Consider the following 144,179-nt stretch of genomic DNA (forward strand, 5'->3'; position numbering starts at 1 on the left):
GTCGGTCGTGCGCGGCCCGCATGGCTGGTTGGGCAAGGCTTGCAACATTTTTTGTCCAGATTTGCTGCAATCACATTTAAATATGCTACAACCGTTTCTCATTTTGGTACACTTTGTCCATTAAAAAATTACATCCACGTTTGGTTGCAACTCGAGTTTGTTGAATTTTTTTGCTACAACGGGCGTTTGATTTTTGTTATAACCGTGTTAATTTTTGCTACAACTGATATCATTTTTGGCTGCAATCGTTCATTAAAAAAGTTGCATACACGTTCGTGGTAGTTGCAACCCGAGTTCACCGGATTGTTTTGCTATAACCCACATTTTATTTTGCTACCACGCATCATCAGCGTCATTTTTTTTCTACGATCACATTGATTTTTTTTTGCTATAATCATTTTTTTTGCAACCGTGGACGAAATTTGCTACTTCATGGCCTAAATTTGCTGCATCGAGGATTTTTTACTGCATGGAAGATCTAATGGTGCGGCCCGTCTATCTGACGACTGGGCTGCGAGCGCTCGGGCCGGCTCGCAGGCGCCCAGTACTGTCCTTTTTCTTTTATTCATTTTAGAGAAAATACACCCTTATCTTAGACTTATGTAATTTTTTAAAAAAACACATCTGTTTTGGTTTATCCGTGTTTTCTTTTGTTTTTTGGTTTTCAGATATTTTTCTTTTGTTTTTTGGTTTTCAGATATTTTTCTTTTGTTTCTCATTCCTATAATTTGTCTAATTTTCTATTCTTTTTAGTAGGTTGTTTTAAAATTTTGGATCACATTTGAAATTCATTATTTTTTTAGAAAATAAAAAAAATCATGCATTTATTACAATGTTTGTGTTACTTTAGAAAGAATCAACACATTTTAACAAATTAGGCATGTGTTTGGAAAAATGTATTTAAAATAAGTTCAAGTTGTTCTTATTTTTATAGTAAAGATCATGTTCATATGTAATAATCCGAGTAAATGTCTGGTGCTGGAATGTGATAAAAACAATGAAATGTGTGATGTTGCGCTATACGAACATCCAAATTGGCCCACAAATGCCCCATGTGCCTTACCTTGTCTATTTGACACAAAGATCCACGTGGAAGGAGTTTGAGCTGGGCGAGGAGGTTCAGCAACTACGGTTTGCTGTGGTTATATGTGGCCATACCTCGGGTCGGGCCAGGCTTCGGGCCGGCCTGACAAAGCCTGCAGCAGAAAACCCAGGCCCGAGCCCCGGCCCATCAGAGCAAAATCCCGTCACGCCTCGGTTCATCGGGCCGGGCCGTTCCCTAAATTGTAAAATGGCAGGTTCAAGCTCGGCCCAACGCGGCTACCGGGCCTAGATCTCAGGCCCACGCCAGGCGCATGGGCATGGTCGAGCCGAGTCGGGTCGGGTATCTCATGGCCAGGTGCAACTATGGTTAATAAGAAGGCAACTACATTGGTAGCTCATGGCTAGTGATAGCCGGGGATGGATGATTCAGCAACACTTGAGGCCATCGCTTGTCGAGATGCGCTCTCCTTAGGTGAAGACCTTCAAGTGCAAAATTGTGTCATATCTTCAGACTCTAAACAAGTCATTTCAGACATCAACAAAGGATCCAGAGGTCATCTTGGTGATGTTATTCGAGATTACACTTAAGTCAAATACTTTTAATTGTCTGTTATCTTTAAAGGTCGTGTTGTCAACGGTGAAGCACATAGTCTAGGCAAGTTTTATCTTTTTTTGCTGTAATAGGCAAGTTTTATCTTACTCTTGGTAAGGCATTTGTGATTTGGCCAACCCCTTGACCCAACTTGTATCCCACAAACTATGGATTATGATGAATAAAAATTCCCATTAACCCTAAAAGAATGACATAGGGGACATATGGCATACACTATTTGTTGCTCGTTGCGATAAATTGTCAGTCAATCACACACAATTAGATGTCCACTGAAACCAAATATTTTTCATTATGTTTTACATTATATCCTTCTTTTTTTACTTATTTAAATATTCATCATTTATAATAAATCTTACAAAATTTTATATGTCCATTAACTTACAATTTCAGAAAACATATATGCTATTTTAAAATGTTGACTATTTTCAAAATAAAGATCAGAAAATTTAATAAAATCTTTGCATTAATGAAAGCTAACTTTAAAAAAATAGTGTTCTCTGGAAACCAACCAAGAAAATCGCTAGAACAGGAAAAAATAAATCATTGCCTACACTATATTATCGGAGTATGTACAGTAACCAATGTGCTTGCTCAATCTCGAGTGCCCCCGTGCTTCACCTTCATATAGGAGGTTCCCGGACAGATCGTACCCTACCGTTCCATAGCATATCTTTCCTGTGAACATTACTATTTACTAGTACAAATGCCCGTGCGTTGCACCGGGCTAGAAAAAAGTGCAGAACCTACTTGTTTTGTCATTATGCGGCATTAGTTTTAATAAATGTTAATTATAATGTTAAATGTAAGACATCTATTTTTGGACGGAAAGAGTTTCTTTTAAAGTTTTAAAATATAATGTAATGCTTACATAAAAATTGGATTACTTTTTAATAATAATGATATTACAGTGACAATTATAACAGATCAAAGGGCCTATTCTGCTAAGTTTATAAGATTAATGTTGAGAACCTAGCATTGGCTGGAGGATTTACAAATGCAGCCTTGGTCTTTTCTGTTCTGTGACAAATAACGCTTTTCTGATTTTTCAACTATGGACACAAGCCTGAGATGGAAAACTTGCGAGATCACAAGTTGCTTGCAAACGCTTTCGTACTTGGAGCAGGAAAGCCATGTGGCGGTTCGATATCTCCTGATCATGGCAGATCATATCAGGAGGGTGAAAGCGCTCCAGTCCATGGTCTCAATTCTGGTGAGCGAAGCAGGCAACTCGGAGGAATGGATGGGTCTCACGACACAGGAGGTCTCTGTCTTGCTGTCCCGGATAAGGCAGCTACATGTTGTGGCGAATGTTTCAGGTGATAATATTCGTCGGCAGCGGTGACTGACAATTTTGTAGCTTTCCAAGGGGCAACCATTTTGAACTTCCCGACCAGTTCTTTAGAAATACTTAGGCTCAGTTTGCAGTTGCTGAACTGTATGATTTATTTTATCATTTTTGCTAAATTTCAATTGACTGATTTTGATTTCGTGCCCAGTCAAATTTTGGGGCCCTTAGATCTGGAGTCGCACATCTCAGCAAGCGATTCTGAAAGCATCTGTCTTTTCAGTTTGGGGTTGTTTGCTCATGGTTTTTAACAGATTGTGGGTTTCATTGTTTTCTCAAATGACCAACCTGGGTGGGGGGTTGGAGAGGGCTGGGGCCTAGGGGTCTTCTCTTTTTGGATTTTCCTTTGTGGCTATGTATATGTCACTTCTTCAGTTTCGACTGCGTTCCCAGCCTAGAGGAGAGGGGCGAGGTGCTCGTTGGGTGAGAGAGAGATATGGAGATGGATGGGAGGGGCCGGCCGGTGTCAGCGAGTAGTCTCCGCACACTGATTTTCTAAAAGAAATTAAGCCGGTTTGGATCTGTTAGTAGTCGGCACAGTTGAGGTCTGTGTTAGGGTGTAGTTTGTGTGAACAGCAGGGGTTTCAGGAAATCGGTAGGGAGCTACTGCGTACATGGGCTCTTTGAATGTAGTGTAGCCAACTATGTGTGTTCTCATCAATTTAAATCAAGTGCTATGCTAGAAGTGGACGTATCTGTATGTTTATCTGAATTTTAACCGGAACCAGATGCTTGAGGTGGTCAGGTTTTCAAAAAAGCAGAGCTCTAGCTTTTTTCAGAAGACCACCACGGTGAATGATTACAGAATGTTGCATGTCATTATACACTACTGTTATTTCTATGAGACACTGTTTCCGCTAGTAAAATCTTTATTTCTTCTTAGGAAAGTAAAATTTGCATCTGTATATTTATATTTTCTCTTACTAAGTGATGCTATGCTTACGAGAAAATGTCATAATAAAATTTGTGTTTGAGCTAAGAATTATATCTTTGTGTGATGTTCTCTGGCATCCATCTCGCCATTGTGTTGCATAGATCTATATCTGTTTTTCTACCTATTCTTCATAAATTTCATTTTAGACAATCAGGAAGGCCCTTCCCGACTCCATTTATATAAAAGAAACCAACTTAGCACACAACAATCTTCTTCATAAAATGTACTCAGATTACCAATCAATGAGGCAAGCTACCTCTGGCTCTACAACTTTTTTCTCTTCCAACTGTCTGTAGCTATTTTGTTGCCCCTAATTATCTATACTGATCCATAGCTAAAGTGAGTAGTTAGTTTTGAACTAACATGACAGTCCACCAATATTTCTTGTCAGTCTTCAGTTTACTCTTTAGCCCCTCAGTATGTATCTTCTTTCTTCAGTTTGTCTTTTTTTCTTAATTTTTTATCAGTCTCTTTCAGTCAATCTTTAGTCTTCCTTTTTAGCTCCCTTACCTATACAGTTTCTTCTCATTTAGTCAGTGTTCAGTTGTTTAATTTTACTTGTTCTTCATTTCTATAAAACGTGTTCGGATGGAAGGTACTGAAAGCAAAACCAACTCACTGTAGTAGTCAAATCACTAAGTATTTCTTGGTTACTGAATTAATCGTAAAACATAAAATTCAGCATACTGCCCAAAAATTGCAGACATTTTAATTTATCAAGAGCAAAATTCAACAGTACAACTGTACAAGAACCATAGTAGAAATCAAACAACATGTTATCGAGAAGAAAGAAAGCGATCCAACAAATTGGTAACATAATTCAAGTATTTCAGCAGCTAGTATTTATATAGCCGGGTTAACAAAGAGGAGCAAGCATGGGCTGGGGTTTCAAGCAGTCAACTTACTTCTGCTTTGCATGGTGATATTGAACGGTTTGCCGGATGTTCTTCTTCTCGTCTACTCTGCGTGGTGATATCCAGCAAATGATACATCAACAAATTTGTACAGTAATAATAAAGGTGGGACAAACTTTGTTATGCGTTTAAATTTGTATAAGCTTGAGCAATGAAAGAAATATAAATTCATGAGATTATGTAAACTAAATCTTTCTGAAGTTAGAGATGCAAAAAAGCGATCTACAAGAGCAAGATGTGACGAAGGCATCTAAGATTCTATCTTCTAGGTAACCTTTACCTTCAGAGGGGACAATTTTTTTTCCACAGTGGAATGAGGTTTGTTCCAACAAATGTCCTGTTGTTTGTAAGTTAATACTGATGTTAGATAGAGGTGTTGCACTGAAAACATCACATACTGGAAACTATAGGGTAGTTATACGGATAGGATAAGAAAGACCAAGCAAATCTATAATCTGTGAGTCCCAAATGAAGTAAGATACAGTACTCCTGATTTGATTCATCACTGCGGTGCAAGGCATGCCCTCCATAGTGAAATTTTTTTAGGGTGACCAAGAGTATGAATGCTAGTACATGGATATGCAATTAAGGGGATAAAGGAAGACCGATAAAAATAGCATAGTAGAAGTCCTAATGGCATGTTTTATCTGTAAATGGAACACTAAAAATAAATATATTGCAATCACACAAGTTCAGATGTAAAAGGAACACTAAGCAAGTTCATAAATAAAACATGTGTCTAACTCAGTTGAGCATTGGGAAAGGAAAATAAAAGTAAAGATCCAAATTTATGCCATCTGAATGACCTGCAACTTCCTTTCCAAAACAGTCAACTGGGGGACATCATCCCATCTTATTGGAGTTTAGATTAATTACTGAAATAGATCGCGGTAAGGAGTATCGAACATAGGGAACTCCTATGTTTAACAAACTCCAATGCATCCATGTTCCAGAAATTGTAGGCAACATGAAACGCTGCACCACATTGCACAACTCTTTTGTCAGTGCTCAGTACCAATTTGGCATACAGCAGACTTATAATCTAAATTACATAAAATGGGAGTAACACTATTGGCGTCAAGCACAAATTGCTCATCACTGATCAAGTGTGCATCCATCTTTGGCCGAAATCAAGCGCATACATGTATCACCAAAGGAGATAAATAGCTTCCATAATACATATACACAAAGAGGTCGTGCATACATGAAACTTGGTACCGTTGTAGACCGACGGGTTCTGCTGGAGCCTATGGTTCCATGTCTGCAAGACGAACAGAGATGAACAATAACAATACCATGGGAAGAATCAACGGAATCAAACCTCGTTGGGGGCGTGGCCGCCCCGCCGCCTGCACTGCGCGTGCCGCCGCCTCCAGCCTCGCCGCCCCGCCGCATGGTGCCTGCGCCCGCCGCCTGATCCGGCCCGGCTCGCCATGGATCCGGCTGCCCCACGTGCCCCTCGGCCTCGCCTCCACCTCTGACCGCCGCCGCGACACTCGTCGACGCCGGAGCCGCCGTCGACGGACCGGCCTCCTCCTCAGATCGGGACCGGGCCATCGGCATGGTGCTGGCCAACCGCTGCAGTGCTTCGACAGCGCCGGAGAGAGGATCCCGCGATGGAGGACGGGGTGCCCCGGGGAGACGCTGGCGCTGCGGACCATCGGCATGGTGCTGGCCACGCTGCTGCAGTGCTTGGACAGCGCCGGAGAGAGGATCCCGCGATGGAGGACGGGGTGCCCCGGGGAGACGCTGGCGCTGCGGACCATCGACATGGTGCTGGCCACGCTTCTGCAGTGCTTCGACATCGCCGAAGAGAGGATCCCGCGGTGGAGGACGGGGTGGATAAGGTGAGCGGGGGGTGTTTTTCTTTTTAATCTGAAACATTTTTCTTTTTCACTTAAATCTGGACGGCGGGTTGAATACCCAAAAACGGAGGGGCTTTTGTGCTAAATTGCCAACGACGGACGCGACGGACTACAGAAGCGATACCTGCTTTATTATTAGGGAGAGATGTTTTTTTAGAGGTCGATTTCTGGTCTCTGTATCAATCGATGCCTACAATCAATTTTATTAATTATTTTATAAAGATAACATACATTAAACCATTCGAAGCCACTACTCACACATATAAACTTAATAATGTGGAGTGTTCATTCATCATATCTAAAATTGATGTCATCATCGATCTATTCATATAACGTATAGTAACCAACCGTCGATGCAGCAAACATAAAACGTACACATGCATATGTTTTAGAAGCCGACATCATTATCGAACCGTTGTCCTATCTTCTAGATAGAGATTCGCATCATCCTTGCCCGCCCGGCCATCCGTCAACGCCACCACGGTGCCCAACGGCGCCACCATGCTGCGCTCGTCCATCCCGACGCGGAGACTCAAAAAGATTTTTCGTGTGTAGCACCTGCCGAAAAGGCATGACATCGTGTAGCACCTGTCGGCTAGGCATGACTTACATCTCCACCAAAGCCCTGTTCAAGAGGATGCTTCTTCACCTCCAGCGCTACTCCATAAACAATGCTCCCAATAGAGAAACGATATCGTGGTGCCATCATCGTCCGATTTAAAAAAACCAGATCCTAGGATTTTCCCCAGAGTAGCACGAGTGTGTTGATCAAGTAACGACACAGAGTAACTGTGTCTCCTCGACTCACAACCCGGACTAGATGACAGATCACGAGATCCGAACACCCGGCCTCAGGCCGACCACCTCCGACGGAGGAGATGACCACCACCGCCGGCTGCATCTATCATATCAGATCTGACCGGAGGTGTCGCCGAGCAGTCCATCAGGCCCTCCACGCCGCTATCGATCCGAAACCAGATGGTGTGCCGCTGCAGCATAGCAGTCTTCATCGCCTATACCAGGCCAGTCGCCGCACGTCCGTGATTAGGCTACCCGATGCGCCTGCAGCCGCCATCATCCGAGGCAGGGCGCGCCGGCCACCATCGCCCTAGCCGTCGCCACCGTCCAATAGATCGGTCGCGCCTTCACACTTGTAGGGGGCATGCACCACCCCTGAGATGCGGGAGAGTGGGAGTCCTCCACCACCGTCGTCGACCCCTGGGTGTAGCCCTACGACATCTCTCGACAGCTACTAAGGGAGGGGAGGAGGAAGTGTGCGCCCCTAGTGGCGGAGGACCCGATAGGGCAAGGCCTAACGGCCGCCTTACCTTGATTTCGCTGGTGCAGGCTGCATGCAAGACGACGCATCGGCATGGCAGCGTTGTCGGCGGCGAACGGCCAAAACCCGCCCTACCTCAATTTTTGTCCGTCCTCGGCCACTGCGCGCCCCATGGCTAGGGTTTGGATGCCGCCCTACTGGGAAGGACGCAGGTGGTTGTGGAGTCGAGTACTTCCCTTGCCTTGGCTGCGCCAACTCACAATTAGCTTAATGTTACTGTCCTTTTTGCAACAACAAAAAAAGCTTAATGTTCTGTCCGTATGGGATCTTCCAATAGATCCTGATAAGAGATCATCGTCGAGCAGTAAAAATCAGAATCACACATTCCACCAAATTATTAGCACAAAATTTCCAGGTTCATTTCTATAGAACTCTCTGGATCCCATGCGCAATCACGTGTCCAGACAACGCAAGCGCGCGGCCGCTAGTCAAAAGGAAAAAACACAAGCGCGCGGCCGGTTTCGCTAGACCAGGTTGGAAGGAGGAAACCGACGTGACAATGCAATCGCTAATCAGAAAGCTAATGCGTCAAACGTGCAGCGACAGCGCCGGCCTAATTCGATCGTCCTCTTCCCCGGCGACGACCAGAAGCGGACGGAAGAAGGTCGGGCTGGCTGGCTGGCCCGTCGCCGGATGATTGCGGCGTACGTACGGGGGTGAGCCCGTTGGCATTGTCTGGTTCCGGCTAGGCCTTTAGCAGACACAGGAATCAGCAGGCGCGGTGGCTTCTCGTGGAAAGCTTTACGCCCGCCGTTGTCTGCGCCGGTGGAGCCTTGCGGCGGAGGAAGATCTCGCCGGGCGATCCTGGAGGCCACGGAGCGGCCTCCCATTGCTGGTCCCGGCGCTGCGCGGGATCAGCTATTTTGGCTCTGGCTCCAAGCACAATCACTCGCCTAATCTTCAGTCTGGTGCCTTCGATTAATTATAGGGATGTTCCAATTTCGTGTATCTGAACAGAAGGATTAAAGTGGTCTGTCCAGCTCAAGAAGAAAAGAACGAAAGGTACCGTTAAAACCTTATCTATCTTCTTGCGAATCAGTACCGCTCCGTGCTGTTCTTTTCACCCTAGGATCTTGGCTTAGGATACTGCAGAAGAAAAAAAAAAGTAAGTTTGGCTTAGGATCTTGGCAACATTGCCACTTGACCGCAGTTAATGCCCGTGAAATCGAGAAGAAAAACAACGTTTATTAATGGCGATGGAGATGGACAGATGACGTGCGCTTAGAAAACCTGGAATCCTGGCCACTGAACGGCATTTCATCGGCACCATATAATCTGTATCCACTCTTCGTCATCCGTTAACGTTTCCACGCACGGTAGTCTTCGCATTCTTGCTAGTTGCTTTGTATCATCATATATGTACTAGCGTCCGGATGACACAATCGACAGCCGATCAGACGTCTCAACATCATCAGTATCGGAAGCTGTTCAAAACAGGTGCGATTTTTCGATCAGATGTCACAATTCACACAAGGGAGTTGGTGGCTGCATGCATGCATGCAGGAAGGGTTAACTGGGCTAACTAGGGGGGAGGGATCCGTCGTGCGTGCATGAGGCGATCAGGTCCAACATTGCTTCATATCTAATGTGCCATCGATCTGTGCATATGTCGATTTATTGTCAAATCGGCAAGAGAAACTGAGGAAGCATACATATGCTAGCGTACAAATGACACAATGGACCGGCAACCAGTCACATCATCAGTATCTGAATCTGCTCAGAAACAGGTGCGATTCCTCAGAGATGACGCAATTCAGACACGTTGTATAGCTGGTGTCTGCAATGCATGCTGCAGGGTTACCCAAGGGGACCCGTCCTACGTGCATGCACTTATTTGACGCGATGCTGCATCGCCTAACTAATTATGGTCTCTCCCCTGGTTCAAATTTGTTAAGGGAATCGCAGCTGCTATAATACATCCAAATGGTGCCATCTTTTTTCCAAGGAGACGCATAACGTGCATCCAAGGTGGATACTATGTATGTGCACTGGCCCGCGTGGTGCTGGGATCTGAGTTTGATTTGCTATGAGTCAGTTGCTAGACTGTGGATTAGTCGTAATAAGAAAAATGTTGGTGTGAATATGGTTACAATTGTTTTCCTTTGATACTCTCTGCTCGTGCAACTTGGGCTGGTTTGTAACTGCAAGTATTCCTTCCGTCTTAAAATAATTGTCGTTAATTGTAGCACTAAGTCGTCGACATTTATTTTGGAACAAAACGAGTGCTAATGAGCTTAAGTCTGTTTGTAACGGGGAGTACCATATACTAGTATCATGCATATGATACTAGTGTATGATATTACATTCGTAATGCATAGTATCATGTGCTAGTATCATAGCACAGTTCATTTATTATCATGCATGATACATAGTAGCGCAACATTTAATATGATATGGTATCATAATATGACACTCAACCATCTCTTTCTTCATTTAATTTCATGTCACCTCATCAAATATGCCTAGTTAACATACATGATACTACCTATGATACTCTCATTACGACCAGCCTAACTGGTCTGGCGATGCGGTTTCATCTCAGGGTGATGTGATCTGAAACAAACTGTACTATACGTGTGCGAGAAGTCGCTTAAGTGTACAACTATCCAATGACCAAACATAGAGTTATTATTCCATATCTAGCCAGTAACAAATTTGTCAAGAGCCCTGATGATGGATGCCATGGAATTCAAAGGGAGGGCGTGACCCTGAGAAACAGCTCGCATTGACGCATATGCACACTCCAGCTTCGTCAATGCCTGCTGTTGCATGTTGACTCCTAACCTCAGAGCAGCATTGCTTAACGACCGCATGATAAACAAGCTAAGTTCGTGAGACCATTTCGTCCACGCATGTGCTGATGCGTGAATGCGAGCCGTTGCAGGCTGACAATAATTCGTCAATACCAAATCGCAGCGCGTGATAAACAAGCCACATCGAGTGAGACAAGTTGATTAACCCAACCGGGCACCACAAACTAACCGCGGATCCTGTCGGTCTCGCTTGCTGGTTGATCGATCTCGTGTAGCCTCGGGGTCTAGATATGCACAATCGAGCGACGATCGAGATCGATCGAGCATTGATGAAGCGGCGGATAAGGAGAGCACGCCGCCGGCGTACCCGGCGTAAAGGTGGTGGTGTTGCTTGCTTCGTTGGCGTGTGAATGGGGGAAGACTTCGCCGTCCAAATCAGGAAGCCATGGACCCTCGCCCGGACTGAGTTCTCCATCTACTTGTGAACACATCTGGTCGATCCGTTGCGTACCGGTAACTCTCCTAGCTACAAGTCTAGCGCTGGCTACTGCTCTCTAGCTCGGGTCATGACTCATGACAGTAACCACTAAACCACTCAATCCATGGTGGCCATAGGTCCGTCGTCCATGTCGTGATTCTTCCAGCCAGGCATACCATGAGTCCATGATCTTCTTTCCCAGTAATATTTTTCTTTAAAAAATAATACCACCTAAATCTATTAGTCCATGATCTTCTTTCCCAGTAATATTCTTCTTTAAAAAATAATACCACCTAAATTTATTAGTCCATGATCTTCTTTCCCAGTAATATTCTTCTTTTAAAAAACCACCTGCATCTATTAGTTAAACCAATAGTATAAATGCTAAAGACCTTGACGTTTTGAAGCAACATAAAAATGCCAAGGCCTTTGACGTTTCTGTCTTACACAGAAACGCCAGGGTCAATGTCGTTTTCAAAAACGGCATCTAGCTCGACGTTTCTGACATTTCACGTATGCGCGTTTAGCTTGACTATGGATAAGGACAGAAACGCTATCTAGCTCAGCATTTTATGTTGAACAGTAACACCACGGGTTATGACGTTGTCAAAACGGTCAGATCATGAAATACTTTCATATCGAGTTCAGTTTATGACAAAGATCGTTGAAAAGGTCTGAATAGTGATTTCGTCCCCCAAATGGGCCGATAGCACCCCGCTGTGTGTGGCCTATCGTCGGAGTCAGCTTGTCGTTTTTTTTTAATAACCGCATATATTTTATTAGACAAATATATTACAGAGAATACATATGTGATCATCACATGAGACATACATAGATGTCTCACTTTTTTGCGCCAAGGATCCTACAACAAGTGAAACTAAAATTTCAAGAGTGAAGAACCTTGTGCCTTGCTGAATCGTTGCCCATCTTTGTCCTTTGCCATCGTCATGGCGACACCAGAGAAAAAGGAAGACATCCACCATACCAAGATCGAAGGGAGCACCTTTTCATACAATGATGCCTTTTAAGCCGATGAACAGGAGCGCCGCGAGCGACGAGACCGAGGCTTTGTGGCACGTTGGCCGTGGTTCTTTTCGTGTCCATTAGATCTCGGTGGCATCAACTTCATCCAACACGGTTGAAGAAGCGATACGTCGTCGTCTGTCACCATTCACGCGTCCCGTTGCAAGACGCCAAATACAACTACAACAGCCGATGCCAACGCCACAGAGAAGTATGCCTAGCGTTGACCACTAGACGCAAATCTCACCAGATCAAAAGATCGGCAAGAACACCAAGCCATCTGCTCCTCGGCACCACTCAGTAGAGCACCACCGAGATGAAGAAAAAACATAGGCAAATTATTCGGATGCGGCGTCATCTTCTCCATTGTGGAACGCCTCTGAACTAAGCTAGCCTACCTTATCTCCTTGGCTGGGAGAATCACCGGGAGTAGGACCCTGACCAACGCCAGGCGAGGAGTGGAGGCAGAAATCGCCTCACGAATCGCCTTTGGAGAGGTTCCTGGTAGTAGCTTGTCGTTGCTGATCACAAAAGGAAAGTCAGTAAGGTGACGGTCCTGCTGGACCAACGTCCTGGAGGAGAAGCCATCAGCACTAGAGAGCCACAAATCTCAGCTTGTGGCGACTCCCAACTCTTGCAATACTGATTGATTTCTATCTTAATACATCAGCACACGGATCTCCTACGTGTTTTTGTAAAGAAAAGTTGAACCTTCATTATCGCTTATAGGCCTCACACCAGTACCGGAGCTTGCACCGAAGATGACGGAGGCAAGGCCAGAGGACCAAACTATGAAGGCAAGCCACTGTCGTCGCTGCAAGAACAAGCCTTGCAGACCATAACCTCATAGCCAAAGCCCAGAATCAGAAAGAGCTACAAACTCCATCAAATAAATCGGGGCCTCTCCTCATTCCCACACCGACAAAGCTGGTGGAAAGGAGGGACAACGCGATGCCTTCACGTATCGTCTCTGATAGGGTTTCGAGAGGAATCGCTTGGGTTTATGTAACTAGTTCCTTTTTTTTTGGAAAAAGGAGGTCAAACCTCCGGCCTTTGCAAGTAACTATAGGTATATAAACTGATTATATAAAATTTTATAAATTTGATTGAAAAAAGACTACTTGTAAAATAAACTAGTTTTCGTATCTTTATTTTTAATGTTAGTTTGCACGTCCTACATGATCAATCATTTAAATAACGTCTGTAAGTGTTGCTAATATATTTGGTCATTGGTCGGACGGTATTACAAATAGATTCAGAACGCTCATAAAGATAAAAGCGTATGTCTTAGTTTGGTCGTTTTGGCAATATAAAAATGATTTGATTTTCATGACAAAATGCTTCCTTTTACATATTATTTTCTACTATGTGGTCTATGCTACAACGAACGAAGTACCAACCGTTGTTTAAGACGGTGTGTACGAGATTCAAGCATGTGTCTATGAAGGTTTTTTCTTAACATAAGTTTCAGCATAACCTTCGGATCAATCCGCCATCATTTTTGACATAAACATAGTGTGGGTCTATAAGACTCTATTGTTTTTGATTGTCGGTTATGTTTCTTTTCTTATTAGCAGACTTTGAAGTTTGGTTATGTGCATTCAGACCACGTGTTATTTATATTGATTTGTGTTTGCTTGCTGCTGCATTTTAAGATAGGAAACTATCATGTATCATCCGCAAAAAGAACTTTCACTTTGTCGAACAAAGAAAAACTAGTTTTCACACAGACACAAACCGTGGGATGGTTTCCTTTTTAGATGAACAACTAATCAAAACTACCGTCGTCGTCGTGTATAGGGTGCGGCTGTAGAAATGGACGGCTGCAACGGACCGCGACTCCATCTGCGCGCGGTTAGTCCAAGACAATAATACACGTGTGTCTCGTAGAGTGGAGCGGCGAGCTACGTTGATTGTGAAGACGGAAGAAGCCGGACGGCCGGAGAACCGCGCGCGCGCGAGAGCGGCCGGAAAGTAGACGACGACAGGGTAGCGACGACGACCGACGGGCTGTCTGTCTGTCGGCGTCCCAGCAACCCTACCCGCCTCCGCCGCCGTGGACAAATCTGGCAATTAAACTCGTGGGGATGCGTGCGCTTAAATGCCTTCCCACGGGTCCAGATCTATGCGTGGGGGCAGAACCAGCGCATGCCGTGTCGAGCGTCCGGTGGGTTGCACCAAGAAACGGCTCAAAAATAGGGCGAAAGGGGCGCTCGCTCGCTGACGCCTCCGCGAAGTCGTTCATGTTTTCTGGTTGCTCATTGGTAAGAGCATCTATAATGGGACCCTCAAACCCGTCTTAAATGTTCGAGCAGTCCGCTCAATCATTAACCGGTCATAAAAATTTAATTCAAACGGATCTTCATATCCATCTCAAATGCCTAGACTGATCAGTTTTCCTCATATCCATCTCAAATATGGTGATGATATGAGGGCTTACGGACGCGCTCGGATAATCTTGGTCAGTCTGCCACGTAGGACACAACCCCATCCCATATCACTTTTTTTTTATTTATTCATTCTTTTCTCTCTCTTTCTTTTCTTATCCATCGAACACGTGCAAGTGATCGGACATATGAAAAAAAATATGAAAGGTGCGGCTACGCGGACAAAAAGTAGGGGTTTAAAGCGGACACGCCCGATCACTGTGCGTTTGAAGCACCGGATTTGCATGTTCCGGCTGTAGATGCTCTAACTGGGTCGTAATATACAAAGGCATTCTTGGAACAACCACCTTGGGCGGTACGCACCGGCACGGGTGGTTCCTAGGGTTAGATCATTGTATGGGTCTGTGACGCGGATCCAATTCCTCTTTTCATGTCCGCTTGATCTCTTTTGACCCTCCTAGGTCCTGGCTACTCTCTGTATCGTCGCTATTCAGGGTGATTAAGGGGCGTTCTCTGGATCGCCGCCCACCCTTGGCAGAGGCGGGTCGTGGGTCATCGGTTCCCGATGTCAGAAGCGCGTGACGGGGTGAGGTGTGGTGCCCTCGGGGGTGTGTGTCGCATGGACGGTGTTGACGGTATCGCCGGTTCCGGTGTCCCCTACCCATCGTAAGGAGACGATGGTTGGAGAATCGTCCTCTTCTGCGGGTGGATCAGGCTCCGCGGTTCGTGTGGAGGAGTTGGTGGAGCAGCTACGCATCATGGCGGTGGAGGCGCATCCGGTGGTCCTGGATGATGAAGACGACTTCGATCCGGTGGCCCCGGATTGTGCCCTAGTGAGGAAGGTGTTGTGCCCGAGTACCCTTCACATCTAGACGATCACATCGGCGTTGCGGCCGACATGGGGCAATCCGAAAGGGTTGCTGTTCCACCCCTTGGGGGATAATGTGTTCGTCGCTGAATTTGGTGTCCAGGCTGACACAACTAGGGTGATCGACGGCTCGCTATGGATGGTGGGCAAGCATGCGATGCTTTTCAAGGTATTCGACCTGAATATTCAGCCGCTTCAAGTTCACTTTGGTCGCTTGGCCGTCTAGGCCCGCATCATGCAGTGGCCGCCAAGGCCCATGAAGGCCAAACTGGGAATGAAATTTGCCAAACCAATTGGGAGGATCTCCAAGGTGTAGTCTGATGCCGACGGCCGCTGTTGGGTAAGTTTAATGCGTGGGCGGGTTGAGTTTGTGGTTCAGGATCCGCTCGTCCGTTATGTGACAGTAACCTCGTCCAAGCTGAATACCAGTGAGATCTACTCCGCGATGTATGAGTGGCTCCCATTTTATTGCCTCTCATGTGGACGTTTGGGTCACTCCTCAATCATGTGTCCGAGCCGAGGGGTCCACTAACAAGTTACCATTGAATGGAGAGCCCCCAAAGAAATATGGGGATCCATAGTCTAGTAATGCTTCTTCATCTGCTGCTGCTGAGGATTCCCATGCAGAGGCACGTGTGCCTTCCTCTGGTCGAGCCAAGCCTGGTGTTCGTCAGGTTCCGACTGGAGGTGAAGGAGAGGTGTCTTCTCCTTTAAAGGGGGGGGACTGGTCGTGGTCGTGGACGACCGGCTCGGGGCCATGGCAAAGGGCGCGGGGTGGACCCTGAACGAGAGTTGTTCCCCGTGTCACGGAAGAAGGGTGACCCTTTGAGGATAAAGAGGAAATCAATTAAAGACCAGGAAGGGACGACTTCTGAGGGGGCTGTGAAGGAGAACACTCTAGCTATTGTTCCGTGTCCTCGTGCTGATTGTGTCTATGATGGTGAGGATAACATCGTTGTTTATGATTCCAACAAGAAGCAACACATCTCAAAAACTCGATCGATAGATCCAGCGGAGGCTGCGAGGCAACCCCGCCTGACGCAATGAGTATCTTATGTTGGAACTGTCGAGGTTTGGGTCGAACTGGACAGTTGGCGAGCTTCACTGGCTTGTGAATCTCTAACCCCTCCCTCCTCTTCCTTTGGGAGACGAAGATGAGGGATTCTCGTGTTAAGAATTTTATGTGGTCGCTTGGGTTCACGAGCTGTTTTTGGTCAACAGTGAGGGTCTCAGTGGTGGTTTCGCTTTGTTTTGGTGTTCATCTGCTGTGATGACCATTCGAGCAGCTAACAAGCGATGCATCGACGCTCAAGTGCAGCTGGATGAAGGTGTGGTTTTTCGGGCGTCCTTCGTGTATGGAGAGCCAAGGCGTGAGAATAGACCCCTTTTCTGGGAGCTGCTATGTCGATTGTGACCGGCTTGGGACGACCCTTGGATCTGTTGTGGGGACTTTAAGGAAGTTCTCTTCCAAGATGAACACTGTGTCCTCGGGATCAGTCTGAGTCTCAGATTTCGACATTCAGGGGCTGCCTAATGGATTGCGGCTTAACTGACTTGGGCTACTCCGGTCCTCGATTCACCTGGTGCAACAAACAAGACTCTTGTAGCCATGTCAAGTGCCGGGTGGACCGGGTTATGGCCAATGGGGCGTTTTCTGGTTGTTTCAAAGATTGTACTATGGAGAACCTCATCGCCACCACATCGGTTCACTACCCCATCTTGATCTCCTTGGAAGGTTCTGCTAATCAGATGCGGACCCCTCCAGTTCAACAAGGTTTTAGGTTTGAAGAAATGTGGTTACGAGGTGAAGACTACAAAGACACTCTTGAGCGGGTGTGGTCGAATGGCAGATCTACAATCCTTCTTTGCAATCTACCTGGTCTAATGCGAAACATGTGGCTCGTTCACTGCCTACTTGGAGGAGAGAGGCTTTTGGGTGCATGTGGCGACATATTGGGAAGCTGGAACGTCATTTGGCTCCTATCCGCGCCTCGCCTCCCTCTCCCACTTTGTTGAATGAGGAACGGTCTTTGGAAGGCCAGCTATGTGAACTGTTTAGCGTGAGGAGATTATGGCGAACCAACGATCGTGGGTCGATTTGCTCAAGTCTGGGGACCGCAACACTGCGTTCTTCCAGGCATGAGCAACGGCTCATTGCAGAACAATCAAAATTTGCTTGTTGGTCAGGGATGATGGCTCGACATGTTCTTCCCAGTGAGAGATCAAGGGACTCGTGCAAAACTTCTACTCCGGCCTGTTTACTGTTGAACCGTCACTAGTAGGAAAAGGTCATTAGTCCCGGTTTCAGACGGACTCTAGTCTCGGTTCTCCAACCGCTACTAAACAATCGGGACTAAAGGCCCATACCTTTAGTCCCGGTTGTCTTACATACCAGGACAAAGCTGCGCCACGTGGCTGTTGCAGGGCGCCAGGGCAGGAGGACCTTTAGTCCCGGTTGGTAACACCAACCGGGACCAAAAGGCAGCCACGCGTCAGCAGCTTGTAGGTGCTGGGTTTTTTAAATGGGGGGGGGTTAGGGGTTTTGGAGGGTTTTATTAGGGGTTTCATATTGTGTTTCCCCTTTTCTTTTTGCGTCCATCATCTTTGGTTCCTTATGTTTGTTGGTGTTTTTGGTCGGTGTCAACTAGACTCTTGCTAGTACGTACATAAAGCATTACACGACATCGCATATTACTCCTCATCATTGTGCATACTAGTTAAAATTAAAGCTCTTCATCATTCTAGGTAAAATAGCATAAAAAGATGAACTCCTCATCATTCTGGTTGTTATCATAGTAGCAAACGAACAAGTTATCACAAGGTTGAAACACTAACTACTATCTCTCTTAGGTAAAAAAAGCAAAATAAAGGAGAACTCCGACATCTCCGTATTGAAGAACACAGATCAACCCATCTTCAACTTGTGGGATGCGCAAGTATTCCTCTCCAAATGGTCTCATGGATGCTTGTATTGCCTTTCTCCATCCTTTGATTGTAAGAGTATCTTCACTTTGATATATCCTCTATTTACCATGATAATTATTCGGGGTTGGTCGTAAGCTAACCATTTGCAAATCAACGGTGGTAAACATCCATTTAGGCATGGTCTCTGGCGGGAGTACCTGTTAGTAATAGGAATATAGTTAGCAAACTAGTTTTCCTTAAGAACAATGTATAAAAAAGATGGATTAGTGACGCAATGGTATAAAAAATCTTACAAAATTGTCTAAAGTGATGTTATGAGGGCTCAACTGGTGCACTACTAGCACATATCCATGATAAACGTTGCCCGTCATGTAATTTTTAGCATGATTGTCAACATCATGAATAAAGTGATGTACCTTTTAGCTAGCAGGTGACCTTTCAGTGTGCCACTGAGAGTAGTTGGTCATGATATTGTCTAGGAGTTTTGTAGCGTCTCCTAACGTGATTTCCATGTACGTTCCACCTGAGGAGGAGTCCAAGATATTGCGAGAAGCGAAATTCAAGCCAGCGTAAAAGATTTGTATAATCATCCACAAACTCAAGCCATGAGCGGGACAATTTCTAATCATAAGCTTCATCCTCTCCCAAGATTGTGCAACGTGTTCATGATCAAGTTGCTTGAAATTCATGATATCGTTACGTAAGGAGATGATCTTAGTCGACGGAAAATACTTGGATATATAAGCATCTTTGCACTTATCCCAAGAATCGATACTATTTTTAGGCAAAGAAGAAAACCAAGTTTTTGCGCGATCTCGCAACGAGAAAGGAAAAAAGTTTTAACTTAATCACGTCATTATCCACATCTCTTTTCTTTTGCATATCACAAAGCTCAATGAAGGTATTGAGATGGGATGCGACATCTTCACTAGGAAGGCCAGAGAATTGCTCTTTTATAACAAGATTCAGCAAAACTGCGTTGATTTCATACGATTCCGCACTAGTGGCAGGAGCAATCGGAGTACTAATAAAATCATTATTATTGGTACTCGAGAAGTCGCAAAGTTTGGTGTTTTCAGCCATGATTACTTCAACAAACAAACAAGCACACAAGCAAGCAAGAAAACCGGCAAAGGAAAACGGCAAAAAGGCAAAAGGCAAAAGAAAACGGCAAAGGAGAAATGCAAATGAAAACGACAAATGTGAAGTGGGGGAGAGGAAAACGAGAGGCAACTGGCAAAAAGGTAAATGCAGGAGATGAGTTTGTGAGACCTACTTGGATAGATCTCTCCTTCCCCGGCAACGGCGCCAGAAATACTTCTGGTACTGCAACAAAAGACCTTCCAACGGTGCCAGAAATAGGCGTGTTGACGGGAGACTGTTCTTTTCTTGATACTCCCCAACAACGGCACGAGGAATCCTTCTGCTACGGCTACGCCTTAAGGGACTTCCTAGGCAAATATGCAAAGGATTTCCCCCGTGGCCTTGGAGCCTTGCGTTGGTGTTCCCTCGAAGCGGAAAGGCTGATGTAGCGCAGCGGTGGTAAGTATTTCCCTCAGTTTGAGAACCAAGGTATCGATCCAGTGAAGGAGTATCTCAAGTGCCTGCACAAACACAAAAAGCTTGCTCCCAACGCTATAAAGGGGTTGTCAATCCCTTATAGATTGTTCGCCAAGTGAGAACTGAAAGCAACAAAGTAACAGAGCAAAGTAAAAGCGAAAGTGGAAACGATAGGTGTGAATAGACCCCGGGGTCGTAGTGTTTACTAGTGGCTTCTCTCATGAAAGCAAGTAGACGGTGGGTGAACAAATTACTGTCAAGCAATTGATAGAACCGCGCAAAGTCGTGACGTCATCTATGACAATGATTATATCTATAGGCATCACGTCCAAAACAAGTAGACCGATACTTTCTGCATCTACTACTATTACTCTACACGTCGATCGCTATCTAGCATGCATCTAGTGTATTAAGTCCAAAAGAATAGAGTAACGCCTTAAGCAAGATGACATGATGTAGATGGACAATCTCATATCTACGACAAAGCCCACCTTGTTACCCTTGATGACAACTACATGATGTGTGCCTTGGTGCCCCTACTGTCACTGGGAAAGGTCACCACACGGTAAGAACCTAAAACCAAGCACGTCTCCCATTGCAAGAATCATAGATCTAGTTGGCCAAACAAAACCCAAGACCCGGAGAGACTTACAAGGATATCAAATCATGCATAAAAGAAATCAGCAAAGACTCAAATATATATCATAGATAATCTGATCACAAATCCACAATGTCGTGGGTATAAGCCTGACAGTAGATGTGTAGGGTACGAAAAGGATGGGGAGAGTCCCAGCTACGGCGAGGTTGTATGAGTTCAGGCCCCTCTGCGGTGGAGGTAACAGCCCTACGTCTCAGTGCTCAGGGAGCTTGTTGTCGAGTGGAAATATAGAATACAATGAGTTGCTAACCCCTCTACCAGTGGGGGAGGGTGGCTTATATAGAGTGCGCTGCCCTCCACAACGGTTCCGGTACAGGGGTGGAGTAGTGGGGATTGAATGCGTACGTTATAGGTAACGTATTCTCTGAATGCTAATAAATGCACCCGGAAACGCACGACCGTTTCCCTCGAGAGAGGTTACGATGTACCGAGTGTAGCTAGTCGGTTAGCTTGGTATCCTCCGAATGTTAGTCTCCGACTGGATGGTCGAGGATCTGTTACCGACTGGATGATGGGGACTCCTTAATTCAGTCGGGACTGACTAAGGGCCTTGTCCTTTGTGAGGGGTAGTCCTTGGGTAGGACCTACATGGCAGGCCTATGACCCTACCCTAGGACTTTGACCCCATCATTAGTCCCCGAATGGATTAGGGTTGAAACGACGAAGCGTTGCTTGAAGTTTGGATCTGACTGGAACAGATTTGGCTTGGGTGTTGCTTGCCTCAATCCATTTTATCTCTTCTGACCAACGATCCGAGTGGAAGTACTCGCGAAACAGACTGTCGGAAGCCAAGTGCTTCAGTGGCATCTTTTGACGCGACGGGTCAACTGACACCGGCGGATTTTCCGGGATCTCAAATTTCGGTTTCCGCGCGCTCAACGAGGATGACGCCATCACGCTCGAGTAGCGCCTGACGCCTCGATTCTCGCGCCTTCAACCTCTCCACTAATATCGCCGCGGTGGGTCGGGGGGATAAGGTTTCGGGGCCACCTGCCAGCGACCCAGTCGAAACCCTACTTAAATCTCGGTGACGAGGCTTCTTCGTTACGCTCGCCGAATCTCTTGCATTTGCCTGCTCCGTCTCTCTCGCCACCTCCAGCGCCTCTACACTCTTCCCTCTCCCTTCCTCCCGCGGGCTCGCAGTTTCCGCCATGACCAAGGGTCAGACGAGCAAGATGGAGGCGAGGAAGAAGAAGGGGAAGGCGTCGGCTCCTGCTCAGCGGCGGCAGCGGCCGCTGCCGGCGGGGTGGATTCAAGGCGACTTCCTCCCCTCCACGGTGACGGAGGGAGATCAGCTGCAGCTGGTCGAGCACGGGATGATCGTGCACAAGGCTTGGAGGCTGCCGGCGGAGAACGAGGTCGAGCCGGCCCCCCGGGAGGGGGAGCGCGTCTTGCTTCTCAGCCACGTCTATCGAGGTTTCTCCTTGCCTCCGCATCCTTTCTTCAAGGGCATCATGAATCACTTCGGGGCACAACTTCACCACTTTCCCCCGAACATCATCGCCCATCTGTCTGCCTTTATAGTTCTGTGCGAGTGTCTCATTGGCTGTCCTCCCCATTGGGGGCTGTTCAAGCACATATTTTCTGCTAGATCCCAGACCATCAAACGACTTAGCCAGTCGGATGATAAAACACATCTTCTCCAGCTCTGCGGGGGTCTAGGTTGCCAGAAAAAGAGTCGGAGCAGTTATCCTACTCTCCAGCTGAGCGAGTCAGTCAGGAACTGGCAGTCGACGTGGTTCTACTGCCAGGATATCGCCTGCCCGAACGCTTCGACAGGGCTGCCTCCCTTTAGCTTAGATCGGCCCACCCCACCTAAGCAACTCGCGCTCACGAGCGCGGAGAAGAACGACATCCAGCCTCTGGTCGGGGCGCTCGTAGATGTCGTCAGGAGGGGGGTCACTGGCATAGACTTGCTGGAGGTCTTCCTTGGTCGGCGTATCCAGCCCCTGCAGGCTCGCGACCACGCCATGTGGCATTATACGGGGCCCGAGGATTCCACTCGGACCAACGTTGTGGGCGTGACTGAGGAGAGGGTGACCTCGTGGGTGCTCTAGATCATAGGCCCGTGCGAGAATCCCAAAGGATCTCGGCGAGTGAAGCCCTTCTGCGCGGATAATCCTCCTCCGAATCAGGTGAGTGGCACTTGTCGAGTGCTCCTAACTGTCTTAATCTTATCATTTGCTTGAATCTCTGTGCGACGTCTGATGTCGCCGACTGAATTTTATGCAAGAGTGGACCAACTGGTTTTCTCCCGTCTCGAACGGGAACCCGGCTGAGGAGGAGGAAGGCAGCCAGGAGGACAGCGTGGAGAGCGCTGAATATGTCTCCGACAGCGGGGAGTCAGAGGAAGAGACCAGCGAGGAAGAGGAAGAAGACGAAGAGCAGGACTCTCCGCCTCCGCAAACAGAGCATCGGACCAAGCGCCGACACGAGCCTGTCGCTCCCTCGGCCCCTCCAGCATCTTCGAGTGCTCCGCCCACTGCCCCGGTGGTCCCGGGTGCTCGGAGCACTAAAAGGGCCAGGGATGCTGCCGCTGAACCTGCGGGTCAGTCTTCCAAGGCAGCCAAACCGAGTGGGTCCAAACCTCGGAAGGCTCTGCCGCGGATGAGGGTTGTTGTCCCCGTCACCTCCACGTAAGTGTATCGATCTTCTAATTTCTTCTGATATCCGAGTGAATTCGTGTTCATTGGTCGAATGGATTTCACTCGACAGAGTTGCTACTTCTGCCACCTCTCCGGCGCGCCAAGAAGACGACCTCATGGACACGGACAACGCCGTCTCGTCCCAGCCAGGTGAGTTGTAGTGACCTTGAGTGTTTTGTTCTATCATAGGTTCTGTCTCTTTCTTTTTCTGAGATCTTGCGTCGTTCGGTCTATCAGGGGCGATTTGCGTGGACGAGGGCGACCAGGGGAGGACTGAACAGGCTGTGGAGCCCGTTCCTGAGGCTGCTCCGCCTGTTGTTGCTCTCGCTGCCGACGTGCCGCCGACTGAGGCGATGCTGCCGACTGAACCGGCGCTGGTGGTTGAGGTGCCGACTGGAACGGACCTCGGGATGCCTCAGGAACTTCCGACGATGCCAGGCTCGTCGAATGTCGAGTTCAACATCCAGCGTCTCCCGGAGGAGCAGGTGGGAGCGGCCAAGGGAGCCATGGTGCAGGCGGAGCTGATGGCTGGGGAAGCCAAGAGGGCCTACGACTCCGTCGCGTCCTTGTACCAGTGGAGCTTGGAGCTGCGGGATGATATCCGAGTAAGTGGGCTAGTAAGTATTTATTTTTCTCTTGTAGCCCACTGGGTGTTTTTGGATAGCAGCTATTGTTTGCAATGGGTTCACTCTGAGTGAACCCAGTGGGTGTAGTCCCCGAGACTTTTGTCGAGTGCTTGCACCGGCAGTTGTCTTTATACATATTGTCTTTGCTTTGGTCAGGTCTGGAAATAACATGACCGACTGCTAGCAGTTGTGTCACTCGGAGTGCACTTTTTGTAAGAGTCTCCGAGAGTAAGGTGTACTCAGGTCGGGTAGTATTGGCCTCGTAGGCGTAGGTGGTAACATGCAGCTCAATAGGGCGGGCCTGCTTGAGTTGCATGCCAGTGGGGTCACTCTCAGTGAACCCACTGGGTGTAGTCCCCGAGACCGCTGTCGACTGCTTGCGTGGGCAGGGGTCTGAAGAACTTAGACTTTTATTGCTGAATTTTCTGATTGTCCCTTGGTGTTTGGTGGCAGAAAACCTGTGAGATGGGAACAGCCTATGAGACTCTCAAGGCGGAGAGGAATCAGCTCGCTGGTGAGCTTGATGCGGCCATGCTCGCAATGGCTGGCATGAAGGATGCTCTGGAGGGACGAGAGAAGTCATTGGAGCAGGCTCGGGAAGCGAACAAGGTGTTGACTGAGGAAGTGGAAAAGATGGGGAAACAGAGGACTGCTCTGATGGGTCAGATGGATGTGCTGAACAAACGGTGCAGAGCACAGGAGAAATATGTCAGCGACTGGGCTCGGCAGATGATGACGCGTCTGGCTGGTAAGTCCTGCTTTGTCCGAGTGGTTGTGCTCACTCGGCACTTATTGTCTGTTTGTCCTGTTGTCGCAGATTTTTGCTTTGACGCCGAAGCTGAAGCAACTGACGTGGAGCGGTCGATTCTTGAGAACGTTCCACTCGGCGAGGACGCCAATCGGGATCTGCTCCGTGCGCACATCCGCGTGGGCAAAGTTGGTCCTTTCATCGGTCAACTGAGAGAAGTCGTTGGCCGAATCGACAAGGAGCTTTGGCCAGAAGATGAGTCGCGGCAGGAGATGGAGAACCTGATGACCCGACTGGAGGAGATTCCCAACCGAGTGCAGTCGTGGAAGAAATCTGCAGCTTGTTGTGGTGCAGATGTTGCTCTGTCTCTGGTCCGAGTCCATTGCAAGGAGGTGCGCGAGGAGAAGTTGAAGACGTTGAAGGTGGCCAACACGAAGAAACTTCGATTCGAAGACTTCATGGAAACCTTCCTTGAAAGCGCCACCCGCATCGCCGATGGTATTGATCTGGACACGTTCGTAGAGCCCTCCAGTCCTGGTGTTAATCCAGATGAAGCGTAAAAACACTTTTATCCTCGGTATGCCGAGTGGATCTGTAAGAAACTTTGGCCACTGCTGTTGGCCTTCACATTCTTGGTTCGGTGTGGGTAAGCTTGATCTACACCGAGCCACTATCTTTGGTTGAACTTTGAATTGATTCTTTTGCTCTTCTGTTGCAATGTTGACTCGAGTTTTTGTTTGGCGTTTCTTGGTGAAGCCAAAAGCAAACATTCGGAACATGTCAGTTGTTTTGACATCTGCATGAGCCTCATTGAGGGTCCGTGGAATTCCCTAAGTCTCCGAGTGTGACGTTTAGAGTACACTCGGAGAAGGTTAATACTTAGGCGATGGTGGATCGCAGCTAAGCCCCCGAGTGTGAGTTGTAGTGCTCACTCGGAGAAGGTTAATACTTAGGCGATGTTGGATCGCAGCTAAGCCCCCGAGTGTGACGTGTAGGGCACACTCGGAGAAGGTTAATACTTAGGCGATGCTGGATCGCAGCTAAGCCCCCGAGTGTGACGTGTAGTGCACACTCGGAGAAGGTTAATATTTAGGCGATGCTGGATCGCAGCTAAGCCCCCGAGTGTGGCGTGTAGTGCACACTCGGAGAAGGTTAATACTTAGGCGATTCTGGATCGTAGCTAAGCCCCCGAGTGTGACGTGTAGTGCACACTCGGAGAAGGTTAATACTTAGGCGATTCTGGATCGCAGCTAAGCCCCCGAGTGTGACGTGTAGTACACACTTGGAGAAGGTTAATACTTAGGCGATTCTGGATCGCAGCTAAGTCCCCGAGTGTGACGTGTAGTGCACACTCGGAGAAGGTTAATACTTAGGCAATGCTGGATCGCAGCTAAGCCCCCGAGTGTGACGTGTAGTGCACACTCGGAGAAAGTTAATACTTAGGCGATTCTGGATCGCAGCTAAGCCCCTGAGTGTGACGTGTAGTGCACACTCGGAGAAGGTTAAAACTTAGGCGATGCTAGATCGCAGCTAAGCCTCCGAGTGTGACGTGTAGTGCACACTCGGAGAAGGTTAATACTTAGGCGATGCTGGATCGCAGCTAAGCCTCCGAGTGTGACCTGTAGTGCACACTCGGAGAAGGTTAATACTTAGGCGATGCTGGATCGCAGCTAAGCCCCCGAGTGTGACGTGTAGTGCACACTCGGAGAAGGTTAAAACTTAGGCGATGCTGGATCGCAGCTAAGCCTCCGAGTGTGACGTGTAGTGCACACTCGGAGAAGGTTAATGCTTAGGCGATGCTGGATCGCAGCTAAGCCCCCTAGTGTGACGTGTAGTGCACACTCGGAGAAGGTTAAAACTTAGGCGATGGTGGATCGCAGCTAAGCCCCCCCGAGTGTGACGTGTAGTGCACACTCGGAGAAGGTTAAAACTTAGGCGATGCTGGATCGCAGCTAAGCCTCCGAGTGTGACGTGTAGTGCACACTCGGAGAAGGTTAATACTTAAGCGATGCTGGATCGCAGCTAAGCTCCCGAGTGTGACGTGTAGTGCACACTCGGAGAAGGTTAAAACTTAGGCGATGCTGGATCGCAGCTAAGCCTCCGAGTGGGACGTGTAGTGCACACTCGGAGAAGGTTAATACTTAGGCGATGCTGGGTCGCAGCTAAGCCCCCGAGTGTGACGTGTAGTGCACACTCGGAGAAGGTTAAAACTTAGGCGATGCTGGATCGCAGCTAAGCCCCCCGAGTGTGACGTGTAGTGCACACTCGGAGAAGGTGAATACTTAGGCGATGCTGGATCGCAGCTAAGTTTTTTTTTGTTGGGACCAGAGTCTGCGACCGCGGAAGAACTTTGAACCTGCAAAAAACTCAATCTGCTTTATATTATTTCACCAATACTTGTTCTTTACATTGCTTCAGTCGACGGTCACGCGTAGAAGCGCTTCAGGAGATCTCCGTTCCATGCACGCGGCTCGTCCGTCTCTCTCTCGATGTTGTAAAGTCTGTATGCTCCGTTGTTCAGCACCTTGGAGATGATGAAGGGTCCTTCCCAGTCTGGAGCCAACTTGTGAGGTCTTTGCTGATCCACTTGGAGCACCAGGTCGCCTGCTTGGAACGTGCGACTTATGACGTGGCGTGCATGGAAACGCCGCAGGTTTTGTTGATAAATGGTTGAGCGAGTTAGTGCCATCTCGCGCTCCTCCTCCAGAAGATCCACTCCATCTTGCCTTGCTTGTTCTGCTTCGGCTTCGGAGAAGAGTTCGACTCGTGGCGCATTGTGAAGCAAGTCACTCGGAAGGACTGCTTCTGCTCCATAAACGAGGAAGAACGGTGATCGCCCTGTAGATCTGTTCGGGGTTGTGCGAAGTCCCCAAAGCACTGAAGGTAGCTCTGTAACCCAAGCGCCAGTGGCATGTCCTATCTCTCGCAGGAGTCGGGGCTTCAAACCTTGCAAAATAAGTCCGTTTGCCCGCTCTGCTTGTCCGTTGGACTGAGGATGCGCTACGGAAGCAAAATCCACTCGGATGCCCTGGCTTGTACATAAACCTTTGAATCTGTCCGAGTCAAAGTTCGTCCCGTTGTCCGTGATTATGCTGTGAGGTACGCCGAATCTGAAGATGATGCCCCTGACAAACTTGACGGCTGTTGAGGCGTCGAGCTTCTTGATGGGCTTCGCTTCGATCCATTTCGTGAACTTGTCGACTGCCACCAACAGATGTGTGTATCCACCTTGGCCTGTCTTGAATGGTCCGACTGTATCTAATCCCCAAACAGCAAACAGCGACACAAGAGGGATCGTCTTCAACGCAGACGTCGGCTTGTGGGACTTGTTGGAGTAGAACTGGCAGCCCTCACATCGGTCAACCATATCTATAGCCATCTCGCTAGCCTGCAGCCAGAAGAAACTTGCCCTGAATGCCTTGGCGACGATTGCTCTCGAAGAAGCGTGATGACCGCAGGTCCCCGAGTGGATATCCTCCAGAATCAGCTGCCCCTCCTCTGGGGAGATGCATCGTTGAAGAACGCCTGAGATACTTTCTTTGTACAATTGGCCATCAATGACAGTGAACGACTTCGACCTGCGGACTATCTGCCTGGCCTGGACCTCGTCTTCCGGTAGTTCTTGCCTCAGGATATATGCAATGATCGGCACAATCCAATCGGGGATGATGGCAAGAATCTCCATGACCAGGTCAACCACAGCAGGCACATCGACTTCAGTCGGATCTGTTGATCGGTTGTGCCGGCTCCTCTGTGAAAGGATCTTCTTTGACTGAGGGAAGGTGGAGGTGCTCGAGGCAGACGTCACTCGGGACTGGTCTCCGAGTGGATCCGAGTTTTTCCAACTCATCGGCTGCTTGGTTCTTCAGTCTGGGCACATGGTGAAGTTCTAGACCTTCAAACTTCTTCTCAAGCTTCCTCACTGCACTGCAATATGTAGTCATGGTGGGGTTCCTGACGTCCCACTCTTTCATCACTTGATTGACCACCAAATCCGAATCGCCGTAGACCATCACGCGACGGACGCCGAGTGAGATGGCCATACGCAACCCGTAGAGGAGAGCTTCATACTCTGCCTCGTTGTTGGAGGAATCGAAGTGTATCTGTAGCACGTACTTGAGCTTGTCGCCCTTTGGTGATATGATCACAACGCCAACGCCGGAGCCATTCAACATCTTGGACCCATCGAAGAACATTGTCCAATGGGCCGAGCAGATGTTGCTCGGTTGCTGCTGTTCTACCCATTCTGCTATGAAGTCAGCCAGAGCTTGAGACTTAATAGCTTTCTTGGCCTCGAACTTGATATCACGGTACAGCATCTCCATCGCCCACTTCGCCACTCGGCCTGACGTGTCTCGATTGTGGAGAATTTCCGACAATGGAGCGTCACAAACGACAGACACCGAGTGGTCTTGGAAATAATGGGCCACCTTCTTCGTAGTCATGTAAATCCCGTTGATAAGTTTTTGATAGTGGGGATACCTCTGCTTGGAAGGAGTCAGGACTTCGGAGACGTAGTACACTGGCCGCTGAACTTTGTATGCTTTGCCTTCTTTTTCTCGTTCGACTGTAAGAACAGTACTGACGACTTGATTTGTAGCCGCGATATACGGAAGAAGGGGCTCTTTACTGAGCGGAGCAGTAAGAACCGGCTGGGTGGAAAGTAAGACTTTGAGGTCGCGAATGCGACTTGGGCTTCGTCTGTCCACTCGAAGGTATCTGATTTCTTCATGAGTCGGTACAGAGGAAGCGCTTTCTCGCCTGAGTTGACTGATGAACCTGCTCAAAGCCGCTAGGCAACCTGTGAGCCGTTGGACGTCGTGTATTCTGACCGGCCTCTCCATTCGGACGATGGTCCCGATCTTCTCGGGGTTGACATCGATCCCTCGTTCGGAAACGAAGAAACCGAGTAACTTTCCGCTGGGAACGCCGAATGAACATTTGGAGGGGTTGAGTTTGATATCGTACCTACGAAGGTTGGCAAATGTTTCTGCCAAGTCGGACAGCAGGTCGGAACCTTTGCGTGACTTGACTACGATATCATCCATATACGCCTCCACATTCCGACCGATCTGGTCGAGGAGACATTTTTGGATCATGCGCCTAAAGGTAGCTCCTGCATTCTTCAGACCGAATGGCATAGTGATGTAGCAGAAGCACTCGAATGGGGTGATGAAGGCTGTTTTTAACTCATCGGGACCATACAGATGGATCTGATGATAGCCCGAGTAGGCATCAAGAAATGACAGACGCTCGCAACCCGCAGTCGAATCGACAATCTGATCTATGCGGGGGAGTGGAAAATGGTCTTTCGGGCAGACCTTATTGAGATGCTTGAAGTCGATGCACATTCGGAGCGACTTGTCCTTCTTGGGCACCATGACAACATTGGCGAGCCACTCGGAGTGGTGAACCTCGGGAATGAAGTTGGCTGCCAGCAACTTGGCCACCTCTTCCCCGATTGCCTTCCTCTTGTGTGCGGCGGACCGGCGCAGGCGCTCTCGGACCGAGAAGCGGGATCCACATGCAGTCGGTGCTCAGCCAACTCCCTGGGTACACCTGGCATGTCAGAGGGTTTCCATGCGAAGATGTCCCAGTTCTCTCGTATGAATTGGGTGAGCTCGGCTTCCTATTTAGGATCAAGGCTGGTGGAGATGTTCGTCGGGGCAGCAGTGGCGTCTGTCGGGTGGATGCTGACCTTCTTCGTCCATCTTCGTATGAACCGGACATGGCTGGTCCAGGATGGGGTTATTGAACTGCTTCTTCTTGGGGGTGAACTGAGCCTTCCCTTTGCCCTTGAACTTGGCATTGGTTACGGCTGCAGCTTCTGCTTGCGGAGCGGTCGGAGCTTTCTGCTTCTGCGTCCGAGTGTTGCCCCCGTCTCCTTCAGCGACTGTTTTGTGCTTGCCGCTTCGGATGCGGTCCTCTTCTTCGCCATTTGCATAGCGTGTCGCTATCTCCATCATCTTGCTCATGGAGATGTCGCCAGTTCGGCCAAACTTAAGGTACAAATCCCTGTACCGCACTCCTGCCTTGAAAGCGCAGACTGCTTGATGCTCGGTGACGTTCTCCACTGTGTGGTAGAGAGTTGTCCAACGCTGGATGAAGTCGCGCAGGGGCTCATTCTTCTTCTGGACGCAGTGCTGTAGCTCCACGAGGCCAGCAGGGCGCTTGCACGTCCCTTCGAAGGTCCTGATGAACACCCGGGCCAGATCCGCCCGGCTGTAGATGCTCGAGGGGGCCAACTGATTCAACCACGCTCGCGCCGAGCCGTCGAGCATCAGAGGGAGGTGCTTCATGGCGACATGGTCGTCTCCTCCTCCGATCTGGACTGCCACTCGGTAATCATCCAGCCACGTTTCTGGCTTGGACTCTCCTGTAAACTTGCTGGCTTGGACTCTCCGATCTGGAACTTGTGGAGGGGTGCGTGAACGGCGGCGATCTTCGTGATTTATGGAACGGCTGCCTCCTCTGTGCCGCTGATGGGAACCAGGGCTGTGAACCGACCGATGCGTATTCGCATGAACGAAACTATTATGGATCCTATTATGTGATTGGGAGACTGCCGAATTCTGCTGCTGCGCCGTGTGCAACAGGGCTCGGATCTGCTCGATTCCCCTACCAGCCTCTGAATCAGTCGGCTGGAGGGAATCGGCTATCTTGGCAGATGCAGCCAAGTTGAGGAGGGGTGTCAGGAACAACTCCACGTTGCTCCGCCGAGTGTGTCGACTAGCAGAACGGCGAGGCGGACGACGCGCACCGGACGTTTCGCCAATCTCGTGCTCGTTCCGGCCAGCTTGACGGGGATCTTCATGGGAGTTGGCCATGTGTACTTCTACTGCAGGCCCGCGACCCGCATACTCGGAAGGAAACTCAGTCGGAACTGGGCCCGAGTGCTGGGACTGCAGGGCAACCACAACAGACTCTAGAACCGCTACTTGCGAAGACGCATTCTGGCGCGCCTGGGCGTGTTGCACCCAACGCTGGAGTCGCGGACGGCGAGACCGCTTGCTACGGCGCGTGACGGTGGTGCACGTCGACACCGGAGCCGACTGTTGGAGAAGAAGAACGCCGCGGGCGCCGGCACGGAAGTGCGTAGCCCCACGACGGGGAAGCGCCTCGATGTCGAGGGGCGCATCCCAAAGCCACGCCGAATCGTCGACGATGAAGGAGAGAGCGCCGAAAAAGATCTGGTGACCCATGCTCGAATCTCCGCTAGACGACATGACGAAAGGAAGTAACCGCAAACTCGCCGGAAGTCGCTTAGACGCTTGCCCCACGGTGGGCGCCAACTGTCGTGGGTATAAGCCTGACAGTAGATGTGTAGGGTACGAAAAGGATGGGCAGAGTCCCAGCTACGGCGAGGTTGTATGAGTTCAGGCCCCTCTGCGTTGGAGGTAACAGCCCTACGTCTCAGTGCTCAGGGAGCTTGTTGTCGAGTGGAAATATAGAATACAATGAGTTGCTAACCCCTCTACCAGTGAGGGAGGGTGGCTTATATAGAGTGTGCTGCCCTCCACAACGGTTCCGGTACAGGGGTGGAGTAGTGGGGATTGAATGCATACGTTACAGGTAACGTATGCTCTGAATGCTAATAAATGCACCCGGAAACGCACGACCGTTTCCCTCCAGAGAGGTTACGATGTACCGAGTGTAGCCTGTCGGTTAGCTTGGTATCCTCCGAATGCTAGTCTCCGACTGGATGGTCGAGGATCTGTTACCGACTGGATGATGGGGACTCCTTAATTCAGTCGGGACTGACTAAGGGCCTTGTCCTTTGTGAGGGGTAGTCCTTGGGTAGGACCTACATGGCAGGCCTATGACCCTACCCTAGGACTATGACCCCATCACACAATTCATCAGATCTCAACAAACACACCGTCAAAGAGGATTACATCGGATAGATCTGCATGAAGATCATGGAGAACTTTGTATTGAAGATCCAAGAGAGAGAAGAAGCCATCTAGCTACTAACTACGGACCCGTAGGTCTGAAGTGAACTACTCACGAGTCATTGGAGGGGCGATGATGTTGATGTAGAAGCCCTCCAACTCCAAAGTCCACTCCGGCAGGGCATCGGGAAGGGTCTCTAGATGAGAACTCGCGGAAACGGAACCTTGCGGCGGCGGAAAAGTATTTTCGTGGATCCCTTGATTTTTTTCTGTATTTTAGGGAATATATAGGCGAAGGAGCTAGGTCAGGGGGGCGCCAGGGAGGCCACAAGCCTGCCATCCGCCGCCCCTGGTGGCGGATAGGGGGCTTGTGGGCCCCCTGTAGCCCTCCTGGCTTGGCCCTCAAGCCTCCTGATCTTCTTTCGTTCGGGAAAAATTTATTTCGGAGATTTTATTCCGTTTGGACTCCGTTCCAAAATCAGATCTGAAAATAGCCAAAAACATAGAAAAAACAGGAACTGGCACTTGGCACTGAATTAATAAGTTAGTCCCCCAAAAAAGATATAAAAGGTACATAAAAGATCCAAAGATGACAAGATAACAACATGAAACCATCAAAAATTATAGATACGTTTGAGACGTATCAGGCCTCGACTGCAAGTGAGCAACAATGGGCAATGATCCAAGAGCAATGATGACATGGCGTGAAGAACATGGCTGTCAAAGGAAACATCCCAGTCATCATTGCAGAAGAAACTGTCGATCTTGTAGATTGTTGGATTCAATGTTACTCATAGTTAGATTTGGCCGCTTGTTACTCCATGTGAAATGCCTATTCCGCAAATAAATCTCTTCGAGCTTGCAATCATGTAGCGATGCACGGAATCGGTTGATATGGCTACGACCGATGTTGACATTACTTTTACCCCGGGGGCGGTAGATTTGGTTGAAATCTCCGAGCGCAAGCCAACACAAACCTGACGGCGTTCGGAGCGTGGAGAGCTCCGCGAAGAACTCATCTTTCTTAGAGTAGTCGGTTGGTCCGTAGACAATGGTGAGAGTGAAAGGGGCCGAGCCCATGCGTGTTGTCATGATTGCCGAGAGGCAAAAACTCGAGTCACAACATTGAAAACCCGGACTACATCGTCATCCCATAGTAAGAGGATACCCCCTTTGGTACCATCCGCCGGAAGAAAAGCCAAATTGTGCAGGCATTGCCCATCGAGGTGGGGCTAAATTTCATGTTTTGACCCTTTTGCTGAAGTAAATCAAGATATGACCCTTGTTTGTAAAAATTTCGGGATCTGACCCTTTTCCTATCGCCAAGCCTCATGATAATAGGGTATAACAATCTACCGTCAAGGTCTCTAGCGATAGGAAAAGGGACCACGTCAGCTCACTGCACTTCTACCGCCATAGGCGTTGGCGGTAGCAGATGCACCCGTGCTGCAAGGTGCGTGGCGGTACGGTGCGTGCGTGCAGACTTGGCGGTAGGTCGTTATACCCTACAGCCATAAGGCTTGGCAGTGGAAAAAGGATCGGATCCTGATTTTTTTATAAACGAGGGTTAGATTTTGATTTACTTCAAAAAAAGATCAAAACATGAAATTTTGGCCCGAGGTGGGCGGCGATGAAGTTGTCGATATACTGCAACTTTGTCTCCTGCAGCAGGCAATGTTGCACTGCGTCGCAGCGAGGGTCTCATGAACAGTGGTTCTCCTGTCAGGGGCATTGAGCCCGCGCACATTCGAACACAGGTTGCCCATATCATCGTCATGCATTTGTATACTTATTGTTCCCTGATACACAATGTACTCTTCGATCGCTTATTGTCCCCTGATAATGATGATCTATTATGCTATATATCCTGTCACTTGTGAAGAATTAAACACGTTATACCGTGATGATGGCATGACGAATTCAAAAGGCACTAGTAGAAAACAAGCCTTTGGTCCAGGCTTGAAATCCCATTAATCCAGGTTCACTCACGAACCGAGACCCATGGGGGGCTTCGGTCCCGGTTCGTGAGGCTAGGGCACCCGCCGGGCATCGTGAGACATTGGTCCCGGTTCGTCTGACCACTTTGGTCTCGGTTCTAGACATGAACCGAGACCAATGGGCCTCGCTCCTGGCACACAACCATTGGTACCGGTTTGTGGCTGGAACCGGGACCAAATGGTGTCCTTTAGTCCCAGTTCCAGCCACAAACCGGGACCAATGGTTGGCCTATATATACCCCCTGCCTGTGAGCAGAGCAGTGCACTGCTTTGTTTTTTTGGCCGACTGTGGGAGAGCTTTGTGGTGCTCTAGCTCACCTCCTATGCACATGAGGTGTTCGATGAAATGCCCGAACCACACTTAAGCTTTCTCCTCTCCAAGCTCCTTGTCCGAGCTCCATTTTCTTCAAGATTTATCTAGGTTTGGCAGTCCGTCCTGTCCCATCCCCGTCCTCACCGCCGTCGATCGCCCGCGCCCATCTCGTCGCGGGCACCACCGTGGTTAGCCTCTTCTTCTTATCTTCTTTCTAAAAGGAAAAAGTTCTTACTTGTATGATTTAGATAGATACTTGTGTAATTTTCTTACTTTTATTATTGTTTGTTATTATATAGTGCGATAGTTTTGGTATCCGCCTCCGTCGGCCCTTGTCCTGTCTATGATACGGATGTGGTATATATTATCTTTTATAACTATTTGTTTTATTTACTATTTATGACAATTATGCCGGTCAACGTGACATAGATTTTTTAATCTAGGAGGTACGTGAATAGAAAATTCAAATCGACATAGAAAGTCTTGTCGAGAAGTTAAATTTGGTTGAAAAAGAAAACAATTACTTGAAAGAAAAATTACAAAGAGTTGAAGAGGAGAAGGTAAAATTGGAGTTGAATGTTGCCGATGTCGTCGACGATCACAAGATCAAGATGGATGCAATGCGCTTGAAGATTATAAAGAATAGAAAATATGCCATTCTTACTGAGGCTTGGTATCATTATGCATTGAATCAATCGGTATCCTAGTTGCGGTTATGATTGCATTTGTTGTTGCATTTAAATTTTGTAGTTTCAATGTATGTTTTAATTAGATGCTTTAGAGAGCTATATCTTGTTCAATAATTAGAACTATGTATGAACGTTATGTATTTATTTTGGTCACTACTGTACTTTGGCTTTAATGTGGTGATGAATTTCTATTAATTTGGTCACTTCTCTATTCATGATATGCTGTAATGGTTTTTAATACACTTTATTATATAACACACGCAGATGAACCGGTAATGGATGTACGGTGACCGACGCACCTCCGAGTATATTAAGGTCCTGCATAATTTTCTCGAAGCGGCTGAGGCAAACAAGCAGAATGGTTTTATGCATTGTGCATGTACTGTCTGTGGGAATACGAAGGCTTTCACCAACTCTAAAACCCTTCACTTTCACCTGCTTGAGAAGGGTTTTATGCCACACTATAATGTTTGGACCAAGCACGGAGAAAGAGGGGTTATGATGGAAGACAAAGAAGAATAAGAGGATGATGACAACTACCCACCCCCTGAATACGGTGAGTATTACTTCTATAGTTAAGTCTCTAGATCAGCTCGTTCATTGCATGTATATATAATTATCCTCAATATATTATGCATATTGAAGATCGTTGAATGCAAAAAAAGCAGGAATCTTCGACGTTGGGTTCATTAGCCCAGATGTTGTAAATGAATGGACGGTACAAAACTCAATCAAAGAGACCGAGGAGAACTTGCTAAAGTCGTTACTTATACAACAAAACAAAAAGGAAATACTATTTTCTTACAACTTCAAGTGAGCGTTGTTGTCTTCTCTGTATACTCGGTTTCGCTTACTCGAGGTTAAGTGATGTATTTGATGAGTTATATATGCGTGCGCAGTTTCTACTTTATTCTGCCATCCATTAAGCTTGACGGGGCATTAGTAATTGTCTTAGACTCGAGACGTTAAGATCCCGAGGGTTATGCGGACATTACTACAATCCTCAAGAAGTAAGTTCAGTCAATACCGGGACCATATCGGCATGCAACTTTCGTTAATTTTCCAATATCAAGTAATCATTTTCTTTGCCTGACAGGGTTTGGAAGAAGTTCACTAAAAAGGTTCCCGGGCTAAACAAAGAGTAGCGATTTACGCACCCCAAAGTAAATAGTGCTAGCTAGTTTCGTGCATCTCTAATTGATTCAAATTTTCATCAATATATCATTATCATGCTTGCTTATCAGTTTGATTGAACTCTATTCTCGTAAAGTGCTTGTACCAGGAAGAATGGACTGTTTTATGTGCATAGTACGTATGCGAGTTCATTCGCCGGTCGACCCTTGAGCGGGGCTTCTCTGACAAACAATTTCAAGTACGTAAATAATATTCATAATTTTATTTTATATATTACCATCAATTGTGTTGAGTTTTATTCATATATATGCATGTATTGACCCCCTTCTTTAAATTAGATCTAGCAGATGCGGGATGAACTCCTACAATATGATCGCATACGAGCAATTCAAGAGGAATTGGCGGGATTCTTTCTTGACCACGTCATACCAAAAGACGGAGAATACCATGTGGATTTGTGACTGGATCTTAGGTACATGATGTTAGGGATTGTAATAGATGTTATATTGTATATATGTAGTAGCGTCGGATAGATATACGAAAACTTGTTGTTCGACCAAGCACGGAGAAAGAGATGTCATTTCTCTCTATATATGTTCAGCATGACGATCTTGTGTAATTAATGGTTTTCTTATTTTTCTTATTAGCTAGCGTCGAGTTCTCTCTATATGTATAGTAGCTAGCGTCGACCAAGCACGGAGAAAGAGATGACATTTCTCTCTGTTAGCTAGCTAACACAATATGAAACCGCTAAATTAACCCTCCAATCCCCTCCCCTTCAAAAGAAATAAAAACTCCAGCTCCTGGCAGATGCTGACGCGTGGATGCCCTCCGGTCCCGATTGGTGCGGCCAACCAGGATTACAGATACTTCTGTCTGGGCTCCCCGCAAGGGCCACGTGGAGACCTTTGTGTCCCGGTCGATAAGCGAACCGGGACTAAAGATTTTGGACTTTAGTCCCGTCTCTTTAGTCTCGGTTCTAGAACAAGGGCTAATGGGTCTGTGGAACTGGGATAAATGGGTCATTTTTTACTCGTGTGGTGAGGAGAGTACGACCGGAGAAACAGCTGCAGTTAGCACCGTACTCCAGTTTCGTCAATACATGTTGACTCTCAGTCTAACAGCAATTATGCGTGTTTGAAGTAAAAAAGTAAAGAACGAGAGAGATGAATGAAAAATGATTCATTAGTCTTTATTGATGATAGCAATGGGGTATTTATACCCGGACGGAAGTACACATGTTGCTTGGGAGTCAAGTAACTTGAAGTTACTTAAGGGCCAAGTTATTACATAGTTTCCTTGAGAGTCAAGGAAGTGCATGGTTGCTTCAGGACTAAGTAACCTATCTAAGAATTAACTTAATCCTAATCAGCTTAATTAATAAGCAACTAATCTATTCTTAACACTCCCCCTTGTACAACGCCTCTTCTTGAGTATATGCATCATCTTCATAAATTCTTTGAATATTCTTGAAAGTCTCCTCCAAAAACCCTGTGGGAAAAATATGAGGAGAATTGTGCAGACATGTTGCTAAAACTCCTTCAAACCGAGTGGGAAAAATAATAAGGAGAAAATGATGCAACATATAATGATTATTGCCTCTTGATAACTCATATGAGAAAAACCTTTGAAGAAGGAGAAAACTCATTGGTGAGTTTAGAGAACAATTGATATGTCTTGAGTACTTCCTTTAAAAACACGAATAGGGAAAATAGGAAGTATGACATATGATCTTTGATAAGATATTGCCTCATTAAAAACCATTATGAGAAACTTTTGAGAGAAAAACTCATAAGGGAAAAGAGTGCATTTGACATGCCATTGAAAACTCCTTTAAAACCCAGTGGGAAAAATATGAGGAGAAAATTATATGGCATACACAAACATTTGTGTTTATATTGTCTCCTTAAAAACCTTTTATGAGAAACCATTAGGGAAAAACTCATCAAGGGGAAAAGAGTACAATATATGCAATCTAATGATTGTTAATAGGTTATAGTTTGGGAGATTACTCCCCCTGAACTTTGCAAATATGGAGGATGTCTCATACCAATTTCATTGATATGAACATAAGATTGTGTATAATCTGTTGGATTTTCACATGATTTTGTTTGCAAATTATTTTTCACTTTTCTATAATCCATGAGGATAAGTAGTTTCCGAGCAATGTGATTTATGATATTGCTCTTCATATAACCTGTAGGTATTGAGTAACACAAGTGGAAGTATCTTGATAAATCAAGTTATGTGATTCTGATGAATCTCAACCACATGATTTTGAGTGTGGTTAATCATTCTGCCAAGCCATGCATATTGTGTAATGCTTTTAGATAAAGCAATTATGTGAGAATAATAAGTGGGAATAACCATTAAAGTCCATTTAGATGACTTCCATACGGAGGCTATTCCAACAAATTTAGTCATTGATATGGCGTCATTGGAATCAAATAAAGAGCCAATATCATCATATCGCATCATGGTCATATCTTGTATTTCCTGATGGAATTGTCCAATATTTATTGTGAGCTTAAGATATAAGATGATATTCCATATATCAAGCATGTAACTTTTGTTGGGGCTTGCACTCTGAACAAACATAGCAAATATGGTGTCAGGCCTGACATAGTTTGCAATCATATGAGTGCTTTGACATTAGTGAGATATAGAACTTCAGGTCTTTACGTGACTTCATTATCAACCCTAGGTATGTACCTTATCAAAGGTAGTATGACCATACATGTCTTATGTTGTTATGATATATCTACACTGAACTTCTCATATATGTTTTGGATATATGTAGACTGATATGTATTCTTGAGAGAATGCTCAAGTTGTAAGCTTAAGCTAAATTTGGTTGAATCCAAATTTTCCGTCTTGAGATGATTTTGTGTATGTTTATGTCTTGCAGAGACATTGATGATGAAATCATCGATATACATTGAGGTGATGTAAGGGAATCAAATTTTGGGATTCCTTTATTAACACATGAACAATCATCATCCTTTGAGTAATCCTCTGAATAAGGAACTCGTCTAGTCGGTAGTACCATATGATTGACGACTATTTCTAGTCATAGAGTGACTTAGGAAGTTTTACACAATACATGTTGCGATTTGTTTTTGGATTCGGAAATGAAGCCCTTCAGAGACTTTAATATAGATTTCCGAAATGAGTGACTCATATGAGTATGTAGTCACTGCATCCATTAACTGCATGGATAATATTATTTGTACTGCCAACGGTACTTATTATCAAAACATAGTTCCACTCATACCAAGAATGTATGTTACATCATAATCGATGTTGGGTCTCTGCGTGAACCCGTTTGCTACAAGCCTCGCTTTTTCACCACCTCATTCACTTTCTCTATGAATGAGAAGTTTTTAGTATTCCATATGGAATATACTTATGAGGAGTAGGTATTACTGTGGTAAATACCACTCTTTGATTGGCGAGTGTTATTCTTCATTACTTGCTTCCTTTTATGTGAACCAATATGAGTACAAGAGACACTCTACCATGGATTTTGGTTCAGGGCCCAAAAGGTTTTAGCAATCTTTAGAAGAAATATATGTCGACAAATGTAGACTTATGTTATATGATTCTAGAGGAATCGAAGAAATTTGTGGAAATGTATTTATTCCTTTTAACTCCTTGTGATTTCCTACAATAGTGGAGTCAAGGTGTTTCAATGTCCCGACACCAAAACATTTGTGCACATTTATGTCGGGCTTTGGATGATGACCATCCAGTGAGGTGTCTTTCAACTTGATGTTGAATTACATTTACTGGTTGAGGATTTGATTTCCTCTATTTTCGCGGAAGCATATGCGAGATTATATCTCATGATGTCAGATTTCTCCCCCTCTTGCTCTCATTTGGGAAGAAGAGTGGTTTATCACGTACCTCCATTCTTTCTCACACTTTACTGCGGGAATATAAATTTGAGTGACACCTTTGTCATCAGTAAATGTATGTGGCAGATTTGCAATGAGTTGCAAATGTGATTCTAAACTTTTTGTTCAGATTCTTTGAGTACGTGGATATAAGGACTGAATGTCAATAACATGTCTAATTTATTTCTCGGCATTCTTTGTGGTACTAATCTCCCCCTAATGCTGGAAATGTCCTTATTGCTGATGCAATCAGCATACGTGCTGTGAATAATTTTAATTGACGGATAAATTTTTATTCCTCATATAGTTCCCTAAATTTCTGTGAGAGCCCATTGATGTATGCTGGAGTGGTGATATCGGTATGTAACTGAATTATCGCAGATAGGAAATACTTTGTTGATTTCCACGTAATTACTACAAGGGGAAAGTAGTATGCTATGCAGTTGGTATGAGATCATACTTACGGTGTGTAATGCCGTATTTGTCTAGCATCGGGCTAGTAAATTACGATTCTGTAAGTTTGGTCATATTATTAATTTCACTATCTTTGATAAGATATTGAACTAAACCATTATGTGTATGTACATAAAGTATTAGGTATAATCAGACATTGCTTGTGAAATGAGTTCAACGAAGTTGTCCATTCGAATGGATTTATCCCTTGTTTAGGATAACTAGCTTTCTCTTACTTTGAGAATTTGAGCAATTAATTTAGTTATATCATTCATGGTATGTGTGACAAGAGACACACTGGAAATCATTTTATAAATGTTTCCATGAGTACCATGAAGTATCTATATAATACCACACAATGGTTGAGTAATGCACATATCTTCTGAATGTGTTCAAGGAAGAATGAGTTGGCTCATTTAGAATTGTAAGGTGAGAGTTCCTTAAAGTAATTTCCCCTATGGCACATGTGGTGCACATAAAATCTGATGATTTGGGAAATTTTGTAAGTTGTGAAGTTGTGACCAATAGAATTGTCAATAATTTTCTAATCATCCCCAAATCAGGATGGCTAAGGCTATTAAGCTTAATATTTAATTTATTAATACTTAGAAAATCATTGTGTATGCAACAATATTGAGTATGAATTGATTCATACATTCAAAATTTATTAAATATAATGTCCAATAAATAGGATATTGGACATTACACTACATGTAGTAGCACAAGTATAGGCTTATGTTATTTTGGGAATAATTAGGATATTCCATGAGGTCACCCATATTACTGCAAAATTAATTATGCAAACATATCATAGGCATAAAGGAATTGATCATTCTTTTATTACACTATATTTTTGGTTCTCCTTCTGATGAAGATTTGGAAACAATCATTTACGAGGATATTTCCTGGTTGTATGTTTGCAAATTTTCAACTATCCCAATGAACTTATTTTCCTTCTTAATAAATTTATGGTGTGGTTTGACCATATGTTTGACGGTGGTAATCATATGTATGATATTTATGTAACCACACATTTGACAAACTTGATAGTTTTCTTTGTGATCATTTGAAAATGATCAATTACCAATTAAAAAAAGTAATTATGTCATTGGTTGTCTTTAGCCTCTAGTTTACTTTGAATTCCTCATGGTTCTATTTTGTAACCATTGACTTGCATAGTATTCTCAATGCTAGCAAATATTTGAAGCACTCGTTGGGTGAATATGATGATTTTAAGAAATAACATGTTTCTTTACCATGAGAATGGTAATACCATCATAAGAGGATGGAAAGTTTATTATGGGCTTTTCAATCGATTTCAAATATGAAAAATATCTGATCATAAAATCTCAACTGAAAGTTGATTTTATAACTACCAAAATTCTAAGTTGCAATAGACTTGAGGCCTTGAAAAATTATTGGGTGATCATTCCAAATGTGCTCATGACAGCATGTTTCTCTTAAAGGAAATATTCAAGGTGAATAAATATTCGTCCATTATGTACTTAGTTTGAGAACTAAGTGAACTTGGTGACACATGAAATACATATGAATATACTTAGCTATTAAGAGAATAGCCATGACACATATTCCGAAGGTGGAGTTACAGTGGCAATAATACCACGGATGGATACAACGACTGATGTCGTAAATCATCTTACAATAAATAATGTCACCTAAAATGTACTTGCTGTATTTGGAAATGCCAGGCATGTGTTATTTGAAAATGCTAATGCATTTATTTAATTTACTTCTAGAAGTAAGTGACATCTATGAATAAATGATTTGTTTGAGAACAATCATGGCCAAGGTGATCCTTGGTGAATCCGGGTGTATCCTTCAATATAACACATGTGATTAAATTATTGCTAATGTTTGGACTACATTCTTGAGGAAGTGTGTGATTTTAGATTCACTGCCAAAACATATAGACTTGCATGCTTAACACTGGTTAGTCAATATGAAATTATAACCATGATGTCATGTGGAACTTGCGAAATGTTGAGACAATTAATCATTGCAATAAATTATGGGATCCATCTTGATGGATGGCTGACACTATAATTAGAAATAGTGACGTAGGCTCCACTTTCATCTATTTTTTCAATGTAATAGAAGATAATCATAGGTATATGCAAATATTTCTGTAGTTTCCTATTACATATTCAAGCAAAGTGTGCAAGAACAATATTTACTATGAGAGTAAGATATTTTAGTAAACAACAACAATAAATGCTTCGGAGGAGCAAATTCTAGTATGGCTGATGCCATATAGCCATATGTGTTGACCTCAATTTATATAGGATAACACTTTGAAGATAATCACCAATATGGTGTCGATCTCGGAGTAATAGAAAATATAGTCTGACTGTTGTCAGTAGATGTTTATAGTTCTATTACCTTATGTTATGCTATTTTTAAGAAAATCACTTGGAAGGTAGTCATTTGTCAGAATGACATGACGTAGACCTCACAGTAATAGTGAATAATCTGCAAAATTATGCAGTAGATGCCAGTATTATCTTATGATATCTTGAGATAGTCACATCTAATATTAATATTTCGAAGAGCACTTTGAAGGTAATCATCTCGTTAAAATGACAAGATGTAGGCCTCACACTAATGATGAATAATCTATGAATTGTGTAGTAGATGTCATCAATACCTTGTGATTCACAAATAAATGTTGCGCAAGTCATATTAAGTATGACACTTTATAACTCTTATTTTAGTTTATATCAATGTTTGGAAGAGAATTTAATTTCCATCGCAAAGTTATAATTGTTGTCCCAAACACGCATGTCTTAAATTCCGAAGGAATAAATGTACACAAAACATTCTTTTGCATTAGTATCACCGTGGTAATACATATAGATGCAATTTAATAATTTGTATTTTATGTAATATATGAAGACATGAGGCTTCAAATGATATTTCACCATGTAGATGCTACATAATTATATTTCATGCAATTTAGGAAGACATAAGAGTCTAGCCTGAGGGCTGGGTATTTTTGTTAATAATAAACTAGGAAATCCCAAACCGCAAACCTACCGAAGGGATAAGGTTTCCCCAAATGCTTATCTTCTGCGTGAGTGTGTGATGGCGTTGCATGCATGCCGATGCATGCCCGACGTTCTGTCGCAGCCAACCTTGCAGCCGTGCGCAGCCTACCGTCGTCGCGCTCACTACGTCCAGTCGTCTCCGCCGACGGCATGCGGAGAGGCCGGCCGGGGCTGGTGCCGCGGTGGTGGCCGTTGTTTCGCCTCCGGCGGAAGTGCTTGTGTGTGCCTTCGATTTGCTTATGAAGGACTATCTCTTACCGTACTACCATGTCGTAGAAACGTTGTTCTGTCGCATAGCCACCGGATCACGTTGATTGACGGCCCCATAGAAACGCATCCAGCGACGTCATCAAGGCGCCGCCACGAGCGCTAGATGGAGACGCCACATCCAGTGGTGCCACCAACGCATGCATGGAGACTTCTCACATGCGATTTCTTTCAGGTAGAGTCCATATGCTGATAACGTGTTTGAAGTAAAAAGTAAAGAACGAGAGAGATGAATGAAAAATGATTCATTAGTCTTTATTGATGATAGCAATGGGGTATTTATACCCGGGCGGAAGTACACATGTTGCTTGGGAGTCAAGTAACTTGAAGTTACTTAAGGGCCAAGTTATTACATAGTTTCCTTGAGAGTCAAGGAAGTGCATGGTTGCTTGAGGACTAAGTAACCTATCTAAGAATTAACTTAATCCTAATCAGCTTAATTAATAAGCAACTAATCTATTCTTAACAATGCGCATGATAAACAAGCAAAGATAGTTATAGTGAGACCCATTCGTCCACGCATGCATGTGTGTCCTTCAACTCGAGCTGTTACGCGCTGACTACCAATTGATCTTGACACATGAGCATGCATGATAAACGAGCTACAGCCAGTGAGACCAACTCGTTAATCAGTCTCCACGCTAACGAGCTATTATTCTGTGTGTGCATTTCTCGTATGGCGCTTCGTCTCCACGTAGTGGGTATGCACGGGCAAATGATGGGATGGATCCGATAGATCAGCGCGCGCGACTTGTGCGATCCATCGAGCATTCAATTAGGAGAGCGATGGATAACGAGAGCGCGCGCGCGACATCGTATTGGAACGTGTTGTTGTTTTCCTGGCGTGTGAACGGAGGAAGATTTCGCCGTCAACATCGGAGACCCCCGCCCAGAGTGAACTCTCCGTCTATATACAGTTACTTGCGCGCCCCAGGGCCGGCTTGTGAACACATTGAATGCTCCGGGCACCATCTGGTCCGGCCGATAGTCACACATGCGTACTAGCTACTAGTACAGCACTAACTACTACAGAAGTCTAAGCACTGCACACTGTAATCTGTATTGTGGTAAAATCCTCTCGGGTCTTGACAGTAACAACTAAACCACTCTGGCCGTGCTGGCCACAGGTCCGTCGCCCATATATCGTTGCTCTTCCAGCCCAGCGTCGGATGATGCATGTTCTTCCAGCCCAGCCTAGGTGCTCTTCCAGTTCAGCAGGAGTTTATCGTAGACACGACCATGAGCTCAGGAGGAGGGCTCCGGACAGATCTGGCCGGTAGTGAGACGATAGGGGTTCAAATGGAAGAAAAAAAATCGTCAACTTACAATTGTGGCAAAAAACACCACATGGAAAAATTGTCAGTGACAAAAAATACAGGAAAAATTGTCACTAACAAACCATCCACGTGTCAAAAGTATGGACGATGTTAGAGAGTATATAGAATGTTTGGTTGGGCTTCCTTCCAGCTTACCACGCTTTAAAACCGGCAACCCAACCAAACAGCCAACTTTCTCTGGATTTTGACCCGCAGCTGCACCTCTTTTACACGTGAGAGGAGAAGCTGGTCGCGAGCAGCTTCGACCGCGTTCCCTTGCGGTGGATCAATCCCACGCCCTCCCTACCCCTGCCACTTCACTGTAATTACAAGAAAACTATCCGTCCCATATAAACGTGCAAAGGCTTCCGTTCTTTTCTTCTCCCCACCCATTATCCCCCGCAGACAGGGGATGGAGCAACAAGGGCGACGCCAAGGTTTGCGCGGCCAGCGTTGTCCGCCGTCGAAGACCGTGAACGCCGGTGCCCGCCCACCCTCGCCTCGTTCACCGCCAGAGACCGCCTCCCACGGTTCGTCCGACAGCCCTCGCCCGTCGTCCTCGCCTCGTCCGCCCGCCCTCGCCTCGCTCGCCACAGGAGACCACCCGTCCTCACGTCGCCCGCCGCCGGAGATCGCCGCCTTCGCTTCACTCACCTCCTCCAAGTGCACGTCCCCCTCCTGGCCTTCTCAGGATCTCCACGGTCTCCCAAGGTAGCCCCCGGTTCTTCTTTTTTCTTTCCTGTGCATGAACTGTGTATGAAAAATAGATGCATATATGTTTGTGTGTGATTCTATTGGCAAAAAAATACATGCCTTCGTATGTGATTCTATAAAATGCGATGGAGGTGGGGGTGGAAGGAGGCTCCATCTCCAGATCTGCCCTCCGGAGGAAGAACAGGAGGTGGCAGTGGCTCCATCTCATAAAACGCGATGAAATCTTCTCTTTGAGCAAACCAACCCGTGGTTGGATGGTTAGGAGGACTGTGGTATCCCCTGCCCACCAGAGTTCAAGTCCCAGACTTGACGTTGGTGCTTGCATTTTCGTGGATTTATTCCAGGTCTTCCGGCGATGTGCTTTCAGTGGGAAGAGACGTTCCCGTCGACAACGAAAGCCTCAGTGGCAACTTCGTCAATCACAAGATGATGTGTCGGCTTAGTCTCTTGAATGTGCTCATAGGGGTAGGGTGTGCATGCGTGCGTTCATAGGGGTGAGTGTACGCTCGTGTATCTGAGCGACTTTGATTGTACTCTGCTAAAAAAAGAAATATTCTCTCTGATTTTTTCTCTGGAGATGTGAATTTATAGCATTGGAATTAGGATCAGAGGAGCCACGTGGGCCCCACAAACTATCAGGGCGTGCCTAGGGGGTGGGCACGCCCTGATGTGTGTTGGCCCGCTAGCAGCCCCCCTCTTGTACTTTTTCGCTCAATAATTGCTCATATATTTTAGAAATAATTCACAAAAAGTTTCATCCGATTCCGAAAACTTCATTTCTGCAAAAACAATTAACACCATGATAATTCTGCCGAAAACAACGTCAGTCTGGGTTAGTTCCATTCAAATCATGCAAATTAGAAGGCAGAATTAGAGCAAAATAGTTTGGAACAATAGATACATTTGAGACGTATTAGGGTGATCCCCTTGGCCATCAATCACAAGGCGTTGATCACCTCGTCGAAGGTTTTGCCCTTCCTAAACTGACACAAGTTTGATGTTCCACCGACCATCGTTGTCGTGACGGATCTCTTCGGTGGAGCGGGAGGGCACGTGAGGCAAGGCCTTCGACGGTGATGCAGAAGCACTTCAGCAGCTTCGCCGGCAGTTGGATGAGGAGGCTGAAGCGGCACAGATCCAGCGCCTACTCCTTTGTGAAGGTCGCCGGACAGGAGCCGGACGGCACCGGGTGTTGCCATCGAAGTTAGAGCTCGACATGGCATCGGAGGGGGAGGCCGGCTACCGAGTGGAAAGGGGGAGCGAAGAGGAGAGGAGTGGGACATGGCGGTTTGAGCGCCCGGGGCTTCGCCTTTTATAGCCAGCGGGAGGCAGGAGGCCAAGCCGGCGTCAATGCGGGTAGGCGGGCGGGAGTGACAGCGTGGCAGGCGATGCGACGACAGCGGGCAGGCGGGCGGGCGTGAAAGCGCGGCAGGCGAGGCGGAACGGTGCGGTAGGCGAGTGTGTGAGAGACTACTTACAATGGGGAGTAACATAGAGTAGTAACATGCATATGTTACTAGTCTAAGTTACTACCTTCAGAGTGGATAGTAACATAGGAGTAGTAACATTAAGCCTTTCATTTATTAGCTTATAGACTCATGTTGCCTTGATATGCTTTATGTTACTCATAGTATGAGACAACTCACAATGGAGAGTAACATATAGTATAGAGTAGTATATGTCACTGGTCTAAGTTACTATTTCCAAAGTGGATAGTAACATAGGGGTAGTAGCATTGAGCCTTTCATTTATTAGCCTATAGACTCATCTTGTCTTGGTATCCTCTATGTTACTCCTAGTATGAGTAACATGCTAAGTTACTCAATTTCTCTCTCTTCTCATTAATTAGTTGCCACATCATATTTCTTGCTTAGGTGGCATCTATGTTACTACATATGTTACTCTCATTATGGGTAGTTTGAGTAACTAGCTAAGTTACTCAATTTCTCTCTCCTGTCATTAATTAGTTGCCACATCATATTTCTTGCTTAGGTAGCATCTATGTTACTACCTATGCTTTTTTTAACCGGGTAAACCCCTTTCCATTACTTATCACAACGAAAATACAAAGTTCGACAAAAGGAAACTAACAAAGGGGCGCGAGTTCAAAGCATTTTTGGGAAACCCACCTTAGGCACTCGTCCTCGAGCAGCCTACCGCTGGGCGTAAACCCAAAAACACCTATCCACCGCAACCGAAAAAATTATAAAATCCACCAGTCACACGACAGGAAAACAAGTCTGAAACCAACATAGAACATAGCCTGATTCACTTCGGAATCGATTAATACACCCACGCAAGGGGGGAATGGCAAACTAAAACCACCCGACCACAGAAGTCACGCACCATCATCATTGAGCACCATCTGGAGCAACACAAATTCGCATCAAGTTCGTTGCATTGATCTTCAACATCTTAGCCCCTCGCTCCATAGCCTCCCGATCTTCCCCTGCCAGTAAACCTGCCCAGTATGTAAGGAGACCACAAGCCGTATATATCACATCAAAGGGGGATCTCAATTTTTTGTTCTCAAAGGTAGCCCGGTTACGACAATTCCACAATGCCCAACACACAGCAGCAAGACCACAAGTATAGAATCTAGCCCCATTAGGTAGAAACATAAAGCACCATGAATAGAATTGCCAAACATTGTTGGGACCCAAACTTGTACCAAACATGCGACCTACAGTTCTCCAAACCACCCTAGCAACTGGACAGGTAAAACAAAGGTGTTATGAGGTTTCTGTCTCCCTACAAAAAGAGCACCTAGGATTACCTCCCCATTTCCTCTTCTTCATCACATCACGAGTAAGAATAGCATCCTGGAATAATTATCACAGAAGTATCTAGATCTTAAGAGGAATTTTAGCTCTCCAGATCCATCTGTAGTCACAACCAGCCACGTTCCTTTCCAGGTATTCATATACAAACTTAGTAGAGAATTTTTTTTCCACTTCCCAGCATCGAGATAACCTGATCTGGAGCCTCAGAAAATGTCCAGCTATCAACAGTTCTATTCAACTCTTCCCATTGACAAACCAAAGAATGGTTCATCTGCCTCCTAAAGAAATCATTCTCCACCCCAGCTTTAAACTTCCTCACAGTTATATTCTGGTGATTACATATGAATAACAGATCAGCATAAGTATTCTTTAGAGGTGGGTTACCACGAATAGGATAATGCCACAATCTCCTAATGTTACTAGAGTTTAGAATCACTTCTCTGCCAGCCATGTATTGAAGCTTCACCTTCATAATGGCTTTCCAAATGGGGGAGTCTGCAAACTTGCTCGCCACCAAGGCCACATCATCTTTTTTGAAATATTTGGCATTTACTATATCTTGCCACAACCCCTCGTGGGTCTCCAACTTCCACCACCACTTGGTTAAGAGACAATTTTTTTGTTTATGAAGGTCTTTCACTCCCAGACCCCCTTTCTTTTTAGATCTACATATACGATCCCATCTCACCAAATGGTATCTTTTATTTCCCTCATGCTTGCGCCAAAAGAATTTTTCGATGCTTATCCAGCCTATATATTACCATCTTAGGAAGCAAGAACATCGACATGTAGTAATAAACAATACTGGTAAGAGAGGTATTCAACAAGATCAATCTACCCCCCCCCCCCCCGAGGATGCTGCATTACCAATCCAAGTTTCACAACATTTAAGAAACTTCTCATCCACAAAGGACCAGTCTAGGTTTCTGAGACTAGTATAGCTAACTGGAACCCCCAGATATTTCATAGGAAAGTGTCCAGTCCGGCAATTAAACAAATCAACATATCTTTTCAAAATGTCATCATCACCCCACACACAAAGGATTTCACTTTTATCAAAAATAATCTTGAGCCCACACATCAACTCAAACATATGCAGAAGGAGTTTCAACTTAACAGTTGCATCAAAGTCATGTTCAAAGCAGATGACATTATCATCTGCATATTGAAGTATCGCTACGCCCCCCTCAATCTGGTCTGGGGCAAGACCAGTGAGAAGATTTTATTTCTGAGCATTTAACACCATCTTAGAAAGCGCCTCAACCGCTAGGTTAAACAGAAAGGGAGAGAAGGGGTCTCCCTAGCCACCCCTTTATGACTTTGAAAGTATGATCCTTTCTCATTATTCAGGTTGATACAAATCGTACCATCATAAAGGATTTTTTTTCACCCAACCACACCAGGTATACCCAAAACCCCTGTTCCTATGACACTCCAGGAGGAAATCCCAGTTGATTTTATCATAAGCCTTTTCAAAATCCAATTTCAAAACTATCCCAATTTTCTTTCTGCGCTGAGTGTGGTGTAGGACCTCATGCAAAGTAAGAATGCCATCCATAATGTTCCTATGTTTAATGAAAGCATTTTGGTGTCTACTAATCAGAACATCATAGTACAAAGCAACTCTGTCATTCAAGACCTTAGTAATCAATTTGTATGGGCATCTCAATAAACAAATTGGTCTATATTGTTGAAAAAATTTAGCACCATTCAGCTTAGGAAGCAAGGGAATCACCCCATAATTCAGACGTGCCACATCCAAAGAATTATCATGAAATGCTTCAAACAGTTTCATCAAGTCAAACTTGACAAAATCCCAACAATGTTCATAAAATTCAGCTGGAATCTTGTGAGGGCCAAGTGCTTTATTACTATCCATGGAAAACAAGGCTTTCTTCACTTCTTCCTCAGTAAATACCCTAGTGAGGAGATCATTGTCCTCAACACTGATCTTTTCCACCACATACCACGTGTCAGGGTCAAGATGAAACATGTTCCCTCTAGCACGGCCAAACAACTATTTGTAATATTCAGTGGCATGTGCCAAAAGATTCGAGGTCCCCTCAATCACTACTTCCCCATTAGTGAAAGAGTGAATAATATTCTTGCTTTTCCTCCCATTAGCAACCCTATGAAAAAAGGTCGTGTTTTGAAATCCCTTAAGTAGCCAACGTTCCTTAGATTGTTGAAGCCAAAAAAGCTCTTCTTTGGCCAAAATTTCATTAAATTCAGCATATAGCAAGGTTCTCTTTTCATAAATCTCAGGGTCTAAGGGGCCAGCTTCTTCCATAATTTCAATCACCTCCAACTCTCTCTTGATATCCGCTTTCCTCTTCCTATCATGGCCAAACACATTAGACCCCACCCTTTAAAATATTTCTTCACACGCTTCAACTTAATATTAAGAATATCGATAGGATCCTCCGCCCTCACAGGTTGTTCCCAGATACTTTTAGCTTTAGGATAAAACTCTTCACTCTTTAACCAGGAAAGCTCAAACTAAACTCACTGATCACAGGAGGACCCCGCTTAACAGGATCCAAAGACAGAAGCAAAGGATTATGATCCGACACATCTTAACCAGCTTTCAAACAGAAACGAGAGGATACAAGTCCTCCCACTTGAAACTCATAAGCACCCTGTCCAGCTTCTCCAAGGTAGGATGGTTTTACTTATTAGTCCAGGTATATCTACCCCCTCCCATATGAATCTCCCTAAGGCTCAAGGAATTTATGACCATATTAAATTTGTCTGTGAACTTCGATTTGCCAGGATTCTTATTTTTTTTCATTCATCCCCCGAATGATATTGAAATCACCCCCTATAATGTAGGGAATATTCAGACTGTTGCACACACTAAGCATCTCATCTAAGAACTCATCCTTTCACTCATCGTGTGCCGCCCCATAAACCACAATCAGAGCCCACATACACTTGCTTTTTACATCAAACACATTGGCTTGAACCAGGAAATTCCCTATTGCCCAGGAAACCACTTCCACACTTTCCTTCCTAATACCACATGATATACCACCGATCTATCCAGAGACGGTAGATGGTTCCAAACAAAGTTACCAAAAGGATCCACTTTTTCAAGAATTTAGGAGGAAACTCTTTCTTCTTAGTTTCTTGAATTCCTATGAAATCAAGGGAATGATCCTTAATAATATCAGTGAAACAGGTAGCCATCCCCTTTCTACCTGCTCCCCTACAGTTCCATAAAATCCCATTCATTTAATAACTGGTGTTTTTTTCTTTTCCTTGCTGACCCTCCTAGGAAGCACAGCAGGGGCACCCTTATCTTTTTTCAAGGAAACCTCACTTTTTTTACTCCTGGTTACAGGTCTAGCTATCATAACATATATTTTTTTCTTTTTTGTTTTTCTTTCTAGACCTAACCACCATATAATCCTTCCATTGTGGGTATTCTAACGGCGTGGCAGACGAGACGAACGGCGCGGCACGCAGACATGAAGGCGGCACGCGCTGACAGTTTGGCGGCTCGTGATTATTTCGAGAGGCGTGGTGAATTCGTCGCGTGTTGACCGTGGCAAGACCCACGTCGGCAAAAAAAACACTGATTAACCGTGCCTTTGAGTGTGGCAGATGTCCATACGTCAGCTAAAAGAAAAAGAAAAAATGTATACATACACAATGCATGCAGGTGGGCGTTTACTTTTTCGAATAATGCACATCGTACCCTTCGTTATAAAAGTTACTACCGAAGCAGAAGTGTTATGTCAACCAATCTATACCACCCTTTTGTTAGGGAGGATCTACCGAAACAGAAGTGTTATGTCAATGTGAAAGCTGAAGCGAGTAAATGTGAAATGCGCTAGCTGTAACACATGTCATTCTATGAAAACGGATAATGAGAACATTGAAGATTATCTTTTTCAGTGGGAGGTAACATTGATGTTGATAGCAAAACAATTACTCATTAATCTTGAAGATCCATGCGACTCCAATCTTCGGTAGACATTATTTGTGTGCGTGAAAGTTGTGCTGTGCATGTGCTGCATCTACACTATACTCGATTTTAAAAATAAACATCTAATGTTGAATAATAAAAAAGAATGCTCTGGCCAACTCAAATAAAACTGACAAATGGACCGAAGAGAAAACCGGATACAATGCAATGCAACACCCACGCATACAAGAGCAAAATACAAGAAAAGTAACCTAAAAGCAAATCATCTCAAACGCGCGCCAAACTTGAGAAGCGAACTACGACCCTTGTCGTGTCCCTGGACAGAGCACGGGACGTCCTCACTCTCCTAGTGGCTCCCTCTCATAATTAAGAATCATCATGCATGCATATGCATGGTGTTGGATTTCATTTCATGGCAAGAGGGGTCGGCTCATATTTGGCAAAGATTCTCTCATGGGGCACTGAAATGATATGGAAAACCTATTCAACCGACAGGCCACCATGCACGCCGAAGCCTGCCCGGCCTATATATGCAGCAGGGCTATTGATCACGTTCGTTCCATTAGCAGGCCATGTCCATGTGCCAATCAATCATGGTTGGAGTGGGTGACGAGACGCAGCAGGATTGGTTGGATGATCGCCATCGCGGCGGCACCCTTCGTCTCCGCGCGCGCGCCCGTACGACGTCACCCGCACGTCAATCAGTCGATCCATCCATCCTTTGCATGCCGCCTTTCTAAGCATCTCCTAGATGAGTTCGTCCGTTGGCTCACCCGTGGCCAGTTAATCACCAACATGCATTTATTAAGACGACATTGATTTGGGGATGTAACATGCATATGCATATCTAGTCCTCTGTCCTCTCCTCTCCTCTCCCGGTCTTCGATCAGGCATCGATCTAATCCATATCATCATCCGTTCGCCGTCGATCAGTCAGCGAGCAAGTGTTGCTAGCTAGCTATGCTTCATCTCGATCGGTCTCCACCAAACGAGCAATTAAGCAGCGAATAATCATGGAGTTAGGTAAACTGTTCCTGCTTATGGCTTAATGGACCTCATCGCCTCATGGACTTTCTCACCACGCCCATGTATATCTGGCTCTGGGTCTCCCACGCTGTCGCGCACGCAGACGACGGATGGAAACGGACGGATCTGAGAGCGACGAGGCAACAGTCTTCCGGGGAGATCCAAAGGGATCGGATTCAGACCGGGGAGGGGCCGATCGATATGCTATGCAGGCACCTTTTTGCTGCGCCGTCGCCCTCGCCATTAGAGGCCGGTGTCCGTACCTCGCAGCCCAGCTCGGTCGATGTAGATGTGGGTTAGCTATAGCTTAGCTTCACAGTTAGGTTGGTCTCAAAGTCCCACGTCCCCCCGCCGGTTGGCCGGACCCGCTTATTTATACCTCGCCGGCCGGCCGGCTTCTCATTCACTTCACCATCCAAAGCATCCGGCCCGGCCGTCCTCGCCGTCCCTGCCCTCATATATACGCAGCTGAGCTGAACTGAGCGCGGGTGAGCTCCCCGCCCGCGCGCGCGCATTGCCCTGATTGATCTATCGTCCGTCCGCCGTCCCCGGCCGCCCGACCACACGGCCGGATCTCACGTATATCTTTGGGTTGGCACCGAAGGCGACCCGGCCAAAAGGTCGAGGAGAGAGCCGACGTGCCGGAGCGAGCTGCCATCGGCGGCGTGAGGCGTCATCGATCGACCAGGGCATTGTTGCGTAAGTTCCCTGCATGTGCCGTCTTCTGGCTTACATTGTCTTGCTTTTCTTTTTTTGGGCGAAATATTTGTCTTGCTTTGCTTCAACCATCCCAAATGATTGGTGACACCGATCATCGATCGACAACATCGATCACGCATTCGTACCAGTGGTGAAGCCGGCCTTAATAATCTGTGGGCTCATTGCAAATTTTATGAAGAAAATTGTTCACAAAATACACTGCTCGATCTTAGGCTGTTTTTTTCTCAAAATTTGTGGGGTCAGCCAGCTAGCACATAGAATCGCCACTGATTTGTATTTCTTTTGTTTTACGTGATTATATGCTTTGTTTCAAAATATTTGATGTTATAGTCTTGTCTATAAATAGAACAATTAATATACCAATAATTAGAGCAACAAATTATGTTCCATTCCATAAAAACACATTTTCATGCTATACATATTTGATGTTGTGGATATTAGTATTTTTTTTAATAAAATTAGTCAAACATATGGAAGTATGACTCAGAACAAACAAAAGCTTCAATATCTTAAAATGAATAATAAAATAATAAAGAGAGAATAAACTTGTCTGCCTTTTCATTGTCCGGCAACCTCAGTCAACAAGGAGAGCTCCTCCTCGGCGCTTATGGCACCCGAAGCATGGCGCGAAGCTGCGTGGCGCCCCAAAGCATGAGGTGGTATGTGCCATATGCGCTTCATAAAAAGTATAAAATTCTGGTTCTTTTAAATTAAAAATTATAACTAGGTTGAAAAACTATTATGAAGAAGAAAAAAATAAAAAATGAATATGAAAAAGGAAAAAAAAAGCGTGAATCTATGTGGATTTTAAAAAACTTTTAAATTTGAAAAAAATGTTTGCAATTTTTTTATAAACTTAATATTATTTACTAAGAAACTGAACAAATCCGTCATGGAAAACCATAATAAAAACTGTCCCAGAAAATATGTTTCAAACCCGTGGGGTAAAACGCTATAAGGGTAGGAACTACCTTAGGGGGTGTGTGAGTTCTATTTGCAGTTCACACCTTATTAATTGGCGCTATAAGCGCCGAATAGCTGTGTTTTCCGGCAAGAATATCAAGAATATCGTCGACAAATACTGAAACGATGTGGGCCAGCCCAAAAAGATTGTGGCGCGGCTAGGGCCTGCCGAAAATATGTGGCGTGGACTATCATATCGCGGTTTGAACTTCTTTGGATTTTTTCCACACGCGTTTTCCACTTTTTAGATTAATTTTTTTTTATTTTTTTTAGTGTTTCGATTTTTCATCGGTCTTTTTTAGCTTTTCGACAAAAAAGAAATATGCACGAAAAAAAGTGTTTTTTTTGTTTTTTGTATGCAAGAGGCACATTTTTTACTTTCACAAGAGGCACTATCGGGCCTCTCGGAAACAAAAAGAACGAGCTTTTTGGTTTTTTTTCGCGAAAGGTACAACCAGGCCTCTCGAAAACAGAAAAAAAATAAGTTTTTTTTTGCGAGGAAACAAAAGAAATGAATTATCTTTTTTTTCATTAAAGACACGGCCATGCCTCTCGAAAACGAGAAAACGTGTTTTCTGTTCTTTTACACAAGAGGCTCGGTTTTCATCCGTTTTTTTTATCACATTTTTGTAAAAAAAATCGTTAAAACCTCGATGCGAGGAAACCAACAATAAAAACAATTAAAAATTTAGACGCACATTTAAGAGATAAAATGCTTTAAAAATATGTATTTATGAAAAAAAAATCCAGGTTGCGACAAATGGCACACATGTAGTGCGCCACTTTTCGCAACGTGATAGGTGGGAGTGATTTCAGGCGAGGAGTAGTACATAATCAACAATTCTCTTGTCTAAAAAAAATCAGCAATTCTCAAAACAAAACAAAAAAGGTAGTACATAGCCAACAACAAATTTTGTACTCCCTCCGTTCTAAATATAAGTCTTTTTAGAGATTGCACCAGTGGACTACATACAGATGTATATAGACATAATTTAGAATATAGATTTATTCATTTTGCTCCGTATGTAAACCACTAGTCAAATCTCTTAAAAGACTTATATTTAGGAACGGAGGGAGTACTAATTATGAGCATGAAATACGTGGGCACAACAAGCAGAACCATAACAGCTAGCAATCGAGAAACAGACGGGTCTTCGGTACACTGTTTTTCTTTTCTTTTTGAAAAAGAGAGAATTCGGTACACTGTTAACACGACGAAGACCACAAAGATCGTAAGCAGGTTGATTCCATTCGGCGAGCCGCAGCGGCGCCAGCCTTCCTTTGCGAAAGCGCAAAACGACAGGGTCGGTCGATCGATCGATCGTCGACGCGGCCGTATCTTGCACCCGTCACGCACCAACCAACCAACCAACACACACACACGGCGATCCAAATTCGTGTCAAACACGAGACGTTGGTAATCGACCGCCTCGCGCGCAACCCGCGGAGGGTTTACAAAAAACGGACAGCGTCGACCACCTGAAGCACCACAGGTCGACAGGCAGATGCCGATCCCCCAAAGAAACTGACAAATTTTTCCTTCAGTTTCGCGTGTTCTATGGAGCTCGGCCCTTTTTACGGCGAGCAGCAGTTGGCTTTTCTTCGCAAAGCGACGGCGAGGAAAGATCCACACAACACACACACACGGGTGCAAAAAGTCGAGTCGTTTTCCCCTTGTGCCTTCGTAAATCGTAATTGGACGGCTGGATACGGCTAAGTGGAGGGGATCGGACGGCGCCGCACGGGAGATGTCATCTGTTGGTGGATTGTCGAGCTCGTGCGTGTCATGCCCAACGCGCCTGCTCATCGGATCAAATCGCTGTGACTCTGAGTGCTGCTGTTACATGACTTGGAAACGAATCGTGTCACGAGACCTCACGAGACCTAAAAAGGAATCACGACACTGTACTATTTTTTAAATTTTTCTATAATACGATTCTCTTTGATTGCAATTAGGCAAGGAAGACGCCAACGCGTGGCCTGGGCCCACCTGATTTGCCATTTTTATGTCAAATAAAGGAGCTCATCACATTTATTTATTTTATTCATAAAAGTTCCTTCGGGGACGTCCGATAAAATTTTATTCATAAAGCATTATTCTTTTTAGATGCAAACTGTTTATTAGATGGTAAAGATATATTCCTATAAAACATTACTTGTCAATAATTTTCATTGCCGGCCTTTTTTTGGAAAAGTCTATCCCTCAACCGGAAGATCAAGCGGGGGACATCGGCCACCTCCTTCGATCGACACGTGGTGTGGAGTGAGGGACAACCGACAGATCCATAGGTCGGAGGTTTGACGGTCACCGCCGGCAGGCGGCGCCAACGGCCGTCCACTATACTCGCCCCCGACGTCGGCCGGCCATCCGGCCGCCTCTAGCCGCATCATGAATGTTGCAAACATTTCTGCAACCTGACATTTGTTGCAAAAGTTCCTGAAACATGATCTTTGTTGTAAAAAATTCTTTCACAAAAGTACCTATGTTACAGAAAGACAAAGAGAAAAAAAATCTGCAACAAAGCAAATTATTTCTAGAACTCGACCGTTATTTCAGGAATTAACGGATCCAAAGTTCTATTTTTTACAACCAAACGAATGTTTCTGCAACTTGACCGTCGTTTCAAGAATTATGAGGTACCCGACCGAAGTGGATCGGACGGTTGCGCGTAGATCGAACGGCCCTCCAAGCGACGGTTGTTTACTAAACATCCGTCGGTGAATGCGTATCAGCCTAATTTTTTTGCGGGGGCACCGCCGACCAAGTTTGCATATGTGTGAAAAAGGAGAGAAGAAAAGCATTACTATTTGATGCTGGGACCCTTACCATAACAATGATAAATACGATGGTGTTTTCAACCGCAATTCAACCCAGACAAAGTAACTTGGTTTGGAGTCGCCACCTAGATGAAAAGAAAAATGGTTTCAAAAAGTTTTTATCCCTCATGAGTTCCAAAAATTTCAATGGGATTAAGCTAATCTTGTCGACTCTATACATAAGCATGCGTGAGCGGAGCAACATGGATCTTTTCTGAATTATTATTTTTTGCGGGAAATCTTTTCTGAATTTTTTAAACCACGTAGAAACTTGTTGATAACCCTTGACGTAGCATCTATGAACACAATGGTGGCTCCAAAAATGTTAAACAAATGTTCCATTACTTGGAAACACGGGGGCGGGGCAGGGACGAAAACTCCAGCAAGACATCGAAATAAGTGTTTTTAAAGATCTCTCGAATACGGTAGCAACTGTTACAAAAAGTTAAATACACTGGTCAGCTGACGTATAATAGACAATTGTTTTCGGTCCTATCTTTTGCTGCTGCTAGCTAGTTTCAAAAACTTAAACGCACTGGTTAAAGATGTATTGAAGACGGTAATGATGGCTACAAAAAAACTTAAACACACCGGTTAATTGCACTAAAATCATGGTATCCTTTTTTGAATGGGAGGAGAATACCGTACTCTCTCTTTCTCTATCTCTGTGTGTTCACCTTTATAAGATGTATAGGCAATCCAAACAGCGCCCGAAACAGTTCAATGTCAAGTGTCCAAAACTTGTTTATAAAAAAGAAAAGAAAAGGAGGAATGGAATATGACGGCAGAGGAAAGGCTTGGACATGGAACTACGTGTGGGAACCAGAGTTCCCCTCGTCGGGTGGCAGTTTCGCCGAATCTCCCGTACGAGGGGTCCCGGCCGGACGGCACTTCCCTCGTGCCAAAAGCTCCTCCACTGCCTGCCAAGCGTTGTGCTCTTCGCAGTCCGTTAACTGCGCCTTTTCTTCTTCTTTTCTGCGGAAAACCGCACTTTCTTGCAAGGCTAGCATTAGCAATAGATCACCGTTGGTCGGCAATTGGTTAAAGCACCTGGCAATGAGTTCATGACATGTGAGCTCAGCACGACTCCATCCGAGGCAAGTCTACAGTGTGTGTGCGCAGGTGGATCTATGGACCACACAGGCCCTGCCAAAGACAAGAAGAGGTGGGCTCTGGAGCAGGCCACAACCCATCGAACGGACACTGTAGCGGCTCAATCCTATTTTTTCTTCTTTCGGTTGGAACTGACTCTAAGGCCCTCTTTGTTTACAGGGACTAGACTAAAAAATTCTTTTTAATCCCTATGTAACCAAACAGAAAGCACCTTTTTTAAAAAAACTGGAAAAAGACTAGACTCTTTCCTTTAGTCCCTGTAACTAAAGAAAAGTCTAGTTCCTTGAAACGAAACCAAACACCCCTGAGCCGTGACACTGTGTACCCATGACTGAGAGCTCTCCTTTCCCTCCGTTTCGAAAAGAAAGAAAAAATGACTGAGAGCTCTTGTGATCATTATCGCGACAACAACAGAACGGATGCCTTTTCTTTTTGGGGTCGTTGGATTGGCCGAAGAACGGACGGTCCAGATGGCAAATCAGCGAGGCACGGACGCGTTTTTTTGTCTGTGTCTTTTGCGTGAGCGTGTACATACGCGTGCTACCCTGCTCTCCAAGTTCGGCCGGTTTCATTCCAAAAAAAAAAAAAAACGAGTTTCTTGGATACGAAGAAACGGCGCTATCAGGGAATCGCTCGGCCCATCAGCTGGCCCACGCGCAAAATGTTATTGATCAAATCCATCCAAAGGGAAGGAAGGAAGGAAGGAAGGGATCACGGCTCCTTGGTGGCTCGGCGAATCACATGCGACGCCCGATTGACATGCGGAATTGCTAACGCCACCCTTTCCGGCGACCTCTGTACAGCAAGGGCATCTCGCTGATACAAAGTCCACCTACGGTTTTTTCTTCTTCAAAATGGCGCAACAATAAATATAACAATGGAAAAAAAAAATCATAGACTGTTTTGTTGAATTTTACAGTTGAGTACAACGGCATAAATTGCCGTATCGCGAAGCAAAAAAAATCCAGATAGAGACCATAATGGATGTTTATTTATTTATTCGTCGAAATAGGTTTTGAGCTATTCGACTATCAATTTTTTTACTCAACCTCCCTAGGCGCTTTTGCGTTCTAGATTCTTCCGTGTTGCTTCTGTGGCACCATCGTGATGAACGTTGGTCTCGACGGTTGTTCCATAATAAATACTTCAATATGTTTGAGGTTTTACTTTGAAAAGGCCAACTTCAACCTGAAATTACCATTATAAATATGTGATTTGGTGGTCGTCATGGCACGTGTGTCGTTCAATTTGTTGTGTCACGCTAAAAGCCAAAAATGAATCGTGTCGAGTCAGGGGTGGTCTTAGTTTCTTTATTTCCATCGTTTTCTCAGAAAAACAAAAACTTCTTGTACAACCCTCAAGTAACCGGTGAAATTGTTATTTTGTGGTGATACGAATAAATTTGGCACTTTTTCCTCTTTCTAGCATTGACAAAAGGAACAACCTATACTGCAACTTTCAGGGAATCAACCAAATATATTGCAAAGACGGAGTTTAATATATTTTTACGCTTGTTGATTCATTTGGCTTGTCCTCGTGGTGCCACCGTGATAAACTTAGTCTCGATAGCTCTTATACAAATGCTTAAATACACCTGAGGTTTTTTGCTTTGAAAAAGGACAACTTCAACTTGAAATTACCAATATAAATATGTGATTTGGTGATCGTCATGGCACACGTGTCGTTTACTTTGCTTTATCACGCTAAAAGCCAAACGAATCGTGTCGAGTTAGGGGTGGTCTTAGTTTCTTTATTTCCTTCATTTTCTTAGATTAAAAAAGCCCTCTTATGCAACCCTCAAGAAATCGACAAAACTTTTTTATTTTGTGGTGATACGACTAGATTTTGCACTGTTTCACTTTCTATCATAGACAATTAGGAACAGCATACCCCAACAACTTTCACACAATCAACCAAGTATATAACAAAAGTCAGACTGAGTTTAATATATTTTGCACAAGAGAAAAATATAAACAATAAATCAAACGATTATTCCCCTTGCTCTGGGAACACCAGTTGGATTAAACTTGGTATATTTACAGAGAAACATAGTTGAAGGAACAATCTGATAAATTAATCCACTTATAGTAGCACATAGGGTGTATTTTTATGAAAGATTGTTTAGCGAAAAAAAAAACATGTTTGAATGTACCGGTTAAGTCGTACCCGAACACGCGGCGCGCGGCTGCTGGCGACTCAAAACAGGGGAGCTCCACCGCCGTGTGTACGTAGCAAGATGCTGATCCTAGGAGGACCCTCATCGTCGTCGGCGACGGGGCCCGGCCGGAGTCACCTCATCCATGAATGAAAGCTGACCGCCGCTCCCATGGTGGCCGCGGCCCCCGCTTTATTTATAGCTGACCCCTCTTCGCTTTATTCTCGCCTCCACTCGATCCAACATTTACAGACCACCTCCACCGCTCCTCCTCCTCCTCCTCGCTCTCGCCGCAACAGAGCAGAGCAGAGAGCACTCACTCACTGTCGACTATCCTCGCCCCTACTCCAGTCCGAGGTCAGCAATCGATCCCCAACCCCAAGCTCAATCACTCTCAGAAATCAGTCTAGCTAGAACGCAAGATCTCATCTCCTGCGTGTGTGTGCGTGTGTGTGTGTTTTCTTGGCACCACTTCGTGGATGGATTCGTGCTGGATCTTTCCCGATCCATTGATCCTGAGCATACATAGAACAGGGCTTGAGATCTACTAGTTCGGACTGTAGGGTTTATCGAGATATCTGAACGAGGGTTGTTGATCTTGTCTCGCTTGGATTGTTGCAGGACACAACGTGAGTAGGCGCGGTGGTGCTCTGCTTCTGCTTCTGCTTCTGCTTGATTGATTGATTGATTGTTGATATCCATTCCCATTCCATATGCGCTGTGCATGTCCCCGGTTTTCGTGGCCGCTAATCCATCCGATTTTTGTGTTCCCCGGCCAAAATTAAACTCATTTCGTCCACAACAGGATCTTTGTCTTTCCTTTTCTGCTAATTGATCCTACCTTTTCGGTTCCTGGATTTAAAGCTCTTCTTTTGTTGCTCCAATTTTTTGCAGGATTCCTCAACTTACTTGGGCATGGACAGATTGTTTTCGCTGCCGCAGATCGATTCCAGCAGCACATCCATTAACGTCGTCTGACTGACTTGGGGATTAGTAACTGTTTTCGCCTGCTGTTCTTTCCCCTCCCTTGCCTGCGACAGGTTCTTGATCATCTCAGTGCAGAGTTTGCTAGCGTTTTGCCGAGGTTTGGAGAGACCAATATCAGTCGTGGGACGGTAGGATTCTGTGTTGGCTAGCGAAGATGGTGCTTGCGCACACGTCCAAGGTGGTGCTGGGATGCGTGGCGTTCGGCATCTTCTGGGTGCTGGCGGTGTTCCCCAGCGTGCCCTTCATGCCGGTTGGCCGCACCGCCGGCTCCCTGCTGGGCGCCATGCTCATGGTGCTGTTCCGCGTCATCTCCCCGGAGGACGCGTACGCGGCCATCGACCTCCCCATCATCGGCCTCCTCTTCGGCACCATGGTCGTGTCCATCTTCCTGGAGCGCGCCGACATGTTCAAGTACCTCGGCAACCTGCTCCAGTGGAAGAGCCGCGGCCCCAAGGACCTGCTCTTCCGCGTCTGCATCGTCTCCGCCATCGCCTCCGCGCTCTTCACCAACGACACCTGCTGCGTCGTCCTCACCGAGTTCATCCTCAAGGTGGCCCGCCAGAACAACCTGCCCCCGCAGCCCTTTCTTCTGGCGCTCGCCACCAGCTCCAACATCGGCTCCGCCGCCACGCCCATCGGCAACCCGCAGAACCTCGTCATCGCCGTCGAGAGCGGCATCTCCTTCGGACAGTTCCTTCTTGGCGTCTTCCCGGCCATGATCGTCGGCGTGCTCACCAACGCCGCCATCCTCCTCTGCTACTTCTGGAGGTACCTCGCCGTCGAGCCGACCGACCAGCTGGAGCGCGGCGGCGGCGGCGTCTCCACGCGGGGGGCCGAGCTGCAGGTCGGCGACGACGAGGTCCAGTCGCACCGGTTCACGCCCGCCAGGATGTCGCACGTCTCCTCGCTCAACCCGGACGACTTCGACTGCGTCAGCGAGCCCATCATCAGGAGCGCCAGCGTCAACGGTGGCGACAACCTGCGGAGCAGGAGCGTCAACTCCAACGCCGCCGACGCCGACATGCAGTTCTCCATCAGGTCCCTCCGCTCCTCCAGCATGTCGCACGAGATGGTGGAGGTCTCCACGGTCCCCGTCCTCCTCGACGGCTCCGCCTCCTCCAGGAAGTTCACCAGGACGGCCAGCCAGCAGAGGAGCGTCATCATCGAGGACGCGCCGCCGTCTTCGCCCACAGACGACGACGACGCAGCCAACGGCGACAAGGACAAGGGGGAGCTGCCCGAGGTCGCGGAGAAGAGGTGGAAGGTGCTGGTGTGGAAGACGGCCGTGTACCTCATCACCCTCGGCATGCTCATCGCCCTCCTCATGGGGCTCAACATGTCCTGGACCGCCATCACCGCCGCTCTGGTGCTCCTCGCGCTCGATTTCACTGACGCCCAGGCCTGCCTCGAGAAGGTGTGGCTGTTTTTCCTCATTTTCTTTCTACACAACCATTTTTGCATGAATGAAGAATGATCAAATCACTTTTGCTTGCATGCATGCATCACTTGGCATTGGCAGGTGTCCTACTCGCTGCTCATCTTCTTCTGCGGGATGTTCATCACCGTCGACGGCTTCAACAAGACCGGCATACCCAACACCATGTGGGAGCTGGTCGAGCCCTACTCGCGGATCGACAGCGCCAGAGGCGTCGCGCTCCTCGGCCTCGTCATCCTCATCCTCTCCAACGTCGCATCAAATGTTCCAACAGGTAATTAACGATACCTCTGAACTTTGGTTCGCTCTCTTGGCAATTGCAAACTGCGGTGCTCTAAAGAACGGCATTTCTGAACTTTGGTGTTTTAGTTCTGCTGCTCGGCACAAGGGTGGCCGCGTCGGCTGCGGCGATATCGCCGGCGTCGGAGAGGAAGGCCTGGCTGATTCTGGCCTATGTGAGCACGGTGGCAGGGAACCTGACGCTGCTCGGGTCGGCGGCGAACCTGATCGTGTGCGAGCAGGCGAGGCGGGCGCAGTTCTTCGGCTACAACCTCTCCTTCTGGAGCCACCTCCGGTTCGGGGTGCCGTCCACCATCGTCGTCACCGCCATCGGCCTCCTCATCGTCAGCAGCTACTGAACCAAGCAAGAAACTGAACATAGTAGTACTACTGTGCGAGGAGCGTAACGAAATCCTTTCTTCAATAATGGAGACTACTCATGTAAAATCGCTAGGCTTGTCTTGTAACCCGTTTATGTTTTGTGTATCAGTAATCAGTGTTGTTTCAGCTGTTGTCGCTAAAGCAGACGGCCGGTACGGGTGTCAGACCAAGTAGCCTGCATTTTCAGATTTCTGAACTTGGAGTTGCAGATAGGTTCCTGTTGAAGTTGAACTAAGAAATTATATTGTAATCTGATTTCATTTTTGGTGTTTCAGATTGAGTCAACGTGGCCCGTAATCGTGCCATACTTGCATTGCTTTTTTATAACAGCGTAATCTTGCGTGGTTTGTTCACTACACGTATAAAAAATGATGAAAATACAAACATGTGTTGGTCTAGCAAAACCTCCCAACAGAAGTCTGCTACTGCTGTGTAAGATAATAGTGCTGGTAGTACTGAAGTGGAAAACAGATAGATCAGGTGGATTCTGCTGCTAGTTCTGTGGACCCTAAATTCATTGGTGCCATCTGCTACAATTGTGGCTTATCTGGCCACTTTGTTGGCATGAGCTAAATTCCCAAAGTCTGCTTCGTTCGCAAAACCCCTAGCCACCATATGGATGTTTACCCATCATGGTATAAACCAATACCCACTATTCAGTACTGGAGTTGTGCTTGTTGAGTAAATAGGCAATTTTTCGAGTGTATTAATCCACGAGCTAATAACTAGCATGGCATTGACTAGACTAATGACGTACTGATCATGAACTAGCCTAGCACATACTACGCATATAGTTGGTACATCTATGCATGCAAGTAGTACTGCTAAGATAAATACGAACATGAGAATAAACGAGTCATACCCTCCAATAGGCCAGTTGGCCGTAGCAGCAGCGTTGGCGTTGGACGCGGCCGCAGCACCAGCAGCATCCTCTGCCCTCTTCTTCTCAGCTTCAAGGGCGAGACGATCGGCCTCGGATGGTGAAGACATGGCGATCACAAGGACGACGCGGATGTAGACGAAGCAGACGGACAAAGACGAGTAGTCGCGTGATCGCTCCCCAAAAACCTAATCGCCCCTCTCCCGTACAGGAACCGGAGAGGCAGGGTTTCGGAGGCCTGCTCTCCCGTCGACCGTGTACGCGGTAAACGGGACGGAGTCGCCGGCGGCAGCGGCAGCAAAAGGAACGAACGCGTGAGGCAAATGTGATCTGATTCTCGTGACGGCTAGGGTAGGCATTAGCTAGCTTATAAAGGCGGATGGGCGGAGAGACGTGGGCCGAACCCACGTCCGAGTCGGTAACAGCCCACGATCCAACGTCTCGGATCGTGCCGTGACCGTTACGTATTCTCCGTTCCTTACCGACAAAAATAAGCGCGTAGGTATGAGCTCGGCTCGGCTCATTCCCGCGACGCGTCGCGACGAGGCGTGGCCCGGCGGGCGGCGGAAAGGAGTGCGCGAGGGCACCTTCTCTTCTCACTCTCCAATAGTATGTGGAAGAGAGACCCTTATAAAGGGGTCCAACTTCTCCTCCACTAGCGGGGTGGGATTAAACTTCCCACCACCTTGTCATGCCACCACCTACATGGGCCCTTGGAGATTTTTCTGAAATTCTCTTATGGGCCTAAGGCCCATCACTAATTTCAACAATCCCCCACCAGATCTCAAGGGCACATCGTGTTCCCTCGTTCCAATCACTGTTTTAATATACCAGCATTTCAGTGAAGACCTGTTAAGGTTGAGCTTCACCTAGAGCAAGTAGCTACACCCCTGTACAACTGAACAATGGACTATGCCTTGAATTGTCAGTTTGGCGTAAAGGAGCTTCACCACAAGTCTTACTAGTACTAGGCTGCCGAAGGTGACCCCTCGGGTAGTACTCGAATGGTGGTCAGTTTAGCCACGGGTGAATAATTATCAAAGAAATCTTCTTCTTCTTTCTGGGCATAGCCCTTGGCCACAAGCCTAGCCTTGTACTTTTCAATCGTACCATCGGGCCTAAGCTTCTTTTTGAACACCCACTTGCATCCCATTGGTTCGCAACCATAGGGACGATCAGTGATTTCCCATGTCCCGTTAGCCATGATGGAATCCATCTCGCTACGGACCGCATCATTCCAGTAATCAGCATCTGGAGAAGCATACGCCTCTGAAATAGAAGTGGGATTATCATCCACGAGGTATACGAAGAAATCATCACCAAAGGTCTTTGGAGTCCTTTGTCTCTTGCCCTACCAAGGGTTTCCTCGTCATCCTCCTCGGGATTATCACCATGTGTTTGTTCATAATATTCCATAGGAATGGAAGGCTCAGGAGTTATCTTAGATTCCTTTCTAGAAGTGCTTTGCATATCTCTCATGGGAAATATATCCTCAAAGAATGTAGCATCCCTTGACTCCATTATTGTACCGACCTTCACGTCAGGTACCTCAGATTTCACTACTAGAAATCTATAGACTACGCTATTCTTAGCGTATCCCAAATAACGCAGTCCAGAGTCTTTGGTCCAAGCTTACACTCTTGGGGATCGATACATTGACTTTCGCCAAGCAGCCCCAAGTACGTAAGTACAAGAGCCTCGTCCTTCTCTTCGACGACTCCTCATAAGGAGTGACTTCATTATCTTTTGTAGGAACCTTATTCAGGACATGACACGCAATCAATATAGCCTCCCCCCACCATGCCTTGGATAAACCCGATGTATCTAACATGGCGTTAACCAAATCAGTTAGAGTACGGTTTTTCCGCTCGGCAACCCCGTTTGACTCGGGTGAATAGGGAGGCGTCCTCCCATGAATAATGTCGTGTTCCGCACAAAAAGAATCAAACTCGTTTGAGAAGTACTCTCCACCACGGTCAGACCAGACTCGTTTAATTTTCTTGTGAAGTTGATTCTCAACTTCTGCCTTATAGATTTTAAAGTAGTGTAGAGCCTCATCTTTAGTATTTAACATATACACATAGCAATATTTAGTGGAATCATCTATCAATGTCATGAAATATTTCTTTCCACCTTTAGTCAACACACCATTCATTTCACAAAGATCAGAATGTATGAGTTCTAATGGTGCCAAGTGTCTCTCCTCTACAGCCTTGTGAGGCTTGCGAGGTTGCTTTGCTTGCACACACGAATGGCACTTAGAACCTTTGGCTAAAGTGAATGTCGGGATTAAATTCAGTTTTGCTAGCCGCGACATAACAACAAAACTTATGTGACAAAGACGTGAATGCCAAACTTCAGATTCATTAACACTCGAATGAATATTGTTCACGACTTTATTACAAAAATCTGCAAGAGAAAGGCGGAACAGACCTCCGCATTCATAACCTTTTCCAACGAAAAGTCCATATTTCATAACAACTACTTTATTAGACTCGAATACCAACTTAAACCCTTCTCTACACAGAAGGGAACCACTAACGAGGTTCTTCTTGATGGGGGGGACATGCTGCACGTTCTTCAGCTGCACGATCCTTCCCGAAGCAAACTTCAGATCGACCGTGCCAACACCAAGAACAGAAGCACTCGCGCCATTCCCCATCAATACGGACCCGTGACCGGTGGCCTGATAAGAAGAGAACAATGATAAGTCAGCACACACATGAATATTTGCACCCCTGTCCACCCACCAAACGGTGGACTGACAAACTGAAAATACAGTAAGTAAATTACCGTACCCAGATGCACCACTTTCATTGTTTCCCACAATCATATTGGCAGACTTGGAGTCCTGCCCCGGCTTCTTGTACTTGTTTGGGCATTTGTTCGCCCAATGTTCCTCTGAACCACAAGTATAGCAGCCATCTCCCTTCTTATTCTTCTTGAAGGGCTTCTTTCCCTTCTTCTTGAAGTCGGTATTCTGTTGGACATAATTCTTTCCCTTGGGCTTGTGGGAATTGAAGTTCCTCTGATGTACCATATTGGCAGCAGAAGAGCTTTCCACCGCTTTTCCATTGGAGTCCTTTGCTCTCGAGTTCTGCTCAACACTCAGATGGCCGATGATGTCCTCTACTGAGAACTCACGCCTCTGATGTTTCAGAGTAGTAGCAAAGTTCCTCCAGGAATTAGGGAGCTTAGCAATTATACAGCCCGCGACAAACTTGCCCGGCAAATTGCACTTAAGAACCTCAAGTTCTTTAGCTATGCATATTATCTCATGAGCCTGTTTCCAATACAGAACGGTTGTCAACCATCTTGTAATCGTGGAACTGCTCCATAACATACATCTCACTCCCAGCATCGGTGGCCCCAAATTTAGATTCGAGCGCCTCCCACAAGTCTTTGGCAACATGCATATGTAAGTATGCGTCAACCAGCTTATCTCTGATCACGCTTATGACTGCTCCAAGGAATAGGACGGTGGCCTCCGCGAACATCTTCTCCTGTTCAGGAGAGATCGTTCCCGTTGGAGTGACACCGGCTACCCAGAACACGTTCATAGCCGTGAGCCATAAGCTGGTTCTCGTTTGCCAACGCTTGAAATAAGTACCGGTAAACTTGTCCGGTTTTAGTGCAGCAGCAAAACCATTACTCGAAAAATTCCTATACTTATTAGGTTTTTGGATTGTTGAGTAAATATGCAATTTTCCGAGTGTATTAATCCACGAGATAATAACTAGCATGGCATTGACTAGACTAATGACGTACTGATCTTGAACTAACCTAGCACATACTACGCATATAGTTGATACATCTATGCATGCAAGTAGTACTGCTAGGATAAATACGAACATGACGGTAAACGAGTCATACCCTCCAATAGGCCAGTTGGCCGTAGCAGCAGCGTTGGCGTTGGACGCGGCCGTAGAAGCAGTAGCAACATCCTCTGCCCTCTTCTTCTCAGCTTCAAGGGCGAGACGATCGGCCTCGGATGGTGAAGACATGGTGATGACGAGGACGACGCGGATGTAGACGAAGCAGACGAACGGAGGCGAGCAGTCGCGTAATCGCTCCCCAAAAACCTAATCGCCCCTCTCCCGTACAGGAACCGGAGAGGCGGGGTTTCAGAGGCCTGCTCTCCCGTAGACCATGTACGCGGTAAACGGGACGGAGTCGCCGGCGGCAGCGGCAGCAAAAGGAACGAACGCGTGAGGCGGATGTGATCTGATTCTCGTGACGGCTAGGGTAGGCGTTAGCCAGCTTATAAAGGCGGCTGGGCGGAGAGACGTGGGCCGAACCCACGTCCGAGTCGGTAACAGCCCACGATCCGACGTCTCGGATCGTGCCGTGACTGTTACGTATTCTCCGTTCCTGACCGACAAAAATAAGCGTGTAGGTATGAGCTCGGCTCGGCTCATTCCCGCAACCCGCGTCGCGTCTCATTGCATCGTGACGAGGCGTGGCGTGGCGAGGCGGGCGGCGGAGGAGGAGTGCACGAGGGCACCTTCTCTTCTCACTCTCCAATAGCATGTGGAAGCGAGACCCTTATAAAGGGGTCCAACTTCTCCTCCACTAGCGGGGTGGGACTAAACTTCCCACCACCTTGTCATGCCACCACCTACATGGGCCCTTGGAGATTTTTCTGAAATTCTCTTATGGGCCTAAGGCCCATCACTAATTTCAACAATCCCCCACCAGATCTCAAGGGCACATCGTGTTCCCTCGTTCCAATCACTGTTTTAATATACCAGCATTTCAGTGAAGACCTGTTAAGGTTGAGCTTCACCTAGAGCAAGTAGCTACACCCCTTTACAACTGAACAATGGACTATGCCTTGAATTGTCAGTTTGGCGTAAAGGAGCTTCACCACAAGTCTTACTAGTACTAGGTTGCCGAAGGTGACCCCTCGGGTGGAGCATATTAGTCACACTCCTGGCCTATTCATGAGTTTACTAGAGATCACCCAAATCTCATAGACTGTGACCAGCAGTCAAGCTCATATAGGTGTGTTCCTCCAAAGATCGCTCTGTAGGACAACATCTTGCTTACACATAAGCTTTAGAACACATTAAGACAGTAGTCATCCTATCATACAGTAGCCGAGAGCATTGCATCTCCAACGGAGTGGGTTAGTAAAGTTACTCTCCTCAGTTCACCACTGGCTTGTTTTCCCAGGTCCTACTTCACAGGATCTCCATTCATATAGGTTGGGTTACTACCATGGCAACTCATGTGGGTCTCATACCCATCTCCCTCGATGCACTATCTATCACAACACGTGATAGCCCTTTAGTAAAGGGATCTGCCATATTCTTAGCCGTTTGGATGTAATCCAACGCTATCACTCCGGAGTTTCTCAAACGTCTGACAGACTTCAATCTCATTCTTATATGTTTGTTGGACTTCATATTGTCCTTTGAACTTTTCACTTTGACAATAACCGTTTGGTTATCGCAGTTCATAAGGATAGCCGGAACCGACTTCTCAACCACAGGTAAGTCCATCAAAAGATCTCGAAGAAATTCTGCTTTGACACCAGATGTGTCTAATGCTGTTAATTCTGCTTCCATTGTCGATCTCGTTAAGATCGTTTGCTTGCAAGACTTCCAGGAAACAGCACCACCCCCAAGAGTAAATATATACCCAGTAGTGGCCTTCATCTCATCTGCATCAGAGATCCAATTCGCATCACTATATCCTTCAAGTACCGATGGGTATCCCGTATAGTGAAGTCCGTGGTTGACAGTACCTTTCAGGTAGCGCATAATTCTTTCAACAGCACGCCAATGAACATCGCCCGGGTTTGCAACAAACCGGCTAAGTTTGCTCAAATCAAACGCGATGTCAGGCCTCGTTGCGCTAGCTAGGTACATAAGCGAACCGATGATTTGAGAGAATCTCAATTGACTTATAGTTGTGCCTTTAAACTTTCGAATAAGCACACTAGGATCATATGGTGTTTGAGAAATTTTGCAGTCTGAATATCCAAAGCGACTCAAAATCTTCTCAACATAGTGGGATTGCAGAAGTGTAATCCCACCCTCATCATCTCTCAAAAGCTTGATGTTCAAGATAACATCAGCCACCCCAAGGTCCTTCATCTCAAAGTTTTGAGACAGAAAAGACTTAACCTCCTCAATTACTTTGAGGTTGGTTCCAAATATCAGTATGTCATCAACATACAAGCACAATATAACTCGTTCGCCCCCACCATGGCGATAGTATACACATTTGTCAGCTTCATTAACAACGAAGCCAACAGATGTCAGAGATGTATTAAACTTCTCATGCCATTGCTTAGGTCCTTGTCTCAGACCATATAAAGATTTCAGCAACTTACACACCTTTCCTTCCTGACCTTCTATCACAAAGCCATCTGGCTGTTGCATATAGATTTCCTCATTTAGCTCTCCATTCAGGAAAGCCGTCTTAACATCCATTTGATGAACAAGAAGACCATGAGAGGCTGCCAATGAGAGTAGTACTCGAATGGTGGTCAGTCTAGCCACAGGTGAATAAGTATCAAAGAAATCTTCTTCTTTCTGGGCATAGCCCTTGGCCACAAGCCTAGCCTTGTACTTTTCAATCGTACCATCGGGCCTAAGCTTCTTTTTGAACACCCACTTGCATCCCAATGGTTTGCAACCATAGGGACGATCAGTGATTTCCCATGTCCCGTTAGCCATGATGGAATCCATCTCGCTATGGACCGCAGCTTTCCAGTAATCAGCATCTGGAGAAGCATACGCCTCTGAAATAGAAGTGGGATTATCATCCACAAGGTATACGAAGAAATCATCACCGAACGTCTTTGCAGTCCTTTGTCTCTTGCCCCTACCAAGGGTTTCCTCGTCATCCTCCTCGGGATTATCATCATGTGTTTGTTCATAATATTCCATAGGAATGGCAGGCTCGGGAGTTATCTCAGATTCCTGTCTAGAAGTGCTTTGCATATCTCTCATGGGAAATATATCCTCAAGAATGTAGCATCCCTCCACTCCATTATTGTACCGACCTTCACGTCAGGTACCTCAGATTTCACTACTAAAAATCTATAGCCTACGCTATTCTTAGCGTATCCCAAATTAACGCAGTCCACAGTCTTTGGTCCAAGCTTACGCTTCTTGGGGATCGGTACATTGACTTTCGCCAAGCAGCCCCAAGTACGTAAGTACGAGAGCGTCGTCCTTCTCTTCGACCACTCCTCATAAGGAGTGACTTCATTATATTTTGTAGGAACCTTATTCAGGACATGACACACAATCAATATAGCCTCCCCCCACCATGCCTTGGATAAACCCGATGTATCTAACATGGCGTTGACCAAATCAGTTAGAGTACGGTTTTTCCGCTCGGCAACCCCGTTTGACTGGGGTGAATAGGGAGGCGTCCTCTCATGAATAATGCCGTGTTCCGCACAAAAAGAATCAAACTCGTTTGAGAAGTACTCTCCACCACGGTCAGACCGGACTCGTTTAATTTTCTTGTCAAGTTGATTCTCAACTTCTGCCTTATAGATTTTAAAGTAGTGTAGAGCCTCATCTTTAGTATTTAACAGATACACAAAGCAATATCTAGTGGAATCATCTATCAATGTCATGAAATATTTCTTTCCACCTTTAGTCAACACACCATTCATATCACAAAGATCATAATGTAGGAGTTCTAATGGTGCCAAGTGTCTCTCCTCTGCAGCCTTGTGAGGCTTGCAAGGTTGCTTTGCTTGCACACACGAATGTCACTTAGAACCTTTGGCTAAAGTGAACGTCGGGATTAAATTCAGTTTTGCTAGCCGCGACATAACACCGAAACTTATGTGACAAAGACGTGAATGCCAAACTTCAAATCATTAACACTCAAATGAATATTGTTCACGACTTTATTACAAAAATCTGCAAGAGAAAGGCGGAACAGACCTCCGCATTCATAAACTTTTCCAACGAAAAGTCCATATTTCGTAACAACTACTTTATTAGACTCGAATACCAACTTAAACCCTTCTCTACACAGAAGGGAACCAATAACGAGGTTCTTCTTGATGGCGGGGACATGCTACACGTTCTTCAGCTCCACGATCCTTCCCGAAGTAAACTTCAGATCGATCGTGCCAACACCAAGAACAAAAGCACTCGCGCCATTCCCCATCAATACGGACCCGCGACCGGTGGCCTGATAAGAAGAGAACAATGATAAGTCAGCACACACATGAATATTTGCACCTGTGTCCACCCACCAATCGGTGGACTGACAAACTGAAAATACAGTAAGTAAATTACCGTACCTAGATGCACCACTTTCATTGTTGCCCACAATCATATTGGCAGACTTGGAGTCCCGCGCCGGCTTCTTGTACTTGTTTGGTCATTTGTTCGCCCAATGTTCCTCTGAACCACAAGTATAGTAGCCATCTCCCTTCTTATTCTTCTTGAAGGGCTTCTTTCCCTTCTTCTTGAAGTCGGTATTCTGTTGGACATAATTCTTTCCCTTGGGCTTGTGGGAATTGAAGTTCCTCTGATGTACCATATTGGCAGCAGAAGAGCTTTCCACCGCTTTTCCATTGGAGTCCTTTGCTCTCGAGTTCTGCTCAACACTCAGATGGCCGATGATGTCGTCTTCTGAGAACTCACGCCTCTGATATTTCAGAGTAGTAGCAAAGTTCCTCCAGGAATTAGGGAGCTTAGCAATTATACAGCCCGCGACAAACTTGCCCGGCAAATTGCACTTAAGAACCTCAAGTTCTTTAGCTATGCATATTATCTCATGAGCCTGTTTCAATACAGAACGGTTGTCAACCATCTTGTAATCGTGGAACTGCTCCATAACATACATCTCACTCCCAGCATCGGTGGCCCCGAATTTAGATTCGAGCGCCTCCCACAGGTCTTTGGCAACATGCATATGTAAGTATGCGTCAACCAGCTTATCTCCGATCACGCTTATGACTGCTCCAAGGAATAGGACGGTGGCCTCCGCGAACATCTTCTCCTGTTTAGGAGAGATCGTTCCCGTTGGAGTGACACCGGCTACCCAGAACATGTTCATAGCCGTGAGCCATAAGCTGGTTCTCGTTTGCCAACGCTTGAAATAAGTACCGGTAAACTTGTCCGGTTTCAGTGCATCAGCAAAACCATTACTCAAAAAATTCCTACACATATTAGGTTTTTGGATTGTTGAGTAAATAGGCAATTTTCCGAGTGTATTAATCCACGAGATAATAACTAGCATGGCATTGACTAGATTAATGACGTACTGATCTTGAACTAACCTAGCACATACTACGCATATAGTTGATACATCTATGCATGCAAGTAGTACTGCTAGGATAAATACGAACATGGGGATAAACGAGTCATACCCTCCAATAGGCCAATTGGCCGTAGCAGCAGCGTTGGCGTTGGACGCGGCCGTAGCAGCAGCAGCAGCATCCTCTGCCCTCTTCTTCTCAGCTTCAAGGGCGAGACGATCGGCCTCGGATGGTGAAGACATGGCGATGACGAGGACGACACGGATGTAGATGAAGCAGACTGACGGAGGCGAGCAGTCGCGTGATCGCTCCCCAAAAACCTAATCGCCCCTCTCCCGTACAGGAACCGGAGAGGCGGGGTTGCGGAGGCCTGCTCTCCCGTCGACCGTGTACGCGGTAAACGGGACGGAGTCGCCGGCGGCAGCGGCAGCAAAAGGAACGAAAGCGTGAGGCAGATGTGATCTGATTCTCGTGACGGCTAGGGTAGGCGTTAGCTAGCTTATAAAGGCGGCTGGGCGGAGAGACGTGGGCCGAACCCACGTCCGAGTCGGTAACAGCCCACGATCCGACGTCTCGGATCGTGCCGTGACTGTTACGTATTCTCCGTTCCTGACCGACAAAAATAAGCGCGTAGGTATGAGCTCGGCTCGGCTCATTCCCGCGGCACGGCGCGGCGCGATGGGGCACCTTCTCTTCTCACTCTCTAATAGCATGTGGAAGAGAGACCCTTATAAAGGGGTCCAACTTCTCCTCCACTAGCGGGATGGGACTAAACTTCCCACTACCTTGTCATGCCACCACCTACATGGGTCCTTGGAAATTTTTCTGAAATTCTCTTATGGGCCTAAGGCCCATCACTAATTTCAACAGTGCTAACAGTGGACTAGACTACTTCCATTTTGATTGATTCTCAGCTTCTAGTGGAATTTGAGCAATTTGTTTGATTGACACTACCATGTATTAATAGTGATTTAAACGTTTTTATATTAGTTTACCGAGAGAGTATGTAGAAACATCTTAGCTTCCTTTCTACTCCAACGTTCGTGGGCATGGGCAACCTGTGCTCTAGTATTTCACCATCTGAATGATAAGTACTCCCACCGTCCCAAAATGATTCTAGTGTAAAAATGATCTTACATTTCGGGACAGAGGGAGTATATGCTAGCTACCGTTTATTTCACAAGAAAAATCATCCATGCGCCTCCAAATCAACAAAGAATCAACCTCCTGGGAATTCTGAAACTTTATTATACCAACACAACCGGTATGTTTGTTTTTCCACAACAAAAAATAAAAGGATTAGACTAGGTAGCGGCGCCGCACCAAAGGCACTCTCATGCGGCGGCTGATGTATACATCTAATTGTACTACTTGCGGCACTCCCATGGGGCGGCTGATGTACACAACTAATTGTACTACTTGCAACCTTGCCGTCCCTAATTCTTCCTCTCTTCGTCATGCATGCGTTTAATGATGTTATCAAGATTCCCTCTCGTGATCGAATTCAAAAAGTTTTATCTTTAAAATCGTTAATTCAATCGATGATCCGCTTTCATCATTGACTTTCTCGCGACGAGTTCTTCAAAACTAGATCCCATGTTGACATGTTCAGTTGATTATTATGTTTCATTCGTATTTGCCATATTTTTTGACTCACTTGTCATATTATTAATTACTTACTTGCGTGAAAAAAATAACTTAATTGTCACTTTTTAATGTTGTTTCGTACAAAGTCTTGTAACAATTTTCATTATACATGATATAAAAGCATGTCATAGGTTGTGTTTGTCAATTTAAATATGTCAATTTATCATATTTACATACAACTTTTCTAAAAAACTATTTTGTGTGTTTGTTAGTTTAACTATGTCGAGTTGTCATATTTACAAACGATGACAAAAAAGATTTCTTGTGGTCACCGGTTTTAAATATGTTGAGTTGTCATAATTTTTGCGCGTGTAATCACCTAAAAAACTTGTTTGTACTTATCATTTTGATTATGTCAAGATGTCATATTTATACACAATTTCTAAAAATATGGCGATTAAGTTATTTTTTATCAGGTAAGTAAGTACTTACTAATATGACAAGTAAGTGCAACAAATGTGGTGAGTACGAACAAAAAAAAGTTATCGAAACATATCGACATTGAATCTAGTTTTAAAGATTTCGTCGAAACAAAGTCAATAGCGAAAAAAGATCATCGATCGAATTAACGGTTTAAGAGATAAAAGTTTTAAATTTTGGTCATAGAAATAGAATCCAGCGTGAGCCCGCCGCACGGAAGCGTTTATGTGCACACACTTCTTTTTAGATTTTTAAGGACACATCGTAAAACTATACATCTTCTCTTCTGAAAAATAGAAAAGGACCAAGCAGGAAACTGAGCATGGCACTAGTACCGTGCATAGGGCATGACGAAATCCTTTTCAAAACGACAGAAAGCACTGAACGTAAAATCGATAGGCTTGTCCTGTAATCCGTTTGCGTTTTGTGTATCAGTAATCACTAATCAGTGTTGTCTCTGCTGTTGTCGCTAAAGCAGACGGCCGGTACGGGTGGCGGACCAAGGCAGCCTGTATTTTCAGATTTCTGAACTTAGAGTTGCAGATAGGTTCTTGCTGAACTAATAAATTATACAGTATATTGTAATCTCTGATATCATTTTTGGTGTTTCACAGTGAATTAAACATGGTCTGTAATCATGCCATGCGTGCTTGACGAACAATGTTGTCGTTACAGCTTACGGGCAATTTTGTACGGAATTAGGAACGAACATGTACGCCTCTAGGTTCCTTTCCGTAAGTTGCGTCTGTGGGTGCATCATTCACGTTACTTAACCTGCGAAAGAACATCGTAGTCGGGACTGGACTGGACTGGACTGGAAGAATGACGTATGACATTGGCGACGGACGCGTGGCCACCAAGGAGTGAGTGGTTTAGGGGCTGTTTGGATTGTGACTATCTTTGTCATATCTTATCATATTATTTTTGCTACACTTGCAACACTTGCCTTACTTGAGTTGCTTAAATTGTTAACCACACATTGGCTTGCCTAAAGGAATTTTGTCACACTTTTTGTATCTATGACATGTGAAGTTTAGTACTCATTAAAAAATGCTTACCTTAGGTGTGGCTAAAACCAAACACCCACCTAACTTGATCAAACCTGCCTATGGTAAGTTGTGACAAAGTGTGACAAGGTGTGGGTAGGAACGAAACAACCCCTTAGTGGTTACTGTCAAGACCGGCCTCTACTCAACACCAACAGATCGACAAGATGTTGCCCCGAGCATTCAATGTGTTCACAAGTAGAGTAGTAGTAACTGTAGATGGAGAACTGAGGCCCGGCAGGGGTCCATGGCTTGCTGATTTGGACGGCCAAGTCTTCCTCCGTTCACACGCCAACGAAGCAACACCACCACCTTTACACGCCGGTACGCCGGCGGCGTGGACTCTCCTTATCCGCCGCTTCAATGCTCGATCGATCCCCATCGAAAATCCGCCGTTGCTCGATCGTGCACATCTAGACCACAAGGCTACGCGAGATCGGTCAACCAGCAAGCGAGACCGACAGGATCAGCGGTTAGTTTGTGGTGGCCAGCCGATTGGGCTAATCAACTGGTCTCACTCGCTGTGGCTTGTTTATCACGCTCTGGGATTTGGCATTGACGAATTAGGGTCAATCTGCAACAGCCCCATTGACGCATCAGCACATGCCTGGACGAAATGGTCTCGCGAGCTTAGCTTGTGTATCATGCGTTCGTTAAGCAATACTGCTCTGAGGTTAGAAGTCAAGATGCAACAGCAGGCATTGATGAAGCTGGAGTGTGCATATGCGTCAACGCGAGCTGTTTCTCAGGGTCACGCCCTCCCTTTGAATTCCATGGCATCCATCATCAGGGCTCTTGACAAATTTGTTACTGGCTAGATATGGAATAATAACTCTATGTTTGGTCATTGGATAGTTGTACACTTAAGCGACTTCTCGCACACGTATAGTACAGTTTCTTTCAGATCACATCACCCTGAGATGAAACCGCATCGCCAGACCAGTTAAGCTCATTAGCACTCGCCTTGTTCCAAAGTAAATGTCGCTGACATAGTGCTACAATTAACGACAATTATTGTAAAGCGGAAGGAATACTTGCAGTTACAAACCAGCCCAAGTTGCACGAGCAGAGAGTATCAAAGGAAAACAATTGTAACCATATTCACACCAACATTTATCTTATTACGACTAATCCACGGTCTAGCAACTGGCTCATAGCAAATCAAACTCAGATCCCTGCACCACGCGGGCCACTGCACATACATAGTATCCACCTTGGATGCACATTACGCGTCTCCTTGGAAAAAAGATGGCACCATTTGGATGTATTATAGCAGCTACGATTCCCTTAACAAATTTGAACCAGGGGAGAGACCATAATTAGTTAGGCGATGCAGCATTGCGTCAAATAAGTGCATGCACGTAGGACGGGTCCCCTTGGGTAACCCTGCAGCATGCAGTGCAGATGTCTGAATTGCGACATCTCTGAGGGAATCGCACCTGTTTCTGAACATGTTCAGATACTGATGATGTGACTGGATGCCGGTCCATTGTGTCATTTGTACGCTAGTATATGTATGCTTCCCCGGTTTCTCTTGCCGATTAGATCGATGGCGCAGTATATATGAAGCAATATTGGGCCTGATCGCCTCAAGCACGCACGACGGGTCCCTCCTGCAGCATGCATGCATGCAGCCACCAGCTCGGTGTCTGAATTACGACATCTCAGAAACCGCACCTGTTTTTGAACAGCTTCAGATATTTCATACTGATGATGCCGATGTTAGAATTAAATGGACTTGGTCCATCTACAAAATTCTAAAATCTCAAATTAAGCCCATGAATAAAATGGCAAGTGATGGTGTGGTGGTGCTAAAGTTTAGTTTCATACCGTTAGTGGAGGAAGAATTAGACATCTTTATATAGTGAGTTCTCCCCACTACTCTAAGTGTGTGTTGAGAAGAGAAAGGAGAGAACCACACGCGCGCTCTCGCTCGCCTCGCCTTGCCTTGCAAACTAAAGATGAAGCTCTCGCATGGTGGGGGTTGCTTATAGATTTTTAGTAGTTAAATCTGAGGTTCCTGATATGCATGTAGATACTGTAATGGAATCTCGTGATGCAACATTTTTTGAGAATATGTTTCCTATGAAAGATATGCATGGCATTGCTAGATTTTCTTCTGAGTTAAATTCTAAATCTAGTACACTTGATGATTATATTGAACAAACATCCGAGGAAGTCCATGAGAAGGATAACGATGAAACTCCTGTAAGGAGCAAGAGACAAAGGGTTAAAAAATCCTTTGGTGATGATTTCATTGTATACCTTGTGGACGATACTCCCAACTCTATTGAAGAGGCATATGCGTCTCCAGATGTAGATGATTGGAAAGAAGTTGTTCATAATGAGATGGACTCAATTCTTTCTAATGGAACTTGGGAGTTAAATGAACGACCTTATGGTTGTAAACCTGTGGTTTGTAAATGGATGTTCAAAAAGAAGTTAAGGCCTGATGGTACTATTGATAAGTACAAGGCGTGACTTGTGGCCAAGGGCTACACTCAGAAAGAAGGCGAAGATAACTTTGACACCTATTCACCTATTGCTAGAATAACCACCATTCGTGTGCTACTTTTCCTGGCTGCCTCTTATGGTCTGATCATTCATCAAATGGATGTAAAGACAGCTTTCCTAAATAGAGAGTTGGAAGAGGAAATTTATATGGATCAGCCTGATGGGTTTGTGGTAAAGGGAGAAGAGAAAAAGGTGTGCAAGTTGCTAAAATCTTTGTGTGGTCTAAAACAAGCACCTAAGCAATGGCATGAGAAGTTTGAAAGAACTTTGACTCATGCGGAATTTGTCATTCATGAGGCTGATAGGTGTGTCTACTATCGCCATGATGGAGGCAATAGTGTCATATTATGTTTGTATGTGGATGACATATTGATCTTTGGTACAAACATTGTTGTGATCAATGAGGTCAAGACTTTCCTATCAAAGAGTTTTGACATGAAAGATCTGGAGAAGCCGATGTGATCCTAAACATCAAAGTAATTAAGGATGAAAGTGGGATTACTCTAACGCAATCTCACTATGTTGAGAAGGTCTTGAGCCGTTTCGGCTTTATGGATAGCAAGCCTTCTCCAACACCTTATGATCCCAGCGTGACACTTAGAAACAAGAAGAAAGAAACGAGAGAGCAATTAAGATACTCTCAAATTGTCGGTTCACTCATGTACCTAGCTAGCGCTACAAGACCAGACATCTCTTTTGTTGTGAGCAAACTGAGTAGGTTCATGTCCAACCCGGGTAATGATCATTGGCATGCACTAGAAAGGGTCTTGCACTATCTGAGAGGTACTATGAGTTATGGAATTCACTATTTAGGGTACCCCGCTGTGCTAGAAGGATATAGTGATTCAAATTGGATCTCTGATGTTGATGTACTCTACGCTACAAGTGGGTATGTATTTACTCATGGAGGTGGTGCAGTGTCATGAAGGTCTTGCAAGAAAACCATATTGACAAGGTCAACTATGGAAGCAGAACTAACTGCGTTAGACACAACCACTATAGAGGCAGAATGGTTGCGTGAACTCTTGATGGACTTGCCTATGGTTGAAAAACCTGTACCGGCCATTCTTATGAATTGTGACAACCAAACGTTTATCGCTAAAGTGAATAATTCTAAGGATAACGCAAAGTCATCAAGACATGTGAAGAGACGTTTAAAATCTGTCAGGAAGTTGAGAAACTCTGGAGTAATAACTGTTACGTATATTCAAACAGACAAAAACCTGACAGATCCTTTTACAAAGGGACTATCACGCAATGTGATAGATAGTGCATCTAGGGAGATGGGTATGAGACCCATAGACGTTACACCATAGTAGTAACCCAACCTTTGTGATCGGAGATCCCGTGAATTAGGACCTGGGAAGAACAAGCTATTGGTTAACAGAGGAGAGTAATAAGTGACCGTCTCTAAGTGAAGATGCAAAACTCTCAGAGTTGTAAGGCTTAAGTACTGTTAGGCAGGTTGGCAACATGCCTTAATGTGATTCTATTGGCTATTATAGCAAAGATGTTGTCCTACAGAACAATCTTGAAAGAACACACTTATATGAGCTCCGATTGTAAAACGTCGCAATCTAGGAGATTTGAGTAATCTCTAGTAAGCCCCCGAAGAGACCATGGAGTACATCGGTCATGGTAGGTGGGCTGGAACGCTGGTATTAGCGAACCCGGGATTGCGTAACAAGTGGTATGAGAGCCCAGGTGCCCGGAATAAATCTCGGTGGACTCACGGGTGGTCGGTCATGGTAGGTGGGATGGAACGCTAGTGTTAGCGGACCGGGGATTGCGTAACAACGTATATGCTCCAAACCGTGGGGTAGTCTACTGGCAGCGAGGTATTGGTTAAGACTTTGAGTGGAACCTGTTCACACAAAACTAGCAATTCAAGGCATAGTCCATTATCAAGTTATGGATGGATGTAGCTTAAAGTTCTAGGCAGAAGTTCAACTTAACAGTCTCTCCTGAAACACTGGTATATTAAACAAGTGGAGAGACAAGGCAAATCTTTAAATGGGTATTTGAGATCTGGTGGGGGATTGTTAGAATTAAATGGGTTTGGCCCATCTACAAAATTCTGAAATCTCAAATTGAGCCCATGAATTAAATGGCAAGTGGTGGTGTGGTGGTGCTAACGTTTAGTCCCATACCGCTAGTGAAGGGAGAGTTGGTCCTCTTTATATAGTGAGTTCTCCCCACTACTCTAAGTGTGTGTTGAGAAGAGAAAAGGAGAGAATCACACGCGCTCGCTCGCCTGGCCTGGCAGGGCGGCGCGTACATGCGACATATGCGTGAATGGTCCGCCAAATTCCGGTCCGATGCCTTGCGGGGGCGATGGTTTTGCCTCATCTCACAACTTGCGCCGCCATCGTAGTGTACCTCATCCCGAGCGCCGGTGTCCAATGGCGAACGGGAGAGCAGATCTCCGGAACCAGTCGCCTTTGCGATCCTGTACGGGAGAAGGCGAATTAGGTTTTTGGGAAGCGCTTTGCGCGACTGCTCGCTGCTTCCACAACGGGTCGTCTATCAAGCAAGTCGGACGGTGCTGCGTACCGCCGCCTCAAGCGTCGTCTACTTCGTCCCGTCATCGCCAACGTCATCGTCAACAAAGTTGCTGCACCGAACACATCTGCTTCCTCTACAAACGTTTGATACGTGCGTCGTGTTCCCGTTAGCCTGAACATGTTAGATGCGTACATGTTTTGCTATACGGTCTTGCTGCTATTCATGTTGTCTGCTACATCTAGTATGATAGAGTTTCACATGTTAGTAGCTGGTATCGTCATGCTTTATATTCTAAAATTAATCATGAAAATTGTGACTAATTATTCAACAGCCGAAACGTCTGATCGGCTGTCGATTGTGTCATCCGGACGCTGGTAAATGTATGCTTCTTGCCTTCTTCGGTTTCTCTTGCTGATTAGACAATATATGCACAGATCGAAGGCACAATACATACTGTGCGTGCATGGGGATTGAATTAGGAAAAGTATATGACATTGCTTGAACGCGAAGACTACTGTGCGTGGAAACCTTAACTAGGTAGTAAGAGATGGATGACGAAGAGTGGATACAGATTATATGGTGCCCATGAAATGCCGTTCAGTGGCCAGGATTCCAGGTTTCCTAAGTACACGTCATCTGTCCATCTCCATCGCCATTAATAAACGTTGTTTTTCTTCTTGATTTCACGGGCATTAACTGCGGTCAAGTGGCAATGTTGCCAAGATCCTAAGCAAAACTTACTTTTTTTTCTCCCGCAGGAGTAGCACTGATCCTAGGGTGAAAAGAACAGCACGGAGCGGGACTGATTCGCGAGAAGATAGATAAGGTTTCAGCGGTACAGACCACTTTAATCCTTCGGTTTTGATGCACGAAATTGGTACGTCGGTATGATTAATCGGAGGAACCACTCTGAAGATTAGGCGAATGATTGTGCTTGGAGCCAAAGCCAAAATAGCTGATCCCATGCAGCGTCGGGACCAGCAATGGGAGGCCGCGTCGTGGCCTCCAGGATCGCCCGGCGAGATCTTCCGCCGCCGCAAGGCTCCACCGGTGCAGACAACGGCGGGCGTAAAGCTTTCCACGTACGAAAAGCCACGGCCCCTCATTCCTGTGTCTGCTAAAAGCCTGGCCGGAACTAGACAAAGCCAACAGGCTCACCGCCGTACGCCGCAATCATTCGGCGACCGGCCGGCGAGCGAGCTAGCCCGATCTTCTTCCGTCCGCTTGTGGTCGTCGACGGGGAAGAGGACGAACGAATTAGGCCAGAGCTGTCGCGGCACGTTTGACGAATTAGCTTTCTAATTAGCAATTGTTTTGTCATGTCGGTTTTCCTTCTGGCCTCCTGGTCGGGCGAAACCGGCCGCTTGCGTTTGTGTGGCTCTAGAGAGTTCTATAGAAATGAAACCTGAAAATTCTGGTACTAGGTATGATTGTGATTTTTACTGCTCGCTGATCTTATCACGATTTATGGGAAGACAGACAGACCACGAAGCTAATTGTGGGTTTTCTGAGTTGTCAAAAATTACGTTGGAATTGTGTCGAATAATTTATACAAGTATTTTACAGTTGGATTTTAAATCGTACGTATTATGTGTAGACTACGAAATGTTAAAAATTTGTATCTTGAGCCTTTTATATAATGTGAGGGATAAACGCATGATGCAATATATGCCAACATAATAACATAAATGCACGGGGTACGCGACATGTGTCAACGCCGAGCAGGGGCGGAGACCAAAAATTAAGCTGATGCGTTCACTTGTTGACTCACTGTAAGGATTTGGTTATATGAATTAAGTGTAATGTCCAACTTAAATATATCACTTAAAGATAACATAATGATCGGAATATCATATCAGTTATTGCGTTAAAAACGAAAGAGTAATTTGACGTACCAGTTGGGTGAAATTATAAAAGCATTTGTTTACATATTGTAAATAGAAAGTACCGAAAGAACTTTATACCTTTAGGTAATCAATCTTCCTGAAAACGCTACAAGTGATAAATTAGTTTGACATGTTAGAAAATAGATGATCAAGCAAAATAAACATGTAAATTCGCTATCATTGCTGTGTTCCATTTGTTAAGGCAGACCATTTAAATTATTTTCTCCTAGTATACATGGCTTCAGAATATGCAATAACAATATTTGGTGAACATTTCCTACATCTAATGCGGTGGCCTCAAAGTGCACACGTTGTTATCTAAATTCAGTGATATATTTGCCTTTAAAAATATATAGTTACATAAACTGGATCAATCAAAGTTCTAGAAAAAATCAATTGAGATTAGGGCAACCAGGCGAGAAGATGAGATCATGCTACCTTGAATCTGGCGCATTTTCTAACCAGTCATTGCCACCTTGATAACTTTGCTGCTGGCAACCAGGCGAGCGTTGATGTTGTGATGTGCTAACGACAGAGGGGAGGGAGACTACACGAGAGACTGTCACGGCGTGGTGGGGAAGGGACATCCTATTTGCAACAATGTGTGCCACGAACACGCGGAAAGTGCACCCTCCTCCCTCTACGCGCCTTTTGAGTCGGCCCATGTGGGCAGGACGCGCCCAACATTTTGCACTTCAGTTTTTTTTGCTTTCTCTTTACGGATTTCATTTTTATCTTCTTAAGATATTTTGGGATTTCAAAGAATTCAAATTAAAATAATAATAATAATACAAATTATATTGAAGAAATCATAAAATACTAATGAATGCCCAAAAATCATGATTTTGAAAACTAGATGGGAAAATATAAAATGTCCCAGGATTAAGATAATATTCCTGATTTTGAAAAAATGCCCCAATAATAAAAAACTATTCACTATTTTTAAATAAATTGTTTACGAAAAAATCGTTCATGCATTCACAAAATGCTCACGAATTCAAAACAATCATGGTTTTCCACAAAAATCACTAATTTAAAAAATGTCTGGGCAATTTCAAAAATGCTATCACTTCAAAAAATGTTAGTTGATTTAAAAAATATTTATGAATTGGTAAAACATTTATTAATTCCATCAAATATTTGGAAAAAATTAATAAAATACTATAGAATACAAAAATATTTTTCCCAAAATTTTAGAAAAATTGCAGCTTCAAAAAGTGTTCAAAAATTTCAAATAAAATGTTAATCAATTCCAAAAACATGTCAAATTTAATTTTTCATTATTTAAAACAAATCACGAATTTATAAAATGTTCATAATTTAAAAAAACTTCGTTTTGTAAAACGTACTTTAAAATTTGAAAGAGTGATCATAATTTCAATAAAAAATTATGAATTTCAATAAGTTCACAAAATGGAAATAAAAATAAGACGGAAGTAAAATAAGTGAAATTAGAAAAAAGGGAAATGAAAATATTAAAAATAAAAGTCATAAGTAAATATATAAAAAGGCACATGAATAAAAGAAAAACTAAAAGAGGATTTGCAAAGGTTCTAGAAGCATCCTGACCTTTCCAACCGATGGTAAACAATCAAAATGGGACAACCCTTACACTGAACTGACCCTTTAGTGGGGTGCGCTAGGTCGCTACACAACAACCCACGCCAAATAGAAGTGGGTTACAACGAAAGGGCGTGTTTGGCATATGCTGCATATGACCATATGACACACACAACAGTAGTGATTTACCTATGGGTCTAAATTGGCCTACTTGCGTCAAACGGTTTAGTTGATTACCTTAGTAAAAGTTTTCTATTTTTTATAGGTGCATCCTTATGTTTTCGGTGGGTTCATACACATGACTATTCTATACGCACATGCATACTACGAAAACTTTGTTGGGTTAACCTGGACCCAAGTGTGTACGATGGCTTCGCCCTTGGCACTCAGGTGCGGTTTTTTAGCATTGTCACAAGGATAAGCGGCCATACTCATGCACCAGGGATTAGCCGATGATCGTTGAACCTTGTTAACACATCTCGGTGGCCAAAATTTCCTTTTTCTAGTTCAACTTTCCAGCAGGTTTTTACGTTATGAATTAGTTTTGGAAATCACAAATAGCTCCTTAATTTTTTAAATGAAATTATTTTCGATGGAAATGTTTCTTTGAAAAACTGAACATTTTGAAAATGTTTGTCAACTTTTTCAAAAAATGCAAACGATCTTTTTTAACCTTGCTATTTATTATTTTCAAAAACATCTTACATTAAAAATATGAATCTATGGAAATTTTGGTAATTCACTAAAATTTATGAAGAATTATAATTGTTGTATGAAAATAAAATGGAAAACTGTGAAACAACTATATATCCAACGAAAAAGGGTACCCAAAGCAAGGAAAAAACAGAGGCTTCCGCAGACACCTAAATGGGCCGGCCTATTTAACCCCGCTGTACGCGAGTGCCAGCAAGTTTGTTTCAACGGAGCTTCTATGCAGCGCTGCAGGCGCCAGCTCCTCTAGATGGCACCCACAGCCGCCTGCTTGTGGGGGGTCCATGTGACAAGCGCTCCTCTAGTTTTTCAACCATTAACTTTCTTAAAATAATTAAAAAATAAAAAACAATTGCGAAAAACAAAAAAATTATGAAAGTGAAAAAGGGTTCATAAATTTTGAATAAAAGTTTACGTGATCTTAAAAATAGTTCACAAACTTTTCAAAAGTTCATGTATTTTGAAAAATGATTCAAATTTTTGAAAAAACTTAATAAATTAAGAAAACTTCATCCCTTTTTAAAACAATTCATAAAATTTAATTTGTAAAAAAAGTTCATTTGTTTAAAAATGTTCATCAAACTTGAAAAAAGTTCATCAAACTTTGTTCATCGATTTGAAGAAAAGTTCATGAATTAGAAATAGCTCATCGATTAAACGAGTAGCGAAACTAAAAAATCCCTGCATATATAAATTATCAAAAGTGTAAGAATAAAGAGAGAAAAGGAAAAAAAAGTAAAAAGAATGGACAAAATCTTTTGAAAAAACAGTAAGTAAATAAACCCAATAGAAGGAAATAAGTCACTTTCCAAGAAATTGCTGGTTGGTTATCGTGGTGTACTTGACATGAGCAGGTCGTCAGTTCGAATCCCTCTATCTCACCGCTTTTTACGACTTAACAAATGAGAAAATAAATTATATGGTCCTGTCCAGCTTGCGGAAGGTGGTGTGCGCAGGCGCCAGTTAACGAGCAACAAATAGGGCTCCAAATAGGATTTGGCTTGTTTCAACGAGCAACAAAAAGGGCAGTCCTTTGTTTCGCTTATTGCAAGAACTAACGTGTCGTCCAGCTCAATAATTCACATAAATTATTTGTTTTACGTTGTAATGCCAAATATACTTAATAAGTAAACTAAAAACTTACTTTACATATTTTAAAAATATATATTAAATGTGTATAGGAAATAATCCTCAATTATATATATAACGTTTCTCATGTATAAAAAAAATAAAACATGTGTCAAAAAATAGCTCATGCATTTAACAAATGGTAATCCAGTATTTGAAATAGATGTTAAACAAGTTATTCAAATTGTTAATGGAGAATTTGTAAAATGTTAAATGTGTAGAGAAAGAAATTTTGACCATGTATAAATAAAAGAAAAAGGGCAGTCCTTTGTTTCGCTTATTGCAAGAACTAACGTGTCGTCCAGCTCAATAATTCACATAAATTATTTGTTTTACGTTGTAATGCCAAATATACTTAATAAGTAAACTAAAAACTTACTTTACATATTTTAAAAATATATATTAAATGTGTATAGGAAATAATCCTCAATTATATATATAACGTTTCTCATGTATAAAAAAAATAAAACATGTGTCAAAAAATAGCTCATGCATTTAACAAATGGTAATCCAGTATTTGAAATAGATGTTAAACAAGTTATTCAAATTGTTAATGGAGAATTTGTAAAATGTTAAATGTGTAGAGAAAGAAATTTTGACCATGTATAAATAAAAGAAAAAGGGCAGTCCTTTGTTTCGCTTATTGCAAGAACTAACGTGTCGTCCAGCTCAATAATTCACATAAATTATTTGTTTTACGTTGTAATGCCAAATATACTTAATAAGTAAACTAAAAACTTACTTTACATATTTTAAAAATATATATTAAATGTGTATAGGAAATAATCCTCAATTATATATATAACGTTTCTCATGTATAAAAAAAATAAAACATGTGTCAAAAAATAGCTCATGCATTTAACAAATGGTAATCCAGTATTTGAAATAGATGTTAAACAAGTTATTCAAATTGTTAATGGAGAATTTGTAAAATGTTAAATGTGTAGAGAAAGAAATTTTGACCATGTATAAATAAAAGAAAAAGGGCAGTCCTTTGTTTCGCTTATTGCAAGAACTAACGTGTCGTCCAGCTCAATAATTCACATAAATTATTTGTTTTACGTTGTAATGCCAAATATACTTAATAAGTAAACTAAAAACTTACTTTACATATTTTAAAAATATATATTAAATGTGTATAGGAAATAATCCTCAATTATATATATAACGTTTCTCATGTATAAAAAAAATAAAACATGTGTCAAAAAATAGCTCATGCATTTAACAAATGGTAATCCAGTATTTGAAATAGATGTTAAACAAGTTATTCAAATTGTTAATGGAGAATTTGTAAAATGTTAAATGTGTAGAGAAAGAAATTTTGACCATGTATAAATAAAAGAAAAAGTTGTAGTTGAAAAATATTAATCAAGCATTTGATAATATTAAAATATGCATAGAACATATGCTGACCCTGTATTAGAAAAATGTTAAATACTTGTAAAATATTAAATGCGTATAAAGAAAGGCTTTTTCGTGTGGAAGAAGAAAGCATATGAAAAATAATTTGATCATGTAGAATGTTAATCAAGCATTAAAAATAATTATTTGAAAAAGGTTAATGAAGTATTTGAACAATGTTAAATACACATAGAAAAATGTTGGCCCTGTATTAAAAAATCAAACTTGTTTTTCTAAAAATGTTAATCAAGCATTTGAATATATTTAAATAGGTATAGAATAAAATGTTGACCATGTATTTAAAAAATTTAAACCACTATTCAAAAATTATAAATATCTATAAAGAAATATTTATCGTGTATACGAAAATTGTATAAAAAAAATATATTGTGTGTGAACAAAGTTGATCATGTATTTTAAAAATCTTAATCAAGCATTTGAACAAATGTTAAACTAGTATTTGTAAAAATCTTAATCAAGTATTTAAAAAATGGTAAGTGTTTATAATAAAAATGTTGCCCATGTATGAAAAAATGTTATTGAAGAATACAAAAGTGTTAAAATGTTTATAGGAAAATATGGACCATGTATTCATAAAATATTAATCTTGTGTTTAAAAAATGTCACACAAGAATTTTAAAAATGTGTATAGAAACAATGTTGACCATGTATCAAATAAATGTTTAATTTGTGTTTGAAAAATGTTAAAAATGGATTAAAAAATGTTTTTTGCGTATACAGAACATGTACAATGAAGTCTCCCATATAGCATGGCGCATAGGGGGTGGCGCCATGCACGGTCTTGGTGCCCACGACGCATATGGCCTTGTGTGATGCTAAAATTCTTGTCTCGGAGGTGATCTTGAGTGCTTCAAATTTGATTACTGGTTAGAGTTAGAATCGGTCGCTTGATTGGCATATTTGGAAAGCAACATGTGAAGAGCTGGCTTCATCCGTATGCAATGTATCTTAGCTTCATTCGTCTTCCACTTGCCAACCTTTGGACTTTTGGGCTTAATAAATTTGATATGAGTGTTCTCTTATACTTGTGGCTGCTCCCCAAGTGTAGGATTCTTGACGATGATCTTAATTATCTCCTTGCAACGAGGCTGCTTGTCAAGCACAACTTGTCTCCCAATACCTTGTCGTCTTCCTTGTTTTTCCTAGACTCACCTATGACAATATTGGACTTACTAGCAGATTCAGCTACTTCCGGCCGAATGAGCAACTTCTTCCCCTCCATATCCAAGGTGTTTGTTGGAAAGGGTTGTTTATCAACTTGCACCTTAGAAAAGTTCAGTCGTCTCATTAATGGCAGATTTTATCTCTTATCGGAAAACATTGCAATCGTTAGTAGCATCAGAAAAACAATTATGGTACTTGTAATAAGCACGTCGTTTCAGCTCTTCAAACGACACTAAAGTATGAGATATCCTAATGATATTAGCCCGCAACAAAGTATCAAATATTTTATCACGCTTCGCAATGTTAAAAGTAAATTTCATCTCTTCATCACTATTCTTATGAACCGGTTTCGGATCATTGCAAGTAAATGGTTTGGCCTTTAAGGGCCAAACAAATTAGGTAGCATAAACATTACCATGATCTTCCAGTGTTCACTATCATACTCCACCATATCATCTTTGGACGATCAGTTTTATATTTATGAACTTCTTTGAGATCTTTGCTTCGACTTTCCTGAACCAAAGCCCTTTGAAAGACTTGGTTGACACTGAAAAACTCATAGCCTTCTAGATTCTCTCTAATGTCAGTTCTCAAACCATTAAGCACAAGATGTGCCAAGTCTCTCTCGGTTATCACCAAACTATAACACCGGTTTTTTGTATCTCTAAATCTCTTGACATAATAGGAGATCAATTCATCATGCTTGTGCATAACCGATGTAAGATGTGATAATTTAAGTTCACTATCGCCGCTATAAAAGTGTTCATGAAATTTCTGTTCTAACTATGACTGCACACGAATAGAACCATGTGGTAAAGCAGAAAACTATGAAAATGTGGTGTCAGTCAATGATAAAGAAAATAAACATAATTTCAATCCATTTAATGAGCCTGCTACACCTAATTGTGCTAAGTATTGACTAACATGCTCACATGTGGTTTTTGTGCCCTCTCTAGAGAATTTAACAAAATCTGGAATTTTATATCCTAGAGGGAACTCGATTGCATCAAATTACTCAGGATATGTTTTTTGGTAAATCTGATTCCCAGGTAATTCAACACTAAACTTTTCCCGAAGCATTTTAGCCATCTCCTCTCAAAAATTAGCCAGAGCGTCGTCCGTAGTAGACGATGAATTTTGCTATTGTCGGATTCTGGGCTCCGCAGACCCAAGAAAAGGTTCGAACACTAGGGTGTGCTCGCTCTCCAACCCTGTTCTATCTCCCAACCTCATGGCGAATCTCCGGCGACACGAGCTAAGGAAGGTGAGCTAGGACGCACGACAGTTTACCCAGGTTTGGGTCACCTTGTGGTGTAAAACCCTACTCCTGCTTGGATAGATTGCTCGAGGTGGAAGAAAGGTACAAAGGTGGGTTCTTGACCTAGTACAATACTCCCACTAGAAACATTAGAGGTGAAGATTTTCCCATAGAATGGGAAAAATGTCAAGCAAAGCTGAAGAAGATTGCAAAATAGGCAGTGAGGAACTTCAACCTTGAGACTGCTGCTGCACCTGCTGTTGCTACCTCCTCTGCTGGTGAAGCCTGTGCCACTAAAACAACTCCAAAGCAAGCTCTGGTGAAGAAACCTGTTGTGAATACAAAATCTTGAAGCTCAAAATCCTCACAGCAAAATCCTCAACCACCGCCAACTATGGTTGCAACTTCCTCAGCAGCTGCCGCAAAGTCCTCTGCACTCAGACCATCTGCATCTGGCTCTGCACTCACTTCTTCAAGTGCAACCATGAATAAAAAGATGACTGTTGGGCATGGCAAAATACCAGGTCCTAACAAAGTGGTATTCAATGTTCCCTTATGATCTGAGGATGATGAAGCTAATGATGACGAACTTGCAGAAATCATCAGAAGCAAACAAGAAAGAGTTGCTCAGGCCAAAAGCACAAACATTCCTCTAATGCTGTACCCCAAGGTCGTACTAGACTTCATTGACATCTGGTACCAAAATCCTCAAACACCACTTGACAATTTGAAGCTTCCACCTGGGCCAAGCCATGTGCTGACGGTGTTTATCACCAAGGAAAAATGGAAAGTTGAGAAGGACAAAAGGGCCAGAAAGGAGCACACTCAGAAGGAAATATTTATAAAGAACAACCTCCTCACCTTGTCTCCTGAAAAACTCATCGCTGCACAAACTGAGATCAAAAACCTCAGTGAATAATACAGTTGCTATCATGCGGACCGGAAAGGTGCCAAGGTCAGGTTCGTCAACCTTGCAACCAAGGCCATCTCAGATCACAACACCACGGTTGCAGCTCCATCTCAACCAAAAATTACTCAGCTAGCTCCTCCGCTCAGCCTATTGAGGAAATTGTCATGGCTTCTGAAGAAATTGCAGTGCCTGAAGAAACTTTTAGGGCAACCTCCACTGTTACACTTGAGGAACCTGCTCAGCCAACTGAAGAAAGTGTTGTGCCTGAAGAAAATGCTCCTGCAAGGACGGCTGCATCATCCGTGCCTGAAGAAAATTCTCCAATGACAAAATCTTCAAGAGTGAAGAAATTGACACCTCCTTCTGCATCAGAAGCAAAGAAGACAAAGGCTGCTGAAAAGGAAGCTGGTAAGAAGCGAAAAGTATCAACAAGCACAAAATCCTATGAAGCCAAAATCTTGAGGACTTTGACAAGTTCCTCAAGTGACCAATTGATGTTACTCCCATCACTACGGTACCCTCTTACGAGATGGTGCCATTTGGTGAAGAATATGACATCCCTGAAGTGGATCAAGAAAATTGATCTGCTGCTTCCACAGGGCTGATCAATGAAGAAATTGAAGTGGACCAGAACACTTCAATCCTTCAAGCATCATCACCCCCGCCTCAGTTATCTGCTAAAGAGGCGGGCGTTGAAGATATTTAAGACGATGTGGATATTGGATGCACCACACCAGGGATCAATGATGAATATTGGGAAACGGCTCACCCCAATTCACCACTAGCCATACCACTTCATCAGATTCCTTAGTCCCATGTTGTCACTTAGGAAATTCATACTGGGTCTAATGAACGTCATACACTGATGAAATCAATTCCAAAAGAAGTATCACTTGCATCATTTGAAGAAAATGTTGAACAAACTGCTATTGAAGATATTGCAACTCCTCTTCCTCAGTCCATTGCTAGCCAGACTGTCATTAATGAATCTGATCCGCATATTCCTCAAACTGAACAACTAGTGGCTGGAGAAAATGTACCTCAAATTCCTCAGTCAACACTTCAAGAACCTGCTGATGAACACATTGTTCAAAATCCCCAGTCAGCGGTTGTTGTGCCACAAGTTCCTCAAAAAGAAATTGCGCCAAGAGGACTTGTTGGGTGATACAAGCCAAATCTTCAGCCCAAGCTACTTCAGCCATACAAAGGTACAAAGCGACCTAGATTCCTCAAGGAGAACTTTTATGATGAACATCATTATTTCATGGGTGCAAATCCCTATGACTCTCCAAGGATAAGGCGCAAAAGGTTCTAGGCTTCAACTCAAATGAACTTCTACGGTGTTGTGCTCTTTGAAAAGAGCAAACTCTTCCGGCACCGTCAAATTCCTCATGCAGATATGAAGTTCATCCCCTGCTTCACAACAGTCCTAAGTGTTCTTCATGATCCTGGCCTCTTGCCATTCTGCATGGATATATGTGACTAGAATGAAGAACTAATTCTTCAATTCTATGGAACCTTGCACATCTCTGGTGAAGCACAAGATATCAATACATGGGTACTTTACTAGATGCCCGAAGACACACACTACAGTGCTCCTACAACAGAATTGCTTCATGTGGTCCAAGTTGATATTCCCTTAGAATGAGCCAAATGCATCTATGAAGAATCTGAATTGCCAAATCATATGATGCAAGTGCTGATGAAGCCTTTAGCTCATGGCAAATCTCCAAGAACCACATTCCTCATCAAGGACATGCTTTATGTGCCAAGGATGGTCTACCGAATTTTGACCAAAACCCTCAGCCCTATCCAGGGTCACAACTTTGAAGAAGAAGATGTGGTGGGAATCATGAAGAATTTGTTGATCAACATCATTTATGGGATTCCCATAAATCTTAATGATTTCTTCATGAGGACTTTGGCCAACATTGCTCTTTCACCGTTTGAACTGAAGACCTATGTACCATGGATCATGAAATTCACGAGGGCAAGATCCTCAATTCCTTACAAAGCTGATTTCCAAAATCACTTCAGTTTCCTGCCCCGCTGGAAGTCATCAAGAAAACCTTTGCCCCAATGTATGGTAAGGTCAAGACTGTTATTGATGAAGGATCTCGTCCCCTTGATGGACAATTTTGTCAACCTGCATTTTACTCCACCAATGATGATACTGCATCACAAGATTCTGTTGCAAAAGTCTCAGCTCAAGTTCCTCATGAAACTGCCCCACGCATGATGACTCACTATGAACTTATTCTAACTCTTCATCAGAAGGTCGATCGCAATCAAAAGTGGGTAAAGCGCCAGTTTGGTGCAATTCTTCGTGACATGAGTGTGACGCATAATGTTGTGAGGAAGAATCACTATTATCTTCATGAAATCTTTGATCGCACTTGGGCCCTTCTGTCGCACCTCAAGACTCCTGAAGAACTCAAAGAGATGGAATTTCAACAGGACTTTGATTGGTCGTTTCCACCCAAGAAGAAATTGAAGAAAGTTCAAGTTCCTCTGCTGATGACCAGCTCGCTTTATTCATCGCGCTCAATGGATGAAGCTAAGGATCTTGACGACACTGCTGCAATCCCTTCATCGACAAACGACCCTCACAAGGTCGGCGCTCCTCCTCGACCAACAAGTTGATATTCTCCAGGGGCGTTAGTCCTTAATTTCGTCCCTTTTCATCACTTGATGACAAAGAGGGAGAAATTTGAGTTAGTCTTCCAGCGGGTCTACCTATATGGGCTTTGTTTTGATTAATTTGCAACTCTCGTTCGTATGATGTGTTTCATTGTATGAGTTGTAAACTTAAGTCCGGTGGTGGTCATACACTTTTGAACCACTTTTCTTACATGCTTGTTCCCCATGTTAATTAATGTACACATGCTAAATTTTGTCGGACACCACCTTCCATCATGCATTTCAATTTCCTCATGATATATGTTAAATGCATGTATGGACTCCAGGATATAGGGGGAGATCTCCATAGTGTTAATATACAATGTGCATTTGCAGTCCAAAGCAAATTCCTCAAATATGCACATCTTCATGGGGAGTTTCTCTATATCTTGGAATCAAATTTCTCAAACTTAGTACTTACACTTCATATATTTATCCCCGTTGAAAACTTAACCTATTTGTCATCAATCACCAAAATGGGGGAGATTGTAAGTGCATCTAGTGCTCCTTAGTGATTTTGGTGTATAGAGGACTTATAGGTTAAGAGACTTGTGTTTGTGAGTGTACACACGCTCTATAAGTCGTTCAGGAGTTTGAGATATTTGAAGAATGTCGACCTTCAAAATAAATGTCTTCAACTGAAGACTTTGATACTTTTCTAAAGATTTTGAAAGTGAGAAAATTGGTGTGTCCGCGAAGATATTGATGCGAGGGCTTTGAAGCCTGAAGATTTTTGTTTTTATAGTTTTATTTCCTTTCTTTTGAGTCATTGGAACACCGTACTGTTAAAGGGGTCGAGGTAATACTAAGAAATTTTTTCCAAGTGATGCTCGTCTCAAAGCCTACACATGCCCAATCCTTCGAGTGAAACCTTTGGAAATTGTTTACATTTCAGTCAATTTATTTAGTGATAGAGACGAAGATCTTCTCGTCTCTAGGGAAGTTGCTCTAACTGAAGAGTTATGATTTCTCTAGTGCGAATTTCCTACAAGTGAGGAACATGACAGATATGAGGACTTTCATAGTTTGGAAGTTCCGACCATTGTTGTGCTTAGCTCCATCTGTCCCAAAACCTTATCCTCATAACGATCATATAATTGGCGCATTTATGTCATATCATGTCGGGATTGCTCCCAGGCTATAAATAGCAGCCCCCCCCCTACAACCACTAGCTAGTTGGCTGCTCTAAGGGAGAACTCGACACTTGTCATTTGAGAGCATCCTATCCTCTGAGGACTCTGAGAGAAAATCATCTGTGAGGAAAAACCCAACCACCCAAACCAAAACCCAAAACCCAAAGTGATTGAGCATCACTCAAGAGATTGTTCCTGTGTAGAACCGACACTTCTTACCTTTCAAGACTCTGCATCTTCCACACGGTTAGGCGTCAATGGTCTAGAGCATCCAGCAGTAAATTATGGATTATCGGGTGACCGAGTTTGTGAGAGTTTGGAAGTCTTCCCTGAAGACTTACCACGAGTGCTGGGTGAGGTCTCTATGACCTTAGCTCAAGGAGAATACAGTAGGGACTGTGTGTCTTTTGGTTTAAATATCAAGCAGCTTCAAACCAGACGTACGACTATGAGAGCAGTTGGAACTGGGTCATCAAATCACTGTCTTCACCGAGTACCTGGTTCTATTTCCTCAACCCTTCTATCTTCTCATTTACGTGTTGATGAAATTGATCGTTACTGTTTGAAGGATTTGACTAAAAACTTTATCAATTTCCTCATCTCAAATTCTTCAGCCAACTTGTTCTTCACTTGCTTATCCTCTTCACGCTACTCGCACTCTGTGTTTGCATTATTCCATCATGACGAGCATGCTTTTGCCATGTTACACTTACACATGAGTGCTTATTCCGCTCCAAGTAGTTCGTTACTTAGAAATTTCCTCAGAGAGAAATTCCTGAGTGACGAATTGATAAAAATCACTTATTCACTCCCCTCTAGTCGATATAACACACTTTCACATTTAATGAATTTAATGATAGAATATTTGCTTCTTTGGAAGAGACTAATATTTTGCAGGATTCTATGGAAGTTGAAATTGTTGAAACTATGATCTCATTAGATGATAAAGACGAGGAGGAGAGCGAAGAAAAAAAGAGGAAGAACATATTGAACACTCATTCCCAATTTCTAATGAGAGTAACTCTTTATAGCATGCATTTTTTAAATTTCCCTTCGTGGTTATAAGAGGATGAATGCTATGTCGGTAATTGCTATGACCCCTTGGATTCGATTGAAATATCCCATTTGATGAACTTGATGCTTTATATGCTTATGGTCAAGATGGAAATATGAATGATGATTATGGAGATGAACTTGCTAAAGTTCCGTATGTTAAAAATGAAATTGTTGTTATTACACCCCACATGATAGTCCTATTATCTTCTTGAACTCTCCCAATTACGCTATAACAGTGAAACTTGCACTTATTAAGGATTCTATTGATGGGTTACGTTTTATCTTTGCACATGATGATTTTAATAAATATAATATAAATGTGCTTGCTACACCTACTTGCAATTATCATAAGGAACCACGTCTCCACCTCTCCATGTTTCTAATACATCAAAATGGCAAGAAACTATCTACACTACGATCTATAGGCATTTTTGATGATTTGGGTTCTAGGCTTGATACGGCTACCAATATTTTCATAGAAAAACAAAGTAATATTTCATGAGCAATTTTGATCACAAGCTTCCGCAATGTGAAAACAAGAAGATGTATGCATTCGATAATGCATATGGAAGAGGTGAGCCGGATAGGTCGGTACCTCAGTGGTAACCTTTCATGAGCCTGGAATAACCGGGATCTCGGTTGCATGGAATGCAGCAACGACCAGCCGTAGATCTTCGGTGCTTTCTCTTCTTGCCAACCTTTCTGGACGAGATGCAACAAGACGAGGTGGTCGACATCGTCGTCAAAAAGCATCTCCGCTATGTGAGAATTATCCGACTCTGACGATGACGATGAACTTCAATCGTCCATCTAAAAAAAATCAATCCACGATTTAATCTAACATATCCCTCGTCACCTAAAATTAAAACACACGAGAACCACTAGAGAGATTGCCTTTGGCCAGTAGCAAATCCAGGCAACCGAGTCTTTTCCCCACCACTGGGAAGTAGGAACCACACCCCTACTTCCCCACAGTCCCACACATCCATGGAAGAGGTGAGCCGGATAGGTCGGTACCTCGGCGGTAACCTTTCATGAGCATGGAATGACCGAGTTCTCAGTTGCACGGAATGCAGCAATGGCTAACAGTAGATCTTTGGTGCTTTCTCTTCTTGCCAACCTTAAATTTCTGGACAAGATGCCACAAAACGAGGTGATCGACATCGTCGTCAAAAAGCATCTCCGCTATGTCAGAATCATCCGACTCAGACGACGACGATGAACTCCAATCATTCATCTAAAAAAATCAATCCACGATTTAATCTAACATATCCCTCGTCATCTAAAACTAAAACACACGAAAACCACTAGACAGTGGCCAGTAGCAAATCCACGCAACCGAGTGTTTTACCCATCGCGCGGCGCCGAAAAGCACGGTGGCGCGAGGATAATCCGTGACGACGGAATAAAGGACGCAAACTTAAATGTCCCTCCCGTTAAGTTGCATGGGAGATAGAGAAAACAACGGAAGAAAGGTTGGAGGGCCGAAATATACTGCTTCCCTCCAAAAATCCAACAGGGCCGTTTCACGTGACGACGATTTTTCTTTTGGGTCAAGTAAAAGGGTGGTTATTATAGCGACCTGAGATCTGCTAGGGATCCTATAATAAGGTAAAAAGACAGCCTATAATAAGGTTAAAAAACAGCCTAATCTAATGGAGTTGCATTAACAGTGTAAACAAGATGATTAACATAGCTTTAACATTTCAGAAAATAGAAAAAATGAGTTCTGTTATTAAGCATGCAGTCTTTGGCTAACGAGTGGCGGCATGTTGTGCTAACGAGTGGCAATTATGAGAATATGACCCTCAAATGAGAATCAGTCTTAACAAAGTAACCACAAACAAAATCTAAACATGCACACAAACACATCCAGCGTGAAGTATTTAGCAAGACACAAAGTGTTATTCCAGATATACAAGCATAATTTCAGCATCATTCCCATAATTAAGCGCAGGGGTGGATAATCTGACATAAGCAAGCTAGTAGTACATGTACCGAAGTAAACTATTTATTTGTACCAAGCTCGACTGCACTTTCACCATCTAGTCAAGCTTGACTGTACTTTCACCGTCTCATATACGACACTTTTCGACCAGGGATAGGAGATGTGATCTAGTCCAATGTTGACCAAGAGATCTTGACATCAATGGTCGCGAAACTGAGAGCGAAACTGAAGTCGTCAGTTCCATGCTTACTGGCTGGGCTGAGACAATATCTCCAAGCATCAACATCATCATCCAAAGAACGGATCCTCAGTTGCAGAGCCAACTTTGTACGCCTGGAAGCAGCGACCACATACTTATCTAGCTCATACCTGTCGGCAACACCAGCAGCAGCATCAGCAGGGAAAACGCCATCGAACAGCTGCATCCCCTGGTGCAAGAGATCACTGACGTAATACGCCCTTACAAGTAGGCCTATGTCTCTGTCCAGCTCCGACGCAGCAATCTGCACCGTGGCCTCCATCGCTGTTTGTAGGAGCGTGTAGCTTATGTCCACCGAGCCATAGTCACCGTCGATGCGTTGCGTGAGCACTTTAGCGTGCGGCGAGCAACCGTCGTAGAACCACACGGCGCCATCGATGAGCTGCGGATCATCCGCTTCATTGTCACCTCTCTTGATCCTCATGTCGAACTCAACAAGTTGCTTGTCATACCACCAGATGCCTCTCTTGGGTCCGGACAACTGTATAAATCCGTCATCTTGTTCCACTCTTGTGCGGTTGAAGATGTAGTTACGCAGATGGTCCCGAGTATCCCGGACAGCCATGAATCCATACACCTTAACTTGGTCACCAGCAGGAGGATACGCCAGCTTCAGTGAAAATATTTGCATCATGGTGCAACTGGCATGTCTTTCACAGGCCCTCCAGTTCAGTGAGCAATCGTCTGATGGCTCCGACCTCATCATTGGCTCCAGCGCAGCTGATCAAGCAGCAATAGGAACATTGTACATGTGTTAGATCCATGATTAAAATCCCTAACCCCAACTCTGATAGAAAGGAACAAAATAAAACAATAGGATGCACATGATATCAGGTGTTCTCCAAAACTAGAAAACAGAATCATAAATTAAATATGATAGCCCTGAACTTACAGATTACCAATACAGTAGTGCAATAATCGCGAAGTTGGTTCAAAGATCATATGATAAGCACGGTTAAAGACTATAAGCACGGACCAATCCATGTGGATTCTATAATAAATTCATGGGCGACAGGCAACCAGTCAGGGCGGGGGGATAATGTTATTGAAACTCATAATTTTTTTCGAGTGATGAGGATGAGACAATTAACCATTTGCAGATGAGGTATGATATGGCTGATCGGTTTTTAAACGTTAACCTTGAGACCATCACAAGTCTGGTTGGTTTCTGGATTAGCACTACAAAGTGTCAACACCGAGGAAGCTGCTGTCATTTGGAGATTATATGGATAAGTATATAAGATAATAAATGGATTGATATTGGACAGGTTTGTATGAAGGTTATCTTGAGAAATGACAGCCATAGGATAGAAGTGTTGTTTCTAACGGGTATCTTTGATACGTGCTAGGAGAACTTGATGAAGAACGAAAGTGCTGGATACCAATATACAGGCTTAGAGGAAGGCCGTGATAATTACTCCCTCCGTCCCCTAATGTAATAGCTTTTTTTGACACTAGTGTAGTGTCAAAAAACATCTTACATTATGGGACGGAGGGAGTATCATAATTTTATTCCTGATGGCCATCTTCAATGTGTACTAGGATAACTTAAGTACGAAACTGCCGGGATGGAAGGAGATAAGTTAAGCAAGTGCAAAATTGCTGGTACAGAAGGAGGAGAGAAAAAAAAGGTATCAACACTAGTGGGGACAGGACCTTTAGCCCCGGCCCATAAGGGGCTTTAGTCCCGGTTCACCAACCGGGATTAAAGGGGCGGCACTAAAAGCCTAACCTTTAGTCCCGGCCCTGTTCCAAGCCGGGACTAAAGGTGCTCCACGTGGGTGCCTCGTAGCGCCCTCAAGGGCAGACCCTTTAGTCCTGGTTCGTTACACGGACCGGGGCTAAAGAGTTTCAGATTTTGTTTATTTTTGGGTTTTAGGGTTTTAGGGTTTAGGTGTTCGGGAGATTAACGTGATGCCTCGTTTGGTGTTCGGGAATTAGTTTTCATATAATTCTAAATAGAAATAATTATGCATATATATATATATATAAGATTAACTTATCTTACAAGCGAGCATATATATACAATTATATGGAGATCTGAATTATCGGGACTAGAGCCCGTCTATTCGATTACATGGACGAACATCAGTAATGGCCCCTAGCTACACTAAATCGTCCTTTGTCATCTATAGCTTCCGTCCTCAGAAAGTTCGCAAGCTCCTCTGCAACAGCAATCGCGCGTTGCTCTGGTAGGACCTTCTCCCTCATGGCCGTGTACTATATAAGAAGAGGAGATGAATATGAATATCAATCATGATAACAAAGAATGACAGGTAAAAATAGAGGTGTGAATGTTCATTGCTTACGTCGAATCTGTGATCCTTGTGCTCAGAGGTAAACGTGCGAATGGTCTCGCAAACATAGTATCCGCATAGATGCGTCCCCCGTGGTTGCTGGTCGCACTTTACGAGAATAGAATATATATAATCAAAATAATAATCTAGCATCATAAATGTATTGAAAATAGAAGTATATCATACTACTACTTACCTGAGCCGCTCTAAAGGTTAGCTTCTCAGGCTCGATACCGGGAGTCACGCACTTGAACCGCTTCCAAACCCTGCCCGACAAGGATAATGATTTGCTAAGTTTTTCATTAATTGATATATCAGAAAATCATCGAAAGAGACCGATAGAGCGCAAGAATGATTGAAATTACCCTTGGAGCATGTCCTGCAGGCTTTGGAACTGTTCCAAGGGTCTCGATAATGGATCGAAGGCATCAACTTTTCCCTTATCAATTTGAATGTCCAACAGAATCCAATGAAAGCTGCACATGTATGTATATATATATATATATATATATATATATATATATATATATATATATATATATATATATATATATATATATATATCAGTAACTTATCAATTACACTTATAAGTGAATGGACACAACAGAGTAAAGACCCTAACCTGAAGTTGTATGGAAACAGTATGTGGTCACAGAAATTTTGATCTGTTAGAAACCTTAGTGGCTCAGGCATCTCATATCGTAGTTGTGTTCGGTGAACTGAAGCGGCATCGCTCAAACACACATTTCAACAAACACCTCTAGTGCATAAAAAAAGTAGAGAGCTAGCTCACACCCACAATCCTTCATCCAAGAAAAATGCAAGGAAGAGGGGAGAGGGGGGCTGTGCTATATATAGGCAGAGGACTTTAGTCCCGGTTTGAGACACAAACCGGGACTAAAGGTGGCGCACATGCGGGCTGCACACCGCGTAGCCCTTTAGTCCCGGTTTGGGACACAAACCGGGACTAAAGGCTCCTTACGGGCCGGGACTAAAGCCTCGAGGGAGGCATTGTGATTTGGGACGACGTGGCCGGGCCTTTAGTCCCGGCCATGAGGCAGGCCGGGACTAAAGGGTCCCGGCCAAAGGCCCGTTTTCCACTAGTGCAAGCAAGTTGGGAAATATGAAATTGTTCTTGGTAATTAGGTGCCAACACAAAATATATCATTTTCAATGTGAATCTACAACTGGGACAAACTCCTACTTGTTCAAAAAAATCCTAATTTTAGCATAAAATTACAAAGTAAATAAAACAAGGGAAATAGGATTATATTTAAACATGAGTATCATGTGTGTTTAAATGTTTTTCTTGGACACTAGTTTTTGCAAATACTCAGTAGCCATTTGAATCTTGAGATTGCATATTACCCAGCTAAATAACAGCGATAATACAATACCGCCTCAACGCTGTAAAATTTAACAATCAAGATGGAAAGGCTTACGTACTCTCGTTGGTATCATGGAGACGATAAAGTTTGGACAACAGATCAGTGTGTCTATAGATGGAACCATCGCAATGCTTGTTAGAGTTGTGTCGAATATTCTTGTACAAGATAGGTTACAGTTGGACTCTGAGTAGTATTGTGTTTAGACAGGATATGGAGTCGTGTCCTGATAGGACACTTGTATCCTAGGCCTCTCATATATAGCGGGGGTAGACACACGATGTAACATATGCCAACATAATAGCACAGGCGTGCAGGGGGAGCCGGTGGTGTGTGCCGGCGCCCGGGTGGTTGGGGTGCGGTATTGTGACGGTGTCACGGGGAGGAGCGCCCGTAGTCATGCCCCGGGGATGTAGCCATATCGGTGAACCTCGTTAACAAATCTCGGTGTCGTGCTCGTGTGATTGCTTGGTCCTCGGATGATCGACGGTATGCCTCGGATTTATTCTAACAAGTGGTATCAGAGCAAGGTTGCAATATCCGCGAGGCGGGGGAATTGATCTAGAGGAAGAATTGATGTTGTGATCGATGGTGTGTGCATGAGAAGTCGCCGACACGACATATGCAGACGCAAGGCGATCGGGATACATCTAAACTCAAGAAGCAATCCGAAGGCATGGCAGCGTGCAGTCCTGTACGAGGCAAGCAGCGTAGAGTGTACAACGGAAGTCCTCGGCGTGCAACGGAAGTCTCGATGAGATCGATAGAAAGCGGCAGCCGCATATCGTGCAAGCAGAAGGCAGATCGATGGGTGCGGCGCCTGGAACCGGCGAGGTTCAGTGCATGTTGGATCGTGAGGCCTAGCGATGCGCACGTGGTTTCTTGTAGCAGTCGGATCGATCGCGAGGCAGCATGGCCAGCTGGTTGGAAGGCAGGCTACACGGCCAAGGGCAGCAGGGGGCCGAGGTGAAGTCACAACTGGTGCTCAGCGCGCGGCTACTTGCCGGGAAGTTGCGAGCTGGACGTGCATGTACTGGAGATTTGTTTGTGAAAAAAGGCAGCCTGCAACATCTGGGATTTAAGTGGCATGGGACAACACCATGGTTGGAGAAAAAGAGCCTTGGGAGTTGTGTGGCACATAGTGCATGCATGGAAGCTATCGGGAACATTGTTTTTCAAAGGTGTTGCTAATTACAAGTATGGTTCTACTAGAAGGTTGGCAGGTTTGTGATGTGCGCATAAGGCTTGGAGGAGCCTGGAGTGCATGTGCAAGGATCATGTAAACACAGATCATGTAAACACAGGGCATCAAGCAATGCATGGAGATGTATGGTGGGCACGACGCAGGGTGGAGCATGGTTGCAGTCGAATATTTTTTGGTTGGGTCGGACTGGATAGTCTGACGGATCGACGGGGATGTCGGTCAAAGCAGAAGACGGCGGTGATTTCAGCGACGACAACATAGGAGCGTGATGCTGATGGTGGCCAACTTCTGGGACGTGGAAACACGTGGTGCAGGTCTGAGGGCTTGTGCAGCTTCAACAAACGATTACACAGGGTTGATTCAAGGTAGTGCACACATGAGAGCTTGAAGTCGACATGGCGCGGGGTAGCAGGGCCAGCTACATGGAGTCATGTTGAAGGTGGAGCTGGAGTCTAGTGGAAGATTTCACTCCGTGCTGATGGAGGGGCTACGACGTAAATGCATGGAGAGTCGAAGCCTATTTCAGCGGGTAGCGAGAGACACGTGGATCGGACTGGGTACCAGTGGTCTGATGGAGACGTGATACTCGGCATCGGTCGGTGATGACCGGTGGTTCTCTGCAGTGGGGGTTGAGTGGTGTGGGTTCGCGGCCTTGGAGACTCGACCAGGACAGCAGAGGCTCGATGCGGTGATAGCGGCGAGGCATGCGATAAGCACGGGACACAGCGACAAACCAAGGTATTGGTGGTCAGACATGTGGTCAGACAAAATTGTGCAAAGGATGCTGAAGCAGTGTTGGCGAGTATCGGATTCAAGTTGATGACTGGGTCTATCGGTGCCGGTTTGATGGACGGGAGTTGACCATGGAGAATCTGAGAAAGTGACGGAAAGTCTGAATTGTCATAAGCGGAGAGAGTACATGGCCACATATGCTGTGGTGTTTAGTGCACATGGGAAGGTGCATATGACAAGTACAGAAGAAGGCGGAGTGCTATAGCTTTGGGACATGTCAGAGACTATCCGGAAAAAGGATGAGACAAGTGTGAATTTGACTCCGAGGTGACACAAGACGACGGTGAAATTCCTTCAATTTTTCAGATAGACGGTCAAGGAAGAGCGAGGATGTTGAGTTCAGATAACTCTTATACGTGGCATCAAATATGTGGGTTGTTCACTTTCATGGAGGTCAGTGATCAGTGTGTGATGGCGTTGAATGGATACTCCGGAAGTTGGAAGCACAAAGTAGAGTAATAAGGAACTTAACTTTGCTCGAGGGTTGACTGTGAAGAAGACGAGAAGGGACTACAGTTGCAGGTGGAGTCACATGGAGTCTGGGAGTAGCAGTGGTGCTCATGACGTATCTCAAGTCCAATGTACATGGAAGTTTGACGCATGGATGAACGCAAGAAGGTGGAGATTATTGGATTTTTTCACGATTTTGACCCATGGGATGAAAGTTTTGCACGGAATGAACTCTGATTGAAACCATTTCACGATCTGACCTTTTATGAAACGCCAGAGCCCGTGGCGTTGCAGACGCACATAGAAACGCCAATCTAATGTGGCGTTGCAGACCCACTCAAACGACAGTATAATGTGGCGTTGCAGACCCACTCAAACGCCAGTCTAATGTGGCGTTGCAGGCCACGCGTGAAACGCCATGGTCCATGGCGTTTCAGCAGTACACATGTTACTGGCAGCATGCCGTGGGCTGGCTGGATGTCGTCGCTGCGTTTCATAGTGGGTCTGCAACGCCAGCACTGTTGGCGTTTCACAATGGGCCTGCAATGCCACATTAGACTAGCGTTGCAAGAAAGAAGAAACACCACGGTAGACACGCGTGTCACTGTTCGGCACCAACGCCAGCACTGTTGGCGTTTCACAGTGGGCGTGCAACGCCACTTTAGACTGGCGTTGCAAAAAAGAAAAAACGCCACAGTAGACAGGCGTGTCACCGTAGGGCAGCAACGCCATGGTAGACAGGCGTTGCATAGTGGGGCAGCAACTCCACGGCTTGTGGCGTTTCTAAAAGGGTCAGATCGTGAAATGCTTTCAAATTTGGTGCATTTTGTGCTCATGTTTAGAAAAAAGGGTTAAAACAGTGTAAAAATCCGAGATTATTCGCCAAGGTGGAGTTTGTTAGAGTTGTGTCGAATATTCTTGTACAAGATAGGTTACAGTTGGACTCTGAGTAGTATTGTGTTTAGACAGGATATGGAGTCGTGTCCTGATAGGACACTTGTATCCTAGGCCTCTCATATATAGCGGGGGTAGACACACGATGTAACATATGCCAACATAATAGCACAGACATGCAGGGGGAGCCGGTGGTGTGTGCCGGCGCCTGGGCGGTCGGGGTGCGGTATTGTGACGGTGTCACGAAGAGGAGCGTCCGTAGTCATGCCCCGGGGATGTAGCCATATCGGTGAACCTCGTTAACAAATCTCGTTGTCGTGCTCGTGTGATTGCTTGGTCCTCGGATGATCGACGGTATGCCTCGGATTTATTCTAACAAGTGGTATCAGAGCAAGGTTGCAATATCCGCGAGGCGGGAGAATTGATCTAGAGGAAGAATTGATGTTGTGATCGATGGTGTGTGCATGAGAAGTCGCCGACGCGACATATGCAGACGCAAGGCGTTCGGGATACATCTAAACTCAAGAAGCAATCCAAAGGCATGGCAACGTGCAGTCCTGTACGAGGCAAGCAGCGTACAGTGTACAACGGAAGTCCTCAGCGTGCAACGGAAGTCTCGACGAGATCGATAGAAAGCGGCAGCCGCATATCGTGCAAGCAGAAGGCAGATCGATGGGTGCGGCGCCTGGAACCGGCCAGGTTCAGTGCGTGTTGGATCGTGAGGCCTAGCGATGCGCACGTGGTTTCTTCTAGCAGTCGGATCGATCGCGAGGCAACATGGCCAGCTGGTTGGAAGGCCGGTTACATGGCCAAGGGCAGCAGGGGGCCGAGGTGAAGTCACGCCTGGTGCTCAGCGCACGGCTACTTGCCGGGAAGTTGTGAGCTGGACGTGCATGTACTGGAGATTTGTTTGTGAAAAAAAGGCAGCCTGCAGCATATGGTATTTAAGTGGCATGGCATAGCACCATGGTTGGAGAAAAAGAGCCTTGGGAGTTGTGTGGCACATAGTGCACGCATGGAAGCTATCGGGAACATTGTTTTTCAAAGGTGTTGCTAATTAAAGTATGGTTCTACTAGAAGGTTGGCAGGTTTGTGATGTGCGCATAAGGCTTGTAGGAGCCTGGAGTGCATGTGCAAGGATCATGTAAACACAGATCATGTAAACACAGGGCGTTAAGCAATGCATGGAGATGTACGGTGGGCACGACGCAGGATGGAGCATGGTTGCAGTCGAATATTTTTTGGTTGGGTTGGACTGGACAGTCTGACGGATCGACGGGGATGTCGGTCAAAGCAGAAGACGGCGGTGATTTCAGCGACGACAACATAGGAGCGTGATGCTGATGGTGGCCAACTTCTGGGACGTGGAAACACGTGGTGCAGGTCTGAGGGCTTGTGCAGCTTCAACAGACTATGACACAAGGTTGATTCAAGGTAGTGCACACATGAGAGCTTGAAGTCGACAGGGCGCGGGGTAGCAGGGCCAGCTACATGGAGTCATGTTGAAGGTGGAGCTGGAGTCTAGTGGAAGATTTCACTTTGTGCTGATGGAGGGGCTACGGCGTAAATGTATGGAGAGTCGAAGCCTATTTCAGTGGGTAGCGAGAGACACGTGGATCGGACTGGGTACGAGTGGTCCGATGAATACGTGATACTCGGCATCGGTCGGCGATGACCGGTGGTTCTCTGCAGTGGGGGTTGAGTGGTGTGGGTTCGCGGCCTTGGAGACTCGACTAGGACAGCAGAGGCTCGACGCGGTGATAGCGGCGAGGCGTGCGATAAGCACGGGACACAGCGACAGACCAAGGTATTGGTGGTTAGACATGTGGTCAGACAAAATTGTGCAAAGGATGCTGAAGCAGTGTTGGCGAGTATCGGATTCAAGTTGATGACTGGGTCTATCGGTGCCGGTTTGATGGACGGGAGTTGACCATGGAGAATCTGAGAAAGTGACGGAAAGTCTGAATTGTCATAAGCGGAGAGAGTACATGGCCGCATATGCTGTGGTGTTTAGTGCACATGGGAAGGTGCATATGACAAGTACAGAAGAAGGCGGAGTTCTATAGCTTTGGGACATGTCAGAGACTATCCGGAAAAAGGATGAGACAAGTGCGAATTTGACTCCGAGGTGACACAAGACGACGGTGAAATTCCTTCAATTTTTCAGATAGACGGTCAAGGAAGAGCGAGAATGTTGAGTTCAGATAACTCTTATACGTGGCATCAAATATGTGGGTTGTTCACTTTCATGCAGGTCAGTGATCAGTGTGTGACTACAGTTGCAGGTGGAGTCACATGTAGTCTGGGAGTAGCAGTGGTGCTCATGACGTATCTCAAGTCCAATGTACATGGAAGTTTGACGCATGGATGAACTCAAGAAGGTGGAGATTATTGGATTTTGACCCATGGATGAAAGTATTGCACGGAATGAACTCTGATTGAAACATTTCAAGATCTGACCTTTTTTGAAACGCCAGAGCCCGTGGCGTTGCAGACGCACATAGAAACGCCAATCTAATGTGGCGTTGCAGACCCACTCAAACGACAGTCTAATGTGGCGTTGCAGACCCACTCAAACGCCAGTCTAATGTGGCGTTGCAGGCCACGCGTGAAACGCCATGGTCCATGGCGTTTCAGCAGTACACATGTTGCTGGCAGCATGCCGTGGGCTGGCTGGATGTCGTCGCTGCGTTCCATAGTGGGTCTGCAACGCCAGCACTGTTGGCGTTTCACGATGGGCCTGCAACACCACATTAGACTAGCGTTGCAAGAAAGAAAAAATGCCACGGTAGACACGCGTGTCACTGTTCGGCACCAACGCCAGCACTGTTGGTGTTTCACAGTGGGCCTGCAACGCCACTTTAGACTGGCGTTGCAAAAAAGAAAAAACGCCACGGTAGACAGGCGTGTCACCGTAGGGCAGCAACGCCATGGTAGACAGGCGTTGCATAGTGGGGCAGCAACGCCACGGCTTGTGGCGTTTCTAAAAGGGTCAGATCGTGAAATGCTTTCAAATCTGGTGCATTTTGTGCTCATGTTTAGAAAAAAGGTTAAAACAGTGAAAAAATCCGAGATTATTCGCCAAGGTTGAGTTTGTTAGAGTTGTGTCGAATATTCTTGTACAAGATAGGTTACAGTTGGACTCTGAGTAGTATTGTGTTTAGACAGGATATGGAGTCGTGTCCTGATAGGACACTTGTATCCTAGGCCTCTCATATATAGCGGGGGTAGACACACGATGTAACATATGCCAACATAATAGCACAGGCGTGCAGGGGGAGCCGGTGGTGTGTGCCGGCGCCCGGGCTGTTGGGGTGCGGTATTGTGACGGTGTCACGGGGAGGAGCGCCCGTAGTCATGCCCCGGGGATGTAGCCATATCGGTGAACCTCGTTAACAAATCTCGGTGTCGTGCTCGTGTGATTGCTTGGTCCTCGGATGATCGACGGTATGCCTCGGATTTATCCTAACAATCTCTACTCCTAAAAGGGCAGTTGGTAGCCGGATTTCACCGGTCTTTTTTCGTCCATCATCCCATCACTGCTTGGTTTTTTTCGTCTTCCACCTCCCACATTCGTTCAGTTTTTTAATCGGAGAAGTCGGTCCGTCTTTCGTTTCTTACCCCAGCCCCCCATCGATCCAAGCCCCCCACCGATTTTTTAACGCTAGCCCATGCTCCAATTGATTTTATTTGCAACGTGAGCCTCACCGGTTTTTATCTTCTGGTTTTCTTATCCTTTCATGGAGAGGGAGGTCGCGCCGCCGCTGCATGATTCCTCCTCCCCCACTCGACTCCTCCTCGTCTCCCCTGCCTAGGGTTTTCTCAGCGAAGCACATCGGGTGCGCTGGTGGCCGCCCATGCATCAGCAATGTCGGGATCCATAGAGATGGGATGCCGCGAGTAGAGTTTCCCCGTCCATATAATCCGTCGTTGCCAGGAATAAAGAGACTACGTACATCCCCAATCCATCAGAGAAGGAGGTCTCGATCCATGGCGCCGCCACCCATCGATCTACTTCCCCAACTGTCGCCGCGGTGCCTCCCCTGCTCCACCGTGTCTCCTTTGCCGCCACGGTGCCGCTTCTACCTCTCCCATGCCCGGCCCCTCCTCTCCCCTTGCAACCGCAGATCGTGCAACTCGTCAGTCTAGACCAGGTATGAACTGCTTTCCCACACGTACTCCTCATTTCCTTCCTTCTTTTACTCATCCCCATATGCACGAGTCATCGGCAGCAGCACTGACGGGAGAGTGGCCGCTCGTGTTCATGGATGCATGTTGAAGCGGACGTGACCGGGCTTAGCAGCCTTGACATCCAGTATTCATTGCTACCCTCAAAGAGGTGCTTGCCTTGCCGATCCTTGCCAAGCCTCCCGAGTGCTGAATGCTAGGTAACCATAGAAAACATTGACATGTAGTTCTTTTACACAACGGACAATGTTCTGTATTGCATTCTTCTGCTGACGTTACATTAAATTGCATTCTTCTACTCCTTCACATAATTTACTACCATTTACAGTAATTAAAGTCTTGATATGATTATTTTAATTTTGTGTTCCAGTCAAAATTCAGAGCGAGCAGACACTGACGGCCTAGAGTAATTTTCTTCCCTAGAGACATCAACAACACACGCATTGCAGGTAACAAATACTGAAGAATGAATTGTTACAGTTCGTCTTTGTAATGAAAGCATTAATTTCAAACATTCACACCTCAACTTACTAATGTTTTTCTTCATATAACAGGGAACTCACAAGTGGGTGTAGAAAAATAGCCATCTTCTCATATAGGTTCACATGCAACACATTGTTTCCATTTGTATTCTTGAGTATTCCTGTCTTATCAAAAGCAGTTGCAGTCCACATATATAGCTTTGTAAGTGGATCTTGAGATTTCCTGCCTTATAACCTGTAGTTGAACCTTCCTTTTGCAAGATATTTTTGAGTCAGCTATTGACCTCTAAAAAGCATTTATTTTCACTTCTATTTTGCTCTTAGAAAATCTGATCCAAGCTCCAGTTTTATAGAAGGAAGTTGGACGCAGCATTGGAAGAGATAATTGTTAGGTAAATTTCTCACTTATATTCGAAATCTATGTTCTAAGGTTTCATCAGTCTTTATTTTTACCCGAAACTTATGTTTTCTTGACATGTTCTAAGCATTGTATGGTTGTCAATTGACATATCATCTTAACTATTGTAAACGATAAAAATATTAATGATGAAAGAACACATAGTTCAGTTATTTCACTTTCCAGTGATAAATTGATGGATCGTTTATTTTAGAGTAAGCCTCTTTTGTGGGTATAAAACAAATATTTTATCTATGATTTCTTTAAACTTGGAGAACATTCTTGGATGGTCACTTGATTTTTTTAAAATTTCTAGAACCTTGCTCCCCCGTTTGGTTTCCTCACGTTTGATTCCTAGGCTCAGCCCCAGCTGCCATCCTGCACGGCGTTTTTTCGTCCATCGTCCCATCACTGCTTGGTGTTTTTTTGTCTCCCACCTCCCACGTTCGTTCGGTTTTTTAAAGGGGGAGTTGGTAGCCGGCGTTCACTGGTTTTTTCGTCCCCTCTCCTACCTCCGTCTCGTATTTTCTTGTCTCTCCTTCCACTGATTTATTTTTGCCTCACCTTTCCACTGGTTTATTTCGTCATCCCACCTCTTTCTCTCCCGTAACCCTAACCCTCTCGATCTCTCTCACCCCTTCCTTTCTCCCTGCGACGGCGGCATACGTAGATCCCTCCTGGCTTCCCTCGCTGCAAAAATCTCTGGAATGAAATGGCCGCCGTGCCGGTGGCACCCCCTTCCCCATGCTCCCCTCGCCCTCCCCCCCTCAGCACGTCACGCGCCATCTTCACGGCCGCACGGGCCCGTCGCCAGCAGCAGCCACCTCGCCACGCGAGCAGCAGCAACAGTCGAGCGTCATGGGTGCGGGGGAGAGGAGGGGCAGTGGGAGGAGGACCAGGTGGATGCCGCGGCAAAGGAGTTCGAGCGGCAGCAGAAGGAGGAGGTGAATTGCAAGGTCGCCTCCCAGAAGGCGTCCCCCATCATCCTCTCATGCAAGGCCACCAAGGTCGTCCTCGATAAGCGCGAGCTTGGTAAGGGCATCGACCGCCTCCTCCCTTGCATCATCCTCGACGCCCTCCACGACTTCGTCGCCTCGCTCCGCTAGGAGTCCGCCCTCAAGGTATCTCTCTGCATCTGGCCACTGATTGGTCTACCAAACCTTTCCGTGCCCCACTAACGCCCACGTGTTCGAGCAAATGCAGGACCGAGTGTGGTCCAGGTCTTACATCGGCATATACATTAAGCTCATCACCATGCTCGGCAAGTGCAAGCAGTCGGGGAAGACTCACGATCTCTTCCAAGCCATGGTCGACGAGGGATGCGCCCCCAACCTTGAGTCATATATACACGACCCTTGTCTCCACCTACAGCAGGAGCGGCAGCTTCGATAGGGATTTCTCCTTGCTTGATGAGATGAAGGGCACCCCTGGTTGCAGGCCCGATGTGCAGACATACTCCACTCTCATCAAGTCCTGCTTGCACGCCTATGACTTAGACAAGGTGAAGGATTTACTGGAGGATATGGCGCGGGGGTATCCACACCAACATTGTGACTGGCAATACTCTCAGTGATGCTCATGGAAAAGCAGGAAGGTAATCGGCAATAAGAATGTATGATTATGATATAATATTGTAATTTAAGGTTTTATTTTCCTTATATATCCGTTGAATATGTGCTAAAAACTGTTTTTGAAATTATCTGATGCACTAGATCATCCTAAAATTCTTGGAGAGGCACCGTGCCGCTGTCGGGGACTCAACGTCGTCGAAGCACGCCAACTCGCCTTCACTCTTTTGTCTTTATCCTGCGTGCCTCCTACGGCCAAGGAGCACCCAACATCACCATGTCGCTCGCGTGGCTCCCATGGTGTCGTCCCGCATATCTCCTTGCTAAGCACTGCATGCCATGACGTCCATCGACTCAATGTGCACGGACAGCCCCGCCCCTGCTTGCCGAGGACGACTCCTTTAACCGTCATCATGCTCGTCACCGGTAGCCTCCCTACCTTCAGTCAACCTCCACTCAAGGCTCCGCCTCTGCCTCGATCCCACGCACCTTGGTCACCCGGATGGCCAACCATCGTATGCAGGAGACTGTCACGCTAGGTATCCTCGACCACTGTTGTTGTTTATCTGAAGATATGCTTATTCCATTTGCACCAAACTTATTGTTTAGTAACATGAACGTCTCTGTTTTTTCTACTACAATGACAGGATAAGAGAACCTTGTCCCTTTTAGCGCGGTGCTCCAACTTTGGATGCCGGTGAAGCTTCTGTAATGATGGCTGCATCATTATACTGAGGTAAATATGCCAGATTCTGTTGTCAAATGAAAACATGTCTCTCTATTTTGCTTGTCAGGACCAAGATATCTAGCTATCAATGAAATTTTCAAAGTAGTTTTTGTTCCCTCTGTGTAATCCTGATAACAACTTCTTGGAAGGTTCAGATGTGTGGCAAAGGATTTCAATTTTCTTGTTTACAGGGAGGAAACTCGAGGAAGGTTTAGATTTCTCATTCTCGATTTTGAGCTCTCAAGGTTACATAGACAAAATTGCCTCCTATTTACACAAAGGAAACCCGAGGAAGGTTCAGATTTCTCATGACTGCTTCTTCGGTATTTCATGCATGTGTTGTCTTATTAGGAAAATGTAGTTTGTTTTATAGCCGATGATGCTCGATGTTTTTTATCGATTAGTAAATTCTGAGTTTTAGCTAATAAACTACATGGCAAAAGCTAATTCTGATGGGTCTGATGCAAATAATTTTCATCTTCATACATGCAATGAGTTGATTATTTAATCCTTTTGTATTAATCTATTTAGCTTTGTATTGTTGCAGTTTCATTATATATCCACTTACCAATGCATCTAAAGATGCAACAATGTAGAAACCACCATCAGTCTTGGGACTACAAATTGTTTCTTCATTCCTCCGTGTTGCACTGTAGGTGCTAAGGTGTTGAGGTCGTATGTTCGTCAAGGTATCAATACACTTCACTTTCCTTTTCCTTCTCCCTATTTTTGTTGTTGCATTTATTTGTTCTTATTGGACCTCTCTGCCTGTTGCTTTAATATGGTTTCGATTGGTGTCCTGCATCTCCCAAGATATATGGATTTTGGTCGAGGCAGTCATCAAAAAAGTTAAATGCTAACATCCTCTCAGTTTCTGAATGAATTTTAAATTTCCTTTCTCTTGTTGGATCACATACCTGATTTATTTGTTGTCCTTGAAGAAAATATCATGGCATGAGCTTGATGATTTCAAAGATACAGACAATTGACAAAAGGAGGATACACTGATTTCAGTTGTGCACACTTAAGAGCTGAGTCTTTCCCTAACAGGTAACTCAACTTTCAACATATTCATTGTAGAAGCAGAAACAATGGGATACATGACATGCATACTTACATTGTGACATGTTTTTGCCCGCGCCTCAAATTGGAATGATGTCCATGTTGTTGATCTTATGCTTATCTTCTGCAATAGCTATGTCAAGTATACAATGTTTTCAGGTTACAACTTCTGTATATATAGTTATATACTACAATGTTGATCCAACTTATCAGCCCTTGTTCTCCTGTCGTACAAATATTTTGGTGAGAATGTGGGACCACTTAGCATGAAGGAGCTTGAGTAAATTGGGAACCAGGTTGTCAAGCGTATCAGGTCAAGAATAAACTCAGGTTCATCATCAGCTTTAGATATTTTTCTGTTATACATGATTCCTCCCATGTAAATTGGGTACCTTTCTTTCTACATGATAACTTTTTAGATGGAATTCTACATGATATTAGTGTAACCTGCCATATCTCTTCCATGTAAATAGACCCCATGTTGCCGTAAAGAGGAGCGACACTGCCCAACCTCCCAATTAGCCGTTGTTTTGAGTTAATTGCCGTTGAGGTCCATGCGTGCCATTCATTGTGATTTTATCATTATTCCTTTTTTTTAAAATTGTTCCACAAGATAGTTCTTCCTCATGGAGATGCGTTGCATGAATTGTTTAAGAGATAGGGAACGTGTCAAGTTTGTGCTTTACAAATGGGATACTATGCTCTGTTCTAGATTTAATATTTGTGATATCCAATTACACTCCTCTTGATTGTATGTGTTTGTAAGATGCTCACTAAATACATTAATTCACATCGGAAACAATAGCTGATTTGTTTTTTCGGCTTTAGGTAATACCTGATTATATGTGGTGATTTTAGTTCAAAATGCTTGACAAAATTGTTTCTTTAGAACCTGATTGATACCAAGGTTCAGAAAAAGGTCTCTGCGTTTTAAGCTGTTTTCTTTAAAAAGTTTGTACACCTATACGAGAATAAAAGATGGAAGATAATGTGTATTACTTATGACACTCGGATTCAAGCCACCATTTAATTGCATCTTCCATGCGAGAATTATCAAAGGACGTGAAATTGTGGATCATGCAAGGATATTTTTTGTGTCAATTGATTCACTTAAGATCGACAAAGAGGCCTGAATCCAAACAAATACTGGTTTTAAGCTAGGTTTGCAAGTCATGTAACAAGCTCTGCATAACCTTATTTCAATGGCTTCTTTGTGCGACATGATTTTCTTCCTGTGAGTTGAACTCTATGTTATTACAACATTGAGACTAGAAAGACCGAGAAGCTTCTTGATGTGATGATAAAGCTACTAAATAATCTGTTCGTTAGCAACTGTATGAAGTTTGGATGAGTAAACATTAAAAGTATTTCAGAATTTTTGGCTCTCTATACTTTGTCACATGCAGCCATGTGCGTGTATGATGATCAATGTTTTAAATAGCGGGCTACGGAAAATAGCGGCGAGCCTCTAAATCAGCTATAGCGGAGCTATAGCGGGCTATAATGGCATATTTGTACATGATACCATTTAGCGGCACCCTGCTGAATAGGCTATAGCAAGGCTATAGCGGGCTATTTAAAACTATGATGATGATATCAATCGAGTGTCGTTTATTTTTCATTCATTGGGTACTTGGCTTCCAAGTTTGGTTGAAGAACCATGTTAGCTTAAAGCCGAGGATGTAAGATGTGTGTTCATGAAGACATGCATTATTCTTAATTTATCTATGTTTCATGAGTAGCATTGTATTTTGTTAAAGCCCGTGGCAACGCAGGGACGTATACTAGTGCTTGTAGTATTCAATGACGTCGGCACGTACTACACCATCCACAGGACGCCCATTGGCACTCAAGGCTACTTCGGTCCGGCGTGGAGGCTTAGGCATCAAGCTCTTTGTCCTCTTCTCTTCCACTGAAACCCCGCTGACAGACATGGGTACTCTGCTCTGGTGCAAAGCCGGAGCCATGGACGATGCGGCGGCTTGTGTGCTACGGCTCTTGGAGCTGGCCTTCTTTTTGATTGTAGCCTCGCTGCCACATATGGCTACTTTGCTCTGGTCTGGAGGCACAGCCGTCGACCAAGTGGCCGCTTGCTTCGTCCTCCTTGTATTCTCTTTGTTTGGAGCACGCAAGGCTACTCTGCTGTGGAGCAAAGGCGGAGCCTTTTCAACTGAAGCACCCAAAGTGGCAACTCTGCGACAGAGCAAAGGCGGAGCCGCTAGCGTGCTGCCGCTGTTCGACCTCGGCCCTGTTTGGATACTCGGTTAGAGGTTAGAGTTAGATTCTAACCCTGGACTAACCTTAAACTAACTCTAATCAAAGAGGTGTTTGGATGGAAGGGTTAGATTGTCAATAAATGAACCTTTTTCAATCATTTGGCTCCTTTATCAAGGATTTGGTGTGGTGGAGGTAGAGAAAAAAGTAACTTTTTGTGGGCCCAACCCAACTCTAACCCAAATAAGCATCTCTTGGATGGGTTAGTTTTTTTTTGATAGGTTAGATGCATCTAACCAACTCTAACCCTCCCTGTTTGGATGTTTTGGAGTTAGATTGGTCTAATCTAACCAACTCTAACTCTAACCCATGGATCCAAACAGGGCCCTCGTCTTCTCTTCGATCGGAGCCTCGCTGCCATAGAGTGCTACTTTGCTCTGGCGTGGAGGCGCAGCGGTCGACGATGTGGCCACGTGTGTGCCGCCGCTCTTCGCCCTCCTATTCTCATGGATTTTGCCGGACATGGCTACTCTGCTTTGGCACGGACGCGGAGGCGGATCTTGTTCGCCGACGATCTTCGTCCTCCCCTTCTCAGAGCATGGTTAATAGTATAGCCAACTGCTGGCTATAAGCAGTCTTATAGCCCACCTTATAGTTAGCTTGTACAATAGTTAGCTATAAAAAACTACTATTTTTATCATATATGACCCACGTTTCATTCTCACAAATCACCTAGGAGCACGTGCTAGAGCTGGCTTTTCACGAAGAGCCCGCTTCCCTTCTCTCTCCTCTTCTCTCTCATCCAACTCAGCAGAAATATAATATTTTAATCCTTACAGCCTGCTGACTAGACTTTATTGTACTTGCTCTCATGGACAGGAGCCCCGTCTGCGCTCAAGGCTACTCTGCTCCGGCGCGGAGGCGCAGCCGTCGACGATGTGGCCACCTGTGTGCCGCCGCTCTTCACCCTACTCTTCTCATCGATTTTGCCGGACATGGCTACTCTGCTTTGGCATAGACGCAGAGACGGGTCTTGTGCGCCGCCGATCTTCGTCCTCCCCTTCTCTTGGACCGGAGCCCCATCTGCGTGCAAGGCTATTCTTCCTTGATCTGGTGCCCTTTTATCCCATGGGATAGGGATCTGGCCCGAGCACGCCCGGTTCGACACATTACGTTCAACCACCTCGTGAAAGTTTTCTTTTATAAAATTCTCAGACGAAAAACTTGACCTTCATGATAGCAATCATTACTCGTGCATAATGTAATTTTTTAAGGACTTCATATTCATCATCGTGAACATCCTATAACATACAATATGACTCTGTGTGACAAATCCGACAAACAATCTTAAGCGAACATTAAAATTGTACACATGTATGAATGCAACAACTACGATGACCCACACAACCATGTGTGTCAACTACTCACCCTCATCCTGTGAACGTGAACCCGTGTGTCCCCTTCATCAACTTTAGTTGTCATGTTTAATTAACTTTAGTTATTATCTAATTAACTGTAGTTGTCATGTATTACTATTAAATATAGTTTTCATGTAAAACTAACTGAAATTGTCACGTGTGGTTAAACCATATTTATTATGTATGGTGAATATAATTGTCATGTATGATTAACTAGTTGTTATGGGTGATTAATTAGTTATCGTGTGTGATTAAATTATAATTGTCATATATGATTAACTAGTTGCCATATATACATAACTGTAATTGCCATCTATCGCCGTGCAATTGTCGTGTGGGTAAAGAGCGGTTTCATCCACATGTACGGGCAATCGCCGTGTATCCGTTCGAACAAGGAGCACCTACACATGTGCTACTAAATGATAATGCCCACACGGCGATGAATGCTTACGTGACTCTGAATCTAGATGACAATTGCTTCAATATTCATACAAATGAACCGAATGATGCCAATTGTGTTTGAACCATATTGATAAATGATATACGTGTAAACATTATCATTTAAGATTTTTAATTATTAGCCACTGCGTTATAACAGATGAAAAAAGTTATAAAACCTACTTCGTATGATAGCACGCGCTATTTCTTGTACGGTTCTGATAATCGTCAGTTACAGTTATAGGTTTATACTGTTATTACTTTTTGAAGTATGGAGTATGGACATAAAGAAATCACACTAACGTCCTTTATCTGATGGAAGAGTACGAGTCTATATTTTACTCTTTGGAAAAACAGAAATATTTTGTATTTTAAAATAATTAAACAAATTTAAATGTATTTTTGTTATAATTGAAATATGTTTTGAAGATGAATTTTTTTTTTGAACATATGTTTTTTAGAAAGAGAATTTTTTAATTTTTTTGATCAATTTCAAATGGCTTTTAAAAAATTGAATATTTGAATATTTTTTGGGAATTCGAGCATTTTCTTAGAAAGCATGAGCATGATTGAAAGTATGAATTGTTTTAAAGCAAGAAGAATTTGAAACGCACTTTATCTGAAAAAGAACACCCGCTCGATGTCCGCAATTGAAAAATTGGATTGTTGATGTCCAAACTGGATCTCTAAAAATGTCGAGAGCCCCTCACCATTCGCTCGGTCAAGCTCGAATATCTTATTTTATAAGATTGTTCTTCCTTCGCTAAGCAATTACTCAGTAAATGCCTCTCTAATTATTTGGTTAGAGGCAACGTCCTCATAATATTCATGTTCTCCAAGCCGTAAATGTTCTTAGGGACGAGCAAAAGTCTAAGCTTGAGAATGTTGAGAAGTTCATTTTGCATCATATTTTGATAAGCGTTTTTGCATTATAAGAGAACGATTTTATACACTTTATCGCGTAGCTGCATTCCATTTTACTTCTATTTCTCCATGACCCGAAAGAAGGGGGGATTTGGAAAATTGCACCTTTTTGGCATGTAAAATAGGTTAACTGAAGGCCATAAAAAACTTCTTTACAAATAGACGTGCACATGGGATCGAGATGGCCCTAAAGAGGGTTGAATAGGGACAACCACATCTTTTTCTTAATTCTTACCAAGTTCAGATTTATATTTGGACTCTTAATAATTTCATGATTTTTAGGACTATACTTATTTCTAAAGATATAAACCTAATTGTAGAATCGAAAATATGTTTAGAGGGGGTTGATCAGACTACTTGGCAAGATAAAAAATTTGCCTTTTCCCAATTTTAGCTGAGAGGCACCTATGGCAGTTATAGCAAGTCAAGTACACCCTACACATGCAGTTCTAAGAGTATAGCAACGGAAAGTAAACATGCAAATGTAAAGTAGAGGACTAAGGTAGGGAGATCAAACACATGAGGTTGACACGGTGCTTTTTGGCATGGTTTCGATAGGTAGTGCTATCGTCCGTCCATCTTAGTGGAGACTTCAACCCACGAAGGGTAACGACTCCGAGAGTCCACGGAGGGCTCCATCCATGGACGGTCCACAAAGAAGCGGCCTTCTCTATTCCACTACGGCTTCCGCCCAGGGAGTACTAGCCTTACTCACGGTAGATCTTTGATATGTCCCAAACATATCTATAATTTCTGCTTGTTCCATGATCTTTTGGGTGACATTGTTACATGTTTTGCTACACTTTTATACCATTTTACACATATTTGGACTAAACTACTAACTCAGTGCATCCAGTGCCAGTTTCTGTATGCTGATGTCTATTTTGCACGGGCTTTTACCCAATTTTTCGAAGCCCGAAAAAATCCAGGAAAAATATATAAAAAATCAGCAAAACGGAAGCTTCTGGATCACCGAAGATGGACCATAGGGGGGCGGGGGCTGCCCAGACGACCTGCTGGCGCGGCCAGGCCCTAGGCCGCGCCAGGAGGCCGCCTAGGTGGCCCCCACCTCCTCTGGTGCCCTCCTTTGGCCTATATTTAGAGTCCCGAGAGGAAACCCTTGGAAAACTTCCAGAATCGTGAATTTCTCCATCGTTCCGCCGCCGCAGCACTTCCGAGATCGGGAGCGTCAGGAGACCTTTTCCCGGTACCCTGTCGGAGGGAGGATTGACCTCCGGGAGCTTCTCCACCGCCATGGACGCTTCACGGACGTGCCGTGAGTAGTCCTCCTTGGCCCATGGGTCCATGACCAGTAGCTATGTGATGTCTTCTCTCCAATCTTGTGCTTCAATAGTTAGTCATTGTGAGATGCCCTACATGATCAAGGCATCTATGTAATTATCTTGCTATTGCTTTGCTCGGTTTGTTGGGATCCGATGGATTATGAGATTATCTTCAGATTGTTTACACCTCCGCCATTTACCGCTTTCATTTACTTTTCCGTTGCAATCACTATCACTTTCCCGCTTGTGTTTTGATCCTTTGCAAACTACAAGGCCGGAGAGATTGGCAACCTCTATGTACTCAGGGAGCAAAGTTATTTGTTTTGTGTGTAGGTCCACGTCTTCTGCTAGCGCCAGGGTGGAAGACACCTACTTGTTGATCCCAGGAGTCCTCCTGGTTCGATAAACCTTACAGTTCCCGTATGAGGGAAAACTTGTTGCTCACTACATCTCAACTTTCCACTTGGGGTAACCAACGAGGTGCCAGAAGTATATACATCATCTCGTCATCAAGCAAAGTTTGCTGGCGCCATTGTCGGGGACTCCAGTCTTCAAGATAGGGGAGTTGCACGCTATCCTTTACCTTTGCTTTTTAGTTTTGTCAGTTTGCTTTCTAGTTTTTGCTTTAGAGACTTGTACCAAAAACCACACAAAAAAATAGTTGCTTTGTTCTTGCTTGTTACTGCTGCTATGGGTTCCAGTGCGAACACTAAGTTGTGTGACTCCACTAGTTAGGCTTATGGAAAACTGCACTCTTAGTTCACTGCTTGGGGAAGGCTCCTCCACCTACTGAATGTATCCCATTCAAAGTACCACTTGGGATAATTGAAATAATTAGGAATATTTGTTATGCAGGAGATGGAACAGTCAATCCTAGTATTCATTTGTTGAAACTTACAGAACTTTGCGAGTTGTTTAAGATTTCAGGTTTGACAAGAGATGGAGTCATGAGGAAATTATTTGCCTAGTCACTGAAAGGAAAAGCATTGGAATGGTATAGGCTACGAGATGATTCTCACCTACGGGATTCGGAAGAGATCCAGTCTCTCTTTTACACCAAGTTTTATCTACTTCATGAAGTCCATGTGGATCATGGTAACAATGCTTTATGTGATACTTGTATTGTTGAGTTTATTCATGATCCCACTGAAAATTATTATGAGAAGGGAACATATGCTTATAGACATTTCAATAATATTGAGTTCCCTCTCTTTATGTTGAAGGTTTTGAAGCTGCACTTGTTTTGCCCTCCTATGCTTATTGATTTGTGCTTCAGTGAATTATTCTATTACAATATTCCTATGCATAGGAAGCATGTCAGACTTAAATGTGTTTGGTATTTTCTTCTTGATGCTCTCTTGTGTTCTACAACTCTTATTCCTACGAGAGCATCATTAAAATCTTAAGTCTATCTTTATAGCTATAAAGAAAGAGCTCTAGGGAGACAACCATTGTTATCTTTACTTTGAGTTACTACTTTCAGTTTTAGTGGTCTTGATGCTTGTGACTACTGTAGAAACATCATTGTATCTTTATTTTTAAGCTTTGTGCTAAGTTATAGCCTCCGATTGCAAGAAGGTTCAAAAGTTGTGACATGTTGTCCAGAAACAGATTCTGTCTGCCTGGCGGAAAAATTTGCCAAAATTCACCATATCATCTTTTTTATCTGACTTTTTTTACAGCATGATCTGTATAATTTCCTTTCTGGCATCTGTTTTGAGTTTTTTGCTTTGAGTTGCAGAAGTGCCCCGAATAAATTATTTACTACCTGATGTTTTGTTTTTCACAAATTCTGTCATGTTTTGCAAATCCTAAGCTTACTTTTTATTTGCAAAAACCTTTTGGCAATCATGGGAAGCAGTAGCTTTTCATGAAAATCTTTATTTCGAGTAGGTAATGAATTATTTTATTAAGGGTACTAACCACTCTAATCAGCTTATCATGAGTTTCATATGAAGGGAGTTTTCAAGTATGCGACCACAGATGATGAAAGAAGATACATGAGTGTCAAGCGCTCAAGCTTGGGGATGCCCCCATGCACCCCAAGAAATATTCAAGGAGACTCAAGCGTCTAAGCTTGGGGATGCCCCCGTGCATCCCCTTCTCTATCAACAATCATCAGTTCGTCCATCTTCATGCTATATTTTTATCACTTCATATGTTATATGCTATGCTTGGAGCGTCCCGCTATTTACTTTTTAGTTTGTTTTTAGTTTTGCTTGCTGTTCATAACAAGTTGTAACCTATCCTACCTTGTTTGGAAGAGAGACACGCTCCATTCCACTCTAGAACGCAACATAGGTTTTCATGCTTATCTCTTTTGTGTGTTCTTCATCTTTACTTAGCTAGTGTCATCCTTAGCTCTTAGTTTTCATGCTTATCTTTTCAAGAGCTTTTATTTAGGTTGATTTTGGAACTCTCTTGAGTTATCACGCTTATCTTGTTTAGAGAGTTGGCTTGTTGCACTAAGTTGTGTGTCTTGCATGAGTAGGTAATTGAGATTGCTATTTAAGTGTAGTAGCAACCTGCAATAGTTTTGAGGTATTGATTTGACTAATGTTTGGACTATTGGTGCCAAGAGCTTGAGCCTATCAGTGATAGGTTACGTATTTTTGGGAAATTTGTGTGTTTTTCAAAAACTAAAAATTAGTTGAGAACTCTAGCTACTAAATTGATCAATAACCTCTGAAGGGGTTGGAATATATAGAGTACCCTCACGTTACCATGAGTCGAGGATGCGCAAGGATAACCAAACCCACAAACACTCCTCCTCGGGGTACTTGTCTCTTTGTGAATTTCCTAACTAGATAGAGATTTACCGATAATAAGTGTATGATTTCTTTGGACTAATGTGAGTATTTGATTGTTGGCACTTCCACCATCCATATTTTGCTAGCCTCTTCGGTACCGTGCATTTCCCTTTCTCACATTAAGAGTTGGTGCAAACTCCGCCGGTGCATCCAAACCGATGACATGATACGCTCTGTCATACATAAGCCTCATTATATCTTTCCTCAAAACAGCTACCATACCTACCTATTAAGGCATTTCCATAGCCTTTCCGAGATACATTGTCATGCAACATCCATCATCTCATGACTTGATCTTCATGTCATACATGTTTTTGCTTGATCGTAGAGACGCATGATAGTTGGGCTTTGCTCCAATTATTGCTACATGATGCGCTAGTATCATTGCATATCCTGCTACACTGGCAGAGGCATACATTTGCATACATCATGATAGTTTTCACTTGTCTTTATGTTGAGTACTTCTTATAAAGTGTGATGATCTTCTTTTTATTCATGTAAAACATAGAGTGTTGCCCTTAAGTGAGGAAAAGATCCCAAAGAGGACAAATGAGAGATAAAAATAAAGAACCAAAGAGGCCACAAAAAATAAAGAGAAAAAGAGAAAAAGAAATAAAAAGAGAGAAGGGGGCAACACTACTATTCCTTTGAAAGATCCACACTCGTACTCCATTGCTATATTTGTACTACATAGAGATTATCATTCATGCATGACTATGTGGGGACCCTTACACTATAGAACTTGGTTTGCATATTCCAATGACGAGCCTCCTCAAATGAGCTCTAGGTCTTCATGAGCAAACAAGTTGGATGCACCCCCACTAGTTCCATTGGAGAGCTTACCTTAGCTCATATGTGCATCCATTACATGACAATCCCTACTCCTCACATCATATCTATCATTTCGCTTTCTCTCGCCTATGGTTATCCTCATTGATGTGAGCCTTTCACACCTTTTTGTCTTCCTTCCCCATCATTATTCTAGTTGTCATCCTAAGTGCCAACATATCTTGCTTACACTCATACATTGCATGAGTGCTCAAAGTCGAAAGGGAGAGGATCATTTTGACTTGTGCCTGACTAGTGGTCTGGGGATGAGTCAAAATAAGATTCCGAAGGAGACCAAGTGTGAAATTTTAGTAGATTGAGTTCTCAATTAAAAAAATAGTTTATGATCTCAACCCATCTCCCACTTCTTGCACACTGATACGTCTCCATCGTATCTACATTTCCAAACTCTTTTGCCCTTGTTTTGGACTCTAATTTGCATGATTTGAATGGAACTAACCCGGACTAACGCTGTTTTCAGCAGAATTGCCATGGTGTTGTTTTTGCGCAGAAATAAAAGTTCTCGGAATGACCTGGAAATTTACAAGGATTTTCTGTGGAATATATAAAAAATACTGGCGCAAGAATCAACCGAAGAAGTGGAGTGAGGAGCCCACAAGCCCAGGAGGCGCGAGCCCCCCTGGCCGCGCCTAGCAGGCTTGTGGGGGGCCTCGGGGCTCCGCCGCCTCCAACTCCAGCTCTATTTAGTCCCTTTTTTCGGAAAAAAATCAAGGAGAAGAGTTCATCGCGTTTTACGATACGAAGGCGCCGCCACCTCCTGTTCTTCCTCTGGAGGCAGATCTGGAGTCCGTTCTGGGCGCCGGAGAGGGGAGATCATCGCCATCGTCATCACCAACCTTCCTTCATCACCAATTCCATGATGCTCTTCACCGTTCGTGAGTAATCTCATCGTAGGCTTGCTGGACGGTGATGGGTTGGATGAGATCTATCATGTAATCGAGTTAGTTTTGACGGGGATTGATCCCTAGTATCCACTATGTTCTGAGATTGATGTTGCTACTACTTTGCCATGCTTAATGCTTGTCACTAGGGCCCGAGTGCCATGATTTCATATCCGAACCTATTATGTTGTCGCCAATATACGTGTGTTCTTGATCCTATCTTGCAAGTTGTAGTCACCTATTATGTGTTATGACCCGGCAACCCCAGAGTGACAATAGCCGGAACCACTCCCGGAGATGACCATAGTATGAGGAGTTCATGTATTCACTAAGTGTTAATGCGTTGGTCCGGTTCTTTATTAAAAGGAGAACCTTAATATCCCATAGTTTCCATTAGGACCCCGCTGCCACGGGAGGGATGGACGATAGATGTCATACAAGTTCTTTTCCCTAAGCACGTATGACTACATACGGAATACATGCCTACATTACATTGACGAACTGGAGCTAGTTACTTATCTCTCCGTCTTATAACTGTTGCATGATGAATACCATCCGGCATAATCATCCATCACCGATCCAATGCCTACGAGTTTTTCCTACTGGTCCTTGCTACTGTTACTTTGCCGCTACTACTCTCACTACTGCTACTGTTACTTTGTCGGTACTTCTGTCACTACTGCTACTGTTACTCTGCCGCTATTGTTGTCGCTGCTGCTACTGTTACTATTGCTACTGTTGCTATCACACTACTTTGCTACTGATACTTTGCTGCAGATACTAAGTCTTTCACGTGTGGTTGAATTGACAACTCAACTGCTAATACTCGAGAATATTCTTTGGCTTCCCCTTGTGTCGAATCAACAAATTTGGGTTGAATACTGTACCCTCGAAAACTATTGCGATCCCCTATACTTGTGGGTTATCATGTCCCGAAAATAAAAGTTCTTCAAATGCCCTGAAAATCAAGTATGATTTTTCCTGGATTTTTTGAAAAATTCTGAGACGGAGAGCTAGTCAGGGGGATGCACCAATGGGCCACAAGCCCAGGAGGCGCGGGCACCCCCCTGGCCGCGCCTACCAGGCTTGTGGGGCCCACATGGCCCCCTCCTCTTATTCTAGCACCCATCTCTTTCTCCTACCTCTAGAAAAATTCATTCTACAGCTCAAACCTGTGTTCTTGCTCTTCTTGCTACAATTTCCGATCTCCTTGTGCAAACCCCATTCACCAAACTGTTTTGGGGCAATTGTTCCTTAGTATGTGACTCCTCCATTGGTCCAATTAGTTTTTGCTCTAGTGCCTTATTCGTTGTGTATTATTGCTGCCTGGGTGACCCTGTTCATGAGCTTTGCATGCTAATTTTTGCTGGTCCCAAGTAGTTTTGATGCATGATATGGCCTCTAGGCACTTGTAGGAGTAGTTGCTATGAGTTTCGTTGAGCCTTGTTCACTTTTCCTTTGAGTCACTAAAAATTTCAGAAATTTTCAGGGAAAGAAAAGGGAAAAGATGAGGAGGTTCCTAAGAGGCTCTTCAAGCCGTGACCCCAAGGATGATGAAAATGAGAAGAAGAAACCCAAGCATCAAGTCCCCCGAGTTGCAAAGTTCGAGCGTGCGAGTGGCCAAGCGATGTGTTCTTACGTGTGATACGTCTCAAACGTATCTATAATTTTTGATGGTTTCACGCTGTTATCTTGTCAACTTTGGATGTTTTATATACCTTTTATATCTTTTTTGGGACTAACTTATTAATTCAGTGCCAAGTGTCAGTTCCTATTTTTTCTCTGTTTTTGACTCTTTTCAGATCTTATTTTGAAACGGAGTCCAAACGGAATAAAATCCCCGAAATAAATTTTTCCAGAATAGAAGAAGATCGGGAGGCTTGAGGGCCAAGGCAGGGGGCCCACAGGGAGCCCACAAGCCCTGTTGCCGCGGCCAGGGGGGCCCGCGGAAACCAGGCTTGTGGCCTCCCTGGCGCTCCCCTGCCCTAGCTCTTTGGCCTATAAATTCCCTAAAATTACAGAAAAAATAAGGGCATCCACGAAAACACTTTTCCGCCGCCCCAAGCTTCTGTTTCCGTGAGATCTCATCTGGAGACCCTTCCCGGTGCCCTGCCGAAGGGGGCTGCTACTCCAACAAAAGACCTTCCAACGGCGCCAGAAATAGATGTGTCGACGGCACCATGAATCCTTCTGCTACGGCTACGCCTTAAAAGACTTTCTAGGCAAATATGCACATGATTTCCCCCGTGGCCTTGGAGCCTTGTGTTGGTGTTCCCTCGAAGCGGAAAGGGTGATGTAGCGCAGCGGCGGTAAGTATTTCCCTCAGTTTGAGAACCAAGGTATCGAGCCAGTGAAGGAGTATCACAAGAGCCTGCACAAACACAAAAAGCTTGCTCCCAATGCTATGAAGGGGTTGTCAATCTCTTATAGATTGTTCGCCAAGTGAGAACTGAAAGCAACAAAGTAACAAAGGAAAAGTGGAAACGATAGGTCTGAATAGACCCGGGGGCCGTAGTGTTTACTAGTGGTTTCTCTCATGAAAGAAAGTAGACGGTGGGTGAACAAATTACTGTCGAGCAATTGATACAACTACGCAAAGTCGTGACGATATCTATGGCAATGATTATATCTATAGGCATCACGTCCAAAACAAGTAGACCGATACTTTTTGCATCTACTACTATTACTCCACACGTCGACCGCTATCCAGCATGCATCTAGTGTATTAAGTCCAAAAGAACAGAGTAACGCCTTAAGCAAGATGACATGATGTAGATGGACAATCTCATATCTACGACAGAGCCCACCTTGTTACCCTTGATGGCAACCACACGATGTGTGCCTTGCTGCCCCTACTGTCACTGGGAAAGGTCACCACATGGTAAAAACCCAAAACCAAGCACTTCTCCCATTGCAAGAATCATAGATCTAGTTGCCCAAACAAAACCCAAGACTCGGAGAGACTTACAAGGATATCAAATCATGCATATAAAAAATTAGCAAAGACTCAAATATATATCATAGATAATCTGATCACAAATCCACAATTCATCGGATCTCGACAAACACACCGCCAAAGAAGATTACATCGGATAGATCTCCATGAAGATCATAGAGAACTTTGTATTGAAGATCCAAGAGAGAGAAGAAGCCATCTAGCTACTAACTACAGACCCGTAGGTCTGAAGTGAACTACTCACGAGTCATTGGAGGGGCGATGATGATGTTGAAGAAGCCCTCCAACTCCAAAGTCCCCTCCGGCAGGGCTCCGGGAAGGGTCTCCAGATGAGATCTCGCGGAAACGAAACCTTGCGGCGGCGGAAAAGTATTTTCGTGCCTCCCTTGATTTTTTTCTAATTTTTAGGGAATATATAGGCGCAAGATCTAGGTCAGGGGGGCGCCAGGGAGGCCACAAGCCTGCCCTGCGCCACCCCCTGGTGGCGGCGTGGGGGCTTGTGGGCTCCCTGTAGCCCTCCTGGCTTGGCCCACAAGCCCCCTGATCTTCTTTCGTTCGGGAAAAAATCATTTCGGGGATTTTATTCCGTTTGGACTCTGTTCCAAAATCAGATCTGAAAAGAGCAAAAAACACAGAAAAAACAAGAACTGGCACTTGGCACTGAATTAATAAGTTAGTCCCAAAAAAGATATAAAAGGTACATAAAACATCCAAAGATGACAAGATAACAACATGAAACCATCAAAAATTATAGATACGTTTGAGACGTATCAAGCATCCCCAAGCTTAACTCCTGCTCGTCCTCGAGTAGGGAAGTGATAAAGAATGATTTTTTGGTGCTTTCATGCTACCTAGCATAGGTGTCCTTTGTAACTCCTCTTATGTGACGTGAATGTTCAGATCCATTAGATTTAAAACAATAGTTTGCTATTGACGTGGAAACAATAATAATTCAAGCAAACTAGCAAGGTAATCATGAACTTTCAAAATAACAAGGCTAAAAGAAAGTTATCCCTACAAAAGCATATAGTCTGGCTATGCTCTATCATCATTGCACAACGAATTTAAATCATGCACAACCCTGGTATTGGCCAAGTAATTGTTTTTAAACCTTTACTTTCTCAAAAAAAATTCAACTCTCACGCAATACATGAGCGTGAGCCATGTTTTTAGCACTATAGATGGTGTGGAGTGTGGTGGACGTTGCAAGACAAAACAAGGAGAAGATAGTCACATTAACTAGGCATATCAATGAGCTGTGGACATGCTCATCAATAGATATCAATGTGAATGAGTAGGGATTGCCATACAAATGATGCACTAGAGCTAAGAGTATGTGAAAGCTCTTAAAGAAAACTAGTGGGTGTGCATCCAACTTGCTTGCTCACGAAGACCTAAGGCAATTCTGAGGAAGCCTATCATTGGAATATACAAGCCAAGTTATATAATGAAAATTTCCCACTAGCTATATGGTGGTGACAAAACAAGAGACTCTCAATCATGAAGATCATGGTGCTTAATATGCACAAGTGTGGAAAAAGTGGTAGCATTGTCCCTTCTCTCTTTTTCTCTCATTTTTTTTTATTTTTTTGGTGGGATCTTTGGCCTCTTTTTTTGGTGGGCTTCTTTGGCCTCTTTTATTTCCTCACATGGGATAATGCTCCATTAATGATGATCATCACACTTTCAACTCAAAACTTAGAGCAACTATGACTCTATATGGAATGCCTTCGGTAGTGTACCGTGGCAATGATCTAGCATGGCATAGACATTAATGGAAACATCATGCTAGCTATCTTACGATCATGCAATGCCAATGTAGACGTGATGGCACATGTCATGGTGGTAGTTGCATGGCAATATATCTCGGAATGACTTTGAAAAAGCCATAGTAGGTAGGTATGGTGGCTGTTTTGAGGGAGGCTAATGGTGGGTTTTGTGCACCGGCGAAAGTTGCACGGCACTAAGAAGATAGTGATGGTGGAAGGTGAAAGTGCATCTAACCCATGGACTCAACATTAGTCATGAAGAACTTATATACTTGTTGCAAAAGTTTTATTAGTAATAGAAACAAAGCATTCAACGCATACTCCTAGGGGAAGGGTTGGTAGGTATAAACCATCGCGCGATCCCGACCGCCACGCAAAGGATGACAATCAATAGACTAATCATGCTCAGATTTCATCACATAGCGGTTCACCATACGTGCATGCTACAGGAATCACTAACTTCAACACAAGTATTTCTAGATCCACAACACCTTACTAGCATAACTTCAATATTTACCATAACCACAACTCAAAACTAATTGAGATGAATCAAACTTCTCTAACTATTCAATGCACATGAAGGCGGAAGTTTTCGTATCCCTTTGGATAACTACCCCTTTTGAGACTACTTTCAAAGCATAGATCAACTACCAAGCCATGCACCACTGTGCTCTAAAAGATATAAGTGAAGCACACAGAGCAAAAGTATCTAGCTCAAAAGATATAAGTGAAGCCCATGTGAGCTAAATTGTCTACCAAAAGATGTAAGTGAAGCTCGACAAAATCACGGTGAGTGCATGTCTCTCTCTCTAGGTGTGCAGCAAGGATGATTGTAACACAACAAAAATAAAAGACTCCTACAATACAAGACGCTCCAAGCAAAAACACATAACATGTGGTGAATAAAAATATAGCCCCAAGTAACGTTACCGATGGATTGAAGACGAGAGAGGGGATGCCTTCCCGGGGCATCCCCAAGCTTAGGCTTTTACGGCATCCTTGAATCTCTTGGGGTGACTTGGGCATCCCCAAGCTTGAGCTCTTGCCACTCTTTATCTCTTTGTCCATATGAACTTCACCCAAAACTTGAAAACTTCACAACACGAAACTTAAACAGAAACTCGTGATAACATTAGTATGAGAAAGCAAACCACCACTTCCTTAGGTACTGTAGCAAACTTAAATTCTACTTGTGCTGATGTTGGGTTACTGTATTTTAAATCTTCCATGGCTAATACCTCCCGATACTATCCATAGTTTCAGCAAAATAAGCAACCAACACAACAAAAACAGAATCTGTTAACAGCAGACCAGTCTGTAGAAATCTGTATATTTCGTATACTTATGGTACTTAAAAAATTCTGAAAAATTACGACAGTCTGAAGAATTTGCGTAGCAATCAGCAGCAAAAAGAATCAACTCAAAAGCTCTTATAGAAAAAAATGAAAATTCTTTTCGTGAGCAGAAAGTTTCTGTCTTTTCCAGCATGACCAAACGATCATCCCCAAGACTAATCATAACGGTTTTGCTTGGCACAAACGCAAAAAAGAAACACAAAAAACACAATCATAACAGAATTATGAAAGTGTGGAAAACACAAAACACAAAGGAAAAGGATAGATTCATTGGGTTGCCTCCCAACAAGCGCTTTTGTTTAACGCCCTTAGCTAGGCATTGATAATTCGATGATGCTCACACAAAAGACAAGAATTGAAGCACAATGAGAGCATCATAAAGCATGTGAAAATCACATCTAAGTCTAACATACTTCCTATGCATAGACATTTTATAGGAAAACAGATTGTCAAGACAACCAATAGTTGCCATATGCAAGGAAGAAGATAGAGACAATAGCAATCTCCACATAACGAGAGGTAATTTGGTAACATGAAAGTTTCTACCACCATATTTTCCTCTCTCATAAAAATTACATGTGGGATCATATTCGAATTCAACAATGTAACTATCACATATGATATTATTTTCATGATCCACATGCATGCAAAGTTGACGCTCTTCAAAAATAGTGGGATTATGATCAACTAAAGTCATGACTTATCCAATCCCACTTCCAGTATTGTTGCCAATATCATATTCATCATGAGGCTTAAACAAATTTTCAAGATCATAAGAAAAATCATCGCCCCACTCATGATCATTGCAACAAGTAGTGGACATAGCAAAACTAGCATCCCCAAGCTTAGGGTTTTGCATATTCTTAGCATGATTGTCACTAATAGAATTTATAGTGAAACCATTGCAATCATGCTTTTCATCCAAGGAGCCCTCGTGAATCACTTCATAAGTTTCTTCATCACGATTTTCAGATTCACGCAACTCAAGCAAAACTTCATAAAGATAGTCAAGTGCACTCAACTCACTAGCAATTCGTTCCACATAAGTGGGTCTCTTAAAGAGATTAGCAAGTGGATGAGGATCCATATCACTAGATTTTCAGCAAGCGAAGATGCAAGCATATTGAAGGCACATAGCACACAAGCAACGGAAAGGCAAACGAGAGAAAAGGGCGAACGAAAAAGGCAAAGGAGAAAGGCAAATGAAAACGGCAAATGTGAAGTGGGGGAGAGGAAAACGAGAGGCAACTGGCAAAAAAGTAAATGCAAGAGATGAGTTTGTGAGACCTACTTGGATAGATCTCTCCTCCCCGGCAACGGCGCCAGAAATACTTCTGCTACTGCAACAAAAGACCTTCCAACGACAACATAAATAGATCTGTCGACGGCACCATGAATCCTTCTGCTACGGCTACGCCTTAAGGGACTTCCTAGGCAAATATGCAAAGGATTTCCCCCGTGGCCTTGGAGCCTTGCGTTGGTGTTCCCTCGAAGCGGAAAGGGTGATGTAGCGCAGCGGTGGTAAGTATTTCCCTCAGTTTGAGAACCAAGGTATCGATCCAGTGAAGGAGTATCACAAGAGCCTGCACAAACACAGAAAGCTTGCTCCCAACGCTATGAAGGGGTTGTCAATCCCTTATAGATTGTTCGCCAACTGAGAACTGAAAGCAACAAAGTAACAATGCAAAGTAAAAGCAAAAGTGGAACTGATAGGTGTGAATAGACCCGGGGGCCGTAGTGTTTACTAGTGGCTTCTCTCATGAAAGCAAGTAGACGGTGGGTGAACAAATTACCGGCGAGCAATTGATAGAACTGCGCAAAGTCATGACGATATCTATGGCAATGATTATATCTATAGGCATCACATCCAAAACAAGTAGACCGATACTTTCTGCATCTACTACTATTACTCCACACGTCGACCGCTATCGAGCATGCATCTAGTGTATTAAGAATCATTGCCTATAGATACAATCATTGCCTTAGATAATGTCACGACTTTGCGCGGTTCTATCAATTGCTCGACAGTAATTCGTTCACCCACCGTCTACTTGCTTTCATGAGAGAAGCCACTAGTGAACACTACGGTCCTCGGGTCTATTCACAACTATCGTCTCCACTTTCACTTTTACTTTGCTCTGTTTACTTTTTGCTTTCAGTTCTCACTTTGCAAACAATCTATAAGGGATTGACAACCCCTTCATAGCATTGGGTGCAAGGTCTTTGTGTTTGTGCAGGTACTTGTGACTTGACGCGATCCTCCCACTGGATTGATACCTTGGTTCTCAAAACTGAGGGAAATACTTACCGCCGCTATGCTACATCACCCTTTCCTCTTCAAGGGAACACTAACGCAAGGCTCCAAGGCCGCGGGGAAATCCTTTGCATATTTGCCAAGGAAGTCCCTATAGGCGTAGCCCGTTCAGGGAAGGTCTGTTATCGCAGTAGCAACGTGCCGCCAGTATTTATGAGGATTTTTATTACTTGGTGGAGAACGCAGGCCTTACCGCATTCGTTGAAGATAAGTGTCCACAATACCTCCTCCTCACTAATATTTTCGTGCAAAGCTTTAACTTCTATCCAAGGAAGAGTGCTCCTATGGTTGAGTTCAACCTATATGATACCCCCCAGCGCATGTCACTTCAGGATTTTTGCAATGTCTGCAAATTACCTTATGTTGGGGATATTCATGAACCTCATCCACGGGGCTTGGAGGCTTTCATTGATACTATTGTTGTAGGAGAGGAGAGAGGAGTGTCTTGCGCTAGAGTTGCTAGCATACATTTTCCCGTGCTTCGGTATTTCTCTCTATTCGTGGGAAAATGTTTGATTGGCCGTGGGAAAGCTGGAGCTCTCAGCTCCCCAAATCTTGCGGTTTTGCGCGAAGCTCTTTATAATGATAAAACTTATAGCTTGGGCGCTATAGTGGCTCAACGGTTGAACACGAACCGTACTAAAGGCGTTGTTTATGGAGGTATCTACGCTACCCGTCTTGCTAGACACTTTGAGATACCTATTAGACTGCACGAGGAAGAAGAGATGCTTCTTCTTGAGAGATATCTAGATTATGATAGCATGGTTCGCCATGACTTTCTTGATAAAGATATAAATAAGAGGATGATTTAGAACCTGGTATTTAGTCAGGGTACTCGTGAGACTATTACCTTGCCTGCTCCTTCTTTGTTCAATCTTCATCTAGGCAGGTACATTATTATGCCCTCGGACATCTACGCATATTGGGGCATAGCGCCACCACAGGCGCCCGTGCCCGAGCTACCAGTCGAGTACCAGACGCCAGTTTATCAGTGGGAGCCAGAGGAACTCACCCAGCAGTGGCACCCTCAGTACACTCCGGAATACCCAGGAGATGGTTACTTCCCACCTTGGGAGTAGACCAACTTAGGCCAAAAGCCTAAGCTTGGGGAGTACGTTTTTCTCACCGACTTTATATTCTTGCTCACACTTTCACTTTGTTAGTCGGTGTTCACATTTTGCCACTTTATCATCCATGCTAGTTTACTTCTTTTTCTCGTTTTCTTCTCGTGTGTTTGTTTAGTTGGAGAAAACCCAAAAAGATTTCCTGTTCTTCTTTTGCTTGTTGGGAGCTTTCCCATGTAAATAGTTTTCTTTTTCTTTTGGTCAAGGTAGAAGACCATGGTTACAATGTTTAGTGGCTCTCGCATGCATATCTGTTTATCTGTCAAAGAGCCATATTACTTTGTCTTCTCCTTTGTGTTTGCTTGCAGATTCCAGCGTAGTCCAATGCACGAACACTCTTATTATTGTTCACATCATTCGGTCATGCAAGTGAAAGGCAATAATGGCGATATATGATGAAGTGACTGAGCCTGGAAAAGCTGGTATGAACTCGATCTATTTTGTTTTTGTAAATATGACTAACTCATTGATGATTACTGTGTATCCCTGGCAATGGTGCCAGAAATACTTCTGCTACTGCACCAAAGACCTTCCAACGGCGCCATAGATAGGCGCGTCGACGGAAGAATACTTGGCTTGATCTTTCAGTAGCGGCAGGGACTTCCTAGGCAAGTATGCAAAGGATTCCCCCCGTGGCCTTGGAGCTTTGCGTTGGTGTTCCCTCGAAGTGGAAAGGGTGATGTAACACAGTGACGGTAAGTATTTCCCTTAGTTTGAGAACCAAGGTATCAATCCGGCGGAAGAGTATCTCAAGATCCTGCACAAACACAAAAGCTTGCACCCAACGCAATGAAGGGGTTGTCAATCCGTTATAGATTGTTTGCCAAGTGAGAACTGAAAGAAACAAAGTAACAAAGCAAAGTAAAAGCGGAGTTGTAAACGATGGATGTGAATAGACCCGGGGGCCGTAGTGTTTACTAGCGGCTTCTCTCGTGAAAGCAAGTAGACGATGGGTGAACAAATTATTGTCGAGCAATTGATAGAACTGTGCAGAGTCGTGACGATATCTATGCAATGATTATTTCTATAGGCATCACGTACGAAACAAGTAGACCGATACTGTCTGCATCTACTACTATTACTCCACACGTCGACCGCTATCCAGCATGCATATAGTGTATTAAGTCCATAAGAACAGAGTAACGCCTTAAGCAAGATGACATGATGTAGAGGGATAATCTCAAACCAATGATAAAACCCCATCTTTTTACCCTTGATGGCAACCGCTTGATGTGTGCCTTGCTTCCCCTACTGTCACTGGGAAAGGTCACCACATGGCAGAACCCAAAACCAAGCACTTCTCCCATTGCAAGAATCATAGATCTAGTTGGCCAAACAAAACCCAAGACTCGGAGAGACTTACAAGGATATCAAATCATGCATATAAGAAATCAGCAAAGACTCAAATATATATCATAGATAATCTGGTCACAAATCCACAATTCATCGGATCTCGATAAACACACCGCCAAAGAAGATTACATCGGATAGATCTCCATGAAGATCATGGAGAACTTTGTATTGAAGATCCAAGAGAGAGAAGAAGCCATCTAGCTACTAACTACGGACCCGTAGGTCCGAAGTGAACTACTCATGAGTCATTGGAGGGGCGATGATGATGATGAAGAAGCCCTTCACCTTCAAAGTCCCCTCCGGCAGGGCACCGAGAAGGGTCTCCAGATGAGATCTCGCGGAAACGGAAGCTTGCGGCGGCGGAAAAGTATTTTCAAGGCTCCCCTAATTTTTTGCGGAATATTTGGGAATATATAGGCGCAAGACCTTGGTCAGGGGCGGCCAGGGAAGCCACAAGCTTGCCCACCGCCGCCTCCCCCCTGGTGGCGTGGTGCAAGCTTGTGGGCTCCCTGGGGCCCACCTGGCTTGGCCCAAAGGCTCCCTGGTCTTCTTTCGTTCGGGAAAAAATCATTTCGGGGATTTATTCCGTTTAGACTCCGTTCCAAAATCAAATCTGAAAAGAGTCAAAAACACGAAAAAACAGGAACTGGCACTTGGCACTGAATCAATAAGTTAGTCCCCAAAAAATATATAAAAGATACATAAAACATACAAAGAAGACAAGATAACAGCGTGAAACCATCAAAAATTATAGATACGTTTGAGACGTATCACTCATCGTTCCTGATTCAGCTTTGTTGTGAGAGAAACATGTTTACAATGACAACTTAGAAATCATAGTTTCTGATGCCATGCTTAATTAGCTAGGAGCTTATGATGGTTTGTCTTGTATGCCAACATGAATTTCATGATGATTATGATGTAGTATGATAGGATGGTATCCTCCTTTGAATGATTCAAGTGGCTTGACTTGGCGCATGTTTACGCATGTAGTTGAAACAAAATCAACATAGCCTCTATGATATTCATGTTTATGGTGATTTATGTCCTACTCATGCTTGCACTCAATGTTGGTTAATTTCAATGCATATTGATAACTGTTGTCGCTCTCTAGTTGGTCGCTTCCCAGTCTTTTGCTAGCCTTCACTTGTACTAAGCGGGAATACTGCTTGTGCATCCACTTCCATAAACCCAAAGTTGTTCCATATGAGTCCACCATACCTACCTATACGCGGTATCTACCTGCCGTTCCAAGTAAATTTGCATGTGCCACTCTCTAAACCTTCAAGAAATAATCTGTTTTGCATGCTCGAACCTCTCATGTGGTGACAAGGGGCGATCAGTATCTTCCATGTTAGGCGTGTTATCCTCGATATGTGTTTATTCACTATCAATCACGAGAAAGGGGCCGGTAATTGGAATGCCCACTTCCATGCTCAAATCAAAAAGATAATTGCAAACAAAACTCCCCCTGGATTGTTGTTGGTATGGACGGCACCCGAGTATTCGGCTAGTCGTGGAGTGTGATTGATTGGTGGTGGGGAGTCAAAACTTTACTTTTCTGTTTGGGAACCGCCTATAGTATGTGTAGCATGGAAGATGGTGAAAACTCTTGGTCATCGCGTTGACAATGAAAGCATGCCACCCAAAATTATTTATCTCTGTCTTCAAAGCTTGAGCTCTGGCACCTCTGCAAATCAATGCTTCCCTCTGCGAAGGGCCTATCTATTTATGTTTCTGTTGAGTCATCCTCTTCTTTCAAAAAGCACCAATTAGAGAGCACCTCCTTCATTTTTATGCTTTGCTATTAATTGATATTGAGTATGACTGTGACTGGATCTTCTTTGCCATGAATTACAATGTTCAGTCAGCCCTTGGTCTTTGAAGGTGCTCTGCATTTATGTTTTGCGGTCTCAGAAAGAGCTAGCGAGATACCACCTGTTCATATTGCTTCATGATTGTTTTGATTGAAGTGTTGACATTTGAAACTCATTATTATTGCTCGCCAGTTGATTATGCCATTGATATGAGTTCACCGTGGGACCTAAATGTCATTGCTTATGTGGTTAGCTTATGATCTTGCTGAAAATCTGAATATGAGTTAGACATAATTGCAACAACAAGATCAAACAGAGTTTGTAAAAGTTTTTCATTTGTCTCTTTCAGTTTGTCAACTAAATTGCTTGAGGACAAGAAAGGCTTTAAGCTTGGGGGAGTTGATACGTCTCCATCGTATCAACTTTTCCAAACTCTTTTGCCCTTGTTTTGGACTCTAATTTGCATGATTTGAATGGAACTAACCCAGACTAACGTTGTTTTCAGCAGAATTGCCATGGTGTTGTTTTTGCACAGAAATAAAAAAGTTCTCGGAATGACCTGGAAATTTACGAGGATTTTTTGTGGAATATATAAAAAATACCGGCACAAGAATCAACCGGAGGCGTGGAGCGAAGAGCCCACAAGCCCAGGAGGTGCGGGCCCCCCTGGTCGCGCCTAGCAGGCTTGTGGGGGCCCTCGGGGCTCCGCCGCCTCCAACTCCAGCTCTATTTAGTCCCTTTCGTCCAGAAAACAATCAAGGAGAAGAGTTCATCGCGTTTTACGATACGAAGGCGCCGCCACCACATGTTCTTCCTCTAGAGGGCAGATCTGGAGTCCGTTCTGGGCTCCGGAGAGGGGAGATCGTCGCCATCGTCATCACCAACCTTCCTTCATCGCCAATTCCATGATGATCTTTACCGTTCGTGAGTAATCTCATCGTAGGCTTGCTGGACGGTGATGGGTTGGATGAGATCTATCATGTAATTGAGTTAGTTTTGATGGGGATTGATCCCTAGTATCCACTATATATGTTCTGAGATTGATGTTGCTACTACTTTGCCATGCTTAATGCTTGTCACTAGGGCCCGAGTGCCATGATTTCAGATCTAAACCAATTATGTTCTCGTTAATATATGTGTGTTCTTGATCCTATCTTGCAAGTTGTAGTCACCTATTATGTGTTATGACCCGGTAACCCCAGAGTGACAATAGCCGGAACCACTCCCGGAGATGACCATAGTATGAGGAGTTCATGTAGTCACTAAGTGCTAATTCTTTGTTCCGGTTCTCTAGTAAAAGGAGAACCCTAATATCCCGTAGTTTCCATTAGGACCCCGCTGCCACGGGAGGGATGGACAATAGATGTCATGCAAGTTCTTTTCCCTAAGCACGTATGACTATATACGGAATGCATGCCTACATTACATTGACGAACTAGAGCTAGTTACATATCTCCCCAAGTTATAATTGTTGCATGATGAATGTCATCCGGCATAATTATCCATCATCGATCCAATGCCTACGAGTTTTTCCTACTGGTCCTTGCTATGTTACTTTGCTGCAGATACTAAGTCTTTCATGTGTGGTTGAGTTGACAACTCAACTGCTAATACTCGAGAATATTCTTTGGCTTCCCCTTGTGTCGAATCAACAAATTTGGGTTGAATACTCTACCCTCGAAAACTATTGCGGTCCCCTATACTTGTGGGTTATCAAACACAAACACCATTTGGAGACATTCGAGTTAGGGACAGCGAGACCTCTTGCACCTTTATGCTCTTACTTTGGTAAACTCAATACTAGATATAAACTGTTGCTTGTTATTTTGTTCACTTGAATTGCATATATTACTTGCTTTACTTTGAAGTTCTTATATGTGTTTTAGCATGTCACCACAGAAATTATTGTGTTATCATTTATCTTCTCGACGATGAGCAGAAATTAAGCTTGGGGATGTTGATACGTCCCAAACGTATCTATAATTTCTGCTTGTTCCATGATCTTTTGGGGACGTTGTTATATGTTCTGCTACACTTTTATATCATTTTACACATATTTGGACTAACCTACTAACTCAGTGCACCCAGTATCAGTTTCTGTCTGCTCATGTCTATTTTGCACGGGCTTTTACCCAATTTTCCGAAGCCCGAAAAAGTCCAGGAAAAATATATAAAAAATCAGCAAAACAGAAGCTTCCGGGTCACCGAAGATGGGCCAGAGGGGGCCAGGGGCTGCCCAGGCGACCTGCTGGCGTTGCCAGGCCCTAGGCCGCGGCAGGAGGCCGCCTGGGTGGGCCCCACCTCCTCCGGTGCCCTCCTTTGGCCTATATTTAGAGTACCGAGAGGAAACCCTTGGACAACTTCCAGAATCGCGAATTTCTCCATCGTTTCGCCGCCAGAGCGCTTCCGTGATCGGGAGCGCTAGGAGACCTCTTCCCGGCACCCTGCCGGAGGGAGGATTGACCTCCGGGAGCTTCGCCACCACCATGGACGCTTCCCGGACGTGTCGTGAGTAGTCCTCCTTGGACCATGGGTCCATGACCAGTAGCTATGTGATGTCTTCTCTCCAATCTTGTGCTTCAATGGCTAGTCCTTGTGAGCTTCCCTACATGATCAAGGCATCTATGTATTTCTCTTGCTATTGCTATGCTCGGTTTGTTCGGATCCGATGGATTATGAGATTATGTTCAGATTGTTATGAGTTATATATTTGATTACCATTTTATATTATGTTCCTTAGTGATTCATGCATGTTCTCCATTGCTATTTATCTCTTTGGCCGAGTAGTAGATTGCAACTCCAAGAGGGAGCGTTATGCATGATTGTGGGTTCATGCCCCTCGATGTCTAGCTTGAGTGACAAAAACATGAGACTAGGGGATGTGTTGTTTCCACCAGGCAGAAACCAACGGTGCTTGTGACCACAGTTACAAGGATTGTTTACCTTACACATAATTCGTTAATGAAGTTGTCCGTTGCTTTGAGTTTACACTTTGGGTGGGGCTCGCAACTTAATACCGACGAGATGTTCTGGATAGATATCTCAAGGTGGATGATTAGTAAGTAGATGCTGATGAATAAATGGTCTACTTGTCTTGGTGTACTGCCCATTACTATTGAACCTCTAACTATCAAGTAGCATAATTAGCATTGCGGTGCGTTCATAGGATTTGTTTACCCAAGCATAGTTGTTTATTGTCTTTTGGGAGAGAGACATCACTAGTGAACATCATGTGACTCCGGTCCATATCACCATCATTGTTTACACCTCCGCCATTTACCGCTTTCATTTACTTTTCTGTTGCAATCACTATTACTTTCTCGCTTGTGTTTTGATCCTTTGCAAACTACAAGGCCGGAGAGATTGACAACCTCTTTGTACTCGCTGAAAGAAAAATTATTTGTTGTGTGCGCAGGTCCACGTCTTCTGCTAGCGCCAGGGTGGAAGACACCTACTTGTTGATCCTATGAGTCCTCCTGGTTCGATAAACCTTACAGTTCCCGTGTGAGGGAAAACTTGCTGCTGACTATCCCAACCTTCCACTTGGGGTAACCAACGAGGTGCGAGAAGTATATACATCATCTCATCATCAATCTTCACTAAGTAGGCGATCTCCTTCCCTTACAAACATCTTGGTTCAAATCCACAACACGAAGTAGGAGGCTCCCAAGCGACACCTAACCAATCTAGGAGGAACCACCCTCCAAAAGGTAATAGATGGAGTAGGTCAATGAACTCCTTGTTCTTGTGCTTCTAGAGATAGTCTCCTCAACACAAAATCACTCTCTCACAGAATATGCATGGGTAGAAGAGGTTGATTTGGTGGAAAGCAGTTTGGGGAGACTAGAGATCAAGTTTCAAATGATTGGATTGGAATATCTTGGTTTCAACACATGAGTATGTGGTTCTCTCTCAGAAAATGGATCTGGCAAATGAAGTGTGTGTTCTGAGTACTTCTCCCACGAATGACAGGTGCGTGAATGGGTATATATAGGCAGCAGCCAAAATCCAACCGTTACACACAAAAAGGCAAACTCGATGACACCAAAGTCATAAACTCGGTGGTACCAATCAACACTAAAGGTGTGAACTTTTGAATCTCGGTGAGACCGATATATGAAACTTGGTGGCACCGAAAAAGTGACTAATGGTCAGATGGCCAAACTCGGTGGCACCGATACTCAAACTTGGAAATTCCGATTTTGTGTACCGAGGCACCCGAAAGTTGGTAACCCAAACTCGGTAGTACCGATTTGGTGGAAATGGCTAGGGTTTTGTCTGAAGTCAAACTCGGTTGGTCCGATATGTGAAAGTTGGTGACGCCGAATTTGTGTATGTGGAATTTGACAGAGTGGATATGTGGGAAAACCGACTAAGTTTTTTGTGGCTAACTTTGAGCATTTTGAGCAATTAGTTCATTTACTACATCACCCCTTTTAATAATATTGGTTTTCCTATGGACTGAAAAGTGATTTCTCACAAATATAAAATGAAGAGTCTTCTAGCTTGAAGCTTGAGCCAGTATTATTCCTTTCTTGCATCAATGGGCATCTCCACATAAACCTTTAGCCATAGCATCTTTTGAACTTTTCTGAAATATACTTGGAAAATATTAGTCCAATGATGCATATGTTGTGATCAATTATCAAAACCACCCTAGGGACCATTTGTGCTTTCAATATCCCCTTTTTGGTAATTGATGACAACATATAGATCAAAGCTTCGACAAAAGATACAATCAATGATTAGCATCGATGCTTTGAGAAGTGTGTGAAAAGCAAGAGCTCCCCCTAAATTTGTGCATTAT

The 144,179-nt window shown here is 44.3% G+C and overlaps 4 protein-coding genes across 6 annotated transcripts; 2 read left to right on the forward strand and 2 right to left on the reverse strand.

Annotated features, from left to right (window-relative positions):
• Nucleotides 1-8,358: 8,358 nt before the first annotated feature.
• LOC123447227 lies at nucleotides 8,359-8,941 on the reverse strand. Its single transcript, XM_045123810.1, has one exon. The coding sequence runs from the start codon at nucleotides 8,882-8,884 to the stop codon at nucleotides 8,567-8,569; it is 318 nt and encodes a 105-aa protein (XP_044979745.1). The 5' UTR covers nucleotides 8,885-8,941; the 3' UTR covers nucleotides 8,359-8,566.
• Nucleotides 8,942-15,372: 6,431 nt separating this feature from the next.
• LOC123450816 lies at nucleotides 15,373-53,243 on the forward strand. The gene is made up of 4 exons (XM_045127893.1): nucleotides 15,373-15,537; nucleotides 15,667-15,732; nucleotides 46,153-46,458; nucleotides 52,688-53,243. The coding sequence occupies exons 1-4, from the start codon at nucleotides 15,373-15,375 to the stop codon at nucleotides 52,787-52,789; spliced, it is 639 nt and encodes a 212-aa protein (XP_044983828.1). The 3' UTR covers nucleotides 52,790-53,243.
• Nucleotides 53,244-54,540: 1,297 nt separating this feature from the next.
• On the forward strand, nucleotides 54,541-65,323 carry LOC123449706 (silicon efflux transporter LSI2-like). 3 transcript variants are annotated; one of them, XM_045127016.1, is made up of 5 exons: nucleotides 62,175-62,326; nucleotides 62,591-62,598; nucleotides 62,864-64,370; nucleotides 64,476-64,665; nucleotides 64,761-65,323. In XM_045127016.1, exons 3-5 carry the CDS (start codon nucleotides 63,111-63,113, stop codon nucleotides 65,027-65,029), a joined length of 1,719 nt encoding a protein of 572 aa, XP_044982951.1. In that variant the 5' UTR covers nucleotides 62,175-62,326; nucleotides 62,591-62,598; nucleotides 62,864-63,110; the 3' UTR covers nucleotides 65,030-65,323. The 3 variants fall into 3 exon arrangements, with proteins under 3 accessions (XP_044982948.1, XP_044982950.1, XP_044982951.1); XM_045127013.1 differs by lacking the exons at nucleotides 62,175-62,326; nucleotides 62,591-62,598 and adding an exon at nucleotides 54,541-54,900; XM_045127015.1 differs by lacking the exon at nucleotides 62,591-62,598 and having other exon boundaries at nucleotides 62,155-62,326.
• A 35,006-nt stretch (nucleotides 65,324-100,329) lies between these two features.
• Nucleotides 100,330-101,124, reverse strand: LOC123450817. Its single transcript, XM_045127895.1, has one exon. It carries the CDS (start codon nucleotides 101,122-101,124, stop codon nucleotides 100,330-100,332), a length of 795 nt encoding a protein of 264 aa, XP_044983830.1.
• Nucleotides 101,125-144,179: the final 43,055 nt, after the last annotated feature.

Source organism: Hordeum vulgare, chromosome 4H (genome assembly GCF_904849725.1).
Source record: "Hordeum vulgare subsp. vulgare chromosome 4H, MorexV3_pseudomolecules_assembly, whole genome shotgun sequence".
NCBI lineage: Eukaryota > Viridiplantae > Streptophyta > Magnoliopsida > Poales > Poaceae > Hordeum > Hordeum vulgare.

Bases quoted from the DNA above. Each gene is read 5' to 3' on its own strand.
- LOC123450816 (XM_045127893.1), top strand. From the start codon at position 15,373: ATGGTTGGAGAATCGTCCTCTTCTGCGGGTGGATCAGGCTCCGCGGTT. The intron at 15,733-46,152 runs GTATTCGACCTG...TATCCCCCGCAG, and splicing joins AGCATGCGATGCTTTTCAAG to ACAGGGGATGGAGCAACAAG. The intron at 46,459-52,687 runs GTAGCCCCCGGT...ACGGCGTGGCAG, and splicing joins GATCTCCACGGTCTCCCAAG to ACGAGACGAACGGCGCGGCA.
- LOC123447227 (XM_045123810.1), bottom strand. From the start codon at position 8,884: ATGGGAGGCCGCTCCGTGGCCTCCAGGATCGCCCGGCGAGATCTTCCT.
- LOC123449706 (XM_045127013.1), top strand. From the start codon at position 63,111: ATGGTGCTTGCGCACACGTCCAAGGTGGTGCTGGGATGCGTGGCGTTC. The intron at 64,371-64,475 runs GTGTGGCTGTTT...TGGCATTGGCAG, and splicing joins CCCAGGCCTGCCTCGAGAAG to GTGTCCTACTCGCTGCTCAT. The intron at 64,666-64,760 runs GTAATTAACGAT...TTGGTGTTTTAG, and splicing joins CGCATCAAATGTTCCAACAG to TTCTGCTGCTCGGCACAAGG.
- LOC123450817 (XM_045127895.1), bottom strand. From the start codon at position 101,124: ATGAGGTCGGAGCCATCAGACGATTGCTCACTGAACTGGAGGGCCTGT.